At 43.4% G+C, this 121,896-nt stretch overlaps 4 protein-coding genes and 1 long non-coding RNA gene across 10 annotated transcripts in view; 1 reads left to right on the forward strand and 4 right to left on the reverse strand.

Moving 5' to 3' along the window:
- The window catches only part of TMEM38B (transmembrane protein 38B), a 15,298-nt gene extending 11,684 nt beyond the window's left edge, over window positions 1-3,614 (reverse strand). Inside the window, exon 1 of the mRNA XM_075021368.1 lies at window positions 3,431-3,614. Coding sequence (XP_074877469.1) covers window positions 3,431-3,536 — 106 coding nt within the window. The 5' untranslated portion in view covers window positions 3,537-3,614. The remainder of the gene's footprint in view (window positions 1-3,430) is intronic.
- Window positions 3,615-19,625: 16,011 nt separating this feature from the next.
- TAL2 (TAL bHLH transcription factor 2) lies at window positions 19,626-29,261 on the reverse strand. Of its 4 annotated transcripts, XM_075020445.1 has the most exons (3): window positions 21,720-21,829; window positions 21,042-21,144; window positions 19,626-20,539 (listed from the first exon to the last, which is right to left on the reverse strand). In XM_075020445.1, exons 2-3 carry the CDS (start codon window positions 21,083-21,085, stop codon window positions 20,176-20,178), a joined length of 408 nt encoding a protein of 135 aa, XP_074876546.1. In that variant the 5' UTR covers window positions 21,086-21,144; window positions 21,720-21,829; the 3' UTR covers window positions 19,626-20,175. The 4 variants fall into 4 exon arrangements, with proteins under 4 accessions (XP_074876546.1, XP_074876549.1, XP_074876547.1 ...); XM_075020448.1 differs by lacking the exons at window positions 21,042-21,144; window positions 21,720-21,829 and adding an exon at window positions 29,107-29,261; XM_075020446.1 differs by lacking the exon at window positions 21,042-21,144 and having other exon boundaries at window positions 21,720-21,907.
- A 5,689-nt stretch (window positions 29,262-34,950) lies between these two features.
- LOC142027206 (uncharacterized) lies at window positions 34,951-38,673 on the forward strand. The gene is made up of 3 exons (XR_012649038.1): window positions 34,951-35,101; window positions 35,794-35,866; window positions 37,824-38,673. It is a non-coding gene; the product is annotated as an uncharacterized LOC142027206 (long non-coding RNA).
- A 14,361-nt stretch (window positions 38,674-53,034) lies between these two features.
- On the reverse strand, window positions 53,035-75,580 carry FKTN (fukutin). The gene is made up of 9 exons (XM_075021668.1): window positions 75,184-75,580; window positions 73,800-73,859; window positions 70,742-70,945; window positions 68,970-69,247; window positions 67,372-67,504; window positions 65,573-65,702; window positions 64,312-64,445; window positions 63,231-63,358; window positions 53,035-55,381 (listed from the first exon to the last, which is right to left on the reverse strand). Exons 1-9 carry the CDS (start codon window positions 75,286-75,288, stop codon window positions 55,168-55,170), a joined length of 1,386 nt encoding a protein of 461 aa, XP_074877769.1. The 5' UTR covers window positions 75,289-75,580; the 3' UTR covers window positions 53,035-55,167.
- Window positions 75,581-75,861: 281 nt separating this feature from the next.
- On the reverse strand, window positions 75,862-113,038 carry FSD1L (fibronectin type III and SPRY domain containing 1 like). 3 transcript variants are annotated; one of them, XM_075020894.1, is made up of 15 exons: window positions 112,870-113,038; window positions 107,814-107,909; window positions 106,687-106,818; window positions 102,119-102,220; window positions 99,180-99,202; window positions 96,672-96,793; window positions 92,596-92,805; window positions 92,170-92,268; window positions 90,289-90,415; window positions 89,672-89,728; window positions 87,631-87,663; window positions 83,005-83,102; window positions 82,316-82,567; window positions 81,900-81,988; window positions 75,862-80,222 (listed from the first exon to the last, which is right to left on the reverse strand). In XM_075020894.1, exons 1-15 carry the CDS (start codon window positions 112,882-112,884, stop codon window positions 80,103-80,105), a joined length of 1,575 nt encoding a protein of 524 aa, XP_074876995.1. In that variant the 5' UTR covers window positions 112,885-113,038; the 3' UTR covers window positions 75,862-80,102. The 3 variants fall into 3 exon arrangements, with proteins under 3 accessions (XP_074876995.1, XP_074876997.1, XP_074876998.1); XM_075020896.1 differs by lacking the exon at window positions 89,672-89,728 and having other exon boundaries at window positions 112,870-113,037; XM_075020897.1 differs by lacking the exons at window positions 87,631-87,663; window positions 89,672-89,728 and having other exon boundaries at window positions 112,870-113,037.
- Window positions 113,039-121,896: the final 8,858 nt, after the last annotated feature.

Genomic DNA, 121,896 nt, shown 5'->3' on the forward strand with positions numbered 1-121,896 from the left:
CCCTCTATGAGCAAGCTCCACAACAAAGCATGTAAATGTCTTCATTAAGCTATTACATGTAAAAGGACAAGAGACTGGAAACTCTACTGGACTTCCAAGATTTTTCTGTTGGTCAACATTAGGATTTTCTTGGCTCAAACACCAGTATTTAACAATTCATACCTGCTTTCTAACAAGGAATATACCCAACATAGAAGGCAGAGACAAAAACCACTGATACTAATTTAAAATTCATCTTACCATTGCTACCTAAACTATGACTGCAATATAACCTTTGAGAAAACAAACTCGATTTTAAGTGGGTCACATGTTTTTAAACAAGTGATCATTTATATTTGTCCTCCGATTCATCCTGTAAAACTACTGAGGCATCATACAACCATGCAAAATATGATCTGCCAAAAGGCCACTAGTCCTGCCAATGGTATACTTCAGAAGTAAAGATAAGGTTTCAAAATGCAAGGACTATTGTTGAATACAGTTTTAAATGTTGTTTCTAGACAATAGTAATAAGAAAAACCTTGCCAGCAAACTATTTGTGTCAGTAAGATAAGATCTGCTTTAACCTTTCCAACATGTTCCAAACAGGCAATCAGGAATACATTACCACATACACATCTAAAGAGCAAACCAGAAGGACTTGTAGAAGTTTTTCTAGCACCCCTATTCAACTATATATAATAACATCAATTAAGCTAAAGGCTTTATAGTCAGATTTAATTTAGCAAAACTATGCCAAAAAACATTAGTTCTCTTCAAATCACCAGAATCATGCCATAGAAAACTTGCAAGAACAAAACCAGCACATTCCTTCCAAATATGACACATCCTCAACCCTCAACACCTTTTGCTGTCCCTCCATCCCAAGAAAACTGCCAGTTCTACAACTGACTGGAGTTACAAATAAGCAACTCCTAAGCAATCCCAAATGCACTAACCAAGGACTCTTAATTTTAAATATGTGGAAAGCAACATGTTAGTTGTTACTGCTGTAGTTTGCCAGCACTCACAAGTGAGCAAGAAAACTCAGCTAGCACTGGAAAAGTCCCAGTTAGTGTGCACCCATTCATGATACAAATACCCACACCAAATCTGATTTTAAGCGGGGGGGGTGGGGGGTTGGGGGTGTGTGTGGTATTTTAATGAGACAGTAATCTGGGATAAAACAAATGTGGCTCTGACTTGACCACATACTTCTTATATCACCAGCCACTTAAGGTTACTCAGTTATTGCCCTGTGAAATATAGCTACTGCTTTAAGTTTCCAGAAAGAATATATAGTAATGCCTAGAGAATATTAATCAATGATAATATATCATCCTGAGTATTTCATAATGACTGCTATTTCAATGGAAAGCTTCAATTCAAACTGCTTGCAGGTGAGCAAAGACCAGCATGCAGTCACCTGAATTACAGTTATTAATTCAAAGTATGAGAGCATACTCAAGAGTTCTGAACTTTCCAGCTATTAAGCTGAGAAGAAAAAAAATTATCAGCACGGATCTGACCAGATCTCTGAGAGTACTTCTACTGTCCAGAAGTGCTGTCTCACTAGAGCTATGCTGATGCTAGCAAAGTGGAGAGACTCCTCTCATCCTGGTCTTTAAGTATGTCCATTCCAGAGGAAAGTTTAAAGGTAGTGCATGGTAACATCAAATACCTTCAGAGAGAAAGTCCCTTTCTGAATGGAACAGTTATATTACACAATGCCACAAGTCAGCACCCAGAAACAATTTTAGCAGTAGTAACAACATTTGGTGAAGACACTAGCATACATAAGCATTTTATATCAGTCTTCACAGTCTGCTAAGTGCACTTACTCAGCAGGAAGTAAAAATTCACCTCGACACATTTAGAAAGGGACCAAAGAACAAGCCCTCACTAAACAAACAGTGCAGAGCCTTAAAAATGTGAAGCAAGCAGAAGCTCCCAAATCTGCACTATAATCCTGAAAGCCACCTTAGCTCCCTGCACAGTTACCAGCTGGGATGCACAGTTACTGTAACTGTCCAGACCCACACCACAAGTAGTTATTCTAAACATTAAAACAAAGCTAGCCTCTACATTTGTGACAACTAAAAACTAGCCTTGGGGTTAACAACCATAGTGCAAAAGATTTTCTAGAAAAGATCTTGTAGAGATTGTAGTGTCATTACGTGTACTCATACAAAACCCAGAATGCTGTTACTGGGAGTGAAAAGCTTTCCTAATTTAATTTTACAGTCTATGGGTACAATGTGAAAAGTCAGTAGCACACAACCTGCCCGTTAGATTCCCCAAGCTGTGCTTCCTAGAAGAACGAATTGCCTTAACAGCTTCCTGCATATCCAGAGTGTGTGAAGGATATAGCCCCACAAATTGAGCAGCTCTCGGAGCATCGCCTCTCAGATGCAATACCTGACAGCAAGTCCTTGGTCTGTGATCTGCATTCCTTCTCTGCATGCATAAACCTAATTTCGGGGTGTTCAGCCCTCTTATTCTTGGGACTTTCAAAATCTTAGACTGCAAAAAGGTTTTCAACAAAACTCCTGGCTTATTTCACCAGTGCCTCTAGTTCTGAGAGAGCAAGAAAAGTTCAGCTGGGCGCTTCCTACATGCTTTCTGCAGTCAATTAGACACCACTCATTGACTGACGGACTAATACAGACTGCAGACAATCTTACTTGCACGCTTACAGACTAACAGAGAGCATCTGGATTTTGATGCAAAAAAAGCAGCCGGCAGGGGCACGCCGCTGCCAGCTGAGCCCCCCTCCCGCACCCGGGCGCAGGTCTCCGCAACGCTCCGGCGGGAAAGCCGAAACTTGCGCCGAAGGGGCTCCCGCCTCAGAGGCCACCCGCAGCGCTGACAAGCCTCTCGCTACACCAAACGAAACACGAGCCACCTGAGAGTTTGTGGGAGGACGGACAGGAACTGAGGTTTCGCTACGCACCGTCACTAAAAATAAAATCCCCAAGTGGTGAAAAAAAACCCAACCAACACTCCCTAGCATTTTGCAGGCGGAGCCAAAAGACCCCGCAGGTTCTCCCACACCCCAACCCGGGTGAGACACCTGCGGCTCCCGCAGAGACCCAGCGGCAAAGCCCGGGCAAACGCAGGTCACCCCGGGCACCGCCTGGCACCCGCCGGCCCAGCCCCGCTGCCGGTACCCCGGCTCCCCTCAGGCACCCCCCGCCATCTTGCGCGGCGGCCACCCTTGCCCAGCCGGCGCTGGGGCGGCCGGTGCAGGGGGCTCCCCGGCCCCCGCCTCTGGCCTGGCCCGGCTGGGGGACGGGGAACACGGTGCGTGGGACGCGGGGGAACACGGTGCGTGGGACGCGGGGGAACACGGTGCGTGGGACGCGGGGGAACACGGTGCGTGGGACGCGGGGGAGGGACGGGGAAACACGGGGGGACGCTCCGTCCCGCCCCACCAACCGCCCCCGCTCACCCCGCTGCTCCTTCAGCGCCATGACGGAGGCCACATAGTGCGCCAGGTCGAAAAAGGGGAACATAGGCAGCCGCGAGAAGAGCAGCGGCACCTGCCACAGCTCCATGGCCGGGCGGCGGCGGGACGGAGGACCAGGGAGCGACTGCCCAGCGCGGCGGCGCTGGCGGCGGCGGGCGTCCCAGGGGAAACTTGGCCACTGCCGGCCGCCGTCAGCGGGGCGGGGCCGAGGCGGGGCGGGCGGCTGGCTTCCTTCAGTCAGCCGCCGGCCGCCGGAGGCGGCGGCGCTGGGGGCGTGCAGGCGCTCTTCGCGGCGGCTGTAGCTCGCAGGGCTTGGCGTGCTTGTCCTCGGGCGCTGCCTGGCTCCGTTGTCCCGGCCGAGCTCGGCTGGGCCTTCCCCCGGTCCTGCGGGGCGTTCTTCCGCCACCCGACCTACTCGGGAGCCGTCCCGGGTAGCCCCCGCAAACCGCCACGGGCCGCAGCCGTGCCGTTCCCGGTGGGTGGGAGCTGGCTGTGCTTGCGGGGGGGCGGGCGGGGGGACCGGCCGCCTACTGGGGGCCGGCTGAGGCCCCGGCTGCCGCCAGGCGTTCCCCTGGACGCGTTTCCCTGCGGCTCGTCCTGGCAGCCGTGAGCACGGCGGGTGGCTGATTCCCTTCGCCTTGACAGCCCTGTTTTGCCTCTCTGAGCACGAAACGTCTCTACCGGGTGTTTTGTTTGCCTTTTTTTACAAAACCGTGGTAGGCCTGGTTCGTGATCGGCCTGAGACTGATTGTGGCCCCCAGAGCCTTTTCTACCCTTGTGCTTATTCTTTGTCATACACCACTGCAGCTGGCTGTTCCTACGTATGGGTCGCTGTACTTTCCAGGTGTGAGTGTGAGAACTTAACTGTAAGCCTTTTTTCTTTCTCTCTTCACCCACCCCCCCCCCGTAGAATATTTCTTCAGGTCATCAAGAGTGCTGCCAACATGGATGCTGCAGCACATGATCTTTCCCAGGTTAATGTCATCGGTGTATCGCCTGCCTAATAGTTACTGAGGGTATTAATGTATACTAGATCCTGATCAGACCTCAGCAGAAACCCTTTTAATAGCCCTTTAAGTCCATTTTGATAGTGAAGGCAACTGTTAACTGTTTTGTCTTTTAAAAGTAGATCTCCAACCAGTTTTGCATCAACCTTGCAGTATTTTCAACAAAATAGTTTGCTCGTGAGCTTCCCAAGTGAAACGTTATCAAAGATCTACTAACTCCAAGATACATGACATCTGCATTTTCTTTGTCCACCAGACTGGCCAACTTGTGAAAGAAGGAAATTACATTGATGTGACACTGTTCTTCATGGACCCATGTTAGGGGTTATTGGTCTCCTCATTTTTTTAGGATATTAACTTTTTTTTTTTCCTGGGTGTGAAAGCTAAGATTGCTTGTTTGTGAGTCTTGGGCTGTTTTTCCTATTAAAGAAAGGCACCATTTTTGCCTTTTTCATTCAGTTTCCACAAGCTGGTGAAAGATCTGTTAATGGTGCTAAGATTTGCACATTGTGGTGAAGTTAATCAAGCTAAGCAGTCTGAAAACATACCACTTCCGCAACTGCTCTTAAATTCCTCCTTTGCCTACCAAGAACTAATTTCAGGAAATAACTGGAATAACTGTAGGATCATTTTTGGAAAAAGGTTTATGCAGGGAAAGATACCAAACACCTGAACGTTTCCCACAATAATTTTACCTTGCCATGAATAGTAAGCCATTCTTTTCATTGATTTTTCTCTTATCAGGACCATATTCACAGAATAAGTTCTCCTTATTCTCAACACCTCTTCCTTTCTGTTTGTCCAGTGACTCGTTTTCTCCTTAATGCTTCTGCCACATGCTTGCACGTGGTTTCTCTCTCTAGCACCATTTTGTCTACGTGAAGAGCTTAAGATTTAGCCAAAGAGATCTGTTACTAGTCTTATTATTAGTATTTCTAATTCTTGTTTTCTGTTGTGCTTATATGCAGGCATGGAAGTCATAGTTTGTTTTCTAGAGCAGAATATTGCTTTGCCACAGTTAACATATGGTAAGGCATAATAAATTACTAAGCTGCATTCTCTGGCAGAAATCAGTTCGGCACCATTTTGTTTCCCACTGAACAGTGGTAGGTGTCTATGCAGCTGCAGCAACAGAGGACTTACTTGCAAGGGTTTCATACGATGTAGCGATCCTCTACCCATAGGCTGTAGAAATGCTAGACCTTTTCTACTCCTTGCAGTACTGTTTTATTCCCACTGAGTGGCATCAGGTTCATTGCAAGGAAGTGAAAACTATTCAGACTGTATTGTGTGTGATCATAGAAGGAAAGGGAGAGAAATAAAAATGGCAATGGCCACAACGAATCTGTGGTAACACAAAAGAAAATCGTGATTTGGGCCAGCAACATGTTGTGCCTGATGGCAATGTCTGCACTGCAGCTACTGCTGTGTGTACAACTCATAGAGACACTCAAGTTCTCTAAAATGCCAGCAAGGATACCACTACAGGTGCTATTGTGTAGCAGATTGGCAATAGCTACCTGAATCTTTAGTCAGGTCCTCAAACACATGCTGCATCCTCTTTCAGGGGGTCTTTGCTGCACCTGAAGCATTGCTTTCTGAAGCAGAGATAGCTAGTGTGAAGGTGGATCTCCACAAGCCACGGCTGCAGCAGTTAGGTTGGAAAGGTATGTTGACTGACACAGCTAAACTAGAAAGTTCTGGTGGATTTTCTACCTCTAGTACCAGCAGGAAATAAGAATAGCAGTTTCTCTAACTTTGCTGATAACCTAGGGGAGATTCCTGAGATTTCTGTGCATTCAGAGTAGCATCTTAGCAGACCATAGAACAGAGGAACCCACCAAAGAGAAATCAGATCAAGGAACACAGTCTGTGTAATAAAAGTAGAGTAACAGGTAAGAAAACTTTAAATTGGTCATTGATTTTCCAGCTGTCCCAGATATTTCAGGAATAATTTAAAGATAACAGAGGATAAGCACCTCTGAAATAATCCTGTTCATCCTTGGACCAAAGATGCTGATGCTGAGAGAACTGTGGCGGTGTGAGAGGACAGTATTAGTGTGTAAGCTGGGTACACTTCTGTGTGTGTGCATGTGTGTTACACAATTTTTTGTGTTTTGCTGATTTTGAACTGGAAGAACAGATACCCCTTTCTTCATTTCTTGTTGGTAGGCTAATAAAAAGTGCTGAGCACACTATGCATATAAGAAATTTAGAGATGGACTGATTAGTATTCTGCTCTGTTGCATGAGCATAAGGCTCAACATGAAAACAAAGCATAAGCCTGAACTGACCCTTTTGCCCAAGGAATGTTAGCATGACCTTAAAAAAAACACTGCAGACACCTGCTGATTAACTACTTAACTTCCACATGTGCCAGAGTACTTTTTGGCAGGGTTAGTTGTCCTTTCGAAGAGGACACTGATAAAATAATACATATATTTTCTGAATTTGCTTCAGAAAACATTCCAGCTGTTCATGAAGTCACCACATTTTTACTTCTGAAACAGCTGTGAAAATCTAGGATGTTACATGCCTGTAAGCTATTCCTGACTGCAGCCTTGCTGTGTGCCATAACTAATCCTGGATAGACTGTTGTTCTTGGTCCATTCTAGGCAAAGCTGAAATCACCACATAACACCTGACAGTAACAGAGAGAGAAGTAATTAAGAGAGTCAGTTTCAAAATGAGTGCACGTCCACATGTTTAATCTCTACAGAGCATGACATCAGTAACCCATTACTCCCTAGATCTTACAGAAGCTGTGGATAATGTGAACTAGAGCTGTCATACCTGATTCATTTTTTCTGTCCATTTCATATGGCAATTATGCTAATCTAGTGTTTGAAAAGAAGGTCTGTGTACCTAGCATGGAAGTATGGCTGGTGAATTTGCTGCTGAATGTGGGATATGTTTATTTAGTGTTTTATTTTGTAATGTCTGGGATCCTACAGACATTGACCTGGAATTCAAAAATGGTGCCTTAGGAAAAAAAAAGGAGGATTTCTTTAGTCATCAGTATGCCTCAAAACTCACACATCTGTAGTCTACTTCCCCAAATTAGGAAATTAGAAATATTCCTATTTTATGAATTACTAGATTAAATTTATTTGCCTTTCTTAGAAGATCTCTCAAACTCAAGTCTATGCATCAGAATCAAGTCAGGTGAAAATAGTAATCTTTGCCACATATGAAAATGGACATTCCCATTGTCTGCTCTCATCCTGCTGTGCTTGTGATTTGTAGTTATCTGCCAAACTGCTGTCTTATCTTCTTCCAATCCAGTGCCCGGTCTTCTCCCCAGTTTTCTGCCTCATTCATATTTCCCCATTTTCCAACACTCTCTTATCCCCCTCAAGCTGCTTACTTTGATCTTATAGTACATTTTCTTCTCTTTCCTCTCTGTCTAGCACCATATATTCATCAGCTTTGCCTGTTCCTTTCAGTGTCACTCTTCACAGTCATTATCACATTCCCAGTTTCCCTGATTTTCTTGGTTTCTCCATGCCACCCTCATCGTTAGTCATGGCTTAGTACACCTCTCAATCTCCCGTCTCTCTGAAAAGCTGCCTGTTTATCCCACCTTTGTGACCTTACTCGTGCATGCTTTCAATGAACACTCATATGATCAGGCGTCACCTTTACCTCTGCATATCTTCCAACTTTGTGTTTCACTACTGTTACCCTCTTTCTTTTCCACAGTCTTCCTCCAGCGGGTCACCTTCTCCTGTCTCTTTTCAGTTTTTTGTATGAACTTGTTTGCTAAAGTGCTTTGAAAAAATTAGCCAAGAAAATAAATCATAGGAAGTTCACACAGTCATTTATCTCCTGACACAAAATTACTTTGGTTTATTTTGCTTACATGCAGGTTGGTGCCAATCTAGGCTGCAAAGTGGAGAAATAGAAGTGTTTCTTAGGCTGAGCAGTAGTGTTGCTTAGACTTACATCTGCCTCAGATCCCTCCTCCCTCACACCAGATTAGATTCTCACAAATATTTAAGAATCCATTTAAAATATCTCTTCTCCTACAACCTTTATAGCAGCAGCATTGTGTTGATTCCTAGGTGAAGCCTGGGACTGGGGACAAGGAGCAGCTTGTAGCCAATGCTGCTGGCTCTATCCAGGAGCTCCCTAGCATATACCCTCAGGTAATGTCCACACAGTTAGGCACAGCATGTGCTTCAGGCTCTGGAGTTACATACTCCATGTATTTTGTATCTTTATTGCAGCAGTAAACTCAGTCATGACTTCGTGTAGAGCTGAATTCAGGTGCTAGAGGTATCCCATCCAAAAGTTATGATCTTGGCTGCAGGGTTGTAGCTCTTCTAGAAATGGTCACCAGACTCCTGAGTGCTCAGTTCTTTTCATCTCTGCTTGGGTTTCAGTGTTGGGTTAAGCCTCTTAGCACATCTTGTTCCTTAACAGTACACTTTTTTGAACAGAGCTGATCTCTAGAGTGGGCTTGAACTCTTACTTACCTTCTTCATCTGCCTACTGCATCATTAGATGTATCACTAGGTGTTTAGTGCACAGGACTGAAACAGGTTCCAGCACTCTGTTGATCCAATCAAGGTTCAAAGATGTCTTTCCTTACAGTCATGACTCACCTTCAGCAGACACATGTGCTGAGGCAATGGCACGTAGCAGTGTGCCATCACTCTCTGTAATGTTCCTTCATTGAAATTTTAGTCATTGTATTGACTTGTGGTTCAGCTCCAACAAGCACTGAGCAGCCTCTCTCTCCTCTCATTATATACATGATTCCCAGGAGTGTGTGGTCAACACACCTTCTGTACGTTTCATCTCTGCATGACTGTCATTGTAGTTAATTGACCAATCCTACTCTATCCACATGAGAGTCTGTTCTAGGTCTGAAAGTTGTAGGCCTACTTTAACCTACTTCTCAGGTTTTTTTTCTGGAAAAATCCATGTCATTAATAATCACTGCTAGCTAGTTTCAAGATTATTGCCGTAATGGTTAGCAATACATTTGTTATATATTCCTGTTACTAGAACTGTTATTGTATTAGTATTATATGTCACAATATTACTTCGGAGTTTCAAATGAGGCCAAAGCCCATTGCATTAAACTCCCTGTATATACACAGCAAGAGAAACATCCTTGCTTAGTATAACTCACTATCTCTGTAAACAAAAAGTTAGGAAAAGCAGTGGTCTGAGCAAGGTCATCCCTCAGGTCAGGGGAAAGACAAGGTGACAGAGCAAGACCTTCGCCTCTAGATTATGCTACTTATTCTCCTTTGTCAAATCCCCGCTAGTCTGATCTCACCCAAGACCTGCTGTAGAAGGGAAGAAAAGGATACCGTAAGACCTCATACAATACAAGTCATCATGCCTCAAACTATTCCTGTGCAGTCCTAAGTCCTGCTGCATGCACTGACTTTTCTCTGTTAGATGCACCAGTAGGGCAAAAGCCCAGGTCTTTAAAGTTCATTAGGTATCAGTGGATTTTAGGTGTTCCAATACCTTCAAGTATCTGGCCTTCAGGGAGCATAGGAACTGGGATTACTGATTGTCTCAGATTTCAAGCTATTTGTTTAATCAGATGTTTTTATGTATACTACCACACAGTTCATAAAAATACTGTTTGATTTGGGTCACATCTGATAAGCTTCCCTGCTTCCCAGGGAAAAGAAGAAAAGCAAGGGACATTTCTGTGCATATTATGAACATAGAGGCTCCAATCAGCATGTGGTAACTTAAAAAGCATGCGCTTTATATTTGAATTTAGCCTGTTAATATTACATTTCTGATATTTTTTCTGCTCCTTTGCTTAGTCGCTCCACTCAAAGTGTTATTTAGAGCTAGTTTTGTTAAATACTGATATATACATTGTAATGCACTACACATTCAGCAAATCAGATCTTGGATATAGGAGAGCAATGCTGGCAAGATACTGCATATTTTCTACCCTATCAAATAAACTACATGTAATCTCCTCTCTGAAACACAATGCGAATACAGCTGAACACGAGACTGGACCTGAGACGACACCTTTAAGACAGTAATTTTTCCTCCTCCATTTGGTTTTGTAAAATGGTGTCTTGAAATACTCTGCTCAGGGCTGCAGGACTGAACAAATAGTCTGCTCTGCATGAGAAAGGGGAGCTGTCCTACTTAAGGTGGAGTAGAGAGCAAATGTTTTCCTTCCATTTCCCCTTTCCCTCTTTCAATAGCAAATGATTTATCTTCACCAGAGGCAGGAATTCTCTCTCAGAAACTAACCTGAATTTCTGCCTGAAAGGAGCACAGAAAAAAAAAATAGACATTAAGGAAACAGTTAATATTCCCCCATATGCCTTTGGCTAGTAAACAGCGTTTGCCAGAACTTTAGGGACAGCAAGTTTAGGCCCATCTCTTTCTGGAAGTGTTGTAATGCCCCCTTCTCTCTCTTGTCATCTCTGCAGGCATGTACATACAGGCAGATGGTGTTTTTATCATGTGTGGAAGGGAGGGTGCCTCCCTCCAACAATTTCCAGTTTGAAAGACAAAATATACTTCTGGTTTGTGACAAATATACTCAGCAGAGGCAGTGGTAGAGTTGTGCTTGCTCACACCATCCTTGGAAGCAGCTCAGACCAACACTCAGTCTTGATCCTGCACTGATACCAGTATCCTGCGGAACAGTGAGGGTCCTGCAAGCAGGTTGAGGGAGGTGGTCTGTCCCCTCAGTTCAGCACTGGTGAGGTCACATCTGGAGTGCTGTGTCCAGTTCTGGGCTTCCCAGTACAAGAGACATGGACTTACTGGAGCAAGTCCAGTGGAGGGCCACAGGGATGATTAAAGGACTGGAACATCTTTCATAGAAAGAGAGGCTGAGAGAGATGGGACTGCTTGGCCTGGAGAAGAGATGGTTGAAGGGAGACTTCTCAATGTGTACCAATATAAGTTGGGAGGGAATGACATATAAGGAGTCAGACTCTTCTCAGTGGTGCCCACTGACCAGACAAGAGGCAATGGACACGAATTAAAAAGCATGAAAATCCACCTGAACACAAGAAAAATCTTTTTCAATATGACGGTGGTCAAACACAGGAATGGGTTTCCCAAAGAGGTTGTGGACTCTGTCGGTGGAGATACTCAAAATTTGACTGGGCATAGTTCCAGGCAGCCAGCTCTAGATGATATGGCTTGAGCAGGGGGATTGGACCAGTTGATCCCAGGAGGTCCCTGCCAATGCAAACAAATCTGTGATGCCAAAACTCTACCATAGGGTTGCTTTAATCTTGAAAACAAATTTTTCCATACCCTTTATATGTTTTCTCTCAGGACTGTTTCCTGACCAGTTCCAGCTGTAGCAAAGGTAATGTTGGTAAAACCAAGCTGGGGACACTGTCAGCTCCTGCAGAGAGGGGTGTCCGTATTTAGAGTTGTAAGTGTGTATCTGCAAAGTCACTGCCAATTATTCAATAAATTTCAAGTGCAGCATCAGTCTAGTTGGACAGATGAGGTTGTATGTGCTCAGAAGCTGCCTAGTGCCATAGCTACCATGCAATGAACAATTTGTGGACCATACTTCAGCTACGAGATTCTGGGAAGGATTAGTTAAGGAGAAAGAAAAGCAACATTCAACAGGAAACAGACTTCTCATTGTGCCCCTTCATTGTATATTCTCTGTGCTGCCTTTGCTGCTCAGTAGCACAGGCCAGTTTGGGACACTCTAAATTGTGAAGAGCAGGAAGGGGTTACCCGGAGTGTGCTTTGTTTGGCAATACAGACGGCTTTTTTTTGTTAACTGACTTGAACCCATTGTCTGTGTCTCCCGCACCCCCCTCCTGTCCTCAGCACCCTCATCCCCACCCCAGCTCACCCTCTGCAGATCCCCTTACAGTCTTTGGGTTCATGAAGTACAAATTAGCATAATCAGATTAGCTGCATGGGGTTGTTCAGCATGGAGCTGAAAAGGAAGAAAAAGAAAAAGTGGTTCACAAAGAGAAGCCCTGAGGAGGGCAGAAGGGGGTGGTATTGCTGTTGTGCTGTGGTGCTGAAAACTTGCACCTGCATAGCAAGCAGATCCTCTTCTTACTAAGGACTCTTAGATGGTATTAAAGCATAGGAGTTAATTGGGGGGAGGGTAAGGAGGCAGAGAAAGGTTGACAGGAGAGCTGGGATGGAGAGGAGAGAGTGAGAGAGAAGAGAGGGGAGGAGAGGACAGGAGAGAGGATACTCTATTAATTGAATTATCTGGACTGGGAATGTATGGTTTGCTGACAGTGGAAAACATTGTCTGATTCCTATTCATCATGGAGAGGAGCTCAACTTGGTAATCTGGCCTATCAAGATAAGAGTTTTAGAGTCTCTGCAGGAGACTGATAAGAAACATGGTAAGAAAAAAACCAAACTGGCTAGGGGCAGGGGGAGTGGGTTGTTTTGTTTTTTTCCTGGGCATTTTCTGTGGTGGACTTGCATTGCTAAGAGTAGTAAACAATCTGCTTGATTGCCTTAGTGCCTGCCCTAATTTTCTCCTTTCTGCCCTTGCGGGGAGAAGAACCCTCCCAGAGGACTCAAGACCCAAATCCGTAGCCACAGGTTTTAAAAGCAGCTAGGGGCTTTATATGCTTACATATTCAGGAACACAAGATGAAATGACTTGAAGGTGCCTGTTTTTAAAAAAATCTTCAGATACCTTTCAAGGCTGCTTCCACACTGCCAGCTCTTTCAGCTTAATTCCCTGACAAGTCATCCTCATCTTTCTGAGGTATCTTAAAAGCGTGCATGAACAGACATTACAAGAAAAGCACCCCAAAAAGCAGTCATGACAACCCTAAAATGTTTTAAGTTGAGCCCTCAAGATCAACAGTCTTACTGACAGCCTTAGCCCTAGAATTTTTCAGTACTTCAGAGTCAGGATAAAAGCAAACATAAATGTCAGGATAAGTCAAGCTTTGAGGCAGTATTTATGACAAGCCCCTGACTAACTTGAACCTGCAGTTTTCAAGAAGCAATACTGTCTTTGGTTTGATTTACCTTAGCAGCACATGGCAGAGAAGTGCTGGAAGTATTTAACTGATGAAGTTGTGATAAAAAGCAAAGAAACTTTTTTTTTTTACTATTATTTTAACAGTATTTTAATTTCTTTAGAAATAAGCAATTAACTTACAACTATATTGTTAAGGGAAAGTAACATATTTAGATAACCAAAAATGTATAATCAATGTTTGTCTGTATTGGTTCAGCAGCCTATACTCTTGCGAAACATTTGAAATTAATAAGGGCTACTATATCAGGGCTTTCAGAATTACCTAACTGGCAGTTTGACTTACTTGTTAGATGGAACAGAAACAAGGTGGTGCTGTTCTGTTTTCTGTAGGTGATAGAGAAGTAATATAGAAAAAGTCTACCGTCCTACAACAAGAGTGGTGCCCGTCCAGGTGTGTCAGACATGGAAGAACCATTCTACATGCTTTCTCCCACTTTCACTGACAATTTATCTTGTTTTCATTCCTGTCATTTTTCTTTTTCCTTAGTCTGAAAGAATACTTTTGATGTTAAAGGTAAAATTTGTGGTTTTCCCTTTGTATGTGACCTTAAGTGAACTTCAACACGGACTTCAAGGAGCTGATAAGGGTAAGATACATAGATAGAAAGACAGACAGACAGACACACACACACACACACACACATATATATATATATGTTTCCTAATCTGCTCAGCTACTCAGTTCAAAATTGACAGGTAAAATTATGCTGCTGAATTTCCCTGCCATGAATTTCTCCCCTCGCTTCCAAACCTGAGAGCTGGGGAAAACCCATTTGCATTCCACATGTCTATGCAGAAATGTGGCCTTGGAGACTGGGCTGTCCTGTGCCAAACACAGTGGCTAGGCATGTTCACCAGACAGCCACTCTTCTGTGCCTGAAAATTTAGGGAAAATGTTTGTATCATAGCTCAGGAGGAAGAGCCAGAGCGGGCAGCTCCCTTCAGCATTGAGTTATTTCAGTTCCCATTCAAGTGGTGGGAAAGTTTCCCACCCAAGTGGGCTGTGCCAGCACCAAGCACTTCTGGCAAGACCAATCTGCCAGGCTTACTCGCTCTGTTGGGAACTCTCAACTGGCAACAGACTTTTTGCCATTCAGTCCCATAGAGATCACAGCAGAGGCTCTTAGCAGGCCAAGATACTTCCTTCTGAAACACCTTTTAACCTACAGGCAGTAAAACAGGCAGTAAAACTGACCTGAACTTCTGTGGTTATCTAGGTCTAATAGCCTCCACTCAAGGTGCTTTTAGGCATTGTAGTTTCCTCTTGAGAGTGTTCAGGTCTTTCCAGTAAGTGTAAAGCTTTTTAAAGCTTGAATTTAATACTGTGTGGTCTTGAGTTGGAGGAATCTGTAGGTTATGTTTTGGCTGGTTGCACATCTATGTGTCAGAGCACAGTAATTCTGCTGTGATTTGAAGGGAGATTTAATATTGGCTGCTCTTAGCCTCTCTCAGCTCCAGGACTGAGCACTGCTGTCTACCAGGTTTTGCCAAATACAGTCACTGAGAGAAAATCAATGCTAAATGTTGTCTACAGCCAGGGTTGAAGGCAGAACACCTCCCTGGAGAGTTGCTGACTGTGGGTCATCATCCTTTAGCCTTCCATTAAGGTTTTAGGCTACCTAAGAAGGAGTCTGTATTTCAAGGTGCAGAGTAGGGAATTTCAAAGAAAGTGAGGGGTCTTCCCCAGGTCTGAGTCACTTCTATGCTATTTTGTGGCATTGACTCTCAGCAGGGATGTACCCACAGAAAGGTTGGTTGCTCTTTTTGGCTCTCAGTGCCTGGGGGATCTCTTTTCCAAAAGACACTCCCAGAAGAGGATCTCAGTTCTCTTGATTGCAGGGTCCTCAGTTGTGCACTGTTGGGTTTGCAATCAGTGTCAATGAAACAAACCATGAGGGGTGGGATGTGCATTCATTTGCACACATGGGGAGGGGGTGGGGGGAGAATACAATGGGATGAGATTAACTCTTTTACTTATAGAGAAGAGCTGGACCAACTCAGAGTGCAATGGAAATGCTACCCATAGGTTACAGACAGAACAATAATGAATCAACCAGGTAGATAGATACATGTAACAACCAGATACAGGGCAATCTCTACCTTCTGTAACACAAATACTTGTTTGAGCTGCTTCCTCCACCCACCTTCTCCCTTCTGATTCTCTCAGCACCTGCTGTACTAAAAATACAATTACACCCCTGAAAAGTAACAGATTTAGGCTCTGTCACTTTGTCAATGACCTTTAGATTTAAGACTAGCTCCCAAGTGACCCCTGCCCCACAGGCCAGTAGTTAAGTCACCCATTCTCTCCACCTCCTTTCATTCACCCAGCCTTCAAACAACAAAAGTCAGATCTGCCTTGCTCACACTACTTTAGCCATGGTCACTGCATATCATTCCCTAGCAGCAAAGAAATTTGTGGGAGCCAGTTAGATACTGGAAGATAAATTACTAAATGGTTCATGAATCATATGTCTCTGAAACACATTGGTCCTGCAGCTTCCTCTTCTTGCTCAGAGCAAGATGCTAGGATGGATCTTAGTGTCCTAAAACAACACTGTTTTGCCATTTAGTCTGGCTGGCTCAGGAATTCTGTGAGTCTTCCTCTGCTATGCTCATTGTACCCTCCTCCTCCCTGATTTAGACACAGTATAACTAAGAAGGCTGCTGAGAACATACCTCACCATGTAACTTTGCATCATGCCTTTCTGTATTGGGAGATACTAAAGATGCTTCTAGAAGATACCACCTCAGCTGGTCTTCCTTGCAATATTGGCAGCCATAGCCTCACCAAAAAAATTATAAAAGGAAAAAAAAGTGCTATTCACACAACTCTGTTTAGCACTGCTAGTTACAGCCAGGAGACTCAGGGGCCTTAAGACTAGGGACTTTTTTTGCCACTGCTGCAACATACATGAGACATTTTCAGCCAGCTCCAAATGACTTGGTACGTCTCCATGCCACAGGTCCCATTATCTCACAGCACAGCACCATGTTAACATGGCTATACTGTGCCCACTTCCAGAGAAGGCATTGCCACATGATCCTGAGCATACTAATTTGCCATTACTGCTGTAAGCAGAGGGTCCTATCTGAGGTGGCATTGCCTTGCTTAGGATAGATACATATTATGAACCTCACATTTGCTGATTTCATGACTTTTATATATAATCTCTTGAGATGATACATTTTTCAGGCACATACTGTGTAGAAATCCCTCTCTTGGTGTGCCATAGAGCACTGTGAGGACTCTGAGACATCCAGTTAAGCATGAAACTGAAACTGGCCCTTTGTCCCAGTAATTTCCCATCTTTTTCCTCACAACTTCTGCATCTGTCATCCTAGTGCTTCTTCTCCCACTCCCAGACTCATATTCAATTGGAGATTAGATTGTTCTCACTAGGTCTTATCCAGAAAGAACAGCTTTACATCCTAAGCTCCCCTCAACTTTGGATGAGTTTTCACATCTGAACCCGGACACCAGTCTGAATATGTAGGCTATGCCTATGTGTACATCTCCACATAACAATAGACTCAAATCAGAGTCCAAATTAATTCTTTAGGGTGACTTTTGCTTTTTAAAATGGAGTTGGTTAAAATCTTTTGAATTGTGAATATTTGGAAGACAAACACAACAGTGTTGCACAATGAAATTTTATTTACTTTGTCAAGAACTGGTCAAAATCTTCTTAGCATGTAGATTAAAATACAATTCAACCAAAAAGTGTAAGAAATTGTAATAAACAAAGAATTCCTGTCATTCTTCATCATCTGATAATGTTGTTTCTAACATCAAGACTCGGGCGTAAGTGCTGAACAGTAGACCAATTACTGGAAATTACATTGTAATGTTTTTCGTATCCTCTACCAAATGGCATGCAAATGTAAAATGAAATTTTATAGACGTTTAAAAAGACAAAGATTTATTGCTTAAATAATTTATTTTGAATATATTAGATGTTAAATAACATCATATAGCACAAAATGTGGTCAGTTATACCATATTTGTTCATGATCATACAGATAAGAAATCCACAAAATAAGAAGAGGAAACTTGGAAGAAAAAGTAGAATCTTTGGTAGATAGATCTAGTGAAATACATGCTGAACATGAGAGTAGGGAGATCCTAAATGGAAAGGAGAACAAAGAAAGTGCTCATATGAACCAAAGCAGTAACAAGAAGAGAAGCTTTTTAGGGTAGAAAATATAACAAGCATGTTACATTACAAAATTGCCAGGTTTTCTTACCCATTCCCTGGACAATAACTCCGCTCATGAAATGTTTTGTCTTGCCTTGGTGACGTGTTTCCTAGGATAGCAAGTGGCTGATAGAAAAAATAGCACCACCACACTTTACCAGTAAGTGCTCTGATTTACTTGGACTAATTTATCCTGCTGTAACTCCCAGCAAGTCAACAGAAATCTAGGAGGAGGACTTGGCTCATTACCTTTGAAGCACTGTGCAGAAGAGACTGTGACTCCATTCAGTAACATTAAAGGGGGCAGAAGTGGGGAGAAAGCAGTACTGATTCCACGAACTATTCAAAAGTCTTGGTGTGTTTCCACTGAGCTGGTCTCCAGTGCAGTCCTCAGCTCTGACAGCTCAGAAAAGCAGGGATAAGCAAACTGAAGATTAGCAGTGTTCAGAAAGAAAATGAAATCACCATGAACCCTTAATTTTTATTTTTTTTTTCCTTTTGGTCAAACTCTGTTCACTGGCATGCCTGTACCTTACAGCACCAGCCCTGGATGGGGTAGATGTGCTCCTGTCTGACCTTGGTCTTTGTCAATGCACAGGACAGCCCAGTACGTGCTCAGCAGGAGCCAGCCCTGGCTTCTTTGGTGCACCTGGTAGTTGGGGAGGCTTTAGAAGGCAGCTCAGCTTTGGGTGCCAAATCCCTTCATGCAGAAGGCCTGTACGTGTTACATGCACAAACATCTATCTCTGCTTCCTGAGGGAAACTCATTGTCTCATGAATAAACAGAAACAGCTCAGGGACATGCCTTGGCACATGGGAGCTCCATTTCTTCACCAGTGGTGAATAGTTGTCTTTTCTAAGCACTGACATGTACCTTGGTCCACATGGAAGTCAAAAGGACCTGTGTCAGTAGGATCAAGATCTGATGAGGAAGCAGTTCTACTTAAACCTGGTGTCATTTTTTCTGTTGCTCTAGGCAGTTTTATAACTTGCATGAGCAGTCCAGACCTTTGCTGGCACAGGTTATAACTCAATCAGGAAATTAAATTGATTTGTGGGCAACAACCCACCTTCATGAAAACTCTTTTCATCCTGCTTATCATCTAAACACCTACAGCATGGTGGTTGGCATTCCTTACAGGGAACTGGCCCACTGAATCAAATGGGAAGACATTTACACCAATTTCTTTGTCATTGCTACATCAGCCCATTTGGAACAGTGTCCAGATGGAGGAACCTCAACTACAGCACTTGAAAGCGGGGATTTTAAAGGCAGTCAGCTGGGTACGCAGGCAGCATGGCCCTAGTCTTGACCATGGTCTCGGTACCCCACTTGGGGCAGACATCAATCCAACTTCACACAGCCTAGCATCACAGCACCAGGGTCTTACAGGTGACAGCAAGGATGTGTGCAGCTTGGTTCTGCCTCCCATGGCAGCAAAAGCAGGGCTGGTTCAGGAACTCAGTTCCCAAGACCCGTGATACACAGCGCTGTGCTGAAGGGGCACCATGGTGCACCCATAGTGCATGCCCAGCACCTTCTGCCAGGCCCTGACATGCTCCAGCTGCTTCTGCACCCTGGCACAGGAATGGGCACTGCTCACTGGCACTTCTATGAAGGTTTTCACAGTGCATCATGGAGGCTTTTCTCCTGGCACCTCCCTCCCAAAACAAGTCCTTCCTCATTACTGCAGCAGTTGAAGGTCAAAGACATTTAGCCACCAACTTGTTTGATGGGCTTTTAAGGCTGCTGGAGGGTAGCTGAACAGCTGCTTTCACATGCACACTGTGACTGCTACAGAGGAGGTTTGCTCTGCCTACTGAACACACTGAAACTCATCTATGACTATGTCATCTTTTATTTTAAATTAGCATTTCTGCTTTAACCTAATGTTCAAGTTTATTTAATGCAGTTCGCTCTGACACTAGGGATCCCTCCAGTCTGACAGAGAAAGATGTAGCCAGCTTCAAGGGCTAGGACTTGTATTTTCAAAAAAAAGAATCAAGCTGGAAATAAGATTTACAAGCTCAAGAGTGAGCGCAGTTAGCCTCTGGAACCACTGGGGGAGGACTGTGGCAAATATCACACGTCTCCAAATCTTTCACTACGGAGGCCAGATGTCTGTCTTGGACAAATTTGTGGTGCAGTCATCATTCTTAAGCTCAGTAGTGTTTCCTTGAAATAGCATGGGAGAACAATCTCTTTCCCTACCAGAAACACTGGATGAATTTCTATGGCGTGATTTATGGAGGAGATCAGGGCAGAAGGCCCTTCTGGCTTGGACTCTGCTGTGACAGCAGTGAGTCATTCCCAGTTCCCAGGGGCTGCAAGTTCTCTGTCTGGTCTTCCAGGTTGTTGGCTGACCAAGGATTTCCTTTCCTATTAAATAAAAATGCATACCAAATAAACCAGTAATAAATATAAGTAAATAATCACAATACATAGAGGAGCAATCCACAGATTTTGCGAAAAGAGAGGGTCTATCAGACTAACACCAAGACTGCATGTCTCATTGTCTGCTAGGGAGATGATGTCTCTGACCAACACTCTACTATATTGCTGCTCATGCCAGGAGAGGACACACCACAGTTTTCAATCAGTGTCAGCTCCTCCATGCTTTGCAAGCATGGGGCTTGCTGGAAGAACCCCAGGATGCTGCCCCGTGCCACCACTGCCGTCTGCTGCAGGCCTGGCTCCCCCAGGACCTTGACGAGGAAGTTGATGTATCTCATAGCTAACCGGAGTGTCTCATTCTTGCTCAGTTTTTTGTCTGGCGGGTGGGTGGGGATGAGTTTCCTCAGCTTGGCAAAGGCGCTGTTGACATTTTGCTGCCTCCATCGCTCCCTGGTGTTGGTGAAGATCTTCCTTGTCATTGTCAAGGTGCTACAAAGCAAAGGCAATGGTGAGTGAATGCTAAATACCCCTGGCTTTCACACAGACTGCTGCTATGGGGGCACTGTAACCTCTGCGCCAGTGGTGAGCACACAGTGGTGGTGCTAGGCATTTCTAATTTTTGCCCTCTGTGGCTGATGCCCTTATCCTGCATGTCCTGCACAGACATCCTGATCCTAATCCCTAATGTCATGTTCCCATTCATAATCATGATCTTTCTTAATTATTGCAGCTGCAACCAGATGCCAGAGTCCAGTAAGGACTTCACAAAGGAGTAAATGGAGTTTAATTTCCTCATACAACCATGTGGTGCTGCTACACACCCAGCTTCTCCAGGCTCCTGGGAGTTCCCCTGCAGCAGAATTCCCAATAGCCAAGGCATTAGTTGTCCCACTGGGCAGCATGAGGGACACCCAGACACTTTTTAGGGGGGAAGGCAGGCAGGCAGGCCCAGGGCAGAACACATCCATGCTTTCCCAACCCCAATTCTCACCTTCTTGGGGGCTGCTTCCAGCTGGCCCAAGCTTGGTGACTCATGGCTGGAGCTAAGCCAGGTGGACTTTCATCATGGGCCTTCAGTGAGCAGACAGCCAACACTACAGACACGTGTGATTATGGTTATTACAGGAGACTTCTCCAGGGAAGCAACAGTCTGGTTCCCTGCCCAGCCCACACTGACTGCTCACTGCTGGTGTCAGAGAGTCTGCAGTCTGATCCATTCAGGTTTCTGCTTTAGCCTCTGAGAGCTGCCAAAACTAAGCCACAAGCCATGAGTGCAGGCTGCAGAAGGAAAGTATGATTCCTACAAAACATGCAGGCATGCCAGCCAAAAGGTCTACATAGGTGTTACCTGTCCACCCTGCCTCACAGAGCTGACCAGCAAAGGGAACCCAGTGTCCAGAGCAAAGCTGGCAATAGAAGAGTGCTGTACAAGGGGCGCACAGTAATTTAAAATGCCATTTGCCAGAAAGGTTGCCAAAAGATCTTGGGATTGCCCTAACCCTGCTCCCACCGCCACTGGAAAGAATCTTCCCTTCTTTCCCACAGCCCTGTGGGAAATATTCACTTCTCCATTTCTGAAGCTGCTCTTTATGCCAATGGCACACAAACAGTTGGAGCGGGAAAAAATTATCTGCAGCCAAGAGACTAAAGGACAAATGTTTCCACTTACCCTCTTATGCATGTGAGAACCTCAGCTTTTTATAGTCATTGGCAAACACATCCTTAGAGCAGTCCCACAGGAGGCTGGGGAGCAGGGGGGATAGCACCCTTCACCCTCAGAAAGAGGAAACTTTGGGGTCACAGCCCAGCTGTGATCCCGTGTCCATGTGAAGCAGCCTCATATCATGCAAGACACTCAGGGTTCACCAAAGTATGTAGTAATAGTCTGAGTGAATAAGGGAATCCCACTGTGACTCAGAAGTTAATTGGGGTGTACTGGCAGGGAGACAAGACATGCATGGCAGACAGAGAAGTTCCCTCCTAGCTCCTTCAAGTCCCAGTCCAGCACTGATTACAAATCACCAGGGAAACACAGTTACAGCATCATAAATTATGTCAGAACCGTGTTCAGAGACCTCGATCAGAGATGCAGCTAATACAGATGCGCCCATGCATACTATATATGGCTACGCCCATGCCACCCATACCTTGCAGGCTCCTCTTAGCCATAGCCTTTACAGAGCTAACACATTTCTATTTTGGTAGAGGTCTGAAATTACTGTCAGGCCCAGTTGTCTACTCTGACTTTAGGGGACAAGAAAATTGTCTCATCAAAACGTCCTTGCTTCCTGAGATGCTCATTTAAAAAGGAAACCCTCATATTTCAGGTTCCTGAGAGTTTCTCAGTTTTTTTGTAGTTAAATTGAGACTCATTGCTTGATCTGAATAGGGATTGTATCTCTCTTTTTCTTTTTTTGCTGTTCTCCTACTCCATGTATTACTTTTGGCTTTTGCTATGGGAAAAAATCTACTTGGTACTTTGCACCTATGTGAAACAGCTAGCATGTACCTTTTTGGCAAGAATGCTGCTGTATCAGTGGTACAGATTTTAAACACTGTCTTCCAGTGCTCCTCTGTACGGCAGCACATTCGCTCCCCAAGGCAAAACTTTTGCCTTTACAGTTTTATGCTTCCAAGCAGCTGCTTGGTTCCATGTGAAATTCAGAATGCCACCTGCTTCTCTCTCTCTCTCCCTCTCTCTCCCTCTCCCTCTCTCTCTCCTGTTTTTGGTGTGTGGGTTGTTTGGGGCTTTTTTAAGACAAATTTAACTGTACAAAGGCAATGATTTTTTATAGCATAGGGAAAGTTATTTGGGCTTCCTTATTTCTTCTAATGGGTTGGGTGGATTATATTTTGCCAGGTCTTTCAGTCTCTGCACTGTAATTCTGGTATATGGGTCTGGGTTTGCTGGATGACTGTTTATATCTCAGCTACAAATACCAACAGAGGGTCTGCTCCCCTGCTGCAGACAGTCCCCAGCACAGCACTCCAGCAAAGCAGGTTAACATCCGGCCCTGGTGCTGTGAACATGTCATCTTGTCCTGTTAGCAGTGTTATTAGTGGAAAAATAACCCCAGCCTACTCATTCACACCACACTTTCTTTGTCTCTCTTCTCTTGCCTTTGCAAAAGACAATACTATGTCTATGGTCACAAGACTTGTCAGCAAACAGATGCCTTTGTGAGGCCACCTCCTGCTTTACACTTTAAAAATTTGTGTTTGTATTTCTGAGATTTATTCAAGATCAGCAAACAAAGGCTCTTTCCCTCCCCCAGTGCCTCCTCTTGCGCTAATAGCTCTACAGGAAGCTTCATTTCAGGTGTAATCTACCTCTGTACACCTCTCCACCTTAAATTCCTCTCTCCTTTTTCCCTTTACTGGTGCAGGTCTCCTGTTGTGCTCGGAGTTTCAGCTAGAAAACTAAGAGAAAAACAAGCGTGGTCCAATCCTGCAGTAATTGTAATGTTTTAGCACAGCTTCTTTTCTTGTATGGTCCCCTACACATCCCTCGAGTTCTCTGTAACCACAGCACCTTCCAGTGTAAAATGCAGCCAGTTTACTACAAGGGATCTGATTTCCATTCCTTTTGTCTCATTCCATTCCTCCTCTTCCCTCCTTCTCTCCAGGCCTCCCCACTAAGCTTGGCTTTCAGTATGATATTACTCGCAGCTTCAGGTCTTTGCCAATGTTGCGCATCTGAGTAATGTATTCTTTAGCTTTCTCTGGTGCACTGTATAAAATATATATTGTCTAGTGGCTGCATGCGGCTTATATCCCACTGGTCCCTTTTGAATCTGTGCAGAAATCGCCTGTTTGTACATATCATGGACAGACAAATTGCATTAACCTCCAAGCCTGGATTCTGTGCTTTCTGGTCACCTTCCCTAACCACAGGTTAACAGCCCCACATTTAGCTGACAATAAAGAAACTCAGGAAGACAGCAGCTTAAATTCAAGAGGATTAATTCTGCTCTTAGGAAGGTAAATCTGGAAGGTTACACCATTTTCACTGGGTGAATTACTTTGAAGGGCAAAATGTTGCCACTGAGGACAGGATTTAACTCAGATCAAGAAGACATGTCCAGAGGTAGTAGGTAAGTGCAGTTTCATGAGCTAAGATCCACATCTGCAGTGTGTAAAGAGAACTGTGCAAAGAAATAACCTCAGCCTGGCAGTGAATCTGCTCCAACAGCCAGAAAGAGAAAAAACAAAACAACACCACCTACCAAACAGATAACTGAAGCTCTTTCCAGTCCCCTGCCTACCTCTTTGGAAAATATAAAAATAAGGTGGGGGGTGGGGGCTGTGTGGAATACTGGCTGTCATTAATGCAGCAGCAAGTGTCACCAGACAAAAGACTAAACAATAGAAAAGATGAAGATCTCTCCCTCGGTAGCAGCAGTTCTCACAGCCTCTCTATGCAAAAGCCATTCAGGCAATTCAGGCAGCAGCAGCTTAGGCACAAAGCACCATCTCTGCTAGGACATTCCCTGGCAAATGGCCCCTGAGCTAGCGGTTAATGTCTATGGGCTGGCAGGGGACTCGCCAGGAGCCCAGCACTCGGTCATAATTAGTGGGTTGCTATTAAATAAAGATCTTGGATGAGAAAGTTCCTCCCTCAAGTTATACCTTTGACCTCAGTGAAGTTAAATCCATGTTGAAACTGGCCACTGGAGACCTACTCCAGCAAATCTTAATCAGACAGCAGATGCCTGCTGCCAGCAAGAATTGGAGTGCTTCTAGGAAACCTGCAGTGCCACACCGTTACTCCATAGGGGAAAGCCAGTGCCTGCTAAAATTGGTTATTTATTTAACACATTGCATTGGATTTTGTGAAGTCCCCTCAGCCCTTAAGTAAATGGCAACAGAAGAGCAGATGGTGCCTGTTTGCTGTATCAGGCAGGTGCTTGTGAGCCTGACCTACCCAAGGGAGCAAAGATTCCCCAGCTATCACTCCTTGCTGCTGTGTTTTGTTCACTTTGCATCAGTGTGATCTGGAGAAGAGGAGAAAGAGGAAGCTCATTGTTTCCTTCTTCAGTTTCATACAAGCCTCAGAGCATGGGACTCAGCTCTGTGCAGAGGGGAAGATTGAGCATGGCTGTCACAAGACATTACACTGCCTATCCATAAAGCATGACTTTTTTTTCCTCACCCTCTACAAGGAATAAGCTCAAACTCTTTGCAGCTGAACCATGCCCTGTTTGCCGCATGGCTGCTTGGATTGCAAGGACTTCCTTTGGGTTGGGAGGGGAAGGAAGAGGAGAGGAGACAATGCATTGCAGCTTCACAGCTTGAAAAGGAGCAGCGCACCTCTAGGTACACCTCCCAGCTTTCCTCAGCCCCCTCTCTCCATCGCTGCCTCCCTGTATCTCGGCACTATACCCCTCCCCAAGTGCCTCCCACCTGAAATCCCACAGGTAGACTGGTCAACAAGGACACAGAGAGAGAGCACAGTGCAGTCAGCCAAATGAAAGCTGGGCTGGCAATCAGGGAATTGAACTTCTGTCCTCATTCTGCTGTTCCTTTGCCTCAGGCAAATTCCTTTTTTTTTTCCTTTCCTGCATCTCTGTGTCCCTCCTGCCTGTAATTAGTTTGTCTCAGCTGCCAGGTTTGTGGAAAGGAAAGAAAGCATTTTTGTGTGTGTGTGTGTTAGAGCAGCCACCAGCACACAGTGGCCCAGCCTTGCTCGGCATTGGTAGGTGCTGTGTTTGCGTAATGAAAGACAAGACCCTCTCCCAGTTCTCACAGGGCGATTCCTAACACCAGCAGTGAACTTCATTTTGTTTCAAATAAGATGTGAGAAGAGGAGTTACTTCAGTAGTAAACAAGGGCTCCTTCACCGCCTCATGCCTCTGTTGGGAGTGTTATCTGACAATCATGCCACAATACAAAGTACAGCAGAGCAGCAAAAATGCTGTAAAAACCAGTCAGCACTGACAAAGTGATTTACCTTTTTTAGAGTCTGTAAATCTGGGGCAAAACGTACATAGTGGAATGTCTACTTCTGGGAGCCCTCCTGTCTAAGAGCAGCATTTACAGAAACACTCACAGCTACGCTGTGCTCTCATTGAACCTTTAGAAAAAGGAAATTGCTGAGTCTTCAAAAGCAACTGTGCAAAAGTCTTAAGCTTAAGTCAGCCTTCATGTTTGGGGATACTGGTCTATATGTGATCACAGCTTCAAAACGCAAGTTTTTCACCTGACCCAGTGTTGCCTCTGGGTTCCTTAGCTTTGTTATCCGAATGCCTTCCTAGAGGGTGCAGTATCTTCAGTGGGAGAGAGAGCTCGCAACTTTCTGAAAAATCAGCCTAGCCTGCAGACTTCATAACCTGGACACCCTGGCATCATGTTCCCTAAGGCTGTCTCAGGAAAGGTAGGTCTGTAAAGCAATGGACTACCACCCAGCAGGCATTTGGGAGAGCAGAAAATATGTGGTTAAGAACTTACCAATAGTCATGAAGAGGTTTACTCTGCACATGGGAGTGGTTTTGTTTTTTTTCCTGTGGGTCCCCTCTTGTCAATGCTTTTTATGTTCCTTTGCAGTAAAGTCTATACCACAGCTCTGTGCAAAACAAAGAACCCACTCATGGGCTGCAACAGCTTTTGCTAAGCAGATGTCTAGTGTATTGGCATGGATATGACAGCTTGCAAAGCTGAGGAAGGAACACTCTGCCAGAAGGTTTAGCCTTTATTTGCTAAACTTGCATTTGTGTTATTTTCTGTTCAAGAAGATCTGAGGGTCTTTCATGGTAAAGTACTTCTCTGTCCTCCTGATCCCTTCTCCAGTAAGGCCCTCTTGTGTCAAAGGCTGAACTACAGTTCCAGTGGGTTTCCTTTAAATACAGTCTCTGCCAAATTAACTTCCCAAATACTACATACAGACACTATCCCTGTGCTTCAGGGTTAACACAGAGAAGAAAAACAGGTTGGTGGTCTTCCAGGAGTTCTTCCGGGACTCATTTTTTTCCAGACTCAGTGTGCAGAACCCTGTTCTACACCGATATTTGCTCCCAGCTCATTACAGCACTCATTCCTGCATACCTCTCTCTGCACCTGCCACTGTGAGGCAGTGAGGTAGCTTTTAATAGCAGAAACACATCCTTTTGCCTTAACTTCTTGCCTTGCCTGCATATGTGGGAAAGTCCACATCCTCCTTACTGAAAGTCTGTTATGTAAAGAAGGAGGGAGGACCAGATGCTGCATGTCTTAACAACTCAGCAAAGAGTGGTCTGCAGCAGCTGACGCTGTTATGGGAGTTGTTAGGAGCAGAGAAGGGAAAATCCAGTGCCGTAAGGGACATTTGCATGAAGGGAATGTAGATCTTGTGTTGTTTGGATATAACCCCCAGAGAATATTTGCTTTTGCATTTTATCCAGGTCTGCTCTGAGGCTGATAGCAAATGTCTCTGTGACTTCAGCAAAAGCAAAACTGAAAGTTTGACAGCATCATGATAGTGGCATCCGGTGACCTGTCTTCCTACCAAACACAGGTTAAAACCAGTCTGCTGACCACCATGGCATCACCCCAGGAATTAATTGGGTCTGCTGTGTGTAAGACTAGAAGTCACCATAAGCATGGAGAAATGTAACCACCACAGCAAATTGTAACTTCCAAAAGTGTGATAAAAACCACGGCAAGAAAAGGACCGTAGTCCTGTTTTCCCATAAATGTCGTGCTGCTCTGTGAGGCTATGCCTGATAGAAAGATCAGTGTGAAGATCATCCCTGCCTTAGCCACAGTCTTGTGGGCACCTGCATTTAGTCACCAAGCCTCCTACCTGGCATGCTGACTCACTTAATTTCTTGGATCAGCTGCTTCTTTCACAACTACTTTGATGATTTATATAAACAGGCAGTAAAAAAAAGCTGCATTTATTTTAGGGGGTTTTTTGGAAACTATATAGAAATTTATGGTGGAAAAAGGTTCTAAAAATCAAATATCATCCTACACTGTTATATGGAAATGGGGAAGGATAGAGACAGCTACTTCAGAAAAATGTTTGGTTTATTGTTTATTAACTTTCTCAGGCAAATTCAGCTTTATGCAGAAGACTACCACTGGAAATCTAAACATGTTCTAGATTGGCAGTTTCAAAAGTATTTTTACAAATCTGAGAGTTATTAATATTTACCAGCAGAAATGAAATTAATAAAATTGCTAAGCTTTTCCTCTCAAGTGAACTATTGAACTGAGCAAAATTCAAATGCCTACATATTTTACATATGCATCAGCTGTATGACAGATGACCAATAAAGTAGTGGGGATATTTTTAAATATGTGAGGAATGGAATTTAAAACTGTTTCTTTATACCTTTACCTGCTGACACTGTCATAGGATTTCCACATAGCCTAGTGCATAAGCATACAGTAAAGTTTAACGAATGCATGGTTATCTATGCTTTTGCAAATAATTTGTTTTAAATATCAAATACCATTGGAGAATTCTGTTAAGTTTTATTTCTAAACTCAGAGAGTCTATGATGCTCTGTGCAATCGTTTTGCACCAGTGCAATAATTCTGATTTACAGTACTTTGCAGTGGTATAAATGAGTTTGTCTAGTGTGTAATTATACAGTTATGATGTAAAAAAATCTAGGAATAGTAGGAACAGTGATTTTAAAATCACATTAGTTTGCTCCACATCTAAGCATCAACATTTCTTTCAAAAGTAGTAAAACCAATTAATAATTTCTCCTGGCATGAGGTCTGATTCACGGAGTCACTGTGGATACTAAGAATTTGAAAAGTCCAGGCACAAAAATAGGGCTACATGGTTACTTTGTTTGACTAAATGTAGCCACCTGTAAGTGGCCATTTCTGTAACTATTCTCTTTGTCAGATCAGGTGCCTTACTTTTAACTTCTTGGTGACAAGATTCAGAGATGCCATGATAAGAAATAAAAATCCAGTGGATGTTAAAATGCTATTGCAGAAATTCCTTCCTTTGAGGATATTCCCTGCTCGGAGAGGAAACTTTGGCATTCCTAAGAAAGTTGCAAGATAAGCCCAAAAGAGGGGAGGCAACGCTGTAAAGAGAAGAGGCCATTGTCACTTACTTTTCTGGTCACGGGCTCTTGTGGCTCTTGAAACCTGGTCAGCAGGCACACGGACAGCAAAACCGGATGTTTCCTATTTTTCCTTCCCAACTGCTCTCGCAGTGCCTGGCTGCAGAACTCGCTCTTGTTGGAGTCAGCCTAGTGCTCATCCTGGCTGCCTCATTTATAGAGTAGCAGGTCCTTTGTCTGGCGCGTGTCACCACTAGTCCTAGCAATCCAGGGAGCTTATTTTGCATCTCCCAGGAGATTCTCTCTATCCTGCCTTTTCTCTTCTTACCACATGCCCGCTGCCCTTTTCTGGGGCTGATATGGGGCAATGGCTGAGACTATACTTACTAGCCTTAGAGCAACTCTGGCACCAACTCTGCACTTTGTGGGAAAGGATGCAACTGGCTCATGCAAGAATCTAATTTTTCTCTTTTTTTTTATTTCTTTGGGGGGAGTGGGGGTGTTAATTTATTTAGTCAGCTCTGAGCTTGTAAATGTCTCCAGAGACAGAGATGCAGTACTCATTCAAAAGCCAGCTTTAAAATGACTCACTACTGTGGGACAGGCTGGTGTGTTTATTGTATTCCTAAGCAGGAGATTCCCTCTCTGCTCTGACAGTAAGTGCGGTGAGGTCGTGGGGGTGACCATGTGCTGACAAACCGATCCTGCACTACCTTTTCTGGTGAAAGCTCCCTTTCACTTAGAGTCATGGCTAGCACCTCCTGCAGCCTGGAGGACAGGAGGACAGCTACAGCTGCTGCAGTCTCAGTGCTGCCCCAAGCCCTGCACTGGCCCTCTGCCTGAGTCCGCATGACAACAGGAGGCTGTGGGTGTGAATTTACACATCTACTAGCTTGCCCTTCACTTCAGGGCCCATGCAGTGCACTAAGGTTAGGTTTAATTCATGCTTTTACAGCAAAGGTGAGCCAGCTCCATACCCCTGTGGCTAGGACGCAGGGTTGGTGAAACAGAGGCTTCTTTCCCCACTGCTGGGCTGGCCCCAAAACTTCCTCTCAGCTCAGGGACAACAGGCAAGCAAGCTGAATTCTGAACATCTGTGTCTATGACAGAGACTGATCCACCCAGCCTCCCCTCACCCTGGGTAACAACTCTCTTCATAAGTGAAACACTGGAACAGATTGCCCAAAGGGATAGTAGATGCCCCATCCCTGGAAACATTCAAGGTCAGATTGGACAGGGCTCTGAGCAACCTGATCTAGCTGAAGATGTCCCTGATCATTGCAGAGGGGTTGGACTAGATGATCTTTGGAGGTCCCTTCCAACCCAAATTGTTCTATGATTCTATGACTCTATGAAAATAGTCACAAAATTGCCCCAGGCACAAGCCAACAAGGTCATAACCTTGTTACAAACATACAAAGCCTTTGGGACCCATATGACCTTGTCTGCACCTCCATCCACTTCTCCATTAGGTGCTGGGAGTTTTCCTTTGCTTGGAGGGAGAACAAGAGCAAGATACCTACTTATGCACTGGGAGCAACAGGATACTAAAGGGGAACAAAGGATAGGGAAGGAGAAGCCCCAGCTAATCACCCCACTGCAGTCATGGTACAGGAAAATGCCTGCGTCCAGGATAGGGTAGCTTTAAGCACACCCCACCACTTTCCTCTGCTGAGCCCCAAGAGACCTCAGCTCTTACCCAGACCACCTCACCCAAAACAGCAAGCTGGCTAGGTAGACCTCACCTACCAGGCTTTTAAAAGCACTGCAAATGTTTCCGTTAACGCGATTGCCCCCATAAATATTAACAACCCAGCAGTGGAATGATGTGGTTGCTCTCCAGAGAGGGCGAGTAGTTCCCCACAGAGCTTGACTGAAGGTTCAGCCCTTTCACACGGTAAATTAACAGCGACACTACAGCCTGAAAGCTGTGTCAACCGCTTCATTTAGCACAAGTGTTATGTTAACTAAAGGCCCTATTCCAGAGGGGCCTTTGGCCTCACAGAAGCCTTATTTCCATGTAATTTACATTGGAAAGTTGTGGAGTGCCCCTCCTCTCTGTTACTTCCTCCAACCCATTATTTACCCAAAATCTGCCCTGAGATGCTCCAGCCAGCACGCAATGGTAGGGAAGGGAGCTTGTCAGTCCAGAAAGGGGAGGGAGATGAAGCTCTTTATCCCTAATTGCATGGATACTTCACTGCCTAGAGCTTTCAAAACCTGGCCAGATGAAGCACTATAAAATATACAGCCAGGAAAGTGTCTGTTCTTGCAGGGAGAGGGGTTGGATGGGCTGCTATTCATTCTCTTTCACGTATCCATACAAGAGAGATGGATCCTGCTCCTGTTGCTGTCAGATGCGTGCCCTCTCCAGAAGCAGGTTCATGGCAAGAAACCTGCCTCACTGGGGAAACATGAGGAGAAAAGGGGACATCCTAGCACCCTCCCGTGTACTTCAGAAAAGCCAGCACATCTGTTTAGTGTTTCAGCCACATCTCAAGGTCTCCCTGTCTCCCTCTCATTGTACAAGGGAATTACTCCTCCTGAACACCTCTGTGGCAGCCCAGCAGCAGCTGTGCAACCTGCAGCACCTGAGACATCCTCAGCTTCCCCTCACTCCCCTGCTCCCCACTGTCCCCTGGCACCCTGCAGCCCCAGCTTTTTTCGTCCTGTGAGAGGCCATGGCCACAAAGCTCTGCATCTGCTGCAAGCACAGCAACACTTTTCCTGCACTGCTGGGACACGCCGTGACCCACTGTCAGGCCGTGGGCAAGAGGTCCCAGGTGTCAAGCTGGCGTTGTTGTCAAGTCATTGAGAATGCTGATGAGATGGCACAGGGATGCTGACTTTTACGCTAGCCTTAAGGGTCTTTTCCACACTGTCAGATTGCTCCGAAGGGGTCAAACATGAGGGTCTGCTTCACTGTCTCTTTATTAAGCTTCCTATTGAAGTGTGATTACTTGGCACCGATGAACTACATCAGTCTCATTCACCTTCCTCTCCGTACTCAATAGTGACATGGCAGAAGGAGGAATACATTATCAATATATTCCTGCAGTCCTGGGATTACTTTTCCCTAGAGCAGTCCATAGTTGCCAGGATAGTATAGCTCAGCCAGGAGTAAGGAGAGGGGAACAAGAGCAGTGAAAGCAATATTGCACCCTGGGCATGCTCTTCCTCACAAAAATTTCTGCTAGGATCCATCCTGACAGTTTCCTTGGAGTCTGGGGCAATTCTTTACCAGCAATGGGTCTGGGTTTTAGCAGCCACCCATTATCAGTTCATGAAAAGTCAAGGGGAAACAGAATGTATTTTGTAACTTGCATTCTGCCTCCAAACTGCAGTTGGTATTAGCATATTTGCTAGTGGAGTGGCCACATTTTCCCTTCTCAGATACTTCTCTCAGAAAGTAGAGTTCCAGTGCCCTTACAGCACTGATGAGGAAAGGAGAGTGGGGAACACTGCATGTGCAGATGGGGTAACTAGGGACATACAACTGTTGTGTCTGCAGATGCAGAAACCACTGTTTTATTGCAGCAGTGCTGGCAGGCCCTTGCTGAAATGCAGACCCACTCTGCCAGGCAGCTACACATTCTTCCTAGAAGGGAGACATTCCTTGTCAAGTTTTATGAAACAAAAGCAGGGAGAGAAATGAAAATCTAGTCTCAGCCCTCTCATGGGTAAGAAGTGACGCTGAAGAGGAGAACAGGTACTGACCCCCTCTGGAGGACACTGTCCTTCCCCATTTCTTCTATCATGCCCAACAGGTACTCCCACCAGAAGCAGTCCTGAACTCACATTTAGTGCACTTGCTTTTTGAAGATCCATACTTCAGTCAGCTCATCCGCTTGCCTTAGCACTACAGGTACAAGTAACAGTTAGACCTGGGTGAAGCAACAGACTGCCTGCATTGTCAGTCATTTATGCAACAGCATTTACACACGTGTCTCTGCAAAGCAGAAGATGTGAGAGTTGGCCACTTTGAAGAAATCAAGAACATACGGGTGGTTGCAAAGTGTGAACGTCCTCAAAACTGGGTTTCTCATGTCCCTTTTTGAAATTCAGCATGCCAGCATTTAAATTCCAGCTCCTGAAACATCCTAGGGGGGTAACCCTAGTTATTTCTCTTCCTAAAAGGAAGAAAAGTGGTTCCTGGCACATGTGACTGTGCGGTATGCAGGCAGGAGCAAAAGGCTTTATCCTGCTACTACACAGTTTCCAGGGCCAACAGAAGCCTTTCCAAGATAGAGTAATGGTCAGATGGAAAAAAAAACATTTGTGTTTCACACTGGGCCAGACCTCAAACCCCGTCTTTCTCCAGAAAAATTCTTACTACAGAAGAGCAGGAAATCAAAGAGAATCCTGCCTAAATATGGGAAGAGATGTCAGAAGACGGGCCTGGATTCAAATTATTTTTCCCCCTTTGTGGGGTGACCCCTTTCAGTCTGATGAAAGCAGCACACAGTGATGGACAGAAAAAGGACAGCAAGAGGCTGCAAACACACAGCCACATTATCACTGTGAGTTCAGACCCACGCTCTACAGATGGGAACAATAAGAAGCAATTATACACATCTGGGCTCCTGCCCTTTAAAATAAAAATTTAGATCAATAGATTTTGAATATAGCGAGCTGGAGGAGGCTTGTTGAGGTTCAGAACAGCAGCTGCATGCAGACTGCTGAAATATTAAACTTCCATCATCTGAAGCTTTTTGTAACGTTTTGAATCTCTTATTAATGTTAACAAAACACTCACATCAGGGGGTGCTTTAAATTCTGGCCACACTCTTCAGCTTAATTCCGGAAGCCCAAAATCTTCTCCTTTTCAGTGCTGAAACTTGCTGATAGCCTTGAAGAAACTGTTCAGCCACAGAAGAAAGAGACTGAAAACCTAATGTTTCTCTAAATCTTCCACTGAGAGCAAGAGAGAAGAGACAAGCAGCTCATTTTCCCTTTGACATAAACATACCTAGACATTAAAAATTCTTTGGAAATCACCTAAAACAGAGAAAAACAAGGCAGTCACCTAAGAGAATCAGCAGCTGCCATTTTCACTGGCACACAATGCTGAGCTCAGACAGGTTGCTTGCAGCAATAGGGCCACCACGTAAGCATCACTGAAAGCAGGGATTCAAAGAAACGTGGAGTTGAATATACCTTCCTGGCCAGACTATAAGCCCTGAAGGGTCTGCGGCATAGATGTGTTTGCACCTGCTACAACAGTCTTTAATAACAAAAAGTAAGGACTGAGAGATTTAATATCCAGTATGTCTTCAAGCAAAACGCTCAACCCCCAGCCACGTGTATTCGATGCGCTAGGAGTTGTCAGGCTTTTGGGACAGTCTGGCAAGTTCTCTTTCTTCATATGAAAGTCTTTGAAACCATGAGGCTTGTTCTTTGAGGTAAGCTGTTGCAAGGAGCAAGGGAATTTGCTCTGAATCTCCCTAACATCTCTTCTTACTACAGGTTGCTGCTTGGGAATGGCTGAGGTTGAAATCCTCAGAGGAGAGGTCCCATATTTGGTGCTTGAGACTGCTCCTCTTGCAGGACCAGCAGTGCATGTGTGTGCAAAGGGAAACTCCCAGAAACCCAGCTTCTGAGGAGTTCATTATGATTACGCAGTCCGTTTCACATAGGAAAACCAGACCTGCTCACTATTCTGACTCTGAAAGGTAACTTTCTTCCTTTGCTTTTGAAGTTTTGCCATCCTATTTTTTCTCAGTTATGAATGTATGCCCTTATTGCTGCCTTAATGATGGAGAGATGGTACAATTAATTTCATATTTAATTTTCAATTGCTTTGTTTCCATTGTTTTTAAATATATCTCTATATTTCAGATTCTCAGCTGGTGTAAACTGAGGTACTTTCATTGGTTACTATAGAACAGTGCTGGTCCTCAGCATGCAGAAATCACTCCATTACTCTTTCAGTTCACCTGTATTCCATCATATGACTGTGCTACATGTCTCTTTACTTTCCACTGGCTCTACAAAAGCCAACAGCAGCCAGAGGAAGGAAGACAAATTTTTGGCAAAATTCCTCAAGGTAAGAACTCTGCAATCTGCACATCTGGCCACCTGCATTTTCAAAATGATTTTGCAAGGTCAGCCAGAAGCTCCTAATTGTGTGGACCAGGCTGTCCATCCCCCACTGGACCATGAGTATCTTTCCTGCAGAGCTTGTGTCCCAGCTTCTCACGTCACAGCACAGGGAAGAAGCTCCATTAACACCAATAAAGTCCTTCGTGTACACATTAGCATGTGTTCACCCCAACTGTGTCACCTGAGCCCATGAAACCCAGACATGTCCTGTGATTAGCTTGACCCATCAAACCAGCAAGGTCTGAACTCTGCATGTGCAATATTTTTAATAGCCTATGAATAGCCCTTCAGGCAGCTTTGCATACCGACTGTGAACAAGATGTATCAGGACATGTGTTCAACAGTGTGAAGAAGGACTGGGGAACAAATTCTCTTGATCTTCTGTAAATAGTACCAAAAGACCAGTAGGAAACCCTGTCTGGGGTAGAAAACCTCGATTTCCAATGTGTTGCATCTGCCATGAGAGAGGCAGTCTTATCTTTGTCACAAACAAAAGAAACTGTAGTCAGTCAGGAGTATTACACAGCAAATGTAGGTCAGCTCAGCTTTCTGGGTGGCTTCAGTGGCCGCACAAAGAATAAATAAGCTCTCAGCTCCTCTGTTTTAGTTGTAAGTGACCTTTCTTGCCTTCCTCAGCTTTCTACTCCAGTTTGTAAAAAAACCACCACCACTCCTATCTGGATGAAAATGTGGCAGCCTCAGAGACCAAGTAAGTGCCATAAGCCATGGTTTGAGTACCAGTGAAACTTGAGTAAGATGTTGTTGTGATTGCCAGGGCTTCTGACAAGTGTTTCAGGAAGACATAATCCTATATGAAACCCAGAGCCAGAGGACGTGATTACCTTGTATGCACTAAAGCACAAGTGCAAGTTTTAGGTGATTCAGTGCTTGCATGTCCAGGCTTTGCAGACAGAGCTTCAGTGGCCATTTTTGATAATCTGTCCCGTCATTCAGTTTGGTTGCTGTGTTCAGTGACTAAGTCCAGACTGCTGACAGCACCTCTCAACCCAAAACTTTTTTGGGGTGCTGGGCTTTACATTATGAGTGAACAAACTTGTAACACATCATGAACGCAAAAGAAAGGACAGGAAGTCACTTTGCTCCAAGGAGGTCAGGGATGCTCTTCCAGTGCACAAAATGTAACATCCCGGGGCAAAGTGCCGACCTCCAGGAATGCACTGGCATTGGTCTCCTCAACCCGGTACTGAGGCACTATTAATACACAGGCAGCGCCCACTCCTGACCTTTGATTTGCTGATGTCTCCCGCTGCTTTGCCAAGCAGGAACGCCTGTCCGCACAGAAACAAAGCCCTGCTCCGCTGCTCCTCGTCTCGGCACCCTCTACCCACGCCTTTCAGCAGCGCTGCCTTTTTGCAGTTTAAATGTTTCTTTTTAGAGTGCCTTTTATTTCCAGCTTGGAGAGCAGGGGGATGAGAGATGGGATAGGGATGCTGAAGTAGTAATTTACATAATCTGATTAACAGAGGATTATCCAATGGCTGCTGAACAGCCTTAGTGTGCTTGAGCTAAAAACCTTACTATTCATTGCTCTCACCACGCCGTGGGACAGCTGCACCTGCAGCACCAGCTAATTCTCTCTTGGGGACTTCAAGGAAGGAGAAAAGCAGGGGCAAAATTTTATTATTATCTGCGGGAGGGTTGAGGAGCTTCAGCTTCTTGTGTGCAGTCCCTAATTGATCTGTCTGCATTAGTCTTCAGGAAGCTGAAATGAAAGCTGAGCCAGTTGGCATTATCAGGAACAGCCATCACCTTTGAAAAGGGCCAGCTTGTGTGGCTCCTCCTGGTTTCCCTGTGGGTAGTTCAGTGGGGCCTGTCCAGACCCGCTGCAGAAAGGAGCTGGGTAGAAAGGTCCATGTGGCCACATGCAAGAACCAAAAGCACAGATTCCTGTGTGCTCACCTGTCGTGGTTTAACCCCAGCCAGCAACTAAGCACCATGCAGCCGCTCACTCACTCCCCCCCACCCAGTGGGATGGGGGAGAAAATTGGGAAAAGAAGTAAACCTCGTGGGTTGAGATAAGAACAGTTTAATAGAACAGAAAAAAAGAAACTAATAATGATAATGATAACACTAATAAATTGTCAACAGCAATAATAACAGGATTGGAATGTACAAATGATGCGCAGTGTAATTGCTCACCACCTGCCGATCGACACCCAGGTAGTCCCCCAGCCGTGATTCCCCTGCCCCCCCCCCAGTTTATATACTAGATGTGATGTCCCATGGTATGGAATACCCCTTTGGCCAGTTGGGGTCAGCTGCCCTGGCTGTGTCCTGTGCCAACTTCTTGTGCCCCTCCAGCCGGGCATGAGAAGCTGAAAAATCCTTGACTTTAGACTAAACACTACTGAGCAACAACTGAAAACATCAGCGTTCTCAACATTCTTTGCATATTGAACTCAAAACATAGCACCGTAGCAGCTACTAGGAAGATAATTAACTCTATCCCAGCTGAAACCAGGACATCACCAGTACCCCACTCAGCTGGGAGCAAACCAGATCCAATCCTTGCTCTAACATCACCAGAGAGCTTCTCAGGCTGTAGCCCACACCTCTACCCTCAGGAGCTATGTAGTGACAAGGGGATGAGTATGCTCAGGGTTTGCAAAGCCTCACACCCAACATGTTATCTTTTTATTGCCCAGGAGCTGCCACATGGTCCAGTTATCCAGGGACTTGGCTGAGGTGGCAACTGTGGGACAGGCTGCAGGACCCACCAGAGCAACCCAGCTGTACGCTCAGGGGAGAAGGAATAATCCTGCAAAACTGCTGTCCCACAAGCACAGTCTAAGACCTCCAATACAGGAGAGCAGCTAACTCTCCTGCAGCAAGCAGACTAATAAAAAACTGAAGAGGTGAATGCCATAGCTCCTTGGACATACTACAAAACTCAACAGCGCATAAGGGCATCGACTGGGGCTGAGTCAAGCTCTCCCAGAAGAAGGGGGAGAGGGATGAATTTCAGGTCCTGGCAAGACAAGAAGAGTTTGGCTCCTGGTTTCAACAGAACCAGGTCTGCACCCCAAATGTCCACTCATGATGAAGGGGTGAAACTCCAAGCTGAGAAACTTGTTAACTTTAGAATGGAAAGGACTGGGGACACCGATTTCCAGATTAGGAGAAACAGCAGATAGCATGAGCAGGATCCTCCCATGCACATTCACATCAAAGCCAGGGAAAGAAGAAGAATTTGGACATTTTTCCATTGTACAGAGGGACATCTGTAAGGCCAGGCAACTATAAGAGGTTTTTGAGCCTTCCAAGGAAACAAAACCTGGACTTTCAAGAAGAAAAGAGACACAGTCAAATTTAATCCTCCAGTAGAAATGCTGCAATATAATCACCCAAGACTAATTCTGAGTCTTTGTTTCGAGGAGCATACTCCATCCTCACAACTAGGTCTGGAGATGCTGGTATAGCTTTACATATTCACTCATGCCTGCTGTGTTTGTCTGGGGGTCTCTGAAGACCTACATGACAGCTGCCATTCACAGATATCACCTAAACAGATTTGCAGTGCAATGTGTCTTTCTTACCCCCGCCAACAGCAGCGTGAACGAATAATGCTACACAGTGGTCTAGTTAAATAGGGAGATGGCAGAGTATCATGAAGTTATTCTGCCCATTTGTTTCTCCCATTTCTTCTCCTCTTCTGAGGCAAGAAGGGGAAATAATTTCTGACTGTTGGGAAAAAGCACAACAAAAGCTGGGAAGCAACCACCAGATGAGATTTTGTGTGTGCTGACAGCATATGCACAGCCATCTCTACTGAGTGGTTTTTTTCAAGGAGCTGCAACACGGAGAGCTGCCCTTTTGCTGTGTGTTGCACAGAGACCAGGGCTCAAACCTTAGTGCTACCTGGAAACAATAACTTCTCCCAGCTGCTGGCTGATGTGATTTGGCTTGCATAATGTGCAAAGCTGGACAGCAATTGCAACTGTGGGATGTAGCACATTGTGTAACATGCCGTATGGTAGCAATATCTCCACGCTCCACAGTAGAGGTATCATCAAGGTATTTCCATGCTTCGGTGTAATCCATATTTCTGGATTTAGCAGTTAACTAGTATCAATACAAAGGCATAAACTGCATCCTGGGGTACAAAAGCTCTCCTGCTTTGAGGAAGTTCATCTCTGTTACTAAACTAATCTTTCATACTGGCATCTGCCCAGGTACCAAGAGGAATCAGGAACTGACAGGTCTTCTAGAATTTCTCTAGTGGTGACAACTCCACTAGCATTTCTCTGTGCTGTGTGCTGTGGGAAACCTGTTTCCTTCAGAGCCTTATTTCTCTGTACAACTGTATCTTAGTGAGGTCCCCTTGCACCAAATGCTGAATCTAGACCCTTGTCTCTTGAGCAGAAAAACATTCTAAAGGGAAAGAGGCAAAACAGGGGTGAGGGAAGAACTTGCACATGTTGGTGGATAAAATCAGACCCCTTCTTCACTAGGTCTTGTCACTTTAGTACAGGCCTGTTCTGTATTTTGGAATTAAAGGGCTACGACCTGGTGCAGATCATATGGCATCTCATGGTGTCCCAGGAAGGGAGAACATCACCACAGATCATAGACATGCAGAGACAACAGCAGCATCTGTTTCCTCCACCATGCGTTCCCAGAGATGGACTTTTTTATATATATTCCCCAGAGCTTGGCAGTCAGAACAATAAAACTTCCTCACAGCTGCTATTACTTTTTTCCATGCTTCTGTCCCCAGAAAAGGCAGCAGAGCTATTTAGCTGCCATCCATTCCTCAGGTACACAAACTTGACCCACAGGAGGTACAGAAAATACATACACAGTGTGAACAGAATGAAGAAAAAACCTTCTCCTGAGCAGCGGGCATGTTTCTCACCATAAATCTTCAACCTACAAATGGCAGCAGCTTCTCCCCAGCACACAGCAGGCAAAGCTACCAAGCAAAAAGCATGCCAAGGAAACATACTCAAATGTCAGGGGCTGGGTCCACTGACAACGCTTAGAGGAAGGGATGCATCTGTGCATGTGAGATGATCGTGCTATCTCTAGCATTAGAAGTCAGCTTAAACATAGACCATTCTCAGAAAGGTGCCACAAACCAGACACTTCTCCCATTTTCCATTTTCCAGCCCTGCCCCCATGCCCCTCCCGGCTGACTCAGGCTCCCTGCACAGCTGAACAACTGTTTCAAAACACAGGACATCTCAGCTCTGAAGCCCTGCGTTATTTATGAGTTTGGAAATCAGAGCCGTTCGGTTCACTGCCAGTAAATGGCAATGATTGGAAGGAGGGAGGGGTAGGCTTGTGTGCAGCTCTTCATTCTCTATTCATTGTGAAAAGGGGATCACTCCAGCTAACTGGCCCATGGAGATAAGGATTTCAGACAATCTGCATTAGCCTGATAAGCCCGGTTTGCATTTCATAAAGATTATTTGTTAAGAACCTCAGTAAAATAAAATACAGTCAGAAGGCTTATCAGCACAACTCATTTCCACTCAAACCCCTCTGCCCACCCCTGCTGACATTTTTTTCCCCCATAAATAAAGCCCCCTGCTTGTGTCCCATCTCTCTGGAATGGAGCACAGACCAAGGATGAGAAGCAGTGGGGGAGGGATGGGGAGGACAAGGAAGAAAAGCCTGAAACCTCCCAGCTGCAACTGGTCACTGTTGGAGCCACGGTCCTGATCCGCACTATGTGGGAGGGCAGCGATGTCCACCTGGGGAGTGGTTTGGATTTGCCCCTTTTGGTGTAAACCAGAGCAGCTGGGCTGGCATCAGCAGCCTTCCCTCTTTGTACCATCTAAGGATCAGATTAGGAAGGAGGAGTTTATATATGTTTCCCTCTATTTCATGTTTTCCCCTTTCCTCACATATAAAAAAAAAGGGCCTCTAATGTGCAAAGTACTAGTGACTCCCAAAATCCTGGCAGTCTTCTCACTTCCCTCTACGAACTGGCCTTAGTCAGGTGTTTTGCTGTAAACCATTGCTGAATAATAGAAAACTATTAGAACAGCTCCCTGTGCTCCTCCTTTCCCCCTTTTCTTCTCAGCACCTTCAGCATTAGCAGGGAACGTACCAGAACTGTCTGTTCGGACAGTGCTGTTTTTCCAGGAGGTAGATGCCCATTTCTGCACAGACCCAGGGCATTATTCAGATAACACATAGCAATTCAGATTAAGTCTCTCTCCAGCCCACCTTGGATCGTGAGTCCCAGGGGAAAGGCAGCCACACAAATATAGACTATTAACAACACAAGCTCTTCTACATTTTGACAGCACAATTACAAAGTCACTTAATGTGTGTAATCTGCTGTTTCCAGCCGCGGTTGCTGCACACAATTTTATCAGGGTTTGTTGGCAGAAAGACCTTAGCAAGACAGAAAGTGCTCTGGTAGGGCTTAGCATTTCTACCTTAGTACTTGCTAACATTGTGGAGTAACGCACCAATTAGTACTACGAGTAGGGACAACTCTGTCTTACTCTCTCACACCTTCTGTTTAAGGACTCCAACCCTCTGCATGAGCACTGGTGGCCATGCACAAAAGTTGCATTAGCCCCATTTCAAACACACGTTCCTCCATTTCAGGTCTGTATGTAAATGAAATCTGGGCTTGTGTGGCCTCAGTAACAAAGCCTTGCATCTCCTCAGTGCAAGTTCTGCTGAAACCCCTTATTTCAAGAAGTGAAATGGGAGATGTGGCAGTCTGGTCACCACTCTGGACAAAATCAAAAGCATCCAGGTGTGGGTTTCAACCAGCTTCATGTCAGTCTGCCAGATAAGATATTAGTAAGGACTGGTTAATACTCAGAGAGGCTCAGAAGTGATACTGGGGAGTGCTTGGAAGATGGGGCAGTCAAAACAAGAACAGGTAATGCTATTTTCTGGGCCTTTCCTTGGCTGCTCACAGGAGATATTGTGGACCAATGTTCCGACTCCTAGGTCAAAAAATCTCTACTGTACAACAGGGAAAGGCAGGTTTGAGGAGGGCCAAAGGGCAAGAGATTGATTGGCTGACTTCATTAGCTGCTCGTAATGAAGTGACCATAAAAGACCAGTAATGAAGAGGCTAATGATGGTCTCAGCATATTGTCCCTTAGCAACAGTTTGATCTCAGCAGGAGAAAACAGGTACGTTTTCTGAACAATTAATGCATTGCAGAGGCATTGTTAACCCAGAGAAGCTGCTACAGCAAGCAGCTGCACATCAGCAGTGCAAGAAAGTCATCACATATGGTTGCAGAGGCTCACAGAGCAAAACGCCAACACCCAAGAACACTGCAAAGTCACATCTGACTCCCAGCCAAAAGCCCTACTGACATCCTTTTCCTGTCTGTGCTAGGACTACAAGTCACAGAAGTGTCCCTTTTCCTTCCAAGTGTGGAGTGGGACACTATGTCCTTTGGCTGTAGAGGAGTAGAAGCTACATTACACTGCTGCAGAAGAAGTCAGCCCCTGGGGCTGAGAAGGCATGCACCAAGAAAATGCCTCCTTTTATTCCAAATAACTGCATCCCCTTACGTGGAGGAATACAGGAATATAATCCATACTGGTATAACTCCTCCTTTGTGGATCAGAATGTGAGTTCAGATTGCAGGTGTGTGCTTGGTTTACTCCCTCTCCTGCTAGTGCGGATCTGCTCTGGAATAAATGCCTACATGCCAGTATAAGTACAGTCATAATGGGTGTTCTTGGGAGTACTATTGCTTATTTTAAGCAGTGTCTTTTCATGCATAGACAAGACCCTAGATTTTCTGTGCATTTCCTTTATGAATATGGCTGGAAAGGAATGCGTAAAAATAAGTTTGCAAAGCATCCATGTGTATAGATAAACAGTTTCCCTGGGGCATAAATCACCATATGTCTGGTCAGCCATGGAGGCCCCCTTTCCCCATGCCACAAGTGTATCTTGGCTTCCCAAAGTAAAATAACTAATTAAAAAAAACCAGCTCTGGCCTGGCTCCTGTCTTTACCGGCTGTCACCTATTTAATCTTCTCTCCCTTACCATGTTTGTTCAGAAATCCCTCTCTTTCGGTGCAGCTGGAAAGGTTGTTTCTAACAGGCAACCAAGCCTGAATGCTGAAAACGTGAGATGATTACAAGCTCCCAAAGAGCAAACATGCAGAATTTTCGACAGAAGGTGCTCCTGCTGCCCCAATAGGCTTCTGAGATACCACTCTGCACAGTGACAGTGATAAACAAGGGCTAGTGTCAATTCAAGAGGAGAGACCACAGAGTTCAACAGTAGCTCTGTATGGAAGCTGCTATACTCAAGAGTTTTGACTTCTGACAGGAGGTGACTGGGAGGAAGGCGCTGTAATTAGTTGCTTTATGGCAAGGAGGGCCACTTGGTTTATCTTGGTTTTGAAGTGGTAGGAGCAGAAATGGCTGAGCTGGTGAAAAGCAAAGAGACTGAAGCACCACAACTGTTCAAAGGGCATAATTTTGACACTCCAGGTTATAAGTCTGTTCTGAGGGCCTAAACCAAATCACAACAAAATCATCATAAAACTTCCTTGAACTGATTCTGGAACAGAATGAAAACCCATGGGACATTCCCAGCCATGTGGGAGTCCCTGCTGGAATTTCAAGATTGTACATGACACCAAACTGGGAAGACTGGTTGTTTCATGCTGTCATCCAGAGGGACCTCAGCAGGCTGGAAAAATAGGCTGACAGAAAGTTCATGAAGTTCAACAAGGAAACATGAGAGTCCTACTCCTGGGGAAGAACAACCCCAGGCACCAGCAGCACATGCTGGACACTGCCTGGCTGGAAAGCACCTTGACAGAAAAAGACCTGGGGGTCCTGGTGGACACCAAACACAGGTCCCATGAGAAAATCCCCAAGAGCTGCCTGTGATGCCAAGTGAGAGGAAGCAGGGGAGCGCGGAGGGCTGGCCAGCAGTGCTGGGGTGTGGGCAGAGCCTGTGGGACTTTGTCCTGCAGCCTCCCGGGGAGGCACGAGGTGTTATCCAGTGCACCCTCTTGCCGTATGTGCCTGGAGACGTCTGCCCTGGCCAGAGCGACCTGACGGGGCCCTGGGAAGACACGGCTGAGGCCTCGGTGACTGGTGTGAGACACCGATGCCGAGCACAAGATGAGAGATGGGGGGATGGAGCGGGCAGTGGCATTTGGTAACCCCAGGTGTGGGGTGAGCGCCATCATGACATCCCCCAGCGAAGGACGGTGATGTCCCTGAGTGATATGTTCTGATGTCGCCTGGCGACGGTCGGTGATGTCACTGAGGCATGGATTGTGACCAGGCATCCCTCACTGCTTATACTCAGGCAACGAGTCTCAGCCAGCTGGCTCGTGCCCGCACTCCAGCTGAGCGAGTTCGTGAGGTCTGGAGTGTTGAGCGAGGCCTTTGGTGCTGGTGTCGTGCTCGGGGAGTTGTTCGTTGCAGCTCTCCGTGTCCAACGCCAGAGCCGTCAAAGGATTTTCCCCAGCCTGGCCCTGCCAGGTTCAGGCAACCGGGGAACCCAGGAGGGACGCTCGCAGCAGCAGAGGTGAGCTGGGAGGGGAAACCTCACCCTGGGGAGCTGGGAGGGTTTCCTTCTTGAGGGACCTGGGCAGTTCTTCCACCCCTCCCCAGGCCAGCTAGTGACCCTGGCTTCTCTTTCTTTTCTAGCGCGACAGCTGCTGCTGCAGAGGTGGTGACGGGGAACGACTCGACATCCCCAGCTCCCCCCAGCCCACCACAGCACGTGGAGAGCATGGCCGCGGAGCCGGACAACCACTGTCCCATCTGCCTGGACAGCTGGGAGGAGGCCAGCTTTGCCATGCCATGCCTCCACCAGTTCTGCTATGAGTGCATCCTGCGGCGGGCTGAGAGCAAGCCCGAGTGCCCCCTCTGTAAGAGGAGGATCATCTCCATCGTGCACTCGGTGTGGGCGGATGACGACGCAGAGGAGAATGTCATCACACCATCTACAGCATCGGCAGTCGTTGGCCGCCAGGCAGGAGGAGCTCTCGGCCGTCCAGCTGCCCACAGCCCTGCAGCAGCAGAACGACAGCCTGTGGAGATCCAGCTGCCCAGGGCTCCTCCGGGTGGCCTCCGGCCCAACACCTGGGCATCCCTTTTCCAGGACCACCCAGCTCTCCTCCAGCCCCTTCTGACCTGGGTGCGTCAGGAGCTGGGGCGGATCTTTGGGAACGGGCGTTCGCAGGCAGCCGTAGTGGAGGACCTCGTCACGCCCCTCCTGGTCCTCTTTGGGCTGGATGAAGACCTACTGGTCCAGCTGCTGAGGGCCACCCTCCAAAATCGCACGGCGACATTTGTGCACCAGCTTATTGACGTCGCCGTGCAACGGTGCAGCGGGGAGGCCCGCCGTCTGCTGGGCCTGGAGGACGGCCATGCTGCAGGGGGGCGGGAGGGCAGCCCCGCAAGTGCCCCTGGCCCCGCTGCCTCCCGGCGAGGGTCTCCCACACCTGGGCCGGCCCCCTCCGACAGCCCCGAAGGAACCAAACCGGACGACCTCCCCAGCACCTCCGCAGCTGCCCTTCGGGGGGGTCCCGGCAGCCCTCCCCCTGCCCCCGTTCCTGTCCGCGGGGAGCAAGAAGAGCCCCAGGAGGAGCCCGAGGAGGCCGCGGCAGGTCCATCTACGTCCAGTCGGGGCAGGGACCGCTCCCCTGGGGGGCCACGGCGAGCCCCAAAGAGGAGGGTCGGCAGCCCCGAGGCCTCTTCTCCAGCCAAGAAGAGGCCACCCCGCCGGCAGCACTAGAAGAACACCCCAGGCGCTGCCGAAACCAGGGCTGGGCCAGCAGCTAGGGGCGTGCGCCGGCCCTCAAGGGCTCCCGGCCCTCTAATTGACGGGCACTAACAGCAAATAAAAGGCCTGCAAACTGCAGAAAAGGTCTCCGTGTTACTGACAGTGCAGGTGGCCTTGCTATCCCCACCTGTGCTGCTTTCTCCCCCTTTTCCTGGGGCTATGCCCACTGTTGCCTCTCGTTGTCCTTAGCAGAGCGCCATGGGGCTTCTCCCTCTTGTCTTGCACAGCCTCGTCACCCTGCTTTGACTACCATGGGGCTGGACCTGTGCTCTCTGAGCGCATCTCTCCCCAGAGCACAGTGCCTCGGGTCTTGGTAATTTTAAAAAGAGATGGTTTAGCAATAGTATGAGTTTCCGTTCACAGCTCGAAGGCTTAAGATTCCCTACACAGAACTGGCAGCTCCCAAAATCTCCAGAAAGGCCAACGGAGTACTTACTGTGTGCTGTTCTGTAACCAGTTCTGGGCCCCACAGTTTATGAAGGATGTGAAGGTCCTTGGAAGGGCTGGAAGGAATGAGCTGTGCGGAACAGCTAAGGACTCTCGACTTGTCTAGTCGGGAGAGGAGGCGGCTGAGGGGTGAGCTCATTGCTCTCTACAGCTTTGTGAGGAGGGGAAGTGGAGAGGGAGCTGCTGATCTCTTCTCCCTGGGATCCAGCGACAGGACGCGTGGGGAATGGTTCAAAGCTTCATCAGGGGAGGTTCAGACTTGACGTTAGGAAGCATTTCTTTACCGAGAGGGTGGTCAAACACTGGAACAGGCTTCCTAGAGAGATGGTCGATGCCCCATGCCTGTCAGTGCCTTAAAAAGAGGCATTTGGACAATGTGCTTAATAACAGGCTTTAACTTTGGGTCAGCCCTGGAGTGGTCAGGCAGTCGGACTAGACGGTCATTGTAAGTCCTTTCTAAATGGAAGTTCCGTTCCATTCCTTTCCATTCCATTCCCTTCTAAATCAATGCTTGCGAAATCTGCGGAACTGAAGGGAACCAGGAAGTGGTCTTCTGGCATTGCAGCTTACGGAAGCTGTTGTGCCTTTGGAATCCTTTGCTACCTTTCCCACTGGCAATACTTTCTCTTGCGGGACTTCAGCGAGCATCCCTGCACGAGCTTGTGACAGCTGTGCTCTGGGTTGTGGCTTCTCAGGTCTTGCAGGCTGACCTCTAGGCTCAGGCATCCCACCTCCTCTCTGGGCAACCTGCTCCAGGGCTTCATGATCCTCATGGGGATTTTGGTTTTGATTCCTTATCTCCAGCCTGAACCTCTCGAGTTTCAGGAGATGCCACTGTCTCTCACCCTCCCACCAGGCAGGGCTGGGAAGAGCCTGCCCCCATCCCCTTGATGCCTTCCCCGTGGGCACCGGCGTGTGCTGTGAGGTGCCCTGACGCCTTCTCTGCTCCATGCTGAGCCAGCCCCAGCCCCACAGACCCTCCTTGCCTCCCCTGAGCCTCTCCAGGTTTGTCGGCCTCCCTCCTGCCCAAGACCCCCAATGGGACTTAGTAGTGGTTGTCACACCACCTCCAGTGCCATCAGTTGCCGTCCACCTGGCAGGAGGTGCTCCTGGCCATCCAGCCGCCCACAACCAGCCATCAGCTGCACAGCCGCTGCCCATGGCTCCTGTGGGCAGCCTCCATCCCCACGTCTGGGCATCCCTCTTCCAAGAGGACCCAGCTCTGCTCCGGCCTGTGATGCTCTGGCTGCGACAGGAGCTGTGGCTCTTCTTCGAGGGTGACCGCTGGGAAACAGCTGCAGCGCGGAGGCTCGTCCTGTCCAGCCTGCACCTCTTCGGCCTGGATGAGGAAACCCTGTTCCAGCTGCTGCAGGGTGCCCTGGGCGAGTACGCGAGGACCTTTGTGCGCCAGCTGATCGACACCATCGTGGAGCGGTGCGGCGGGGAGGCACGACGCCGGGTGGGCCTGGAGGACGCCCGTGCTGCTGAGGAGCGGGAGGGCAGCCCTGCGGCTGCCCCCGGCCCCGCTGCCTCCCAAAGGGGGGTCTTCTGCCCCAAGTCCAGCCCTTCGTGGGGGTCCTGACAGCCCCTCTTCTGCCCCCAGTCCTGCCCACAAGGAGCAAGAAGCCCTGCAGGAGGACCCCGAGGAGGCTGTGCCCGGGCCCTCCGCTCCCAGCTGAGGCAGCCAACACTCCCCTGGGGAGCCCTGGCAAACCCCAATGAGGAGAGCTGGCAGCCCTGAGGACCCCTCACAGCGCCCTAAGAATCCACCCCGCCATCAGTGACACTGGGAGTGTGTCAAATGACACCTGGGCTGGCAGCTGGGACTCAGACTGGTCCCCAAGAGATCCCAGCCCCCTAAATATAATTATTACACTATAAAAGAAAATAAAGGCATGAAAACTGCAGAAAAAGTCTCACTATTACTATCAATCATCTCAGTGGCATTGCTATTCCCACCCATGGTGCTTTCTCCCCCTTCCTCTGGTTCTATGCCCACCGTTTCCTCACATGTCTGCTGGGCCCAACTACCTCCTCCACCCAGAAGCCTTGCAAACTCAGTACAGAGCCTGCGGTCTGGTACTAGCAATGGAAGTGCCGTGTTCCTGGGCCATGGGACTCAAGAGATGGGGTGCACCCGCTGTGGATCCTGTTACACTGTGGGGCAGAGGAACGGGGACAGGAGACTGGACGAGGCTCAGGTCAATCGACAAGCTGAGGCACAAGCCCCTCTGCTTTGGTTTCCCTCGTGAAAGGTGGCAATGCCTTGCACCAGCCATTTCCTCAGGGGTGCTCCAGTTTAAGCAGAGCTGTTGTTCTTTGGAAACACCCCCACCCCAGTGTGATGCGGGGTGTTACAAGTGCTTCATGGGGGTCCACCTGGCGTGGATGTCTTCTGCAGTGCACAGAGAGAGCATTGTGGGTCAGGGACAAAGCAAGGGTTTTCTAATGCATGTCAACCCATAGAAATTGCCAAGCCATCCGGCGGCTCTGTCTTCTCATCTCTGCAGAGTCTTTCCAAGAGTGTGGGTGGGCTTTCCTGGGAAGAAATCTGCAGTTTCTTCTTGCCTTTGCTTTTGAAAACCAATGCCTGCAGCAAAAAAGGATGTGCTGGGGGGTTTGTTCTGACCTGGCAGGGGAAAATCTGAACAGTTCACAGACAGCAAGGAAACCAGTAGGGTCTCAGTAGCAGTCTAGGTCTAATTCTTAGACAGTACAAGAAAAGAAAGAATTGAAGAGTACAGAAAAAAGTCCTCAGTTTTACTAACAATGTTAAAGGGTGGGATGTTAAGGTGGTGGTTTCTACTTGCTCACATTAGGATCTCCTTGGCATCTTGGTATGCTTTGCTAACATGCATTCAGTTCTTGCCCTTTTCTGTTCATCATCTTTTTTCTTCAGGGTTGAGATTAAATTTGATTGCTTAGTCTGTCTTCAGTGGTGCCCATTGGCAGGACAAGAAGCAATGGGCAAAAACTGACATACAGGAGGCTCCTCCTGAACCTCAGGAAACACTTTTTCATTGTGAGGGTGACAGAGCAGTGGCACAGGTTGCCCAGAGAGGCTGTGGAGTCTCTGTCCTTGGAAATATCCAAAAGCCATCTGGACACAGTCCTGGGCAAACAGCTGTATGTGGCCCTGCTGGAGCACAGGGGTTGAACCAGATGACCTCCAGAAGTCCCATCCAACCTACACCACTCTTTGATTCTGGGATTTTTGTCTCAAGTTAGACATCCATACCTACCTGTAACCTTTTACTCCAATGCTACCTGGCAAACCTGGACTTCCAGTTAATAAGCACTATTAATCACTCTTAAGACAGCAAACTAAACTTCTGAGCATAGCACCCCTAGCCTGCTAACACTATCCATATCTGATGAGGTAATGATGTTCCACCAGGTCTCTCAGCAGGCTGAATTGTGCAGGTCAAATATTGTTTAGATGCCACAAAAAAACCCCACCCCAAAGTAAGAAAATAAAGAAATTAAAAGAAAACAAAGGAATAAGAAAATAATTTCCTAAACTCAGTTAGGCCCTCTTCCAGGTGGCAGCAAGAAAACATGCAATCACACCATTTCTTCCAGACATTTACCAACCAACCACATTCTTGAAGGCCTCTAGGGGCAGAGATATTATGCTCTTCCCCAAAATATTACGTGCTCCTTAAATACCAAAAGCTTTCCCTACAGTTCAGTCTGATCTTCCTTGCTGAAATGTAAGCTTCTTCATTCTTGTATTATCAGCTAAGTGAACAGGATGGAGTACCTGCCACATCCTTCTCAGCCTAAACAACCCCAGTTCTTTCAACATTTCCTTGTAGGTTGTTTCCTATAGCCTGCTGTTTTCCTCTCAACACTCTCCAACTAGTCCATTGCCTTAACAGGTGAGGGCCTGCACTGGTCTCTATATACCAGCTGAAATGCTGAACATTGTAACAAAAGTTTCATTTCACTCTTCCTGCAGATGCTAGCGCTCTTTCTACATCCCACTTGATTTTCTTTGGTCACAGCATCACCCTATGTTACTATGTATCCAACTTGTTATCAAGGATAGCTCTAAATTGCTTTCTGTTTCAGAACTAGCCTGAGTATCTTTGCGCAGTACGGTATTGTGTCAGACATATTACTGCCTTGAGTGATACCAATGTCCTATGCCCCTACAGTCTGACATACAGGTATGTTGTACCCACTAACATTCAAGCTAATTACTCTCATGATAAAAGCAGGTATTCAGAAGTATTAGGGCCAGAAGAGGAATGTTATGAGCATGCAGTATGATCTGCAAAGCACCAGGCACAACATTTCACCTAGTAAATTCTGGATAAAATATGTGACTTCTCTTTTAAGCTGCAGGAAAGATTTATTTCAGGAAAACAAGAAGAACCACAACAGTGTTAGTTTCCCTCCTTTAAGAACAAAACCTTAATTGTCCCTTTTTTCAAGGGGAAAGCTCTCACCCAAGCCCCTTAATTACAGCAGTGACTTGGATTTGGTAAGACTCATTCAGCTCCTAACTCACACACTCTGCTGCAGTCTAAATCAATAAGACATTTATAAGTAAAACTAGCCTCAGCAGAGAACTCACCATTAGGCAATCTAATGCTATTAAGCAAGATCATCAGCTGATGTAAATCGGCTGCTGGTGCCTATTACCAAAACAGAGGATGTAGATCATTATATACAAGTGCTAGATAGTCTTTTATGTGCTTGCATGCAGTTTCCCGAGTACCCGCATTTTGTTCTGCAATACATAGTGTGACAGAATTACATGAAGAGAAAGAAAACAAGCCTAACAGTGAGGTAAGTGCCCCTGAATTTCTTGAACTGCTGTGTAAACTCAGAGAATTCTGCCAATAAGTATCAAAGGACAGAATTAATTTCCTGAAAGTCATTGCACCGTGACAAGCCAGTCCTTGGAAGGAAGGCAGGTATCTGTATTATTACACAGATGTTACTCCTTTAACATCTCATTCGTCTGTGCAAAACAAACAATTTCAAATGACAGTGCAAAGTAGAGACTGTTTTACTCTTGAGTTGACAGACTTTAAGACTTACGACAAGCGGACCAGCATCTCCCAGACTGTTTCATGGGAAAAGGCATAACAAAATCTGCTACTTTTTTTTTCTTTTTCATTTAGACAACAAAGTCTCAACCATATTTTCAGGACTCTCTCCTATCAGTACCATCCCAGTTTTGTGTACCGTCCATTTCTAACTTCAAAAGAAGAGTGGGCTGGAACAAACACAGGTCCTTCTTCTGTCACAAGATTCCTTCTGGAGACATCAAAAATGTAGCCATCTCCCTCAGACGCTCATTGCCCTGCGTGGCCAAGCATCATTTGTTCTGTGCAGGAATTACAAGAGTGTTCTACAGCCTCAGTTTGGCTCAGACATATCCTTTGGAAAAGCTGCATTGCACTCGTAAATGATCACATTTTTCAAGTGTTGAAGATGCTGCGGTTTCCTATCATTTCCACAGTGGGGTGGTGATTCACCATAACTCCCAGTATGAGCTCTAGTATCTGATTCTAGAAATATAACCTTTCTTAAGATCATATATAAACAATGATTCCAGTTTCCATTTTGTAAAAGCAGAAAGTTATTGAAAACTGCTACAGAATTACGGAAAATAGGAACTCCCTCTAGCTGGAAGATAGGATTAACTACAGTCAATCCTTAGCTACAGTCAGTCTTGGCTGACATTTGTCTGATGTGTCCTCAGAGATCCCAGTCAAAGGCTTCACACATTTCCACATGTAAAATACTCCAGTATTCTACACAGGTGCCCTCAATTTGTGTTCCTCCCATTTACTTCTATTTCCTACCAATCATGGAAAGGGAGCACATACATCCCTTCCTTTTTGTAACCACCTTTTATGGCTTTTGAAAATGGCTTTGTATGGTCCCTTCTCTTCAGGCAACCCTATTTCTTCAGTCTTTCTTTGCAGTTATTCCAGAGCTTTGAACATCTTGCTACGCTCTTCTTGGCTCATGAGCATCCCTGAATAGGCTCTGCTATCTTTAAGTTACACATACATAGCATGCTTTGTTTGCTACATGAAAGTCAAGGTACTTCATACGTTGTTGCTCAAGACCTTAAACGCATGCAGTAAGACAACCTAGAAATTGCCCTCCTCTCCAGAGCACTTTCAAAATGAAGGTAGTTAGGAAGTTAGGAAGGTAACACAGAATTAAGAATCCATTGCAGATGAGGCAATTCAAGAGAACCTAACAGGAAACAAATGCCTAAATCTGGGTGTTTCCATGGGGAGTGGTAAGGCTTCAGCCTCATGGTGTGCCTTCAAAGAGCACCAGCTCTACCATGTTTACACCATTCCTTGGGATGCCATCTGACAAGCAGGAAATCTGCAGTCAGGGCACTGCACAAAGCATGACAGGAGACATGCAGAAGTGCAATGTGTTTGTGCAATTGCAGGATCCTTTTTTCTATGTATGGGCACCTGCTTTATTCAAAGTATCTTTGTTGTGTCCAAGTATCTTTACTAAAAAATAAAAGCTCAAGATAGACAGTCAATAAGCAGTGTAAGAAACAGTTCAAATTTTTTCTCTGTGCATTATGTCATGGTAACTGCAATGAAGTGTGTTAAATGCTGCCCAAAATGACAAAACAAAGGAAGAAACAACATCTTGAATTGCAAATGAGACCTTCATTCTTTTAATCAGTGTTAAATATACACTTGTATATTCTGAAACTATTTTAACCTGAAGAATAAATTACAGGTATAATCAACTATTGAAGACATTCTCCCTTTCATGGACATGCATTTTTTTCCATTATTCTTTCCATCTACAAAGTCAAAAATTTGACAGGATGATAATTTTCTAATAGTATGTTTTCCTTCACCCTTAAACACCTATCACATCTGAAAAACTTACAGGCTTATTGTACATTACTAAACAAAGAAGTTCACAACAACAGAGTTTTGAACACGAAAACCGTAAGGACCTTGGCTTTTTTCATTTTAAGGAACAAATACGAAAAATTCTACCTGAGATATTATCCCTTATGATGTAATGTTTACTTTACAAGTAAATGGCATTAGCAGGATTTTACATCTCTCTCTTCTTAATTAGGCAAAGCTAACAAAGTTACCATACCAATTGAAGAGCCAGCATGACAAATTGTTGCCAGAAGCTGAATAATTTACTCCAGTGCTTCAGGGGCCGGAGACTGCTGGAACCAAGAGGATTGGCAGGAAAAAACATGCAGCGCACTCCAGGATAAAAACAGCAGGGAAGCCCCAGAGTGCACCTGGAATGATGCAGTAGTAAAACCGCTGCATGGCAGTAACTATTTCATCTCTCCAGAACTGTACACACTTGAATACACAGCCAAAAACTGCAGATGAACAGAACACAAACCACAGACTCAACCTACCTCTACCCAGTGAAAGGTGGAAAAGCTGTGACCCATAGATAGCCTTTCTGCTTTAGCAAGGAAAGAATAGATACAGGTTTGTTGCAAGTAAACATGAGCTCCATTCTGCACCTTGACACTGGTTCACAAGTACTCCTGGGTCTGTACCATATATCATCGTCGTAAACTCACTAGCAGCATTAGTGCCCTTGTCTTCCCTGCACAGCAGGACTGGAACAAACTTGGACACACATGCTCACATGAAAGCTATTATCCCTCTCCAAAATACTGAAGAAGAAAGCTTACTTCATTGACCAAAAGCACAAGCAGAAGCAGGAGGAGAGAGTTGTCAGGCTTCCACTTTCTTCCCATCCAAAGGCTAATGTTACACTAACACTTCACTTGCAACTACCCTACTGCAAATTTGATAGAACAGTGGGTATTTGTATACACTTCTGCTTACACTTAGAGAAAAGAGCTGCAGTTCTCTGAGATCTCTGTTCTGTGCGCCCATGTTAAACAGAAAACTATCAATACCTTCTTCTATCTACTTGTAAGAAAGCAGGGACAACTATAATTTTCTAAAATCTAGTCAAAACTTTACACGGAGATCACACTAATTGGGACATCAAAACCAGGATATTTATTTTTTTAATGGGAAAGACAACCCTGTAGTATACACCATCATGTTTTTAAAAAAGAAAAAAAAGCAGGTAACATTCCCTGCCATAATTGCATGCAGTGGCTAGTTCACAAAAACCCCAACTGTTATTGAAAGATGTCCCATGTGGATAGTTTCTCCTTCCATTCATTTAGTATTACACCGTTACTCAATACCTCCTACATGTAAAGCAGGTGGGTCACACAGGTTCTGTGTAACAGAAACATTCCAATCCCAAGACCAACCTGCTGCATATAATAGGGATAGATCAGTGTCAAACCAAGCACATTTGAGGTACTCATAACTCCGGTGTTTAAAAGTTGAACATTCACAGGATTTCCCCCGAAAAAAGAGGAACTTCTCTGGGATTTTTTCATCCTATCCCTCTCTTAAGTTTAGAGAAATGAACAGTCCCAAGATTTTGATGATCCCAGGGAAGTCTAAGCCACCTGGCCACTGTTTACATTTAAATAGTCAACTGCCCATAAGTTTACTGCAACATTTCTTCTCTATTCCCTTTGCACAGCTTTTCTTTCAGCTCCCGTTCTCTTCAGTTGCCTTTAATAATTCCCTTTAACTACCTGGAAATGCATGATGAAGGTGAAAAAAAAACCTGTTAAGCAAAAAAATGTAAATGTCTCCTTAGGAAACAGATGAGAAGTTACAAGAGGAATGGATCTTGATGCCTTTGGGAATTGGAAATTACAAATCGAGAGTTTCAAGGATAGCAGGCATGCTGTACTAGCAGTCAGGTGGTCAGTAGATTTGAATGACATCATCCCATTCATCGACAGGCCAGACACCATTGTACTGCACATTGGATGGTGAGCTCTTCCAGTCCCATGTCTTCACAGGAACCTTCCAGTCTGGGCCATAGTTGGCTTCAACATACTGAAGGGTTTCACAGGGCACGTGTACCTTGAGTTCTACAAATTCAGTCCAACACAGAGTGAACTTTGGAAAGAGATACCTGTGTCATAACAAAAGAACATGGTCACTGGCAGAAGACTGAAATACATCTCTAAATAAGTTCATGGAGAAAGCAATCAACTGCAGCAAGTGGCCATGTTACATTTATAATATTTTTTTTCTTATTTCATAACTTCCTATCTTTAAAATATTATTTACATACTGGACAGGGGTGTTATTATCAACAGTAACTGGTTAACATTTGCCACATGTTCTTAGGAAGGAGCATTTCTAATTCTTCTGCTGCTTATTCCCATATCATTCTGTGACCTGTAGGAAATCACTTAGTCCCTGTCCTTACTTTTCCACTTACAAACTGGATTGAATAGTCAACTCATCTAGAAGGGTGTCAAGAGGATGATACATGTTATTTGGTAGCAAAGATTTTGATAAAAGCAGCATTAAATATTTTATTATGAGTCAGGCCTTTTTTAAAAACAAGTTTTTACCTTTCTTCAATCTTACTAAACAAAGCATGCAATTCCCTTTCAGTACCCAAGTTTAAACACAGTGCCAGACTTGGAGCAGCTGCAAAGAATTAAGATACAGCTGTCACCCTGTACTTTCTGAAACCTTCTTGTCCCATTCAAATTTTAAAAATAATTTACTCTACCAAACTGACCTTGTTCTGTACCTATCATTTTCTGTAGAAGGGCCAACATAAGCCCTACCTATAAGTATGCTTACACCAGTGGAAGTTCACAGGTAAATTTCACAGTTTGATCTGAATGACATCCTGTAAAGGTACAATGACAGAGTCAATGAGTTAAACAAGTAAATATCAAAGCCTGTGTACTATTCCTGCAGAGGATCACCAACACTTCTGAAGCTGTGAAGTCTTCCACAGAAAAGTGATCTTAAAATTCCTTTTCACAGGTTAAAATGAAACCACAAGCACTTAGACCTTTTGAAAAAGAAAGTTAAAAGATTTGTGCATTTGCATGAATTAGAGACCCCACATAAACTTATGCATAAGCTTAATTTTATTTCTAAGCACTGTGCAAACAGTATCAGAAAATAAAACAAACTTGCTTTTATGCCTTAAATGAAGGGAGAGAAAAATGTGATCAAGCACTTTTGTATATATATATATCTCTAGAGACTACTGATTAGCTCTACACTAAACCAAAAAGCAAAAAAAGTCAGCTACCAAGGGGAAAACAAGATAAACAAACCTTATTAGTGGACCTATAATGATCAAATAGTTATATAGCTGTTATTAACCCAGGAAATCATTCACCTATCAGAATTGCAGTGGGCGTGCATGTGCAAAAGCTATCAGCAAACCACTGAAATAATACATTCTCCAGAGAGTAAACTCTGAATAATAATTCTAAGGAGAATGAACAGGTAATGTAAATAAACTAATCTGCAAATTAAAAAGTCAGTTGGAAACTTCACCAAAATAATTATTTAACTATTATTAAAATCAAATGTTTACATTCACTGATGAAAAATGTAGCTTTCAGTGGTGCTTCACACTACTGGAATCCTTGCTCATTGTTTGCTCATTCCAGGTGGCTGGGATAAGGCTATGTACCCTTGTACATATACACTGCTCACCGTTTTTTCTTCCAACTTCATTCTCATGAATCTTTTGACATAGAAGTACTGAAAAGATTTTATACTTACACAAAGTCCTCTATGTTAAGAACCTACAGAATTAACTCATTTTAAGGATTAAAGCATACGGTTTAGATTTGATTCCCAGATTCATTTTTTGTAAATACTTATTCTCTGCTGAAGAATGCAACTGTCTAGCATTAATTTTGTAAACAAATAGGAGGTCTCAATTGCTGTAACTCCAAGACAAGACATGGATGATGTACATGCTTTCTTGTGTCTGCAATGTTGAGGAAGTATTTGTGTACATGAAAATACCAATCATACAGCCAGACTTGTAAGGTAAGGTTTAAAGTAAAGTAAGGTTTAAAAACCAGCTCTCTGAGTAAACAGAGACTAAAAATTACTAATGAAAAATATTTCAGAGACTAAATGAGAAATACTTTCTCTCTTCATATTTTTATTTGGCAAGATGTATAGAAAGTATACCTATGCAAATATTTAGCTTAGTGAAGGAAATGTCTTTTACCCTTCATTTTTAAAAACATAAAATATCTTGGAATAGAATTCCCACACTTAATTGTGATGATCTAGTAGCAACCAGTATCTCTTTTGATACCACATAAACCGCTGTTGAGATTCATTTAAATTTGTTTAAGTGGGTTTAGGATTCAGTATGATCAAACAATCACTTCTCTTTTGACTAACCTCAATTTACCTTCCCCCAAAATTTTGAAAGGGCTGAAGACTAAGCAAAATTGAGGTCATTCTGGCATTGCAAGCATTCAGATCAAGCATGCTAAATCATCACATCTCACAGCTAAAAAGCTGTGATATTTTTTCTCTTTCTGAGAAGGTATTTGGAATAATACATATCTGGAATTATTTGGCTAAGCATTCTGAACAGCCATGTTGTGTCAGGGCTCAGGGCCTTTATAATGGTAAACAAGCAGGTTTTTTGGTGCTTTTCAGTATGCATTACGTACAGTAAACTATGCCTAAGAAACACCAGTTCAGAATTAGAGGCTTCCTTATGCTACTATGTCTAAGCAAATTATTTCTCATTGAACTAGAAAGCCATGCTGGTAAACTCTGAAAATAATTACCACCAAAAGTAAGTACTAGGTTACAAGAAAAGGATAGTGTTTATGAAAGCTGGAGTTCCAAAAGAGCTGTAATATCCTAGGATGTAAGAGCTGGAGCATAGCACAGGTTCACATCTACCTTCTATTCTCGTGCATTAGACCAGTCATATCAAAGGGGGAAAAACAACTCTGAAGTACCCAAGGTCTGATGCTACAATGGAATTTTTGAAAGACCACATCAACTCCACTGGCATGGAAACAGCTACTGCAGTTTAGACACAACAGAAGCACAAAGAAAAGGAAAGGAATTTATTTGTCCCCTTCCTCCTCAGAATACATCACAAAAAATCCTCCAAAATCTTGTATGGAAAAACCAGACATTAAGCCTGCTTTGGAAAACTATGAAATTTTTGCTGTATTCTAAGAAAAATACTCTGCAACATAACACATTGTCTGCGGGAATATTCCACAAGCTCTTCCTTTAGTCTATTTGTAAGTGTGCCTTTTGACTCCCATCATCAAAACACCTTCCCCAGTCTTTATCATTTCAGAACAAAGATAACTAAGACAAGGACTCAGACATTATCACCATCTTGATGAAAGTGTTCACTAAGTTCCCATTAGCTGAATATAAGCAAATAGTTCAGTTCAGGCAAAATATGAAAGATAATGAAATCCTATAGAAGTCAGTAGTTTTCCACTAGTCTGCAACTGTCTCTTTTGAGTTAAGGTGGGTGATGGAAAGAAATTAATCTAATTATCAAAACCTGTATTCAGTTTGCTGAGTAGATTAGGAAGCTGTTGTACTTATTTGCTGATTTAATACTGAAAAGTATGAAGCAAGAAATGCAGGATCCTATTTAAAATCCCATTTTCAGAACATGAACAACAACATCTGAAGTAGTCATCTGTGTTGCTGTCACAACATTAGTCAATGAAGTATTCCAAATCATTACCACAAAATCAAAAACTATGGGGTTTACTTCACAAGGACAGTTGAGGCTTTCTGCCATAATACTCTGTCATCATGATAGATGCCTAAAAATTAATTTTTAATGCAAAATTAGTTCATAGAATGGTTTGGGTTGGAAGAGACCTTAAATATCTTCTAGTTCCAGGCCCCCTGCCATGGGCAGGGACACCTTCCACTAGACCAGGATGCTCAAAGCCCCATCCAACCCAGCCTTGAAAACTTCCAGGTATGAGGTGTACAGGGACGAGCAACCTGTTCCAGTGTCTCATCACCCTCATAGTAAAGAACTTCTTCCTTATAGCTCATCTAAAATATATTGAGGTGCTGCAGCATGTCCAGAGAAGGGCAACCAAGTCAGTGAGGGGCCTGGAGCACAAGTCTTATGAGGAGCAGCTGAGAGAACTGGGGTTGTGTAGCCTGGAGAAGAGGCTGAGGGGAGACCTTATCGCTCTCTACAACTACCTCAAAGGAGGTTGTAATGAGGTGGGTGTTGGTCTCTTCTGTCAGGTGGCTGGAGATAGGACAAGGGGAAATGGCCTCAAGTTGCTGCAAGGGAGATTTAGGTTAGATATTAGGAAAAATTTCTTTACTGAGAGGGTTGTCAGACATTGGAATAGGCTGCCCAGGGAAGTGGTTGAGTCACCATCCCTGGAGGTATTCAAAAAGCAAGTGGACAGGGTACTTCAGGACATGGTTTAGTGGGCATGGTTGACGGTTGGACTCGATGATCTTGAAGGTCTTTTCCAACCTAAATGATTCTATGATTCTACCTGGACTTGTGCAAAGCATTTGACACTGTCCTGCATAACATCCTTTTCTTTAAATTGGAGAGACATAGATTTGATGGGTGGACCTGTTGGTGAATAAGGAATTGGCTGGATGGTCACACTCAGAGAGTTGTGGTCAACGGCTCAATGTCCAAGTGGAGACCAGTGATGATTGGCATTCCTCAGGGGTCGGTACTGGGACTGGCGCTGTTTAACATCTTTGTTGGCAACATGGACAGTGGGATCAAGCGCACCCTCAGCAAGTTTGCTGATGACACCAAGCTGTGTGCTGTGGTCGACACGCTGGAGGGAAGGGATGCTATCCAGAGGAACTTGACAAGCTTGAGAAGGAGGCCCGTGTGAACCTCGTGAAGTTCAACACAGCCAAGTGCAAGGCCCTGCACATGGGTCAGGACAATCCCAAGCACAAATACAGGCTGGGCAATGAGTGGATAGAGAGCAGCCCTGAGGAGAGGGACTTGGGGGTGTTGGTCAACAAGAAGCTCAACATGACCCAGAAATTTGCACTCAGCCCAGAAAGCCAACCGTATCCTGGGCTGCATCAAAAGAAGTGTGACCAGCAGGTTGAGGGAAGTGATTCTCCCCCTCTACTCTGCTCTGGTAAGACCCCACCTGGAGTACCACATTCAGCTCTGGGGCCCCCAACTTAAGAAGGACATGGACCTGCTGGAGCAGGTCCAGACGAGGGCCATGAAGATGATCAGAGAGCTGGAGCACCTGTCCTATGAAGACAGGCTGAGAGTTGGGGTTGTTCAGCCTGGAGAAGAGAAGGCTCCAGGGAGACCTTATAGCAGCCTTCCAATACCTAAAGGGGGCCTACAAGAAAGCTGGAGAGGGACTTTTTACAATGGTATGTAGTGATAGGAAAAGGACAGATTTAATCATAGAATCACCGTCCTATCTCCAGCCACCTGACAGAAGAGACCAGGACCCACCTCACTACAACCCCCCTTCAGGTAGTTGTAGAGAGCGATAAGGTCTCCCCTCAGCCTCCTCTTCTCCAGACTAAACAGCCCCAGCTCCCTCAGCCACTCCTCATAAGACTTGTGCTCCAGGCCCCTCACCAACTTGGTTGCCCTTCTCTGGACATGTTCCAGCAATTCCATGTCCTTCCTGTAGTGAGGGGCCCAAAACTGAACACAGTACTCGACATCCTTTTTGTGTCTGAGTTTGTCCAGGAGCTCCTTGTTCATCCATACAGGCCTCCTCGCATTTTTGCCTGACTTCCTCTTTGCTGGGATGCATTGTTCCTGAGCTTGGAGGTGGTGATCCTTGAATATTAACCAGCTTTCTTGGGCCTCTCTTCCCTCCAGGGCTTTATCCCATGGTACTCTACCAACCAGATCCCTGAAGAGGCCAAACTCTGCTCTCCTAAAGGCCAGGGTAGTGAGCTTGCTGTGCACCCTCCTCGCTGTCCTAAGGATCTTGAACTCCACTATTTCATGGTGCTCAAGGGCACCTTGAGCTTTGCATTCCCCACTAGCCCCTCCTTGTTGGTGAGAACAAGGTCCAGCACAGCACCTCTACTTGTTGGCTCCTCTATCACTTGGAGAAGGAAGTTATCATCAACATCCTGGATTGCTTATGCCCTGCTGTGTTGTTCCTCCAACAGGTATCGGGTCAGCTCCTCATCCATCTCCAGACAGAGCTCCATGCTGGTCATTGACATAGAGGGTGACATCCCCTCCTCATCTCCCATGCCTGTCCTTCCTGAAGAGCCTGTATCCTTCCATTCCAACACTCCAGCCATAGGAGCCACTCCACCATGTCTCTGTGATGCCAGTGAGATCATAGGCCTGCAGGTGTGTGCAAGTCTCTAACTCCTACTGTTTATTGCCCATGCTATGTGCATTATTGGATACAGACATTTAAGCTGGGCCCCCGATGAAGCTAACTTACTGGCTGGAGTGGCTGGAATTCCTTTGTGCTGCTCTCCAGCTGCTCTCCTGCTGACCTGTGATCCCTCTCCAGGCTCCAGGCATCTATTGCTGGCACTGGCAACAAACAGGTAGGAGTGGGATGGATTGAGGTTCCTTCCCCTCCCCCAGCAACTTATTTTAAAGCTGTCTTCACCAGCTTGGCAAGCCTATGACCAAAGATGCTCTTCCCCTTCTCTGACAGATGCACCCCATCAGCCCCCAGTAGACCAGGTTTCTCAAAGCAAGTCCCATGGTCTAAGTAGCTGAACCCCTGGCTGTGGCACCAGTCCCATAACCATTTGCTGATTCACCAGATTTGACTGGCCCTTTCAAACCCCTTCCCTTTGATGGGGAGGATTGATGAAAAAACTGCCTGTGCTCCAGAGTCCCTTACTGCTGCTCCCAGGGCTCTGTAATCCTTCTTCATATTCCTCAGACTGCGGATAATAGTCGGTGGACTGTATGAGGCTTGGTAGTTTCTTGATGACATCCCCAACACAAGGCCCCAGTAAGGAGTGCAACTCTCTAGAGTGTGTCAGGTAGGCAAATGGGTACCTCTGTACCTCTCAGAAGAGAGTCACCTACTACTATCACCTGTTACCTCTTCATAGTTGCACTGGTTGTTATACAGGGAGCGGATCAGGCTGCCTTACTCAGCTGCAGCATCTCTCCTGATATGACAGGTCTTCCCTCTTTAGTCTGCAGAGTGGTGAAGCGGTTCTGCAAGGGCACCTCAGGCTTCAGGGGAAGTCTCTTCCTCCTGCAGGTCCTTGCTGTTGCAAGCTTCCATTCTTCTGCATTATTGGCTCCCCTCCCTTCTGTGTGTGCCAGTAGGGGAGTATTTGCCTGTTTGGCCCTGGGCAGTGGGTCCATTGCAGACTGCGCTTGGAACCCGCTACCTAACCCATTCTCAGCCTCCCTGACATTACGCAGCCTTCTCACTGCCTCCTACAGCTCAGCCACCTGCTGCAGGAGGTCCTCCACCTTTTGCAGGCAGGTCTGCTGCCTGTCCCTGCCCCAGGAAAAAGGTCCAGGCACTGCCTGCTGTCTGCGGTCTGCACTGCAGCCTCTCCCTTCAGCAGCTCCGTCTGGGTGGAGGCAATGGCCACCACTGGGGTAGACAGTGCAGACCCCCCAGCCAGAGCTGCAGCCTTTGCTCTCAGACGAGTGCCCACCAGTCCGCCTGTTGTGCAACAGTTTTAGAGATTTCTTCTCACCTTAGCCGTTTATTTAACTCACAGCTTGTCACAGTCCAGATAAGATCTGCTTGATATATGACATGCCAGCATTACTTTCAACTTCACAACAGAATTCACATTTGACAAGCCCAGCACCTCTCTAGTAAGGCATAGTATGGTTCTCTTTCTACTTCTCTGGTCTCAAAGTGCAAAATCTCCACTGATTCTCCTCTGATAACTGCCACAAAGAGCACAGACTGCCAGGCAACAACAAACAAAATGCCAATACTAAACACTAACTTGTTTAATTTCTTTCCTACTAGAGGTACAAATATATTTCGTACTTAAATTTTTTGCCCGATTTGGCCTGAGTTCCTCCATTCCATATGTGGTCTTCCTCTTCATAGAAGAAGAAAAGATCAAGTTTCACATCATCTTCTCCCTGGAAAGAGAGTTCCAAGCTGTCTTCTACCTGCAAGACAAAAATACGCACTGTAAAAATACAAAGCTACTTATGTCAGCATGTTTCAGAAAACAAATTTATTTTGGTCAGGTATGCAGAGTGACTCCTATCTTAACTGAAGAAAATACACTAACTCTGCAATTTCTCTTTTTTTTTTTTTTTTGATGCCTTGAGACCATTGGAAATTTTCCACACCTCAGTGGGACTACCTTCTCTTTCCTCCCTTTAGCCCCAAAAGCTTCAGCACCATCTCCTTGTCCTCTGCCACAAGCAAAATAATCTCAGTGAATAAATATATGATTAGGTGTCTTCATTTAACACACATTCTTTGTGATAAAACGCTCACTAGCATCAGTAAGGATGTATCACTTTAACTGTGGCTGAACCTTCATATTCCTGTAATTTTTTCTCTACCATTCTGCAGCCGACACTTTGAAACAAAGCTAAATAGGGATCCACATAAGCTAATAATGAACAAGCCCAGCGCTCACCTCAAGCCAGCCTCCCCCTTCTGCCAGTGTTACATACAAGGCTACAGATAATCTCAGAGCTATCACCAATCCTCCTACATGACGAGGCCCATCCAATCTCAAAGACTAAATTCTACCTTGATTCTTAAGTTTCTCTAGCACCACTGACACAGATTACACCCCTTTAAAACTTATTAAAAACTTCTGAGGTGGAATTCAGACTCCCCAAACAGGGCTGAAGCTATTAAGAAGGGTATTTTCTCACACACTGTCCAAAAAAACACACAAAAATCAACAAGATTATGTGTTTAGGTAAAACCCAAAAGAACACACAAAAATCAACAAGATTATATGTTTAGGTAAAACCCTAATGAGTAAATGTCTGCTGAGGAGACTTCAGATACCCACTTCTACGTAAGTGATCCGCATCTGTACTTAAACTTACGAACCTACAGAAAGACACATTAAACAAATTGTTCATTTTCTATGTACCTTGCCAAATTTGTGCTTCAGTGGTAATCCTGCTTTCTGAAAGGCTGGAATGATATCTGCTTTGTAGTCCCTTATAAAGACTCCCAAATCCACATCTTTGCTGTGAGGAATGACATTGCACTGTCTATACCAGCCTGAGGGAAAAAAAAAAAGGAAATATGGACTAGTTAATCAGGAACAAGAGCAACATATCAGCAGAACAAAAGCAACATAAAAATGAACTGTCATAAGGTCACCAGGCAGAGATCTTTGAATGAGGCCATGACAAAGACTTCTGCTTTTCTCTCCTATGAAATGAACCACATTGAGGAAAACAAATATTACTGCACTTATAGCCAGCTCTTTCCTCCAGAAAGCCAAGAATGAGAGAAAACAGTAACTCTTTCAAAGACAAAATATCTTCAGTTTTCTAATCTAAATGTCTTTAAAGAAAAAATATTCTCAACCTGACCCCAAATCTAATCAGCAATGAACAGTTACAGGGCTACAGTTGTGCTTTTAATTTGAAATTATTATTTTAAATAGTATCTGAGACATTCATCATCTTTCAATCACCACTGCAAAACAGTGAGACAAGAAGTGGGACATCCTTTTGTCTGTTTCATTAAAGCAGCTTTTAGTAATTGTTCATTCAGAAAATTATATTCCCTAGGACTAAACAAATACAAGTCAAGTGTGCACACACATGAGTTTTCAAAACCTATTTCAAAAATAAAAGAATCTTCACCAGTGATAAGATACTACTTTCACCTTTAGCAGAATTGAAAACTTGCAGTACCTACTCTAATAGGTTGACATTTTATTAAAACATGTGTTTTAAAATAAATAAGGAACTGTTAACTATATTTGAAAAGTCAGTGATAAGCACCAAATTGCGTGGGAAGAAAAATCAGCTGAGATTCTACATGGACAGCAGAAATACATGTCCATCACTGTGTTTTCCAACGAGCATTTCAGTAAATTCCAAGTCACAGAATTTAGGGAACTGCTGATTATTTTCTAAGCAGTGACCAACACAACACAGATAATTGTTAACAACATTAAATGCTTCACCGGAAACTTGTTCAGCATCTCCAAGGCTTGGGTTTCTAAACAAAAAGCATTTTGTCAGGAGCAAAAAGGCCTATTTCAATAAAGCTAATGCCACATATTACCTTCAAACCCAGTACATTTAACCTCAGCTGACATCACAAGCAATAGAGGATGAACTGTTTAAAACTTCATATTAGTTTAAAAATGCAACATAACACAAATGTTTTACCAAGGCATGTTCCACTGCTCAGCCAGAAATTTACTCCTAAGTTATTCAGTGTCAGAGCAGCCAGATGGAGCAAGGATTTTGCTTTTTTTCTGAACTCTACTGCATCAAGAGAGGCATCATCAGGATACAGCTGGAAGGCAAAGGAAAAGTAAGCAAGCTAATGTCAGAGAGCAAATATGTGCTTTCATTTTTCAAGTGTCCTAAGAAAAAATGACCCTTAAAACTTTCTTTAACTAATATCTGGGCAGTATCTGTTTTCACACACACAACCCAGTTTGAGAACATGCACTAGAAAGACAAGTTAAAATTTATAAACTCTGAAACATAAATCTTCAGTTTTTCCAAACTAGCAGAATGTAAAGTCCCAGTAAAATAGAGTAAGAATGTATCTATTAGACACTGATTCTCAGCACTTGGCAACAACACAGAGGAACCCTGGTTCTGCACACACTGAAGTCAATACCCAGAGTCCAGGGGGAAAGCAGGGACAGAATCAGAGTTACTTCCAGCACATCAGTTTATCTGGCGCCACCGAGTGTTACAACTGGATTTGGCAACTTCTGCCACAGAGTGGAAACAAGGTGAACAGAAAATTGCATGCCCATCTTCCAGCTACAACCGTGGCAAGATCTTCTGTTAATGCAAAGCCGAAAACAACACGGCAGTCTGGGCAAACATTACCAAATCATACACAGGAGCAACGCACCACTCAGCTTATGACTGATTTCATTAAGAGCTCTTGGGCAACAAACAGTTGAAACAAATACTTTTCAAGACAGATGCCAGCTGTTTATTTCAATATTAAAGCTCCAGCAAAGTTCAATATACCTTCTGAGGCATATTTTCTCTGCCTGTGGCCATTACTGCCTGGAGGTTTTAGAGCTGAATTGCAGCATGCTGACAATTTCTGTCTTTTCCAGGTGAAGTGACAATACACAGGTACCCTTGGGTATAGTAACCCTCCTGCTACATGTATGGAAAGCTATGGCCTACTAGACTGAACAAGGATGGTCTTCCATTCCCTGAGAAGTCCCTTCCCCAAGACCTTAAATGTATGAAGAATGGAACCTCTAGTGTCCTCTTTTTTGCCCTTCCATGAAATCAGAGATGGCTCAAATTCAGTGATCTGATTCTGACTCCACAGTCTGAACTGTGGTAACTCATGACCACTTTATATCTCGGTCTTTTTCAAGTTAGGACAAAACACTGCCCATATTGCAGCAGAAAGCTTCCTACTATCTGCTAAATCAGATAGCAATATTCTAAAAATAATGCTCTAAATAGTGGTGAAAACATTAGCTTACACGGTCAAAAAGCAACAAAATAAGTAATTTTGAAATGAATATACCATTTCAAATAAACCGAACTAGGAATGTGGAACTGGAGCACACAGTTCAAAAGAATATAAAATGAAATACTACTCTGAATGTTGAGAATTGCCATAAAGGAAAATTTTCATCATACAAAAATACACAAGATCTGAGTCTTATTTACAAGAAATCTATTTAACAGTAAAAATATGAGAGCGCTATGGAGACCTTTTCTTTTCAAAGTTTTGGAAAAGGGAAAAAAATGTACTCAGAAGTAAAAAAGACAGACCATTTTCTCCAGATTTTCAGTTAAAGTTTTAGTTTTATTACCACTTACTAAACTCTGTGGATTGAATCTCAGAGGCTGTATTTAGCTTTATATATGTGAACAGTCCCATCTAGGTAAAAAACAGTGAACTGTTTGTAGGTTTGTGTCAATCAGTGAAAACATACATTACATCTCAGAGACACTACCTGATTACCACTAACCTGAAAGAAAGCCCGAGCTTCTCTGTACCTACATTCAAGAAATCTAGAGTGTGACATCTCCTCTAGAAAACTGGACGGGTTTTTTGGAATTTGAACTTTTAAGTCATCAATGGAAACAAGCAGAAGTTCCGGCCTGCAGGGAAAGAAAGATGATAACATTCCCCCACTCAATTCCTTTCCAAACCACAAGCCACTTTTTCCTCTAGCTCAGGTTAAAATCTTACTGCATACTACCAGCAGTGATTCCTCTGTCCAAATACACCCAAAACCAATTGTAAAAGAAGAGCAACAACAGCTTCAACAAACTCCCCATACACTTCAAAATTTTATTTAAAAAGAAATTCTATGCCTATAAGCCCACACTTTGTTTGTCAGATCACAGATTCCTTTACTGACTTACGACTTGCACTGGATTTGTTCAGAGCTGTTGTTTAGTGCATTTGAAAACTCAGACTATTTATTTAGTTGTCTAAGTATGGGATGCACTTAAGAACCAAATTTTACCCTGTACTTTGCAGCTACTTGCATTTAAAATTTAAAAAATGTTCAGCCTTCACAATGAAGGAAAAGTGATATTTAACAGCTTACACAGTTGACTTCAGATGTTTAGGCATATAACCAGTACAGATTCCACGTTTTAAAAGGAAGAAAGAATGGTGTAAATTCTAAGGAAAAAGTTAAACAGATTTATTTTGACCTATGAAACGTCTGGCTGTTTTTCTCTGATTTACGGCATATACACATACCCTACAGGAACATTGTTCTCAAAGCCTAGTGGTATATGCTTGGCTTTGAAAATAGTGGCAAGATTTGCCGTGATCTGCATTTCCTGAAATACTGCTATTGAAAACATTGTAGGAAAAGGCAGACATTTACAGTAACTTTACCAATGTAATGCAAAGCTTAAGCATAGAACTATGGACAAGTAACACCATCAATTCAAACATTTATGCAAGAAAGGAGTCCTCTCAGCACATTAAGAGCATGGCTTAGATGCAACGGTTGGCACATGTCTTTGTAGTACAAATGTCACCACTCTTTATTCTTGTTCTTTAACACTGATTATTTGGACTGTTACTGAATGGATTTCTGTTGCTTCCCCTTTTCATTTAATGTTCCATACCTGTATGTCACTTTTGGATACATATCGTTACAGAAGGAACACCAAGTATCTATCAGCTAGTGCTAAATCTCTTGCCACTTATACTTTACCCCTGTGTTGATAGCATAGATTGCTATCAACAGATTTCAAACTTTTAAATATATATAATGGTAAACCACTGACTCTAGCAGAAGATCCAACCTCAGTCATGACTTCTTTGACTTCTCTCATCTTTCTGCCTGCTTCGACCTGGCTACACAGCAACTTCCTCTAAAATGTAGTTCTTGATTTATGAATGGTGGGAGGCTCCTGTTTTCAGGTAAACAGAATTGGATTTGCCTTCACACCTTAATTTACCTGCACTTTGAGGGCTGAACCACACATAAGGTGAATTTTACAACCTGACTTTAGGAAAAAGAGTAATTTTATATAGAGGAGAAAGAAGTTATTTTGGAAGTGCCGTTATCACTTTTTCCCTCCTCTGTTTTGAACTCACTTTTCATATGCTCCAGGGTAGCGACCAAAGTGGAGTTTCCGAAAAGGCACAAACTTTCTGTCCATATGTTGCTTGAGTCTCAGGGGGCCATGCCAGAGATAATTACCACTCCTCTCATAGAAGACCACCAGGTGAATGGCATGTGATGCCAGTTTAAATATGTAGTGCAAGGGAATTTCAATCCCAGACAGGTCATCCATCCCATCCAAGCGGGGGTCCTTGTTTATAATCTTTAGCCATTGGAACCCCATTTTCTCAGCAGTTCTAAAAAGGCCCACCTAAAAATGAGAGAGAGGAAGAGACAGAAGGAGAGAGAGAGAAGCTAAAGATTAGAGAAACCAAAATTGAATGCTAAATTATTATAACTAACATTATTCCCCATTTTCATTCTCTAATCAGACTTAAGCATGAAGTACTCAAAAATTTCTAAACCTTAAAGATCAGCAGCCACAAGCAATTCCAACCGCTGTTTCCTTGTCTCAAATTCTGTCCCTCAAACTATTCAATCAAACAACAAATAAATGTTGTAAGCCATGCTTGGACTAGGTTTGCTCCTTGCCATAGCACCCCTCTCTGCATCCTCAAACTTGTTCTGAACTTGCTAAGTCCTTGAATAATGATACCACTAATACAAAAATGATTACTGCAAAATCTTCTTTTATGATGTACATAAATATTTGTCTAAATCTCACCAAACACGGAACGTTGCACTAGCTAACAGGCTTTCATATTTCCATAGAAAAAGGGAACGAAATTCTGGCTGATAAGAAAAGAACCAATCAACACCCAAAGACCTGTTCAGTTACGCGTCTTGTACTGTTTTATACAGGCATATCAGCTTCTCCTCTGGACGCTACAGATATTATCAATGAGCCACAAAGGAATGAGAAGATGGATTTATATTAGTGTGCTGCCACACAACCTTATTCTCAGTTTCTTTAATTCCTTTATAGCTATGCCTGATCAGATTCAGAGTGCCACCACTCTTCACTTGAGTGGGACTTCTTCAGCAGAATAGTCACAGACCATTTTAATGTCACCTGCTTTTTCTAAAAAAAAAAAAAAAAAAAAAAAAAGAGACAGAGGAAAAAAGAAGAAAAAAGCTGTTTGTCACTAGTATCTTTAGTCCGTATAAATTAATCTAATAAATATTTCCAGATTACACTTAATTGATGAAATAATCTTGGATTCCATTTTGTCCTTCATCACATGCTACACCTCTACTTTTTAACACAGCCATTTAAAAATCTCAGAACATCAAAGAAAAGCAGAGATACCAATATGCTAAGTGACAAAATAAAATGGTGTTAAGTACAAGGATGTACTGAAAGAAATGTAAACCAGCAGACTGTGATAATCTTTCCAGCCTTGTCACATTAATACCTGCACTTTCTCCTTGATGGATCCCCAAACCAGAGATTTATTTTATTATGGCTGTACCTACATTACAGGCGTAAGGTTTTCCCTCCTCTGTTCTCACAGACGACTTTCTTTTTTCTTTTTGGAGTGGCCTCTTAGTACAAGTGTTTATGAATATTGCAGACAGCTTCTAAAAACTTTTAGTTATCTGTAAATGACTCTTGATATATCCAGGCTAGTGCCTGGATACCTTTTACTTTTAAAAAACAGTTTCCTCTACCAACACCTTTACAAGATTTCCATGCAATGAATTCAGCGGCCTTAATACAAACACAAAAGCATTATGTCACAAAATCATAGAACAGCTGAATGTATTACAATACACAAATGTGAACTGAAGAAAAGGCACTTACTTCATGTTTCCATGTTTTGTCCAGCAGTGCAAACGTAGTAAAGTCTCTTGGAGCACAAAAGTACTTGCATTCTGGACTAGGGCCATCAGGAGAACTTCTGATCTGTTCAAAGTCTTTATCAATCAGTCCCAGAATCAAAGGATCAATCAGATACACTGGTATATTGTGACTGGATAGTAAGCCTAGGAACTTCCTAACCACATGCTGTTTGACAGAGGATAAAATTGTAAGTTAGAAACACCATCTTTAAGCGTGCAAACGTTAATACATTAAAACCCTTTGAGAGAAGGTAAAAAAAACAAACCACTGACAGAAGGAAATCTTATCTCCCAATATATTTTCTGAATGTGCACTTTACTCCCATTAACAATCGTGGAAATGAAAGTTTCTCTTTCAGAAGAACAGGCTGCTCTCAGGCTTTCCAGGTCTCTAGGACTAGAGTAAAAGCCTTTCACCTTCAGTTAGAACTTTCTACAACTTAAAGCACTCTAATTCTAGAGCGCTATTCTTGAGAATGGACTCTAGGCTAAACTCTAAATTCTTTCCAGTTCTATATTGACTTGGAAAGCACTTGAATAAACCAGAGATTATAGGATGAGATGTCATGCACGTGTGGGTGCTGAGGGAGCTGACTGATGTCATTCCAAGGCTGCTCTACAACATCTTGAAAGGCCACGGTGGTCAGGAGCTGTTCCTCACATCTGAGAAAAGGCAAATCTCACGCCATGTTCAAAAAGGAGGATCTGGGGAACTCTGGTCACCTTCATCTCAGTCCCCAGGAAGTTTCTGGAGCAAAAGCCCCTGGAAAGTCACATCCAAGCACATGAAGGACAAGGATGTGACTGCGAAAGCCAGCCAAAGGCAAACTGCACCTAATCACACCGACTGCCTTTGAAGAAGCCTGTGGGCAAGGCAAGAGCAAGGGACACTGTTCACACTTTGACTTTAGCGAGGCTTTTGACCCACTCCCACACAGTATCCCCAAACCTCAGGATGATGCTGGCTGTGTATGAAGGGTGATTCAGTGAGAATGTAAGAATTGAGTGCTATCCACTCTTTGGATACTAGTGTACGCAGGGCACTCAACCATGACAATGCTGTATAAGGGGTTAATAGCTGTAGCAAGAAGGTCCTGTGCCTGATAAGAGGATTTATTAACTTGACTCAGTGGAGATTTTAATTAAGTACACTTAAATGTCCATGGTGCACAGAAGATTTACAGCAATCATAGCCATCCTGCTATTAAAAATGTAGCTGATGTATTTAACTGTAACAATTAAATTTAATGACTTAAAGCACCATTGTAATCAGAAAACAATATTTGCTTATAACAACACTGTCAGGCTTTATGTCTGTTACATATCGAGGTTTCTATAAGAGGTGTGATAAAGGAAAACAACGGCCTGCTGCCCAAGCTACCTGCCCAGCAAGCTGACCCTGACTTTCTAACTGAAGCTCTAACCTTCCTCCTGTCCAGCTGCTAGAGTCTGTTCAATCAGACTCCACAGGCCAACCTCCAGTTCTGGCACGGGCCTTTGGCTTCAGAGAGATGTAAAACTGTGAGGACAGAATGTGGATCAATAAAGAGAATTTAGGCAGCAGCACTACATGTGCTGTTCAGGCAGAAGAAAGGCCACCCTCCTAGTGATTTCAGCTATATGGAGCTGAAAGGTAAGTGATGTGCTAGCATTATTTCTGTAACTAAAACTAGCAGATCAGACTGATGAACAGGAAGCAAATCCGTGCAAAAAATATCTACTTCCCCCCCCCCCCGCCATCACTTCTGCATGGAAACAGATGCTTTTAGTTGAAACTTAAATAATTGGTAGAAAGAGATGGCAATGATGTCAAGCAGCTAAGAGAAATGCATTCAAATAGAGTATTTTGGACTCATCATGCAGAGACCCTGAAGAAAGCCTGGAGTGCAACAGGTCCCTGACAGGACTGTGGAGCATTCTGCTTCACTACTAATGATCTCATAAGATCAAGTTAAAGCTTAATGAGAACTCTGTCCACACACTGGCAGATTGGAAGCCCACTGTGACCATGTCACCTGACACCTAGTAGGTAGTCCCAAGGGGTGCCACCTCCAAGAATAGTGAGCCATTCCTGGCACAAGCAAGCAGTCCACAGAGAGGTTGGTTTGGATTATTCCCAAGAACAGCTCTTAACAGACCACCTCATACCTCTCTTGCTCAGCAGAAATAAGGCATTTAAACAGCTATTTTGCTAATTAGCAACATTATCATATTGCATCCAAAGCGAAAGGCAGCCAGCTCCCAGCGCATCATTCTCTTTAACCATCTGTGCTGTTTTTCCTCTGGGAGATCTGTTAACAAAAGACTTCTGTAAAAGTGTTTCCAAACAAATGCTAACTACAAATATCATAATTGAGCTTCTGGTTCCCTGAGGCCAACATGATGTTTTGGTTGCATTCAATCCTGCAAACCTTAAGCAAGACACAACAAAAAATATCCCATTTCAAGTATCTAATGGCACTCCTAACACTGCTCCTTAACACTGGAATACAGCAACCAGTGAATGCTGAAATGTAACATTTTCCCGCTCGTGAAGAGCTTTATGACCCAGCATATGCAAGTAACACAAAACACTGAGCAGCAGGTTAAACAACTGGAGCAAGCAAAGGGGTATTCTGTGACCTAAGGCTTGCAGCCAATCTTTTACCATGCTACTGACCATCAAACAAGCTGCATGGTCAAACAAAGCAATCTTTTCAATACTCAGTCTGAAAGAACACAAAAGCCTGGATCAAAACTTCCGTATCAGAAAGAACAAGTTTTGCTTCTTAAAGCATTAACAACAGTCCTAAAGACCGCACAGGCAAAAGCTGCTAAGCTGTAACTTTTTCTCAATTCCATTTTAAACTGAAGTTTTGAAATACTTCATAACTTTGCTCAGTGATAAAACTATCTCTTAGTCCTTAATACTAGAAAATCCCCAGTGAAGAGGAAAGAGTACTGGACCCTAAGTTTGCAATTCCGTGTGAGTTCTCTGAGACTTGCAGAAGCACTGTACAAACCAATGACGTTGTACATACCCATCTAGTGCTGTCTTGGCCTGACTGGCTTCCTCTGACTTTGGAAAAAACTGCTCCATTCTATCAAAACCAAAGAAGGGGAGGGGGAGGGAGAAAGAAAAGAGAAAAAAAAAGTAAGTTTCAGTTGAATCTCTGCTTAGGATTTCTTAACAGGACATTCGGGGGCATTTATCCAGTTAGCACTTCATAATTATGGCAGTGGTTATCCCTCTGGTCACCCAACTACAGTACTGAATGTGAAATCATAAACAACTGCTCAGGCTTAGTGTGTTTAGAAGGACAACGCAAGCCTTGGGGACTTCCAGACACGCAAGGATAGCATGATCAGGTCTCATGTTTCTAAGTCAATATGTCAGTAAATGTAAAATAGGAAAATGACAAACACAAACACTGTTAGGCAAATACCACTGGTGGAAAGACAGCAGGACTATGCCTCAGTCTTTCCATATGTAATTCTATAGAATTAAATTTGAAAGAGAGTATATATTCATATGATAAATCCAAGGCGGTTAGTGGCTCAGCTTTTAGCTTTTCAAAAGTGTGAAGAACTTCTCATTCATGGCCTTGTTGTTTACCATCAGAAACTACAAGAAAGAGGTCAAAGGTTATGGTACCACCTAGCACTAAGACTGCCTGGATTTATTAAGAATGTTTTCACCAAAAGAAAACAAACTCAGGCAACATGATGCCCATGTGGTTCTTCTGCAAAAATAAACTGACTTCCTTTGTTGAATCTGCGTTGCAACTGTAAACTATGAAAAAAACCAGAGTATTTAATTTATAGTGAGATTCACCTCTTTTTCTGTAATAGAAAATCACACTCAGCTAAACATTCCACGGGTGGTATAAAATCAGGATTTAGACTATAATACCTAGAAAATTAAGAACACTGAATCACAAAGACAACTGCAGAAAAAAACGGGTTTTCTTTTAAAAACACTACTGTTGAAAAACCTGCGACCAACAAATGCTGCCTTGCTCGTTTCGTCAGAAAAGCCCTAAGATAGCGCTTGGTTTGGCTTCACTTTCAGTAAGTCACTAGACAGCAAGAGTAGGAAGGCTTGTGAAGATTAAAAGCCTCGGTAGCTCAAACCTGCAGCTGAGAACACCAAACAGCATCCTATTTTAGAATTAATGGGATGTCTCTGGCTGACGTAATGGCTTGAACGTCAGGATGACAACTGAAATCCGACGGTACCACTGCCACCAGAAACTTCCTTGGTCATCCTAGTATTGACAACTTCGTGTCAATACTATAGGAATTGCCAGCCGTGTGAGAGGAGCTGGGGGGTGGTGTCGATGCTCCTGAAGGCCTCTGAAGAGAGCAGGCGTTACACTGGGTTATTCCACAAAAGCAAGCCTGCGCGGGACAGCACGCTCTCACCTTCTGCGACAGGTAGAACTTGTAATAGTACAGCTGGAAGAGGAGGAAAACCAGGCTGGTCAGAGAAAGGAGCGCCAGGACCGCGTTCTTATTGATTTTCTGCATTAGTCTTCGGGGCGCTCCCGATCACCGCCTGGAAGCAGAGCGGCGTCGCTCATCTTCTCCGGTTTCCCAGCTCCTCCCTCCGCGCCGGCAGAGCAACACGGGGCGCCGGCCTAGGCCGCGCCGCCAGCCCGCCGGCTGCAGCCCGCAGGCCCGAGCCGGGCGCCGCGGCGGCCCACGGGCGCTGGGAGGACCCGCGGCGGGGGGGCTCAGCTCCGGGGCCCCCGGGGCCCGCCACTCGCACCGCACCGCACCGCACAGCCGCGCCTAGCCCGGCCCCCGGCCCGCTCTCACACACACACCCCACCCCACCCCACCCCACCCCGGCCCCGGCCCCGGCGCCGGGGCACCGCAGCCCGCCGCCGGCCCCGCCGCCCGACCCCCCGCTGGGAAGCACCGCCCGCCGCCCTGCGCGCATGCGCGGCGGCGGCGGAGCCCGCCCCGGCGCTGGAGTGGTGCCACCCCCCCCCCGGCAGCAGACGGTCTCTGGGCCCCGCCCCAGCGGGAGACCCGACCCCGCCGGCCGAACCCCGCCGCGGAAGCAGAGAAAACGAGGAAAACTTCGGCACGTCAGATTTCAAACGTCTGTATTAATACAAAAAGCTCGCATCGCACACAAGTCGGAGACATCAGAGTGGCCCGCGGGCTCGAAGGCACCCCTGCCGCTCAGCGAGCGGCCTCCCCCCTCCCGCGGGGTGCTCTCCGCAGGGGCCGGGGCCGGGGCCGCAGCGCTGACAGAGAAGACCCGAGGTACGGCCGAGGTTAACGGCTGCTTAAACCCCGCACCGGCCGCTCAGCGGGAGGCGCGGCAGGACGACGGAAGCAGCAGGCGACGGAGGGTCACCCCTGCTCGGCCCAGTGCCCAGGGGCGAGGGAAGAAAACCACATCCAAGCTGCCCCCTCCAACGGGGCGTTCAGACCCTTCGGGCTCAGGTGAGGCAGACGAGCACTGACCAACAGAACTGGCTGCCGTGGTCTGTTAGACCATGCATCACGTCATTACCTGTGATCCTTTGCAGACTGAGATACTGACTGCTACGTCAGATGTTCCTCCTCAGGGAAGCGGTTAGTTGCCCCGGTCTTAATGTGAAACGTGGGAGAGCACAAGGGGGCAGGAAACAGGATCTGGACGTTAGCCTCTACTTCTCCCACTTAGTGGATGGCCAAAGAAATAAACCTGTCACCCTCTGCCATCCATATCTGGTATCTGGAGAAGCACCCATCACCTAGACACTTTCTGAAATTAACAGCCCTTGCTGCAGTTTGTACAGCTTTCCAAAGAAGCAATGAAAGTTACAGTTTTCTGATGTATTAAGAACTCAAGGGAAACCTTCAGTTCCTCACAAGTTATTCTGAAGGTATTTTAACTCTGAAAGACCACCAGTCATAAGTATTCAAATTTTTATTTAAAAAAAAAATCTCATTTTGGTTGTACAGAAAAAAACCTCCCGTCTAGCCACCAAACAGCATCAGCTCCAGAGCAGAGAGGCTCGGGCAGTATTAAAGTCACCTGGCATGTTATACTTGGCATTAACTGCAGGGCACAACTACCGACTTTCAAAAGGTCTAACCCATTGCCAAAGAACAACCCTTCCAATCCCTGAAGCCGATTCCCCGAGGAAAAAGTAATTTCACAGGCTGCAGGCATCCCTCTCTAGCTGCAGGTACAAACAGTGCACCAATTGCAACAAAGTATCACCAATATATTGGTACTGGACAGATACTAGCTCAGAAAAAAGAAAAGTCTGAAAAAAATAATCTAAAGTGCTTAAGGCAATTATTCATATCCCCATTTACTAAAAACAATTGGACTAGCTGTTAGCAGCAAAAATTTGACACCTGTGCAAACTATTATAGAACAAATTCATCCTTTAAGGGTAAAATGTCACGTGTTAAGTTCAACTAGGACATCAGTTAAACTAAAACTTGCAAGTCACAAGTCACAGTATGAAATACTTCAAGCTTTCTTCTAACTGTTAAAGAAAAATTACATTTTTACATTGTGCATATCAAAAGGCTGCACTACATCTTGCTAAAAAAACTTTGTCATTTAAATGCTCTTATGTAGGGTTTGAGATTACTCATGGTTCTTTCTCACTACACATTAACTTACTGTAAACATTCCCTTTCTTTCTAAAAAGGGAAATTTAAATAGGAACTGTAGCTGAACACCCAAGATCAAGCTGTTGACTGGGCAGCACAAACAGGTACTAGTCTATTTAGATGTCTGTTTACCACAGTCATTCAATAGAACAAGTCTCAAAACAAGAAGCATCCATCTTAACTTTCCTCTCTCTGATCACCACCAGGGTCCAAGCATGCAAGTCTCACTCCCTCACATACCACTGAATTCACAGCAGCTGAGCCCCTAGAAGTCCCAGACAGGTGTTCATTGCAGTAAAAAGGAAATAAATGAGTAAGAAATACTTAAGATTACCACACAGACTATTTGGGTAATCACAACATCTGTAGGTAATGTATGAAACAGATTCAGACACTGCTCATTTAAGAACCACGTCACCTTCCAGTATCTTTGTTTCAAGACCCAAGTTTCAAAACACTAAACTGGCAGAGGAAGGTACAGTTAAACTTGGATTTGCTTTGCACTTCCCCCTGCAAAAGAGGTTACAGCTAACTTTGTTCACAATGCAAATATTTAGAGACACTCAAGTTCCAGATATAAAATGAACATTAAGGGCTCAACCGTCCTGTCAAGTTCATGATTTCTCAATAGAAACAAAAATTTTAATACCTGCTCTAGAAAGTAAGAAGAAAATTTAAGTTTTCTGCTGAACATCATAACCACTTAATTATGAGTTGTTTCAGGGGATTTCTCGTTCTCTTGAGATATCTTGATGGACACAAAGGACACATTGATACTAACAAGATTTAACATGATTAGATGGTTGTGTCTTTATGGACTAGAAGATAGACAGAAGAAAAAGTACTTTGGCCCTGTAGGAAAGGAGCCAATTCATTATGGACCCTGTCACCATGAATTTGAAAAATTTTTCAGGTGATAATAGGAAAAAATCTTCAGTTCGGAAACAGTTGATTTAAGTGTGTATCTAAACATTATTTCTAGGCTCCTGGACTTGGTTAGAGGGAAGAAAGCAGATTTAAACAGTCTATAATACACAAGTAATTCTCATTGAAAAGTTGAGATCCTCCATGAAGAATATAACATGATTTTTTTTTAGCTCTCCTACTATTATGAATCATTTGACTATTGTTACTAAGCTTCCAACTATGAGTTGAGATGATGGAACTCCCAGCCTCAACATTCCACTTCCTTTGTGAACTAAAATGTATAACCGCAGATCCAGAAGCAGATCATGTTAGCTGGCAAAGCATTTGCTCACTTTCCACTTTTTCCTTGCCCTTAAAAAAGGGGGAAGGTGTTAAGCTGGAGGCTATAAAGAGATCCTTTAGAATATGATCCTCTGAAAGCTAGTCTCATATCCGCATATATATGGCATATGGTACAAGCTAGCAAGTTAAGAGTGGGATCCTATATATATCAGCTACATTTCTGCCAGATAAAGAAATCATGCAATTTTTGGACTTCTCTGGTTATCCAGAATGTTCCAGGAATCCTTACTAGGCTAGTCAAAACAGGTAGCAAAAATGTGTGCCTGGGATCAGAGGGTACTGCCCCATCACCAGGAATTTAGTGCTGCTTCTGCTCAAAGCCAGTTTGATATTGACACAGCTGTTTGAGAAGTCTTAGCCAGCCTTGAAGCTGGCTTGAGAAAAAGTTGAAAGGTGTTTTAGCAATAGCACCTCCCCACACATCATCTTCTCTGGAGAGATGCATTTAAACTGAAACTCTCACACCCTCGATCCCAGCCTCAGCTGCATTACAGCTTTGCTATCGGCAGACAAAGATTCAATTCATCATTCGCATCTGATGAACAGTGTGAATTGCTGATTATCCAAATCCAATTAGAATAATGTCACAAAACTGGAAAGCCAAGAGATGACCCAAAATTAAAAGCTTCTGAGAGAGCAGTACCATGCTGTAGTTTTTAAAAAGCTCTGGATTTTTGGTTCTGGACCTCTTACCTGAAATACTTCCTAGCTCAATGGCTGGCTATCATAATGCATCTTCACTGAGGACATAAGAATGTTTTTAAATACCTTTATATTTTTACATTTTCTGTAATTGTGATAAACAGGAGCCAAACTCTAAATATATGATATTTAAATGAGTTACTCATGGAAAATAGGAGGATTTTGTAGTTTGGGGGGGGGGGGGATATCACAGACTGCTCTTACTGTTTCTTCATATCAAGCCTACAATTTCTTATAATATTCTTTTGAAATCATACTGCTGTGATGTTTTGCTAGGCTAGGATAGCAAATTAATGTTCTTTTGAAATGCATGTTTGATATCACAAGTTCTAATGGGAAGCCCAGTAATAATAAAATATATTCTCATCAAGTAATTCATGTTAGGAGAGCTAAGAAAATGGTATGTCATATTCTTCATAGAAAAATAACATTCATAACAAAAGTAATATTCCAGTCCATAACAAAATGCTTAAATACAGTATTAGAAAAGTACATAGTTACAGGTCTTGATTTCTCCATTTGTTTTTCAAATAGGCAACAGTTCAGTTTTCTGTCTGACATTTCTGTCTGGATTCACAGTAGGTTCCCAATACTTCAGACCCAAACCTTTGCACTATCAGCACCCAAGGCCTTAAACAGCAATAGATAGAAAACCCAGTTTAATCCAATGCTCACAAGCTTCTGTGAGTAGCAGCTGCACAGAAAAAAAACCATTCAGCAATAGAAGTGTTTAATAGACATTACTAGGCAATATTGTTTAGGCTGCTTGTTGAACCACTCAATCCATTTTCACTTTTCTGGAGTGTTTTCACAGCACTTGGCACCTGCAATCCAGTACTCACTGTAAGCCCACCACACCAGATCTAAGGGAGAAAAAAAGAAAAAAGAAAAAAAAATATCGATATTCTGACCATCATGAAGCATCTACATCTCTCTTCTCCCGTTCCACAATGGAACACAAAACTTATCCTGCAGCTGCATGTCTTCTCTCTTGCTCTCTAGTCACAGTACCCTGTAAAAAATTCTAATCACACAGAAGCTAATTTTTAAGACCATAAAGTCTAAGATACTTCACATACTATGCTTTATGACTAAGTTTATAACCAAAGTCTAAGATCTAATGCTACAATACTTGCTCCTAATAGGAAAACTTCTTCGAAGACTGATGTGCTAGCAGCAAGTACTTAGAATGACAATGAAAAGCAATAGTCACACTATGTTCCAGGGTCTGAAAGCAGTGCTTAGTTTTAGTATGATACGGCAAAATTATGTAACATAGTGCAAAAAAATTATGTTTTGAGAAGCTTCAAGGGCACAGGTGCCAGTGACCTCTATTCTACAACTGAGTTACAGGAAGGAATGTATCTCCACATTTAGGAATAAATTTGAGAGCCGTAATTAAGGAGCTTGTCATTTTTATTTTAACTGTTCAGGCTAACCCAAGCAGTGTCTGCAAGGCTGCTATCACTAAGTACTAGGGGCTGTATGAGATGCAGACTAATAGGCTGAAGTGTGGTATGCAAATGTTTCCTTGGATGCCTTAAGAACTGACTTAATGAGTCAGCCTTAGCAATGCTGACTGGGATGACTAACATGTATCCCAACAGTTCTGAAGCTGTTTCTGTTCCCCGTATGTTGAAAAGTATCAGTAAGGCAACTTGCTTAGTCACCTCCAAATAAATAGCTATAACAATCTAGACTCCTATTGTCAGTACATCTAGCCAACAGCAGAAATTGTGAAAGGAATTCTGTCTGATACAAGTGAAAAATCAGGTGTTTGGAAATGCTAGATATAAGGCTGCCTGGGCAAGTTACTACTTTTCCATTCCTCCTCCACGCCCAAAAGAAGAATCAACTGTATTAATTGGCATAATTATACTTTAAAATTGTCATGCTGTGCTTTCTATGGGCTGAATTACAAGAGGCTAGAGATCAGTGCCTAGGCAACTGAGTTGGTCCTACAAACTAGCATTCTAGCCTCCTCCAGATTCCTAAGTTTTCCCAGACCTATACCCTGTCCTTTTCCTATGCATTTTTTTGCAAGGTTTGAGTCTTTAGAATTGCAGCAAGTTTTCACTGATTAGCATAGAGCCACAAAAAAGTTATGCAGACCAGCGAAATGACTGACAAGAAAATCCCACTGAACTTCTAAAGATTTGAAACGTAGAGTCTTGCATCTCAGAGGGAAGCATCTGCTGTTGTTCTGTCTCATGACACCTGCTCTGACAGTTTGCAGCATCCTGGGCTCCTATCTGCATCAGTTCAGGTCAATTATTGTAGCAGGCTCATCAGCTACAGGAATGTGCTATTAATTTACCCTATAAAAATGTAATGACTTTTATTTACATAGCTGAGACATCCAGGTGCAGACTTCTCCTATTGGAGTTAAGCGCATATGAAATCAAAAAGAAAACAATTAAACATCTTCCTAAATTGTTAGCCAAAAACAGTGCTCCCAGTTTCTTCCTTCAAAAAACAATTACGTCTTCAGTAAACCAAATTCAGTACTAGAAACTGAACAAAATTTTACAGATACTGACCATGAAGCCTGGTAATAATGGTTGGGTAAACTTTGTTCTGAAGGTGTGCAACAGCTCCTTTGAGTTTGCGTTATAAAATGCAAGCTGACCTAAAAGAGGCAGAAAACAATTTGAAATACATGTTTAAATGTTATTGCTGTGTAACTTTTTGTAAAATTGATTCTCTTCCAGGGAAAGGTTTCCAAAACACAATAAATACAGTCCACATGACTGAAAAATTCTCAGTTAGTAGCTCTGTCACATAGGTGAACCCAGGTCATATGACATTACAAGCAGTATTACCCAAACAGCTTTGGGCCTTTTCACAAAACATTGTATCAATCTGGAAGTAATGTACTACTTCAGCCTTGTACTGCTTCAACTTGACACAGATAGCTAACTAAGTTTTAGCTCAATCTCCTACGATTGTAATTTACCTCCATCAAAGTCGCAGTATACTCCTATTCTGTCTGGAACAGGTATATCTAGAGTTTTGGTTTTATTGTTATGTTTTGCTGAAAGTGTGGTTTGCAGCCAGTTGTTGATATGGATGCACCAGCTTGAATTTGTCTTTCCCAGCTGGTCAAATTTCCCCATGTTTCTGTATGTTACTCCCACGCTGTAGGATTTGCAGTCCTTCTGGGCTCTCACCTCCCAGTAATGCTGTCCACTTTCAATAGCAGTGTCTCCTACCAAAAAAAAATACATTTAGTTGCTATAATTAAATGTACCTTACAATGCTTGCTTCCTTATAGGCACCAGTGATGTCTTCTCTTTTATTTTAAGGTGAAGGCTTAGAAATACAAAAATCTAAACAAAAAAATTTCATGTACAAGAGAACAGAATATAAATATAAAATAGAACAGTGAGAGTTTTTACTTACACTCATTAAGACAAGATACATTTAACATCAATTCACATTTAATAGCAGTGAATGTTAGTGACTAAGAGCTTTGTAATAAAGAGCTTCAACAGACTTGAAGACACTTGCTGTAGCAAAACTACCTCTGTGCAGCACAGCATCAAGTACCCAGCCTTGAACAATCACAAGTTTTCCCTCAAATTCTTACCCAATCTGCCTTTCCACAGCATTACACCTCTAACAGACGTTAAAAGTTCACCTTACCCAACACTGTGTATGATTCACCAGTAAAATGATCTCTGCTGCCCCTCGCTGAGGATCTTGCACTAATAGATGTCCTCTTTGGAGATGGTGCACCACTTCTAAGAAATGAACCATTCAAGATTTGGACACAATTACAGAAATGTATGCTCAAACAAGTTTTCCCAAGTCAATTAGGATGCTATAAACATACATAAGCTACTGAAATGACACACTACTTCAGCCACTTAACACCTCTAGCAGTATGCATGCACAAAAACTGACAGAAGATATGACAGCCAGAAAAAATACAAGACATTGTAGCAAACAAAATCAGAGGCAGCTGAGAAAGGAAAAAAAGCAGATACGTGGCACATGGTTTGAACAAATGCCTGTATAAAACAGTGTTTTGCCTGTACTACACAGAGCCTTGGAGAATTCATCTTTCTGGTTTTCCACATAAGACTTCTAATACATCTTGTAGATCAGCTACAACAATGAGGTAAGTATGAATACACTACTGGTAATGCCAAAATGCCTAATTTTCACTGGATTTTAAATATTGGTGAATGGGAAAATAACATCACTTGTGTTAAAGGCAGGGGTTTTTGGCACATGTACGGCTTCTATAAGCAATGACTGAAATCCCAGGAAAAAGTACAACCCAATTGTCCTGGTTTCAGCTGGGATAGAGTTAATTGTCTTCCTAGTAGTTGGTACAGTGCTGTTTTGGGTTCAGTATAAGAATGTTGGTAACACACTGATGTTTTCAGTTGTTGCTAAGTAGTGTTTAGTCCGAAGTCAAGGATTTTTCAGCTTCTCATGCCCAGCCAGCAAGAAGGCTGGAGGGGCACAAGAAGTTGGGAGGGGACACAGCCAGGGCAGCTGACCCAGACTGGCCAAAGGGGTATTCCATACCATGTGATGTCATGTCCAGTATATGAACTGGGGGGAGTGAGGGTGGAGGGGTCACCACTCAGGAACTAACTGGGCATCAGTCGGCAGGTGGTGAGCAATTGCATTGTGCATCACTTGTATATTCCAATCCTTTTATTATTATTATTGTAATTTCATTAGTGTTATCATTACCATTATTAGTTTCTTCTTTCCTGTTCTATTAAACTGTTCTTATCTCAACCCATGAGGTTTACTTTTTTTTTTTTTTTTTTTTTTTTTCCCCAATTCTCTCCCCCATCCCACTTGGCAGGGGCAGGGGGGGTGAGTGAGCAGCTGTGTAGTGCTTAGTTGCTGGCTGGGGTTAAACCACAACACCAATGAAGAATTAAAGGAATAAAATTCTGATAATTTTATTTCAAAATAGACACACTAAAGATGATACAACACCCAAGAGTGTCAACTTTAAACATAATTTATATTAAAAAAAAGATGAAGTGAGACTTCTAGAGTTTAATGCACCACAACTCTTCTCAAAAAAAAATCAAACCAAAATTATATTGAAGGGTGGGGATTTTATCGGATTATATTAACTCTATCAAACAATACACAAAAGAAAATTGTGTCACAATACATTGTGCTGAGAAGCACACAGCAAGTCCTCAAGAGTCACTACAAAATTTAAGAGTCTAATCCCAATCAAGAAAGTGTTAGATTTTCTAATCATACTTTTCAAAAGCATTCTCAGGAAGCAACAGCAAAATAAATGGAAGACACACTTCACTCTGGAGAATACTCTAATGAGCAATCAGTTGCATAAAAGAATAATTTTCACCTAATAAGGTTTTCAAACATTTTATTTTACCTCAGTTATGCCCTCAAAAATAATTCCTAGCAATTTAACCATTAAACAAAATGAAGGCTGTTTGCAAATTACAGTGAATATTAAGCCTCAGTAGCCATGGAATCACATCTGGTTATTATTTTAAAGGCAATCAGTAGGAAAGAATTTTAACTTCTCAGAAATAGCTATGCAGTTTACAGTTTAATTTCATAGACCAAAAAATTTAAAAGTACAAAATAAGTCTCTGAAATACACATGTGAAATAATTTTCAAATCCTCATCCTCTGTAGTCTATCACACATTAGCCTTAGAAGAGTTACCACACACAAAAGAAAGTTTTCTCTCCAACTTTGCCTTCAGCTGGTAAAGCTAATTGCTACTTAAATGTCTACTAATACAGTGAAGTTTAGCTTGTTTCCTTTCCGATTCAGTCAACACTAATTTCAAGCTTTCTGGAACTGTTCTCAAACACCATTTCATAAAGGGTTAGAAAATGTCCCTTCTGCCTAATACCTCCATTAAAATAAAGTCACATGGGAATCAAAAGCTGAGTTGTATTAAGCTGTCATACATAAGCATGCTAGAATCTCTGGTTCATCTTCATGACTAAATCTGTTTCATTCCAGTCACAGAAGTCTACAAGAAATCAGTGACGAAAAGGTTGTATACTTTAGCATCACCATTTAGCATATAAGTTTGCCAGTACTGTTCAGAAGAGAGCTGAGCTTCTAAATTGCTTGCAAGAGTTACGTGAAGGAGGTAAGTATATGTTGTGCAGGTGCACCACATCAAATGCTTTTGAATTTTGTTAACATGGAGGAAGCTACAATTTACTTACCAAAGAAAAAAGCAACAAGTGATAGCATGAAAAAAAGAAAAGGTAAAGCCAAGAATTAAAGCATAATTTCAGGGGGAACCATCACTCTTTGCAGATTCCATTCTGCTTCAAGTGTATCAGAGATGATTCACTCACAGTGCCAAGAAAAGCTGCTGAAATTTTCTATTAGATTCAGTATAAGTGAGTTACACAGAAAGCAATGTGGCCATTTAGAGAATCATCAGAAGAAAAATATGCAAGTGCTTTGCTAGTATTTTCTCAAAGTTAGGGAGACATTAAAAGGTTCTCAATACTACTCATTTTGTTCAAGTCTTCTGTAAATGGCCACTGCACGTGCTTTGTCCACTCAAAATCTTAACAGCCTTTACCAGTTCAGATAATGACATTAAATATTTGGCATAAAAGTTTGAAAAAAATGGGGTTTGTTTGGTTTTCTTTTTTTCTCAGTGCTTAATTCTCCCTTCCAATAGGAAAAGGCAGGAAATTTCATAGCAGATAGTCAGTTTGGTTCCCATTTTCCCATACAACACAGTCTTCATTAGCTAGTATAGTAACTGATGCATTTCTTCCACTATTCAGTGACCAGATATTCTCATCTTATGATTAGGATTGTAGCCTACAGCACTGCAGTTAGTCTCAGTTTTCTTACCCATTTCAGCAAATAAAAAATATTCCAAGCAATATGTATTCTCTTTTGGAGAAGAAAGGTCAAGGAGGGATATCAGAAGTTATCCAGAGGCTTTTTTTCTACTCTAATAAATGTTATAGATCATTACGCATTTTATTGCCATCATGTCTTTCCAACCTTTGAAAGCTTCACATTGGATGTTTAAAACAATTATACTGCAACTCTTTCCACCAACTATGGAGCTAGTTTCAAATTTTCCCTCTAATGCAGACAATATTGCGGATACTCTTAACAGGGAACAAAAGCCTCCTGCAAGAATCAAAGCTCAGCCAAATCTCTTGCTAGAAAAGGTCAGCCTGAGATTCAAAGTTGAACATGTGACCATGTCCTTCTACCAAAGCAAAGGCCAGAACTAGGGAAGTTCTTTACTGACAACCACAAAGAGAGTCCAAGGTATAAGACACCCAGAGTTTGTTGAGCAAGTAATGATATCTCCAAGCCAGTTTTAAAACTTAGTTTAGCAGAAATTGATACAATTTGTGTAGTAGAATTACTGACACTGCACAGCTTCAAGAGCTTGTTTTGCCTACACAAACTTTTTTTTACTGCTGATCTTCAGCCAAAGATATACCCACCTGATGGATGAATACAGAGGAGTAGAACGTATAAGAAACTAGGAACCTGGGCATTTGTTTTGGTCCCACAACTTCTAAACCAGTGAAAAAGAGCAAGAAAGCAAGAACAGGAGAAGTAATTTCTCAAACTGGAGTACTACTAGAAAAATCATGAAAAAAATTTACACTAAAAACCACAATTGCACAAGGAATAGGAGAGTATTTTAGCTGCCTTTACATATCAAAAAAGAGGTTCTCATTTGAACAATTAGTTCCACAAGTAGAATTGCCAGGAAGCTCTTTACACATGCCATCAGGCTAAACTTTATCCTCTTTGTAAGTGTAAAAACACTTACTTCTTTTCCTCTGATGTCTAGTAACAGCTATAGCACAAGTTTGGAGGCAAAAAGGTTTTCAGATTCAAAAATAAGAACTAAAACAACTGAAGTTCTTAGAAAGGAGCTCTTTTCTGCATTTGTAAAAAATTCAGTGTGCCATCATGTGCCAGAAGATTAAGTAAGCATCAATATATCTGTAAGTAACAGCGATCTTTGTATCAACACCAGAATACATAATGCTCTTCCAATTATCGCAAATCAGGTGTCCCACACACTAGGACTCATCCTTCCAGGTATATTGCTTTCTGGTCACTGGAAAATATATACATAATCTCTATGAATCCAAATTAAACTTCAAAATAATTTTTAAAAGCATATGTGTACTGTTACTGATAAAGGCTATTAGATTTCTCACTATGTCAAGCAAAGGAAAGTAGCATAGACTCCCAACAAAACCAGGAGCTAGATCCTAGGAATAAGAGGTATATTATCACCTTCTATTGCTCTTCAGCAGAGGATTCTGGCCACTGTCAACAGAAATAAGTAGTCATTAAAGAACTCCTCTATTACTATAGTAAATCATCCCCATTTTTTAGATGCCACTAAAACTTATTCTACCATGCTTCTGGCAGTATATGCCTATAAGGAAGGGATTTGTTCATAAATTATCTCAAGCAGTGCTCTTTATACCAAAAAGCACATGTTCAAAGTCAATTAATTGCCTTTGAGGAAGAAGTAGCCAGCTCTGTGGACAAGGCAAGAGCAATGGACACTGTTCACACCTTGACTTTAGCAAGGCTTTTGACCCATTCCCACCTCAAAAGACTGGGTAGTGGGTCATAACAACCGTGTACAGAACCAGTTGAACACCAGGCTCACAGCTACGGATAGTATTTTCCAGACGAGAGAATCCCACACAACAAGACAGGCTGGGGGACAACTGAGGGAAGAGCAATTCTGCAGAAATGCAGTTGGGAGTCTTGGTGGACAACCAGAGCCGACAACAGGTGGACAACAACAGTGGGCAACACACTGCACTGTGCCCTTGTAGCAGAGGTGGCCAACCACATCCTTGCCTGTAGCAGCAAGACAGCAACCAGGAGGCCAAGGCAAGTGACTCTTCCTCTCAGTTTGGCACTTGTCAGACTGAGCCTGAAGACTTGTGTCCAGATCTGGGATCCTCAGGACTATACAGTGACATACTAGAGCAAGTCCAGTGGAGGGCCAACAACACAATTAAGGGACTGGAACACAGGAAGACAATTGGGTTTGCTCAGCCTCAGGAAGGCAAGAGGTAATTACTGTCTTGAATGACATAACAGGAAGGTACAGAGAAGACTGAGTCAGGCTTTTCTCAGAGGGGTGCACTCTGATAGCTGGGAGGCACCTGGTACTCATTGCACCACAGGAAATTCCAGTCAGACATCAGGATACTCCTCCCCTCCCATGAAAGCGGCCTGGGAATAGAGGCCTAAGCAAGTTAACACACTCTTCATCCTTGGATATATTCAAGGCTCAGCCCGAGTAGACTGATCTAGTGATGTTCTTCAAACCATATTCAGTGATTCTGAATACCACACATCTAAGTGCCCAACACTCAATAATCTACTAAGAATTCTGTTGAAGTTACTTAAGTACTTTTCCTAGATGAAAATAGTTGGTAAACATGTTTAGTGCTGCCACTTTTACAAGAGTTATGTTCCACTCTCCATTATCTTTTTCTATCAGGTTTGTTTCATTGGTACCTCTACCTCACCAATGTGGGTTATGAGATGAATTCAACCACCACTTAGCTATATTACCAGTTTTATTTAACCTTATGCTTTTTCAAAAGGACAAAGCAGCCAGCTCTTTCCTTATTTTTTATAGTAGAAAAGCTTTCTATTCACCAGTACTGACCTGCAACACCACTAAATACAGAATTACATCAGTTGCTTACTGACATTTACCTTATCTACTGTATTGGGTTTGCGTGGCAAGGTTTTGGTAGCAGGGGCACTGCAGGGGTAGCTTCTGTAAGAAGATGCCAGAAGCTGCCCCCACATCAGACGGAGCCAATGCCAGCTGGCTCCAAAATGGACCCACCACTGGCCAAAGCTGAATCAGTGACAGTGGTAGTGCCACTGTGATAACATATTTAAGAAAGAGTAAAAACTGCTGTGCAAGAGCAGCTGGGAGACAGGAGTAGAGCTAACCTGCATCCTGTGGAAGGCCTCACATCAGGGCAGGTGGATGTGCCCTGAAGGAAGCTGTAGCCCATGGATAGGCCATATTGGAGCAGGTTTGCTGGCAGGACCTGTCGCCCTATGTGGGACCCACACTGTAGCAATCCATTCCTGAAGGATGCACCCTGTGAAAAGGACCCACACTGGAGCAGTTTCTGAAGGACTGCAGCCTGTGGGAAGGGCCCACATTGGAACAGTTTGTGAAGGACTGTCTCCCTTGGGTGAGACTCCATGCTGGAACAGGGGAAGAGTGTGAGGAAGAAGGAGCAGCAGAGACAACACATGATGAACTCACCATGACCCCCATTACCTGTGCCCCTGTGCTGCTTGCAGGGAGGAGGCAGAGAATTCAGGAGTGAAGTGGAGCCTGGGAAGAAGGGAGGGGTGAGGGCAAGGTATTTCAAGATTTGTTCTTATTTCTTATTATCCTACTCTGACTTTTGATTGGTAGTAAGTTAATTTAAATTTCCCCAAGTCAAGTCTGTTTTGCCTGTGACAGTAATTGCAGAATGATCTCCCTGTCCTTGTCTCAGACCCACAAAGCCTTTTGTCATATTCTCCTCTCTCACTGTCCAGTTGAAGAGGGAAAGAGCAGCTTGGTGGGCACCTGGTGGCTACTCAAGGTCAACTCACCACATCTACAAGTTATTCCAGTGCCTTGAATGATACCCTAACAAATGTATTTTAAAAAGAACTAAATCCTGTTTAATGATTAAGACACATTTCTAATAGCATCCATAAATAGCCTACACATCTGTGTGACAGGGGAAGGGAAATAAAAAAATTAAAATTTCTTCGAGAGATTTCTGAATGAAAATTCCTTTGGTGTCCCACTGTCCTCAAGTGCTTTAATTCCCCCCGCCTTCTTCCCTTAACTGCCAGACAAGACATCCCAGACAACACAAATATATGCAAAACAGCTCTTACCTGATTTTATTTTCCTTCCCTTTTATTTTTTCTTGGCCTTTGCCTCCAGTAGGATCCCATTCAACATAGGTATCTTCAACTTTCAAGTTCAGATGAGATGAAGTACTGTCCAAACTGAACACAAATGCTGGTCAAGACAAAATGCAAAACAGTGAAATGGTATAATGCTCTCTCCCAACAGTGGCTATTTATAGAAAATGATAGAAGCTGTGGTAGAATTGTAGCAGAGCACTATTCGACTTAATAGAGGCATCAACTTTTTAGTCTGATGTTTGTAACCACGGTAAGGAACCCTTTAAATAAAGCCAAACTACCTACTTTGGTGTAGCCTATGCACTGAAGGTGAGTTTTTTCATCTTTATAATGCTGCAGTATCAGCAATTAAATTCAGCTAGTGCCTTCTGCTAGTTACAGCCTACTCCCTAGATTCTTACAATCACACATGATTTAAAAGCGTACGCTTATTTTCAACACTGCAGCACTGATTCTCCAACAAGGTGTTTATGATTAATAAGGATTGCAAACTTGGAGAATACTAAATTGATAGGGTATCACATACAGGCAGAGTTGAACTGTGAAGTCAACTGCAGATACAAGAACAATAGAGGGTACATGCAACTAGAAGAGACTTGGTATTTATTGCAGCCAAGTCCTTCATCCAAGAAAACAAAACTAGTAAACATCTTTAGGGAACTTAGTGTGTTGTATTTACAGAGTATTCTGTAAGTGTCCTAATACCATCAGATATTATAGTCTTATTCTGAAAGAAAGTATACTTGAGATTTTTAAGAGTTTAGACCTCAACAGTACACAAGTTTAAAAAACAATAATGTAAGCACATGGACAAGGATGCTGAGTTTCTATGGGCTGATTATTAAAGAAAGTAAACTAAACGTTCACACAGAAATAACAAAAATAATATGGGAAGCACAATAACTGCCCAAACAATCAAAATCAGAATTATTTTTCTGGTACTGGAGTAAGGAATGTAAGTGGCTATTAAATGGATACTATATATCTGACAATGACTGTTGCTTAGGAGTATTAAAACTGTTTTAGAAAAGTTACCAAAATGCCCATCAGCTCATTCAAATTGCATATAGCTTTGTTTTCATAAAGTAACATTCACAAGTAACACAATTTATATTTTAATTATCCAGTTCATATCAGTCGTTTTGCCCTTTACACTACACACTTGGCTATAGTTAAAGCCTCAGGATCATTGTCTCCACCATAGTAGTTAAAACATGTGTTCTGTCACAAAACACCACTTCCAAGAAATTTTTCTTCTAGTTTAATTACAAAATGATGTTAGGAAGCCACCATCCTCAGACCAATTGATTACTAACACAATGACTTAAGAACTTCAGCAATTTGGAGCTGCCTATTTTTTTTTAAATATTGACAGTGATTAGACTTTACAGGTACAAAGTCAAAAAAATCCTTTCCAGCACCTTTTATTTACAGAAAGCTATTACCTGTCACATCCCAAGTACCAATCACCAGCCAACTACACCAACAGTTTAGATGCCGTAAGAGTCCTACTGATGCTCAGCCACAAGGTTCACCTTCTCTTGCCATATGTTGGCATGATGTAGTGGCACATAATATTGTCAATCCACAGATCAAAACAATCAATGTCAAACCCTGCTGGAAAAGTTACATCACTACCTCATTTTTAGTGCCTGAATGCTAGAAGGTCAGATTTGTGCCAATAAGGTTCTTAATCCTTTAAAGAAATGGTTGTTTTCCTTTTCACTTAGGACACATTTCAGCAGTGCTCATGCAGAAGCAGACTTAACATACAAGTTCATATATGAAGGCAGAACAGTAAGCACAGGGTTTTCACTACATCTAAGGTTAGAGTCTTTCAAATTTTACCTTTGGTTTCCAGAGTCACAGGATCAGAGTACTCCCCTGCCACAGCTTTGTTGCAAGCTTGTACTCTAATGTTGATGTATTTCGTATCAAATTTCAGACCTAAAAAGTGAATGTTTAGAAACTTGAATTGATATTAATTACTGACAGTTTTGACAAGACTAAGATCTATTCTATGTAGCTGTCTTCCATTTATCTCAATCTGCAAAAAACAAGCTTAAATATCAGTGTGAACTTCATTTAACACGATTTTTTATAAAACTTCAAAGTCAAAATAAAAGGCAGAGCCATTACTGTACGAAGCACCCAAGACTAACGTGAAACAATAGAAGCTTCATTACATACAGGAAAATGAGTATTTTGCAAAACTTCCAAGCATAGAGAGTTATACCAATATTCTTGGTTTTGAAGTATAAAAAAACCCTTTACCTGATAATGTATATTCAGTAGCTTTAATATAGTCTATCAGTTCCCAACGCTGTTCATCTTTTACTCGAGGAAGCCCATCAAAGTTGGTTTTCCTATACTCCAGTACAAAATGATCAATTCTGCTGTCTTCTTCAGGCATTTTCCACGATACTGTTATGCAGTTGTCAGCAACTAGACATGCTGCTAGATCTATCTCTGGAGGTTTAGGGACTGCAGAAAGACAAATATACAGATCAGTTTAAAAAGAATGGACTGAATATTAACTTATTCTCCTTGGATGTATAGAGTTCAGAAGTTGCCCTTGGCCCAGTAACATTCCTTTTAGAGTATCTATTCCATTAGCAAAGCACGATAGAAGACTAGGCATATCACTTTCACTTAGCATGCATTTTACAAAATGAGAAATACAAATTAGCTCTAGAGTGAACATTTGCATCACATTTTCCAGATGTTTGTTTTGTCAGTAAGTTGGTGTGATCGCCTTCTGGAAGCGGTAAGAAAGACATGCTACAATAGAGTGGACTTGGAATTATGAACCTACATTTAGTATAACACTACACAGGAAGAACATTAAGAAGCAAAGTTTTATTTGAGTCTTTGGAAGGTTAGTATAGCTTCAGCCCTCCAACAGCATCATTTAAGTTTACTTTCCTGACTACAGACAACTATCAGTGTAACTTTCCACTAGCCAATCAGCAGTTACCTAGTTTTCTTTCCTCTTCATCATTTGTCTTGAAAGAAGGGGAAAGAATTCCTAAGATTCACTAAAGAAAATACCGAACTTTTGTTTATAGACAATAGAAATCTACCTCCATGAAATCAAAGAGCACTCAGGTAATTGGAAAATGTTTTTCAAAAGAAGGTGTTTACATACTCTTCATAGTGTCCAAAGTACGTACATTCAAGGAAGATTTTTGCTAGAGAAAGTGAAGATGTTTTATTGTGTGCAGTTTTTGGAGGAAGTATCAGCTTGAAATCTATATAAAGTGGCCTGCAAGTCAACATATCAAGCAGGAACATCAAAAAGTACAATACCGATGTACCTGTGGAACTGACAGACCTGCAGATTTTGTTTGTTAAAAAACATCCCTCTTCATAACACTCAAACCCTTAACTGTGTTGATCTGTATAGGTATGCCCCAGTGACCAAGTCCTAATTACATACAGGTTGCCTTTATGCAGTTGAAAACTATTTCTTGAACAGATTGTTAGCCATGAATCCCCTCCACAATGACTGATGACAACTGGCATCACATTAATTATGGTTGAGACATTTAGAGATGTGTAATTTTACCATCCAGATCCAAACACCTCCTAGCTATAGCAGGTCCACTAGAAGCAGAAGGCCTGGTTTGCTTTATGCACACTACTTCACATCCTCCCACACTGTCCCTTCATGATCCATTCAAATATTTTAACCTAGCACTAGTGACACGCACACTTTTACCCCTCACATCCCTGCAGTTCAAGCCAAGCAGGAATTACACTGAAACTGGTGGCAGAGGTTTAAAATGCTGAAGAACAAATAAGCGCCACAGAAGAGACTGAAAGCAAAAGTATTCAAGTCTGTACTGGTTTTGGCTGGGACACAGTTACATTTCTTCATAGAGGCTTGTATGGTGCTATGCTTCAGATTTGTGATGAAAACAGTTTTGTTAACACAGGGGTTTTAGCTATTGCTGAGCCACATCAAGGCCTTTTCTGTTTCTCACGCTGCCCCATCAGCAAGTAGACTGGGGGTTCACAAGAAGCTGGGAGGGGACACAGCCAGGACAGCTGACCCCAACTAATCACAGGGATATCCCACACCGTATGACATTATGGTCAGCAATAAAAGCTGGGGGAAGGAGGAAGGGAGGGACCTTCAGAGTCATGGCATTTTGTCTTCCCAAATAACTGTTACACATGATGGAGCCTTGCTTTCCTGGAGATAGCTGAACATTTGCCTGTCAATGGGAAGTAGCAAATGAATTCATTTACGCACACAGCTTTTGCTTCACCTATTAAACTGTCTTTATCTCAACCCACAAGTTTTTTCACATTTACCCTTCTCATTCTCTTCTTCATCGCACTGCGGCAGGGGAGAGTGAGCAAGCAGCTGTGTGGTGCTTAGCTACCCACTGGGATTAAATCATAACAAATTCTCAAGTGTTGATCACATGCAGTTGCCATCAAATTTCAAAGTCATCCAACAATTCTTTGAGAATTCTATCAGTAAGATCTCTTCTTAGGCAAAAGAAAAATTAAGATGAAGACAAGTATTTCAGAACATATACCTCTAAGTTTAGCTACCTACTACCATTATTTTTGTCGTGGTGTAACACCCGAGATAAAGAATCTCCCACATGTTTGGAGTGACCATAATTCTGGCAAGCAGTGTTCAAATACATGCACTACCACAACACCAAACCTGTTTTCAATTCCCACACTAGGACATCAGTATGAAGGTCTATCAATGCTCAGTGCAATTTTGCCTGCAACAGTTTGAGCTATCAGTATTTGGTGTCAGAGTAATTTGATAGCTTAGCACTACAGTAGCAGAAAGCAAGATACCCAGACACTTAATTTTTCTGTCTACAAATCAAAGGCACAAACAGTTTAAACTCCTGCATATTTGATACAGAAAGTGCATGTACAAGAAAGGTCATACTAAATAATATCTTCATCTAGATATAAGACTTTGTTCATGCTTGCCATTCTATCTTTGCACTCCCCTTCCTGATAAACAGGTACACTGTGATCAGCTTACCTACCTTGTTCCTTTATCTATGACACAGAGCGATGATTGCCACCCAGAGTCTAAGACTAAAAGGTGAACTTCTGCCTAGACACTCCTACTTGATCACTAGGAATAATGCTGGTAGTTTACTACACCTGCTACCACATACACTACCTGTATCATACAAGATAAATGGGCAGAAATGTAAACTGATGCTGCCAAGTCCTTAACATTGACGTGCAGAAAACAGACTCCACAATCAGTGAGATTGTAAAGTAGGTATGTTTATTCAGCGCTGAGCAGCACGGGGGGGGGGGGGGGGGGGGGGTAGTCCCACCAAAGTCGTGCGTGCCGTTGGGCCTAATTGTGCAGGTTAAGTACATGTTCTACATACATATTCATTAGATTTCCAAGAAATGTTATACATATTCATTAGTTTTCCAGGAAACTATTAGCATATGCAAATGTCTTTTACGCAGGCGCATTGAAGGTCTCTGGTGGTCTTCAGGAGTCCTCTGGTGGTCTTCCATAGTCTTCCTCACTTGTCCGCTATTTGACCCTCCTTAGGTGATTCTGCGCAGTATGGTCTTTTACATATTTTGATACATCAGTGCTCGTTAGTGCTCTTATTATCTAAGTTCTCATTAGTGGTATTAGCAGTTTGTTCTCTATATCAACATATTTGGATTAGTGACCTAGAGATGAAACAATTTACATCCCTGCTAGCATTACTCTTGTCAATATAGTCTTGGTATTAGTCAAGGGCAAAGAAGTTTAAATAGGAAAGCAATGTCAATAAAAAGACATTAAAGACATATACTGCACCTAAGTTTACTTTCAAACAGTAACAAATAGATGCATCAATACACATTTTGTATTATGGTAATATCGCTGCCCTAGTAGATTATCCCTCTCTCGCATTTCAGACCATATCGCCACTCTTGTAAGCAACATATTACCTTACAGTTCCATGCATAACTACCGCAGATGACTAGGACTTTGGAGTGTTACTAAGCATCAAGCTAGCAGGTACAGTCCCGAGAAACTTAAAATAACTTCAGGAAGTACAAAGGAACTGACAACTCAAGAAAAAACACAGTCTGGAAGACTCATTCTTGCTTCTGAGATCAATGTTATTTTCTGAAATGCTATATTATGTAGAAATTAACATAATATAAATAGAAAACTCTTTTGCCCTCAAGGTATTCAGCATGACATCCAATGAATAAGAATGAATTTAGGTACTCTGAAAAATTTGCTCATTAGGGTGCAAGAGGTATGCTTTTGTTTTGTTTGTTTTAAATATAGTAAATTGTTCATGTAGTAACAAATTAAAATCACTGTATACAGTTTTTACCTGGCAAAAACTTTACAGACTGGAGCATCCGCCTTTCCAGAGCGAAGTCCACCATCAAATGACTCATACTATCACTGACCTTTGGTTTCAGAGAGATGCGGAACGCTGAAGCCATTGTGACTCTAGAGTCAAGAAAGCAGCATTAGCAAAATGTATTTTGCATTGTTTAAGTCCTATAGCCATTTTCAAAAACAGAAATCAGATAATCTGTATTGTTAATGTCAAACTGTTAGCCAAAATACTGATCAAAGACCAGAACATTCTTTTAACAGATAACTGTTTACCATTTAGCACAGACTCCAAAATAGAAACTTTTGCTAATGTGACTATCTCAAAGAGAACATGGTGCCAGCTTCCAGTTATTCCATATTACTAGAAAAAGAAATACTAGGAGTGACTAGAGAAGAGCTTAAAACTTCTTTTACTAGTGAAAAAGACCTTGGATAAGAGACAAAACAAAACTCATATCACTTTACACAAAATCAGGAAGTATGAAAAACCTAAAGCACTGCAGAATCAGGATCACGTTTTATATACTTCAAAATTTGAAGCTTAAACCTTTAAAGAGGTCCAAAGACTTTCCTGCTTGACAAAACCCACTCATTAGCTCCAAAGTGCATTTTCACATTAGATATTGCTCAGGAGGCATTTATAAATAGCAGTGAACAAGCTGAATATTCTGATTTCATATCTACCTCTGAACCTATGAGGGGATGAAGAAATGGTTAAGTTGCAGACACCATATTGCTTTGGAATATGCAAGTATCAGATCGTTCTTACAAGATACACTGAAGCACAGGTCCCATTTCCACTTCTGAAATCTTAGCTCAGTCCTTATTCTGAATACTCCTAAGACACTCCCGGACTCCATCAACTACACCACCAAAAAAAGGAGGACAAGTCTCTTGTACAGATCTGTAACTCTGAAAACATCAGGCCACACAGCAGAATTTGAATAACATTGATTCAGACATCACACAGGTCCTAACTCCTGCTTTAAAAAACAGAGATTCTTAACTAGAAAGTAATATACACACCACAAAAAATTAACTGCTAACACTTCTATCCAATTTACACCCACAGATCTGTGGCACCTTTAGAAAACCTAATAGCTCACAGGAAGTGATACATTAAGTACTTCACTAGTATTGTGTACTAACTACAGGTACATTAAAGAATGGCGAAAACCAAAAAAATCAGGTAGTGAAGAAGGGGGAGGAAATATGAAGTTGAGCATTAAAGACAGAAGCATTACAATTTTAGGATAGAAGACAATTATGACACTGAACTGAACATCATAAGAGACAGGTCAATTGATTTCCCAAGACAGAGTTGATGTTCTGAATTCAGTATGGGCTGCCTAGCAGATTCAACTGTTTAGCCAGATGGGTAGAGTTAATCTTAAGGAAGGATAATCCTCTAATTAGCAGTAAGAGAACACTGAGTAGTCAGCTTCAGACATCTTTTTAACTTCTGTTTAGACACTGATCTTAGACAGAGAACCAGCCACAATTGGTTCACAAGGATTAAATCACACAGCACTTCAAGAAACTGGAAGAGTAAGAGGATGCTTATTACAGATAAAAAGTATTAAGATTCCTATCACTGCCACTATCCCTCTGATTTGTTAAGGACACTAAATCTTTACCCTTGAAAAGTAAAGATTAATTTCTCTAGCAACTACTCATTTTACAGAAAGCTTCAGAGAATTTAGACAATCAGACCCTTCCTTGAAAACCTGTAAATTGAAAGCCAACCTATTTGGTTCTTGAGAGCAACATACACTAGAAACACCCTGTGAGCTGTCTTTCAAAATATTACGTACATCGTAGTTAAGTTTTCCGAACCAGAAGGTCAGACTCTCAGAACCTAGTTATTCTTCCAAGTGAAGAAAAACTGCTTTAGCATTTATTTTGAAACAGTAAAGTTCTGCTTTCTAAACAATAGTTTGAAGACATAGTTCAAAGAAATAGCAATTTCACTAACATTAGCCAGTGATGTCACCAGAATTATTTCAACAGCTACAAGACCTTTTACATTCAAAAGGAAAATTAGCTAGCAAAAGTCTGTAAGTACTTAAAAACCCGCAAACAACAAGATTCTCCCATAATTTAAAGGGGCAGAGTCAGCTTGAAACATTATAAAATTTCACCCATCGGGTATAATAAATCAGAAGTTTAGTATTAATAATAATTAATGATGTATTGTCTTAACAACAAAACCAAACAAAACCAAACAAAACCACTAATAGCTGCTGCAGAGCTCTACTTCCCTGCATTAAAAACATCTTTCCCTTTACCAACGTATGAAAGGCCAACAGTCAGCAAGGAAAAACACTACATGAGAGGCAGAGAAGTTTTTAGTTCTCTCTCAAAAGTTGTGATGTCACAACACTTAGGGAAGAGTCAATGAATTTAATATAAGCTGACTATGACCCTTTCAAAATAAATGGATTTTTAAGGATAAGGTTAATTCAAAGACACAAAAGCAATAGACTTTGTACTGTACCTATCTTTGATCTGTCTGGCAGCCTTGATGCATGTGAGGAAGAAGAAAGAAAAAGTAGTTAGTATTTCCATGCAAGTATCAATTGCAGTAACATGCAAGAAGGCTGAGAACAATTTCAGCTGTATTGCTCAGATTTAAAGATCAAAATGAGTTTCACATTTCCATCAAAATAAGTTTTCCCATAAAGCATGTTAATAGTATTGGTTAGAACTGCAACAAGTATCACCTGGGAAAAAAATTCTCAAGAAACACACAAAACCAATTCCAAATTACTCAACATCCTGGGTGTGACTTTGTCTCTTCAGAATTCTCTTAATCAGTTAAGTTACTCTCCATCACATTTTAAAAGAGCTACACGACCAAGTAAGTAAAATTCAACTACCACGGTATTTTCTGTGAAACTAAAGTGCTTAGTAGTGGCATTTAACCATACCTGACTTGTCTGGCTATATATCGTAGGAAGTACACTCTGATAAACAAGAAAAAATAGGACTTGCTTTAATTTTTCCTCTGAAAGTTATTGTACTATTCTGACAATACTTCCTAAAAGGCTCTCTCCATATGTCACTATTCAAAACCACAGAACATAGTTTTTCCCAGCATTTAAATCATACTGCTGAAGCAGATACAGAAGTGGTAATGGCATAGTTCAAAGATAACCATTAACTGGCATTTGGAAAGACAAAATCCCTGTCCTTCACTAAGAGGAACTGCAAACCTAAGACAAAACGTGATGGCTTAGTTAGGTCTGTTGAATCCATGCTCGGAGTTAACATTGCTACTTGATCTAGTTACCATTCAGCTGAAATACTCTCCCTTCCAAACAGGAGACAAGAAACGTCAGGCAGCTTCCCAGTTTAAAGTCAAACAGAAGTGGAGGACTTTCAAATTTTTCATTAACTATAAAGCAAGCTCAATGAAAAAAAAAAAAAATCACTACTGTCCCTGCTATAAAACCAATTTTGTATTCCTAAAGCAGGAAGCAGAATAAAGCAAATAATTTAGCTTAAGAGGTAGCTTTGGTTTACCCCAAACCAATGTTATTATAGCAACTACTGACGGATTTTTCCTACATGGCAGCTGTAAACAAAGCAGATAACACCTACTTAAAAACAAAAGCCTTCTTCATAACCTCTACACCTTGTGGAATATGTGGTAGCCAGGACCCAATGAACAGCCTTTTGCAAGACAGTCCTGGCTTACCTCCTTTGAATTTAGTTTTTTTCCAGGCTAATGACAAAGAAGGGTAACAGCCAATCTCAGATTAGCTGCCCAGCAGTGTCAAATCACATCCTATCTAACCGCTGAACCCTATCTAACACACTAACTCTCCTGTGTGCTAGCATTCATGTTCTTCTGACTTCCAGGTAAGCCAATTCGACAAATAAAGCCACTAAAAATCTAATATAGAAAAAAAATTTACAAAAATAATCTTAGTTTAGTCTTATACTAGTTTCTTCTGAACTGATTTACTAGAGGATCTGAAGAAAATTTGTGTCAATAGAAGAGAGTCAGGGCCAGAGCCGCCCTTTCAGGAACACTTGGTATTCCCATTAGCAGAGCAATAGATTCAGCTAGCTAATAGCCAAGGCAATTACCTTAAAATGCCATATCTGAAGGCACATTTACAAGTGCAAGCCAGTATAATACAAGTTTCAAACCCTAGATATTAGAGTTCACTGAATTGGATTTCAGTATCTTAAGCCTCAGACTCCAAATTTAGATAGATTTCCCCCCCAAACACTCAAATAATTTTTCTTAATGTATTTGATTGAAAAAAAGCATTAAAGATATCTGAAGAGAAACGACTTACATTAAATTCAAAGCTACATTCTGCATAGTGCTCAAGAGCTAACTTAATTTTTACACATCACTATGACAAGACAGAAAGGACAACTCAAACTGAAGTGCTAAAAAAAATATTCAGTTTAGAAACTGTCACTCTTCAAGGCAAATAAATCAAAGCTGACACTCAGGAAGTACAACAGCAAACGTTGCCAAAAGCTGTAACTAACACAGTAACACAACTTTTCTGCCTGCTCTTTTAGAATAATTTGTGTCCTTGTTCCTGTTAAAATGTAGAAAGGCAAAAGTAATTGGGTCTTGGATTGGCGTGGCTGACCCCACTACTAACACTAGGATTATTATAGCAAGCCTAGTGTACCCAGTCAGTGTATATGTAGAACTGTTTTATTAATTTGTAAGTATATTCTTCCAGTTAGATACATGTTGCCTTATTTACAAGTCTGCTGTGTTAAAGTACACATTATTTGTACTGGAATCACAATGCGATGCCCAAACCAGGCTCTTGCCTACACAGTATACAAACACATTACGTTTTGGGGAATAGAGGAAGAGCTGCCCTGAATTCAGTTTCATAACATCTTTCAGGACAGCTATAGAGTTCACAGTTGCAAATTAAAGATCCACAGCTTGCATGAACTTCTGCAAAACAAACATCTTTTCATCCACACATGGCTGCAGCTAGAATACAGAGACTCTCTGCAAGTGTCATGTAACAGCGCTGGGCAACCGATGGGTCACTTGCCATGGTTTTAAGTGCTGGCCATCACACATTTTGTAAGTCTTGGTTTGGTTTTATAGATTTATTTCACCCTCACTTTCTGGGTTTGCTTACCTAGCACCAGTGCAAATTTGCTTAACACTGACAGCTGTCCAAGAGAAGGCATTCCTTTCCCTCCCCCCTCACTCCAAATGAGAAAAAACTTATTTTATTAGAGATTGCATAAAAATTCAAGACTATAGGGCTTGACTTGGCCTCCTCAATAGAGCATTAACCGTATTTTTATATGCCTCTCTATCCTTACTCTCAGTATTCCTGCTAAGTTTGCAGCATCCAGTACAGTAATGCAAAGGATATTTCAAATTGAGACAAATACCAACATCTGCCTTATGCACATCCATTCAATGTTTTCTACCTTTAAGAATTCCACAGGGTCCTTTATGTCCAGTGACTGCGCAGCAAGTTCCAGCAGCTCTTCAGAACTCTCTAGGGCATTACTACACTGGCTAAGCTGATCCTGAAGCAAAAACAGAAAGAAAGAGTAATTTGATGTACTCACATTTAAAAAAAAGGTTTATAAACTACCAGTATTAGAACTACATGGCTTTTCTGTGCATTTGTAACAACTTATTACCTTATCTAATCAAAGCTATTACCTCTGACACATGGTGTTAACTAGAACTTCACTGTGCTTGACAAGTACACAGTGATACATGACATATCCTGTAAATCCAGAGGGGAAACAGTTGGGTAGGTGCTAAAGTCTGATTTAAAATCCAGATTTCATATTAAGGCCTATTTCTCCCAACATCAGGATTTCAAATCAAAGAAATGCTTACATCTGTGCATGCTACAATTTCTATTTACAGAACTGCACTTCATCAATGAACCAATACAGTTTAATGTAGCAGTAGCCTCAAAAAAGACAATGATTTTAGCCCCAACCAGCTCTAGAACTGTCACGAGACAACCCTGAAAAATCAATATTGCTATATAACAAACGGGGATAGTAGCAGAAGGGGAACAGAGGAAGAGGGGCAGAACACAAATTTCTATCAGTGTTATCTAAAACTCTATCATTAGTAAAATACCATTCCCAGTACATAAAACACTCCACAAAGAACTTCCAGTATTACATACAATGGGTATATCCCTAAAAAGATTAGTTTTGAATACACTGCAGGATCCTAAACATATTGTAGGTTAAACAAGATGCACATTTTAAACCCACCAGCAGCTTTTGCACTGCCATTCAACCTACAGCTGTTTTTCTACTCATGTGATACTGTAATATCTAAGAACAAGTCAACAGCAAGCAGTTACTTTTCTTTAAAACACTTCAGGAAAGACAGCTTGCTCTAAAGCAGTCACTGTCTCAAAAGCAGTGCATCAACTTCAAGAACAGACTGGTCTCAAGCACTTCAGAAGCTTAACTAGTTTTGGCAAGAGTGGTGAGTTGACCTGGGCCAGCTGCCCCTCAGATTTACTGTTCGAGGATAAAATAGCAACAAGGAAACTGTCCAACAGCTAGAAGTTTGTACACAGTTTCCAGATAACTTCTGAAGCATGCCATTAACGCAAGCTGTCATTCATCTAATACAGCTGCTCTCCTCTTTGGAGGATATCCAATGCTGACAAACTCAGATATACCATGATACTGCCAAAATGTCCCAGGCAAACACCTCAAAAGAGAGAAGCAAATGCCAGAGTCATTTTCAAACAGCTTTGCAGAAATTACATGGTAACTGTATGCTTCCATTAGCATCTTTGTGAGATGCAATTGCATTTGGGAGTTAAAAATAAATACTTTAGTGTCATTAAAATACACTGCCCCAAGATGAAGCAATGTATTTTTAAAGCAAGGGTTTAAGGAGAATTTCTAATTTTTGGCCTTGAATTCCAAATTATTTGGGAGGAATCAGTCTACATATTAAATCCTCACCCTTTTCCATCATTATGTAGCCCCAGTATTTTAAGTTACAGCTTATTCTCAACAAGATCATCTAGTCAACTACAGACGACTAACTACAACACAAGCACTTTAAGAAGACAATAAATTAAGCAAGTCCATTCCTTTAAACAGGATGTTTAGCCCTCACTGAAGTTCCTTGGTTTCCTCATGCAAAGTTAACTTTCAGTTCCAGTCAAAAGATAATGGCTTGAATTAATACATTCAATGCAGCAGTTTTCATCTGTTAGTTCAGTTTGGTAGATTGACTGTTGGGAAAACCACTCTTGCAGTGCCTCAGTTACAGAGGAAGTTTGGTCTTCTATCAAATAAAGAGAATGTCCTCCGGGTTTGTAGTTAAGAGAACAGCCTCAGCTGAAGGACAAGTAGGACACTTAACAACTGTGTTGGTGATCTGTAACATTCCACTTGTCCTCATCCTCTTCTGACAAAGCAGGAGCTTAGCTGTTCAACACAGATTCTGGGCAGCAATTCTTGATACAGCTATACCACAGTGACAAGCTTTCAGTGAAGAACTTGGCTCAACCATACCTGAGCTTGATCAAATCAGATTAACTAACAGAAAATTAACAGATATTAACATAAAATTTCAATACTCAATTCAAACTGCCAGATGAGTAACTATCAAAACAGTTTTCAGTTCCAGAATAATTTTTTGCAAGATTAACTTCAGTTTTTCTTCACTAGAAGGTAGCATAATTGATACATGCCACAGCTGATTTTCTCCTCTGGGCTGTTCATTGAGAAGCACTTACTCTTTAAGCATTTAAGTCCTAAGTGTCTCTGGATGTGGGTAGACCTCTGCCTGTGGAGAAACTTCAGAAGGACTTAAAACAGACATATGGGGAGAAAGATTAAATTGGAGGTGGAAAAGTGCACTTAAGTCCTTTACTTAACTTGTGCACTCAAAAGTTCTGGAATGTTTTACACCCAGTCTTTAAGTATGAACATAAAACAGATTTTATAAGGAAGCCTATGAAATTTCAGGAAACCACTTCTAGAACTTCATGAAACTGACTAGACATGAGGAGGTGGGGTTTTTGAGGAACAAACATCTTCCTTATTGCTTTGCATAGGCAAAAAGAACTGGACAGAAGAATGCTGCAGCTAGGATCATTTAAAGAAAAAAGCTTGTGGTGGGTTGACCCTGGCTGGGTGCCAGGTGCCCACCAAAGCCACTCTATCACTCCCCCTCCTCAACCGGACAGGGGAGAGAAAATATAACAAAGGGCTCATTGGTCAAGATAAGGACAGGGAGTAATCACTCACTAATTACCATCAAAGGCAAAACAGACTCAACTTGGGGCAAATTAACTTAAAATTATTACCAATCAAACCAGAGTAGGGTAATAAGAAATAAAACCAAATCTCAAAACACCTTCCCTCCACCTCTCCCTTCTTCCTGGGGACAGCTTCACTCCCAAATTCTCTACCTCCTCCCCCCGCAGCAGCACAGTGGGATGGGGAATAGGAGTTGCAGTCAGTTCATCACACATTGTCTCTGTCGCTCCTTCCTCCTCAAGAGGCAGGACTCCTCACTCTTCCTGTGCTGAAGCACAGGGTCCCTCCCACAGGAGACAGCTCTCCATGAACTGCTCCAGCATGGGCCCCTTCTGCAGGGTGCAGTCCTTCAGGCACAGACTGCTCCACAGTGTGTCCCCTGCAGGGTCACAAGTCCTGCCAGCACACCTGCTCCAGCGTGGGATCCTCTCTCCAGAGATCCACAGGTCTTGCCAGGAGCCTACTCCAGTGTGGGCTTCCCACAGGGTCACAGCCTCCTTTGCGCATCCACTTGCTCCGCTGTGGGTTCCTCCACAGGCTACAGGTGGATATCTGCTCCACCGTGGACCTCCATGGGCTGCAGGGGGACAGCCTGCCTCACCATCGTCTTCACCACGGGCTGCAAGGGAATCTCTGCTCCGGCACCTGGAGTACCTCCTCCCCCTCCTTCTTCACTAACCTTGGTGTCTGCAGAGTTGTTTCACATGTTCGCGCTCCTCTCTCCAGCTGCAGTTTCTGTTCCCACAGCAACTTTTCTTCTCCTTCTTAAATATGTTGTCACAGAGGCACTACCACTGTTACTGATTGGCTTGACCTTGGCCAGCAGCGGGTCCATCCTGGAGCCAGCTGGCATTGGCTCTGTCAGACATAGGGGAAGCTTCCAGCAGCTTCTCACAGAAACCAGTCCTGTAGCCCCCCCCACTACCAAAACCTTGCCACGCAAACCCAATACAAAGCTAGAGAAACAGTTTCTGCTTAAAAGATTTAACTGTGCTCTGGCCCCATGCAACTAGACTTTTTGAAAGCTAGAGCCAACAGGCTACTGGAAAAACATAGACCTTATACATGTTTCACAAAGTTACATTTTTGTTTTTTTCTCTGAAACCCACTGGAAAGATTCTCCTGCATGAAATTACACAACTACAACCTGGTAAAGTTCACATAGCAGGTTTAGTAGCAGGCACCAGTGTAACCTGTTCCCAAGCAATTCCCATGCATCTTCCAGTGTGCATATACAATTTGCTTGATGTTAACAAGTGGAGGATGGCCAGTTCTGTCAACAGGAGACCAGCCTTTGTGCTCAGGGTACCTGGCATGACTCTTGAGTCTTAAGTTCAAGCCTCAGCAAATCACTTCGGCATGTCTACAGGTTCAGATGCTCATATTCCAAACTGGAGAAACAAACCAATTTCAGCCCAGAGGCTGTTCATTACTTTGAAGGTAGTAAACATACCTAAGTCCTGCTCCTATGCAGCCACTCTCCACCTGTAAGGTCTACAAGTAATACCACCTCCTTTCTACATAACAATGTTGAGAACATAAATATGCTAGAGACCATGAAGTACCCTAGAAGAAGGGACCAGAGAAGCACTTACATCAAAGAAAACATTTACCATATACTTACTGCATTTCTTGCAACACTACCAAAATCTCACTTTCAGTTGAGATTTAAAATAGCAGTTTAAAACTGCTTCTACTCAGCACCAAAGATTTACAGATGTAGTTATAGTTACCTGCAGAGCTTGAATTTTATGAGCCTCTTCTTGCTGAATAGCGTTGGCCATACTCCCCTTCATCTCATCCAGTATAGAATACAGACCATCAAATTCTTCATCCAACTCGCTGATTACATTAGAAGAGTTTACCTGAGAAGAGAATTGGAACTGCTGCAATTTGTATTGGAAACAATGCAGACTAGTCTCTTAGACTGAAAGTCACATTGTTTGCCAAAACCTTGCAGCCCTTCCCCCGCTACCAAACACCCTGCCACACAAACCCAGAACAAATGCTTTGCCATGACCACTAGATACTTTGTCACTGCTCCTCAACTTATCAAAAGGGAAAAACCATTAGGAATGATGGACACCTCCTAAGCAGACTTTACATCACAACACTGAAGGCTGAAATCCATGAAAATTCCATGATACTCAAACTTGCACAGGACCAACATACTTGGCAACTTTGTTCCTTGCCAAAAGACCTTGACTTCCCTCTCACAATTATATACAGATTGCTAGATGTTTACAAGGAGGTAGTTTATCCAGTTCCATATAAAACGGTTTTATATGATACTAAAAACTGCACTCAAGAAGCCAGCTTAAAGATCTGCTGAGTGATCTCCATCTCTGCAGTTAACTTGGCTCAGCTTTAGCATGAAACAAACAACTTATGGCTTATTGCTAGGCTAAAGGAACCTAAATCTCATTCTAGTGTAGATGGTCTAAAAATTAGGTCTGACTTTTAACTTAAGCCCAACTTGCAACTACTGCAAAGAGAAAGAGCAAAGAATTCTCTTTCAAGTATCAGGATGGTCTCATTTTTCAGTCTGCCAAGCAGACTACAAGTCTAAAAAATTACAGACTACCTCCAACAAACAGGAGTTTGGGATCTTGCATCAAAATCCAGATTCTCTCTTCCACACAAATCAAATCCTACAATAGCTTTCCACATGAAAAGCAAAACCACCATACCTTTCAACTAGAGACAGACTTAAAAAAAAATGTTTTCCTACCTGGTTCCAACACGCATATACAATTTAAACTTGATTCTCATAGCCCATCCCTTACACACTACCCAGTTTGAGATTGACAAAACAGTCGCTCCCCTCTCAGCTACAATCCATAAGCCTTAATATATATACCTGAACATTTTTTATGGTATGGTTCAGCATGTCAATGAAGTTGTGAATTTCATCATTTTTGTTCGCTAGAGTAGATACAATCCTTTGCAGAGTCTCCTAAAATTACAAAAACAAGTGAGAGAAGTTGTAAAAGAACCTTGTAATTTTTTTAACCATCACCATTTCAACATACATGGAAATTCATCATACACATTCCAGTTGTGGTGAATTCAACTCTTATTCTGATGGGATCAGGAAATACATTTTGTTAGAAAAGAAAAGAGTATCAAATGTCTAAGAAGCATTCCACCAAACTAAAGATCTCCAGTTGTTAGTTTAAGAGAAATCAAGAATGTGTTTTACGATACACCACTGTTTCACATGTTTTGCTACCCATGTTAATACCACTTCCGAGCCATCTAAACCAGACTACCTACTGGCACCACACTGCCATATGAAAATTCTCCAGATGAGAAAGTTAGTGCTTGTGCAATCAAATAAGAGAACAAGAAAAAAAAAAAAAAAAAAGCTGGTAAAAGTTAACCCAGAAGAAAAAATAGCATTTTCTATTGTCAGAAGAAGCTAGTATTAAATAACTAAGCTAACAGTTTACACAGAATAGATCCATAACAGTGATTTGTAAACTTATTCTACAAGAGGTAAAATATTTTGGCAAATAATTTATATGTTCCAATTAAAAGTTACCTCAAAGTGGAAAGCTTACTGAAAGCTGAGAAAGAGAATCAAGGTGATTTCTGCGGTGTACTACTCCAGCTACTAAAAAGCAGTAGATTCAGCTTACAAAACATATACTAAGCGGGCAAAACTGTTAAGCACATCAAAATGCATTTTTAAATTAAATAAGACCACCAAGTCTAAATTTGTTCAGTAGTCAGTCACACATTCTAAGAATTTGACAAAAACACATCAACGTACATGAGTAAAAAAAAGGAAAAACTGAGAAGGTAACTCAGGCTGGTTGATAATAAGTTCTAGAAATAAATCTGACTCTAAAATGCTAGATTTGGCTCAAAGTTTCAAGTTGCTCTGCTTAACATTGTTACTTGACAACATTTAGGAAATCGAGTCATGGGGAACTAATAAGCACACCTTAAAAACAGCCAGACCACCAAAAAGATGTTGCAGAGGTCCCGCCCAATTTCTTAATAACTATTTACTACTTAGATCACATTTGTTTGCTAAAAGCAAGAAAAATATTTTATCCTTTCACAACATCCACAGCAAACCTTGACACTACATCCCATATAAGGAATCTCTCCACTAGTCTTAAGCCATGCTTGTACCTGTTTCTTCTGACTCCTTCCTCGGCAGTTTTCAATGAACCTGCAATGATGAATTTATTGGTACTCTGGCCCACTGCCTGTTTATATAGCATCACGCTCACAGAGTTAAACGACTAGCAACGGAAAGTGAAATTTTACTGCTTTTACCACAGGCATTGTGATGGTGTTCCGTAAAGATGTAATGGACCAGCTAGCAATGACTGAAATTAGGACTCTGAGGAAGAGAAACAAAACCAGATTGGCTTCTTTCAGAAACAAAGAGTCTTGATCACTTCATGACAGAATCTTTGCATTCTCTGGTTAAAACTGAACGTGTTTAATGACAATTTTGTACACATCAGAATGGCAGATGAAACACCTTTGTCCGACCAGCTGCTTCTGCATTCAATACCGACCAGAGGCAATTGTTTTCGCATGTCAGACAGCCCACAGTTAAGCCTTAGATCCTATAAACATAACTGTCAATTTGGATGAATAAGAAAACTCTCAATCCTCTTTCAGCTAGGATTTTAGGGCTTACTTGGTTGCACCACATGGAAAAAAAATTAGTCTTCTTGTACATAGTACTGAACAATGTTTTTGGTTTTTATAAGCTACATGCCATTAAAGGAAAAGATCTACATGTGAGAAATGCTTAGAAAGCCTTTACACAACCAAATATATGGCAGCAACTGGAAGATAGCTGTCAAATAAGGTTTTCCACTACATCTAAAGTTAAAGTCAACAGACCAAACAGAGATCACTACAGCTTTTTTTAAGCAAGCCACCAATTTCACCAAACAGAAATTCCACCAGGTTTGGTAAAACTCAAACAAGTTTAGACAGTTTCTACAAATGCAGATGCAAGAGGCCTAAAAACATCCACCAGCAGTAGAGAGAATTTTTCTTAGACACCTATGCACAAGCCACCAGAACAGAAAGTCAGCTTTTAGGAATCACTAACATACAATATTATCTAATATAATTTTCTAATCACTAATAGGTAATAAATAGATTTTCTTCCAAACATACCAAGACACATGCCAAATTCAAAACACTGCACTGTTGCCATTTCTTCCTTTAATGGGAATTTCTGAAAAGTTGCTACATGTAGCAAAAAGGGTGCTAGAAAAATTACCAACATAAGCAGCACTTGAGGCTTACATTCTAAGTTACTTCATAAAAGAATTATAACAGCACCAAACTCAACAAGCTTCTTAGTATTTCTACACTGAAGGAAATTTAAATCTACTGCCCACTGATGGATGTAGTATTTCGTAGAATCCCATTACAAGTAATTTTCTTTTAGTTTTCTCTCTGGCCAGCATATGTTTCATGAGGTCAGTTCCAAATTCATTTCCAAAACATGATGGCATGTTTTTGTACAGAATTAATTTTTGCTGCTATCAGTGAGTATCCTGGTTTCAGCTGGGATAGAGTTAATTTTCTTCCTAGTAACTGGTATAGTGCTATGTTTTTGAGTTAGGTAGGAGAATAATGTTGGTAACACACTGATGTTTTCAGTTGTTGCTAAGTAGTGTTTAGACTAAGTCAAGGATTTTTTAGCTTCTCATGCCCAGCCAGCAAGAAGGCTGGAGGGGCACAAGAAGTTGGGAGGGAACTCAGCCAGGGCAGCTGACCCCAACTGGCCAAAGGGGTATTCCATACCATGGGACATTACATCCAGTATATAAACTGGGGGGAGTAGGGGTGGGGGGATCGCCACATGGGGACTAACTGAGCATCGATCAGCAGGTGGTGAGCAATTGCACTGTGCATCACTTGTATATTCCAATCCTTTTATTATTACTGTTGTCATTTTATTAGTGTTACCATTACCATTATTAGTTTCTTCTTTTCTGTTCTATTAAACTCTTACCTCAACCCACAAGTTTTACTTCTTTTCCCAATTTTCTCCCCCATCCCACTGGGGCGGGGGGGGGCAGTGAGTGAGCAGCTGTGTGGTGCTTAGTTGCTGGCTGGGGTTAAACCACGACAGCAAGCTTCCTACTGCTCTTCACTTTTATGTCCTATTCTTATTCTCTGATCTAACACACCCTTTGCAGAAAAAAAAAAAAAGCATGGCATTCGTAAAGCAACAGTGTGGATGCACACAGGATAAAGAACATAAAAGGATATGAAAAAGGACAGGAAGCCCTTGAATATGTGGTGGCTTATAGTCTTGCCAGCAGCATGAAAGTAGACAATATACCCTTCTTTGAAGGGCTAGTAACTAACATCACATACCACCTGTTGAAGCAGATGGGCATCTCATAAAAGTTAAAGAGTAAACTTTGATAAATTAAACAATTACATCAGTTCTGTTTAAGAAGCAAGTTATCAACTTGCTCAAGATCATACCGAAGTCTTATGACATGACTGGATGCAGAACAGAGTTTCTGAAGCAGCCTCGGGCCTAGGACAAAATCCTGTATCATACTAACCTTCACGTGCAGATCGAATTTCAAACAAGAGGCCATACTTACTTAGCCTCCATTAATTTAGTCTTCTGTACTTGTCCATACATTGAATTTGGCAGAGTTTGAAGGAGTCCTTAAGGCAATACAGGTGACAATACCAAATTAACAGACAAAATATTGTAAAATGCAAGATCAACTGCAATTTTACTACTGTATTCAGAACCTCTGAGCAGCAATGAAATTCAAATGTGATCAATGACGCCACTCAGGAACATCCATCAAGAGCACTCACAAAAGCCGCAGACCCTTCTCCAAGAGACTAACCTCACATAAAGCAGGCAGGGGCAGACATACTCAAATTCACATAGTATCTACCAGAAACATACTTTTTTGGCATTTCACATCTCAACTTCCAAAGCATAGATGACTACAAAGTGGCATTGCACAAGCACTTAACTAAAATAGCAAGCATCTGCGATCTGTAAAGTTCAAGCCATTAGTACTGCCAGTTATCCAGACCCTACTCACAAACCAGTTTCCAAGCTAAGGAAAGCAAAGTCTTCAGAGAGACAGTAACAGAAGCCCTTTTGGACTGCTAGACTGAATGCCTAAAGGCTGAGTCAGAACTTTTTGCAGAGAGTATCATTTTTAGAAAGCCCAGCCTTTGGCCAGGCACATCTCTGTTCCTCAGTGATTTCCCTCAGGGGGCAGATGGCAAGTAACGGAAGGAGGGAATTATAGGGCAGCAGCCACAGGGAAAAAAAGAAAAAACAAACACTACAAAACGCTTTTACTAATTAGTTCCCTTCAACACAGGATTACATCAATGGGAAACAGAAGGGCCTATGTACGCACCCTAATTACTTATGACAGGAATACACAGTGTGAAAGAGCTCTCCACCAGAGCCGTACTTGGTTAAGAAGCGGCAACTGCAGCGGTCACGCCAGCGCCCGAAGCAAGCGGGCACGCAGAAGCCCCTCTCGCTGGGCTCTCCGCTCCCGTACCTCTCCGCAGGCGGAGGCTTCCCGCAACTCTCACAGCGATCCTGGGGGTCAAGCGCCCTTCCCGCCTCGCCGCCCTCCCACAACGCAGCGGGTAACGTTCAACTTCCTCAGCCACCGCCCCTCTCCTCAGGCAGCCGGGCCCAACGCCGCGGCAACGCCGGCACCCCGGGGAAACGCCCCCCTCCTCGGCGCCTGCCAGCGGCAGCCGCCCCGCCGCCCGCCGCAGCCTCCCCGCCAAAGCCCGGCGGCACGGCCAACTGAGGGAGGGCACGGCCAGCTGAGGGAGGGCACGGCCGCCTTCCCGCCCGACCGGCCCGGCCCGGCCCGGCCCGGCCCGCGGGGAAGCAGGCTCCCGCCGCCAGCACTCACTCTCTGCTCGTCCATGATGAGGGAGGGAGCGAAGCCAGGACCAGCGGCAGCGCCCGGCCGCGGGGCACAACCGTTAACGGCCTCCGCCGCCCTGCGACTAGACCGACCGCCACCGCCCCCCCCGCCCCGCCCCGCCCCGCTCCCGCCCCCGCCCCCGAGCGCATGCGCGCCGGGACGCTGCCGCGCCTCCTGCGCATGCGCGCTGCGCTCAGCTCCCTCTTCCCCCGTCCCCCCTCTGCGCACGCCGGCGGCATGTGCGCCTCACCTCCCCTCCCGGGGAGGGGCCTCTGAGCATGCGCAGTCAGAGCCCACAGCGGAAGGGAAACTGGTCGCCCGTGGGCTGCGCTGGATGCCGCCGGTTCGAGTCCCGGCACCAGCCGGGGAGGGGAGGGGGGCGGGAGCGGGGCGGCGGGGGCCGGGCCAGGCCGAGCTGGCGGGTGTCTGTGTCTTGCCTTCATCCGTGGGCCGGGAGGCGGGGGCTGGAGCGCACACGCCGCCTGTGTCAGGCGTGCCAGCACGCCGCGGGGGGGCAGGAGAGAGCAAGGTCTCTCCACCCCGAGGCCGGTGCCGAGCTCCGGGGGGGGGGGGGGGGGGGGGGGAGGCACCCCGAAACCCCCGGTGATCTCCGGGGGAGCTGCGGGCCCTGGCCCGGCGCAGCCCCGGCGCTCGCCTGCCGCTGCCCGTTGCATGGAAGCCGGCGCCCTGAGCTGGGCGTGAGGTACTGTTGCAACGCTGCAACAATTGCAATGATGCATGTTACATCACCGCGCTGTGTTTCAGATCCGTATTAGGTTAGAGATCCTGTAAGGCTGCTTTGCTTCATCTCGGAGCTCACTAATCCAATTTTAAAAATGGAAAAAAAAAACCTGTCTCACCGCAGTGTTGGAAAGAAAGGGTAGTTTCATAACGATGATGTTCTACAGCCGTACAGCCATAAAACAGCCACTGGGCTGAAGTGTAGCTTCATGGTGTTACAGCAGCTTTGAGCGCTGTGCCAATAGTAACAAGCAACGCTTGTCAGACTGGAAGCAGAGCGACAGGAGCCCACTTCCAGCATGGAGAATTTATCGCAGTGGGGAGATTTTGCCACCTACCATTGAGGGTATCTCTTTAAAGGCTTTTATGCCTCCATGAGCCCTGTCTTGCCAAGGTTTTAACTACTCCATCGGCAGCACTGTACAAACGCAGGGCAAGAGGCAATGCAGAAGCAGCGAGGTGGTGTGACCTGCCAAGAGGCGTAGCTCCAGTCCTCCCAGCTCCATCCAGAGGTCTTGTGGGGCTACGTTACCTGGTACGGGATGGGCCTTGGCTGCAGTTGAAACGTTTATCATGCCTTCCAGGTACCTGATATCTTATTTGTTCCAATTAACATCCACAGCCTGTAGTAGTAGTTTCCATTCGAAACCTTTGTTTGAAAGCAGAGGAAGAAAAAACATGTCTGGCATGCCACACCTCAGGCTGACAACAGGCAAGGAGCCTTATAGCTGCAGGAAAAACACTCACTGCTGGGACCAGGACATGCCCACTGGCTACCCACAGCAGAAGGTCTGGCTCTGCCTTGCACGCCTGCTGATTTTGCTGGTCCTGAATAGAAAACTCCCAACAGCCTTTGGATTGAGGAGACCCCATAAATCTCTTGGAACAGTTTCACACTGCTTGGAGCATAGTGCATGGCTACCGCTACAGAAGTCAGCAGCCTGTAGCTGCTGGGGGACATGGCTGGTGGTGGTGAACGGGAAAGCTGCAAGTCCAAATGATAACTGTGCCTGCTCCATTGCAACCCCTCTGGCCATCCTCCCTTCGTGCACAACCTTCCTGTTTCATACCAGACTGGCAGCGAGGGGTTTGAAAGTTGGGGACTGGTTTCATCTTCTTAAGCAGTGACATTCTTTTAGAACAGGACTTACCTATCATATCTTCCCAAAGGTAAAAACATATTAAAGCTTTTCAAGAAGACAGCTATGCCTCTTAAAGTGAACTTAGTGCCTACATTTCTAAAGACAACTTCTTATGGAGACTGCAGACTTGCCATGACCGTAACTCCATGAATCAAAGATAAGAGACCTCAGTGCTGTTTTCCCCAAACAGTTTAGCAATGAAATACTAAAATTCAAAAGGATTTTTAATGTCTTGGCCTGGGAGAGGAGTTGGCAGCTGGGTCAGAAGTAGTGCCTGTGGTCAGACACCAAGGGTGCCAGTAACACCAGTCTCAGGAAGGGGCACATTTGGCTCTGAAACCTTTTGCGGTGTGTTGGGGTGGGTGGTTAAATTGATTTCTGAAGTTGTGGGCCCACTTCTTAATTCCAGGTCTAGATTATGTGGGAAGATCCAACCACACATCTTCCTATATGCTGTCTCATTTCAAAACTGCCAATGCAAGGGAACGGTCACCATTGGGAAATAATGCCACAGTTTTATAGGTTCTTTCAGCACTCTTGTGAACATAAATTGAGCACCAAAATATCTGCTAAGAAGATTTTCTCTAGAGTTGTTAATTTTCTTTTTTTCCATGGTGGGAGATTTTTAAAAGAGGAAGGACTGGTAAGAATAAATATTTCAGATTATTAGAATTGGCCCTAAAGGAACCTGTAATGACATATGACTGCTTTCGACACTGGGAAATCGGGGAACATGGCAGGAACATGTGCGGATCCTTGGCAGCCCTTGGGAACCTGGGTCCTGGACAGAAACCCTGTTAGGTAGGCTGCCTGACAAGCAGATGGTCGTTAAGCTAATGTATGAGTAAAAATGCTGCTGGCAGAATGCTAGAGGGCATAAAGAATATCTTCCAAGTTAAGGTTCTTAGGTTATTTTAGGCCAAAAAGAGATGTTACAGGAAGAAGACTCAAAGGAAACAACGGGAAGAAGTCAGAGGAGGAAGCTTTAGCTCCCTAAAACAAGAATGGACCATCTTGAGTAATCACAGAATAATACAGGTAGAGGTTGGATTTAATCTGTCTCCACACAGGATGGTAAATTAGACACATCTATTTATCACATTTGTCTTTAAAACAGAGGTTAGAAATTTAAGGAAGGATTTTGCCTCAGAGCAACTTCCTTCTGGCACCAAACGTACTGCTTCCTTACAGTTTAACCCCTGAAGCATACAGCAAGATTTAGCGTTACCTGGTCACCTCCTAGAAGTGCTTGTTACCTTGAAGCTCTGGAGAATCATAGTATTCATATTCTTTTCTTCCAGCTCCAAGTATAAGATTATTTGTATAATATATCTTAATATATTATAAGATTGTTTGTATTTTTGTCAAGCAATAGTTGGACTGCAGTACTTACATTTGTTTGCAGTGCCAGATATATCTACGTATCATGTGAGGACGAGGCAGCAGGTTGTTGCATTTCTGTATGGAAGAAGGCTTGGAATTAGTTAAAACTGATACTAAAACTCTGAGAAACCAAGCTAGCAAAAATAACAATGTAGTAGGATGGCCATGGATGGCCTATAACACAGTATATTTGCTTTGTGCTGTCTTTGAGAAGGGCTGGACCCTGTGATGACTGCTACAGACATCGGAGTTACTTATGTGCAATTTGGTGTGGCTGTGGCATTAACTAACCCCTCTTTGTGCAGCTCAAAGTCACCATGACCCGTTATTTTGAAAAGGCCTTCTTTTTGTGTCTTAAAAAAACAAGGCAGCTTACTCGCACCGTCGACCTGGAGGCTGCTTGTGCTTCTGAGGGTATGTGTGTGGGCATGTACCAAAGCAAGGGTCAAGTCCCAGACAAACTGCTCCAACAGGCTGCTCATTGACACAGACTTTTCTTGCTGCATTAATATTTTTTTTTTTCTTTTTGAGCAGGTCAGAAATGACCAGCACAACCAGTCAGTCAGAGGAAGACCAGTAAAGCAGCAGAGAAGCCTGGATGCCTAGGTGTATGGGACCTGCTCTGCCCAAATGATCTAAGAACAATAGACTTCCTTGGCTTTCCTCCCAGCAAGCTACCTGAAAATAGCGAGGCTGTATAAGTGGGTTTTCATGGGCCATGCCCAGCCAGGGCTTCCTGGGAGTCACTGTGGATGGGCAAAGAGAGTGTGACAGTACTGCTCCTTCAGCGCTTGGTTATTGCTTCATTACCTTCATGAACACCAAAGCCTCAGAAGTCAGTCTGGTGATGGCTCATTATATTAAATTTAATTACTGCAGTGCTTCTGTCATGACTCAAGAAAATAAGATTTGTGCAATTTCCTTCTCCCCACTAACAACTTCTGAACTTTTTTTTTTTTTTTTAAACAAAGAAAATATTAGCTGCAGTTGAAGACCTGAACTGAGAAATTTTGATTAAAACGCCCCCTGGTATTCCCAAAATGGTAAAGGCGCGCCTCTCTCAGAGTGTTCTCCTTCGTATCAACAACAGAGGACAGTGGGCAGAGGAGAACAGGCTTTCGCACTGTCCGTTGAATCAGTTAGCCACTGCACTGAAGGAAACACAGTGAGGTTTTATTTATGCGCATGCAGAAAAGACTGTGCCTATCAAATCTGCTTTATTGTTTCAACAGGCTCTGCAACCATAGAACTAGAATGTACACAGAAACATTGCTTTGAGATAAAAACTGTGTGTTATATACATGTACTTAGTAGTGTAGGGCTTTGATTTTTGATTAATTTTCTTAGTAGTCTTCCAGTTAGAAAGGGGGGAGGGTAAAATGTGTTCTGAGACTTGAACAATTGATTTTCCTCCCCTGGAATGCACATTAAAATCTACTGCATTGCTGGTTTTATATGCACTAAGGCATTCATTTAAAAAAAAAAACAATGAAAAACAAACAAACAAAAAAGAACTGAGATTGAATTGTTCTTCACTTAGTGATACTTCCATGCCAGTGTAAATAAGGTGTCAAATCAAGTTCTGAAGCTTTTTAAATAATATTTTCCTCATTTAAAGCACTGGAAGTCAGTGGAGGATCTGTCTTTAGTGGCACTGAATTGCGAGGAGGGAGGAAAAGAGTTTGGTGTGATTGGTGTAAAAACCACCATCAGCACTTGGTACACAATAAATCAGGATAAGCAGGGTGAAATCTTTTTCACGCCCTCTCCAACTTGACATCATCACTGTTTCAGAAAAGCTTGGAGCCTGAATCCATTCAGGAGACACACTGCACCAGACAGCAAAGTGCCTGTGCTGGCTCCCTCTCCCTTGCTCAATGCAGCCTGGCGTTCAAGCCTTGGATATTTCTGAGGGAGAGGGAAAATAAGAAAAAAAAAGACATGTGGCATGGAGCATCTCCTTGATCAGCCACAGCATTTGGATTTGGAGGTTTTGCTTTTTGCCTCTGTAGAGACCAGACTTGTGTGAGCAGTTAGCTGGGAAGGCAATGGATGCACAACAGGCTCCCCAGCAGGCAGTCCTGTAGCTTGGGGAGGGGAATATTGCCGGCCTGACGCTGAACCACAGCCTCTTCCAGAAGAACTAAACATCCTGCCCCATGCAGATTAATTTTGTGTTTTCAGTGAAAGGGCCTGTACACGCTCCTGGCATTCCACATGTTCTTACAAAGGTTACTATCTGCATGTGCCCCAAAACCTGCTTTAAAAAATTTCTGAAGATGTGAGAGAAAATCATACCTAAGCTAATCAGTTAGATGCCTTGTGTTCTTCTCCAGAGTACCTTTTACTGTTAAATTCCACATTTATTTTCTCTCCTACTTCTTAGTCCCATACCCATAAGTTTCATACTCTCAATATTGCTACCCTGTGTGACCCTTCCATGTACACTACATACTATTGCACACCTGTATTTTAAGGCAGCTCCTCTGTCCGTCACTGTCAGAGCGTGTTTCCCTTGGGGCAGGCTCCTAAACCCCCTGGCTTCCAGCCCATGCCATGGTGCCAGAAGTATCACAGAGACACTCGCAGCTGTGCCCTGGGTTGTTGTCTTCTTCAGATCAGTAGGGCGATAATAAAAACTGTATGTAGCTGCAGAGGAAGCTGAACAGAGATGGCTTGTGCACATTTAGGGTACACTTAAGCCTACAGAAAATACCACTTCCAGTGTCACAAATTGTCACAGAGCTCATGGTAACTATGACTGAAAAAAAATAGCCATCCTCCATCCCAGGAAACTGGCCTTACATTAAAATGCATGAGCTGTGGGAGTAATAAAAGGGAGCATCCAAGCCTAGTAAAACCAGTTCTGTTAACGGCAGGCCATTGCCCTGTGCTGGTACCAGCTCTCTGGTAGCACATCAGTGCCTTGGCACAGCACCAAGCTTGTGCCATCTCTGGGACCCTGCCCCGCTGTGAACTTTGTTCTCCTACTGCTGACTCTTTCTGTTGTGTTCAAAAGGACCCCTCTCAGTTGAGTTTGGCCTTCAATTTCGCTTAACTACTGTCAATTTTTTCTACCTCCCCCTCCCCCAAGAGAGGGAGAAACTCTTCAGGGTACAGGATATATCTATATAGGTAGGATATACCCATATACACCACTCAAACAAAGCAGAGCCAAAGGAGTTCATGAGAGCTGCTGGAAAGAAATGAAAGACCCCTTACGCAAAAATGAAGTTAAGTATATTGCTCAGGAGTCAGCCATTCATGAAGATGAAGGCTGAGTTCTTCAAATCACATGATTTTGTCAGTTTCTGAAGTTGCTCCTCTCATGCCAAAGTGCCTATCGGAATAATCTTTGACCCATGTCAAAGAGCAGTGAATAAGTACATTTTCTTAGCCACCGCCTATGAAGGCTTGGCCCAGAGCCACACAGTCCAGAAGTCGCTTCACATTTTAAAACTAGATTTTGAGAAGCCCTGCAGCTAGCCAGGAGCAAAAAGAAGACAGGCAGACTGAGGAGATAAACCGGGGAGGAGCAGAAGCAGCAGCAGGAGAAAAAGCAGAGAAAGGGAACTTTTTCACATGGCATAAAAGCAAGCACACCTGGGAAAATGAGGTTTTCAAGGCTGGCTGCACTTTGCTGGTCTGCATGGTTGGCTGCACTCCTCTGGCCATTAAAAGGAATACTGCTTTTCCAACTTGCTACATGGACGTCCCCTTTCCTTTTAAGAGGTTCCCAAAGCAAATTGTGGGCAAAGGCTTTACTGCCAGGGGCACCGTTGCTGCCATGCCTGTCTTTAGACAGCAGGTAAGCACTGGTGGATGGTGGGGCACGCCATGGAGGATGCAAGGCTCCCTAAAGCTGCTTCATAGCGAGGATTAGCCACTGTCCTCTTAAAGGGCTCAAGGCCTCCTAATCCTGTTTTTGCTATGCAGACCAGTTTGCCCTGCTCCCCTAGGGCAGGCACACACTCTGCATCTACTGTTGTCTGCCACAGAGAGCTTGTTGAGCACAAAAGATGTGGTTATATGAAGCCCCTGCCTTCTGGTAGGAAAGTCGTCTGAGCTCCAGGCAGCAAACACCCAGCTGATGGCACTGTGTCTTTGTCAGTGTGCCTGGCCAGAGGAGAGCGGTGGGTTACCTGCCTGTGATCAGTGTCTAGCAGGAATGCTGTAGCTCCAAACATGGTGCATGACCAGTCGTTTTTATCCACTGGTTACTGCTGTTTTGCTGAACAAGGTGGTGGGGTCTGAAGGCTTTGCACAGGAGGAAGCTCTTGCACACAGAGACCGTAGCCTGGGCACAATGGAGCTGGAGGCTGTGGCGTGGATGGCAATCCTGGCTGTCCTCTTGAGAGCTGCAGATGGTCTGAAAGGCGGAGGAGCAGCTGGTGACAGCCCCACACCTTCCTCCCAAGGACAGCCAGCTCCAACTCCATCCCAACACCACCAGCACTTGTCAGCAAAGGAAGAGATGCACCCAGTCCTCACTCACAACCTGTGGCCAAGCAGACCTGTTTTCCTTCACCACAGTGCCTGCCTGCTCTCTGGGGCAGGATGAGCTGTGCTGCAACCAGTCGGAGACATCCTGAGCCCATCGTGGCCTGCTGGCTCCCTCCACAGGGTGGGATGGCTGCCCAGATCAGTGAAGTTCCACAGTGAAGCTCTACAACGTGCTCCCCTAAAAGGCTGCAGCTGTTGCCAGGGGCCTAAAATAGAAAGCAGGCTGTTGTGGTCCTCGAGAAAACATCTGTACATTGTGCATGTCTTTCTTCATAGAAACAGCTGCCTGCTGCTGATGCAGTTTGGATATGCCTGGCTTGAAAGGCCTGCCATTTGCTGGCCAGCTGCCCAAATAGGTAGCTCACTGATCACTGACAAGCATTTATAATTAATAGCGCCCCAGATCCTTCTGGGGGCGTGTCCTCTTCTGAAGTGGCTGCAGTTTTGCTCAGGCAAATCAAGTTTACCAAAGTTATTGGGGACATTTGAAGAACTTTGTAAAAGATTTGAAGAGCAAAGACAAGGCAGAGATATGGGTGATGTGGATTTGCAAGCACTTTTGCTGGCTTTGAAACAACCTGCATTACCCCAGGGCTTGTGCCGTATCCCCACAACACCCCCAAGCTTGGGTATTGGCAGCACCCATTGCTGTGCTCCCTGGCCCCACTTGTGCCCCCAGGGTCCCTCAGTCCCTGCTGTTGCAGACACCTGTCTGGCCCTGCGCCCCACAGCCCTCACCCACCAGGGGATGCTGAGGGTCCGTGCAGAAGAGGACACCATGAAACTGCTGCAGGGACACACCTGCCATTAGACGAGCTTGCGTGTATGTCAGTCTGTATGCCCAGGATAATGGGGGTCTGACACCTGCCAGCTTTGGTCTCTCGGGGGACAGGTGGGTAACAAAACGTGGCACTATGCTCTGCTAATGTCACTAACTGAAGGAAATTTTAATTAAAAAAAGCCAGGTACTGAAAACACTAGTCACTTTAGGGTGCCCTCGGGTTTCAGTTGAAAAGTGCAGTGAAATCCTGCAGACATAAATGCAACTCCCCATGTTACCTGAACTGGAGCCAGAGTGGAGTGCGTAACTTCTTGTCTTCTTAAAGGGAGCACTTCAAATAAAATATGGTATTTAATTTATAACTGGACCCAAGGCAAAACACACTCTAAAACAAAGCTTTAGGGTTGTTTACATCTGAGTCTAGGCTCTGTGTCTGAATGAAATGTAAACAGATTGCTGCTT

Source organism: Buteo buteo, chromosome Z, assembly GCF_964188355.1.
Source record: "Buteo buteo chromosome Z, bButBut1.hap1.1, whole genome shotgun sequence".
NCBI classification, from domain to species: Eukaryota; Metazoa; Chordata; class Aves; order Accipitriformes; family Accipitridae; genus Buteo; species Buteo buteo.

What these genes read in the sequence shown, in the direction of transcription:
- TAL2 (XM_075020445.1), bottom strand. Translation starts at nt 21,085, where the DNA reads ATGAGTCACCAAGCTTGGGCCAGCTGGAAGCAGCCCCCAAGAAG. An exon ending in TGGAAGCAGCCCCCAAGAAG is followed by an intron (nt 20,540 to 21,041) that starts GTGAGAATTGGG and finishes TTTGCTTTGTAG; the next exon opens with CACCTTGACAATGACAAGGA.
- FKTN (XM_075021668.1), bottom strand. Translation starts at nt 75,288, where the DNA reads ATGCAGAAAATCAATAAGAACGCGGTCCTGGCGCTCCTTTCTCTGACC. An exon ending in ACAAAACATGGAAACATGAA is followed by an intron (nt 69,248 to 70,741) that starts GTAAGTGCCTTT and finishes TCTCATTTTTAG; the next exon opens with GTGGGCCTTTTTAGAACTGC. An exon ending in TACCCTGGAGCATATGAAAA is followed by an intron (nt 67,505 to 68,969) that starts GTGAGTTCAAAA and finishes CTTTCCCTGCAG; the next exon opens with GCCGGAACTTCTGCTTGTTT.
- FSD1L (XM_075020894.1), bottom strand. An exon ending in ATAAAATTCAAGCTCTGCAG is followed by an intron (nt 102,221 to 106,686) that starts GTAACTATAACT and finishes TTTTTGCTTCAG; the next exon opens with GATCAGCTTAGCCAGTGTAG. An exon ending in CAAGCAGCACAGGGGCACAG is followed by an intron (nt 87,664 to 89,671) that starts GTAATGGGGGTC and finishes TTCTGTTGACAG; the next exon opens with TGGCCAGAATCCTCTGCTGA.